This window comes from Bombina bombina, chromosome 7 (assembly GCF_027579735.1).
Source record: "Bombina bombina isolate aBomBom1 chromosome 7, aBomBom1.pri, whole genome shotgun sequence".
In the NCBI taxonomy this organism is placed as follows: Eukaryota; Metazoa; Chordata; class Amphibia; order Anura; family Bombinatoridae; genus Bombina; species Bombina bombina.
The window spans coordinates 343,140,512-343,284,690 of record NC_069505.1 but is presented as its reverse complement, the minus strand read 5'-3'; positions in this window follow the sequence as shown (position 1 = coordinate 343,284,690).

The following is a 144,179-nucleotide window of genomic DNA, read 5'->3' as shown; positions in this document are numbered from 1 at the left end:
TTATTATTTTTAAACAGAAATATATCATCTGAAATAACACGTAGGGCCTTATGATCAAAAACTTGCCGGCAAAGAGAGAAATCTCGCAAAATCTTTGGGGGCTATTTTGAGCATTATTTAGCAATGTAGGTGTCTCTCCTTCACATCCAGAACTTTGCATAAAGAGATAAACCACTCTCATGAAAAAATGAAAAAAAATAATCCTTTTTAAAAAGTTTTTGAGGAACCTCGCAGTACTGTCGAGATGTTTTAAATCATCTCGCCAGAGCAGAGAGATTTAGCTCATCAGATCCTTAGTGTGAATTTCAAATGAGTAGTAGTTTGTTTTTTTCCCCAAAATTTAAAAATCAATTCAAATTTTCCAATGCTCTCTGTATCATATGACAGCCATCAGCCAATCAGAAAATGCATATAAGTATATACTGTGAACCATTGCACATGCTTAGTAGTTGCTGATACCTCAGAAAGTGTGCATATAATAATATTGTGCATATTTTTATAATGTAGTAAATTGGAAGGCTTTTTATAACATTGTATGCTCTCTATGAATCATTAAATTTTTATCTTGACTTTAGTGTCCCTTTAAGAAAAAAAAGTATGCAATCAACTAAATCAGGCAACCATCAATTTTATACTAGAAAGTGGTCATGTTTTACTTTAGCCATGTATTGTTTGTTTCTGTTACACAGTAAAATCCAAATGCACATTTTGTAAATAACTTCACTGATGAGATCATCTGTGACATCACTGATCAGAAGTGACCATAAATGTATACAGAGAGAGAAGCATTCAACAAGGAATGATAACAGCTCAGTAGCTCGTTCTGTGGCTTGCCTGGTATGGGCCAGATTATAAGTGGAGCGCAAAATATTGCTTTCGCTGAAGCGATATTTGTGATACCAGTGCACGCAAATGTGTGCTGGTATTATAGGTGAGCTGCAATGCGAACCCGACCTCACGTTCACAATCCATGGACCATTGTGCTCACGAGAGCGTGCTTTTTATAGGCTCCAATGGGAGCCTCGTTCTGATACCGTCAGAGACAGCAGAGAACCTAAACACAGTGAAGGGGGTGTGAATATATAGATATATATTTATGTGTAAATATGTGTATGCGTGTCCCCATCAAAACTTACCTCTTCAGCAATTAATACTTAATGGTTACGCCACAAGGGTATGTATAGGTGTGTGACAATTTAACATGATAAAAGGATCGAGGAGCAGTTTGCAAGCAAGAGGGAGACCGCAGATGCCGAGGACATCGGAGGGATTGAGGTAGTGGAGGTGACGTCATCAAATGGTGTTTGGACGCCGCAGAGGATAGAGAGTTGGAGAGCAGTAGCGTCAGGGAAGTCCGATGGAGGGGAGAGGAAAGGTGCACGCCGCAGGGGAATGGGCCAGCTCCTAAGCTTACTTTCACATAAAGATAGCAAGAGTACAAAGAAAAATTGATAATAGGAGTAAATTAGAAAGTTGCTTAAAATTGCATGCTCTGGGGTTTCCGGGGGAGGAGCCCAGGTGTGAGGACGCACGCTGCACCTGTGCTGATTTATCCACCCTACAAGCTCTTGGCGAGTATCTCTCGCCTAAAACCATTAACCCTGGGCGGCTTGTCTAGCGTGAAAACACACCGCTACTGGAACCCTGCTAGTGCCAAGACATTGCACTATAGCTGCACGTTGCAGCAATTGGAAGCTTCCCTGCGGCACTAAGCACTTCTTTTAAAGTACTTAAGTAACCTGGCAAACAAATTATTGGAAAGGTTCAAAGTGCCTGCATACATTTCAAAGTACTAATAAGCATCTTCAACACTGGCTCGTTATTATTCCTGGTGAGAGACATTCTGCTCCTGGCTACCAGCCTAAGTCTTTCTACACAGACTGACCTGCTCTCTGAGAATTCTCACAAGTGGTTGCAGATGACTTGGATCGAGGCGGACGGAGGCCGCTGAAATTGTCCAGGACCGGACGCTCCTACCTGATAGTGTCTCTGATACGACTCCATTGTTTCCTGGTCCCTCCTTCCTTACCGTCTGCAGGTGAGACCGGGCGGTGCGTCCCTTGGCGGGCTTCATCTCTACCTCGGCTCCCTTAGCCTGTCTTTACTGAGAAGCAGAGAGCTTATTGATCCTTGGTTCAAGGCAGGCAGTACTTTCCGTCCTTTCTGGTGACCCCTCCCACCGATGCTGCGAGAGGGGTAAGGATTTCTCCTACATGCCTGGCCTTGCTGTGCTCGATGGACGCTCCCCACAATACACCTCACAGTGAGCTCTAGATACCATACCAGCGAGATCATAACTGGTGTCTCATTGTCTAAAGGACGTTCCCCCCTCCACCGGTGCTGCGCAGGGGGGACAGCTCATGAGGAAGATCCTGATTCTACCACCACCAATTCAATGCTCAGAGATGGAGTCGGTAAAGTAGCTAATTAATCTGCTGCTATTTTTTTTTTTTTCTTACTGCTGTATAAAGTTTCTGGACACTCTGACTTACCAATATATGGACAAATACTTACTGTGCAAAATATTCTTATATAAAAATGGATGTTCTTTCCTCTTTTTCATTATCTTCTATAATGTTTATATTATCACAAGTTTAAAAATATTCCTGAAAATAATTACAAGCCTGGTAAATACAGAAGGACTGTATAAAATACGAAAGAAATATAATTATAATTAGCTTATACATACTGTTTTTACACTCTGTGTTATTAATGGAATATAAACCTTTGTCTTATGTTACATAGCACAGTGATTACAAAAGGCCCTTAGTATAACTAGGGTCAAATACAAAGGCAAGATACACTCAGTTATATAAATTGTTAGCTTTAAACTCTCAAACTAGTGCAAGTTAAGATACTCATAGAATAACAAATTTTAGGTTTGCACCTTACACTCATGTAAGGTCAGAGAAAAAATCTCTCCAAACTAGGTGGTTTCAGAAATTCTACCAAAAGTATCAATTGAGTGAATACTAGCACCACTGATTCCTTTTCTTCACATGTTAGAGTAAATCCTGATACTAATTGAAGTTATAAGCCCTAGGATTGTATCTCTTAGCTCTCAGGTTACAGAGATAGTTTAGAAAAGGGGAAAAAAAAAAAAAAATAGTAAATAAAAAATACCTTCAGTTCCCCTTCTGAAATTACTATTGCTACAAATAATCTAAGATTGTTGAAATAAAATGTCTGTCTACACAAATATTCATGGAAGGTGATACATTCTGAGCATATTAATTTTTATTACAGACAGTGGCTAATGGTTATCTATTTAGTTTAAAAGGCTCATTTAGACTTAACTAAGCTAAAGAGGTACAGATTGCAAAAAAGAAGGAAAAGGAAGAAACAAAGAGAAAAAAAAGATAAAGAATATATAACAGCGGTAAATTACAGATACTGAATCTCACTTCATATTTTACATTCCGCCCATACACTAAACCCACTTTCACCTGTCTGTAGATAATCCACATCCCCACACAATCCTACACATCACACCCTCCCCCCCCCGTTTTTTTTCTTCTTTTTTTTTCTTTTTTTTTTTTTTTTTCCCCACGTAATAGGAGATTTTTTTATTTTTTTTTCTCCCTTCTCCTCTTCACTCACAGTCATAATTTCACATTTTTTTTAGATTCACAATCACATGGATAAATTTATACATCCACACTCTAAAAACACACCTCCCCCAATGGCGGCCAAACCAAGAGACAAGCGGAACAAGGCTATTGCAGATCCACCCGCTGAATCGCTATCACACATAAGTAACACCCAATTACTACCTGAATCTATGGATATCCAGTCCTTAGTCCTCAGAATATCAGAAGCTCTCTCACCTAAATTCGAAATGTTAAGAAATGAGATTAAATCAGACATACTACATTTAACATCAGAAGTTAGACATTTCGCAAATAGGCTTACAGAGGCAGAACAAAGGATATCTGACCTAGAAGATAATATGATGGAATATAATGGCAAAACTGAAACCTCAAGTAACACCCTCTTAAAATTACAAAATAAAATTGAAGATCTAGAGAATCGGTCACGCAGGAACAATCTTAGAATAATAGGTGTCCCTGAGAAACAACATGAAGACCTATTTAAATTACTAACGGTAACAATCCCACAGCTTTTAAAGATCCCAGAGAACTTCCCTAAAACATCTATTGAAAGAGTACATAGAATTGGCCTTGGCCATCCTTCTAAGAATACCAGACCTAGGCCAATCATTGTTAGATTTCTAAACTACCAAGATAAACTCACATTTTTACAATCTTACCACAAATGTCAGCCCGTATTCCTAGAGGAAGTTAAAATCCTATTTTTTCAGGATTATTCAATTGAGACAGCTAATAAAAGACGGGAAATTACCCCACTTTGCACTAAGTTTATTCAACAGGGAATAAGGGCTAACATCTTGTACCCTGCTAAACTCAAGGTATGTGTAGAAAACCAATCAATTGTTTTTGATACTCCAGCTGAAGCTGGAAAATTCTATGCTGAAAAATTTGCTACAGATCAATAGATCATCATGTAGAGTAACGCCACAGTGATGTTGATTATTGTTTAACCATAAGTATGGATCCTTCCAAGAAGGGTAAGGAGAGACTAGAAGGTTCTAGTTCTCTCAAACACGACTCCTTCCTCCCTCTAATCACCTTTTTTTTTTTTTTTTTTTTTTTTCTTCTCTCTTCTTCCTCTTCTTTTTCTTCTTCTTCCTTTAATAAACAATGAACATGCCTAGTAGAGTTAAAATCACTTCATGGAACATAGGTGGCCTTACCTCCCCCATTAAAAGGAAAACTATATTAACCTACTTGAAAAGAATTAATACATCCATCGCATTTTTGCAAGAAACACACTTGAAAACTGAAGAGGTTCTCAAGCTCAAAACTACATGGGTTCAAGAGGTTTTTTTTTCTCCAAGTATTAGGAGGAAGGGGGGGGTCGCCATCCTAGTAAGTAAAAATATTAAGTATCAGGTAATACAAACAGAAAATGATTCTGAAGGGAGATTCATAATTTTAAAAATAAAAATTGATAACACATTATATACACTCTGTAACATTTATGCCCCAAATGTTTTTAATTTACCCTTCTGGGAAGTACTACAAGCTAGGCTCATGACGTGTGCTGAGGGATACCTGATAATGGGCGGAGATTTCAACATGACCCCCAAATGTCCGCTGGACAGGTTAAGACAGGATCGTGCGTTGAAAAAAACTAAAAGAGATAAACTAGAATCAAAACTTTTCTCTAGATTAATGTTAAATTTAAAAGTCCGGGATATATGGAGACTTCAAAATCCTAATTCTTGCGAATACACGTGCCTCTCAAAAGCACATAAATCTCTATCAAGGATAGACCTCCTCCTATTGGATGAGAGATTATGCAAATTACAGGTGCAGGCTCAAATACTTCCCATAGCTATCTCTGATCATGCTCCAATTTGTTTAGATCTTCAACCACAAAATCGTAGGCAAACAACTAGACGATTCTTTTTTCCAACATTTCTTGCCACAGACCTTAAATTTAAAAATTGGCTAGAAGCTAAATTTAAAGACTATGCTTCTCTGAATTTTGAATACATCTCACGACCCCTATTATTCTGGGAGACGGCTAAGGCAGTACTAAGAGGCGAGATTATAGCATATAATGTAAATAGAACTAAAAAACTAAAGCAAAGAGAGGGGGACCTGGCACGAGCAGTTTCTAATGCATACAACCTCCACCTAATTCTAAATTCTCCACAGAGCTGGGCTAAATATACCTCGGCCCTTCAAAATAGAGATTCCTTCCTGCTCTACAAAACAACGCAGAATGATGTCAAGATACAGTCAAAATTACATCGATTTGGGAACAAAACAGGAAAAATATTAGCAAAACTTCTTAAAATTGAAAAGGGACCTCAATCGATAGATTATATAAAGACAGGAGCTCAGACAGTCAGTACGACTGAAGAGCTTCTACAACTTTTTGCTAAATATTATTCTGAATTATATTCTTTAAGGAAGTCCAATACACAGGCACGTGATAAATTCTGGAATGAAATTATCTTCCCCACTTTACATCCTGAAAAACTTCAGGACCTATATGCCCCAATCACTGAAACAGAAGTATCCAAAGCAATTCTAAAATTACCTCACAATAAAGGCCCAGACGCATTACCAAACGAATTTTACCAAGCTTTAAACATTACCATTTCACCATATTTAACCATGTTATTCAATTCTTTATATATAGAGGGAGAGAACCCAACTCGTGCTTTTGCTGCGTCTTACACTACCCTAATATTAAAACCAGGGAAGGACCCAACAAAAGAGGAATCATATAGACCTATCGCATTACTCAATACCGACTACAAAATTTTAACTTCAATATTAGCACATAGACTCCAAACTATACTGCCCTCAATAATCCACATAGATCAAGCTGGGTTTATGCAGAATAGAAACTCAGCCTCAAAAATTCGCGAACTTTTTCTTCTTATTGATTACTTTAGAGAGCAGGGGTCGCGGGGGGAGGGGGGAGCAGAGGATGCCCCTGATAAGGCAATAATTTCAATAGATGCCCAAAAAGCCTTTGACTCAGTCCACCATGATCATCTCATTCATACTTTAAATAATTTTGGACTGAAAGAAAATTTTAGTAAGTTCGTTAGTAACCTATATCAAAATGCTACTACAAAGATAATGGTCAATGGAAATATGTCACAGGACATAGAATTACAACGCGGTACTAGACAGGGGTGCCCTCTCTCCCCCCTCCTCTTTGATCTTGCCATAGAGCCCTTTGCCATTCATATAAGACATCAAATTGAAGGGATAAGGGTAGGCAGGAAGGAATCTAAGATTGCTTTATATGCGGACGATGTCCTTATTTATATGTCTAACACAAAAGTAAATATACCTAAACTCTTAAATATAGTACAACAATTTGGGTCCTTTTCAGGTTATCAGGTCAATAATACAAAATCCGAATTATTCTGGATTACCCAGACAAAAGACTCATTGATAAAAATCCCTTTTCATATAGCCCACAATTCTTTCCGTTATTTGGGAATTAACATCTCTCACAACTTAGACACTTGGTATTCCCTTAATTTCATTCCAATAATAAATAAAATTAAAGAATCTCTTAAAAATTGGCAAAATTTCCCACTATCCTTATTAGGACGAATAGCTGCCTATAAAATGATGCTCTTACCCAAACTCCTATATATGATACAGAACATCCCTCTTTTCATCAAGCGCAAAGATATTGATCTGCTTAATTCCACTCTTAGATCATTTATCTTGCAAAATAGAAAACCCAGGGTCTCTCTTCAAAAACTATCTCTCCCCCTGAAATATGGGGGTCTGGCGCTACCAGACATACGAGCGTACAATCAAGCTTTCTTAGTTCGCACAGTCATTGACTGGGTACAATTAAAAAATTATGTAACAGATAATGATCTGGAAAAAAACATAGTCTATCCTTTAGACTTAACAGCACTAATACATAATGACGCTAATCAGATTCCGAATCAAATTAAGAAGTTAAAAACTATTTATAATCCTATTCTGGCATGGAAAAAGATCTGTGCTATATTGAAGGTAGAACGTCATGTTTCCCGGTATATTCCATTTCTGGGTAACCCTCAGTTCGGAGATGGAATACAGGAAGGAATATTTAGGAAATGGAAAACATTAGGCCTCAGCAATATATATCAGATTCTTGACTTTGAAAGGAGATGTGTCAAATCATTTGAAACCTTGAGATTAGAATTCAATATACCAAACAAAAATTTTTTTGCTTATCTTCAGGCAAGACATTATGCCTTAGAACTCATTCATAAATATGGATGGAACTGGTCCTTGGAATCTCTTGGAAACTGGCTTGATGTTACCAAACTGGGACGTATGTCAATTGCATTTGGATACCATCTGCTGGTTTCAGTAAAGGGAACAAAAAATGTTGAGGCAACCCAGAATAAGTGGAGTGCACTGATCAAACAACCCCTAGATCCTCCATTACTCCAACTTTCAATACAAGAAACTGCCCGTGCCACTCTCTCCGCTTCTTGGAGGGAATCTCATTTAAAATTGATATATATGACCTATTTCACCCCTGAAAAATTATATAGATGTGGGAGTAGTGGTTTTAATTCTTGCCCAAAATGTTCATTCCCGATGGCAGATCTCCAGCACATGTTATGGGCCTGCCCAAAAATTAGGAACTTTTGGTTAAAGATTCAATTTTGGTTGAATAAAATAATAGCCCCTTCTCGAATAACACTGTCATTAAAAATGATAGTTTTTTTGTTTCATCCAAATGAAGAAAACATTAAGAAAATTATCAACATGACCATCCTGGCAGCAAGATATCTTCTTTTTAGTAAGTGGAAACAGACAACAATCCCTAGCATAATAGAAACTAAAAACTATCTAAAAAAGCAATATATATTGGAACAAATAGATACAGACCCAAATAATGAGCGAGAGATCAGAAAATTATTCTTGAAATGGTCACTGTTCATTAAAGATTTACCACCCAGTGAAGTTGACTTCCTGATTTATCCCTTCAGGAATTCAGAACTAGTTACTCTAGGCATATGGTAGTAATAATCAAATAATTCCCTTCTTTTTTTTTTTTTTTTTTTTTTTTTTTTTCTTTATTCTTTCTTTTCTTCTTTTTTTTCCCAAGATAACAAGGACTGGGTGCAGGATTAGAGGGGGGAATGGAGGGAGGTGGAGGAAAATCAGAAAAGAATCCTAATACAGAATATGTAAAGCATGTTTTTTTTGAGAATCAAATAGGTTGAGAATGCACACCTTAAACTCCCTGATTTACTATGAATTTCTAAAACTTCTCACAATATTTCTACCTACTTTTATGGTATTTTTTGTTGAATGAAATTGTATCTCACAATATTTGTACCTACTTTTATGGTATTTTTTGTTGAATGAAATTGTATTCTGGAACGGATTTAAATAAAATGTTAAAAAAAAAAAAAAATTGCATGCTCTATCTGAATCATGAAAGTTTAATTTTGACTAGACTGTCCCTTTAAGGACTAAAAGCTTTTTCCAGTTTCTGTGCTTAAATGACACTGGCAGTTTTGGCGTTTTTGCTCACCTTAATTGTCCGTTCTCTTGTTAAGTGCAGCCATACATATTATACACAGTTTTTTTTAACACATCAGCCCCTAGTTATGAAAGTCTGGTGGACCTGATCCGACAGTGCGGATCAGGTCCGCTAGACCTCGCTGAATACGGCGAGCAATACGCTCGCCGTATTCAGCATTGCACCAGCAGCTCACAAGAGCTGCTGGTGCAACGCCGCCCCCTGCTGACTCGCGGCCAATTGCCCACCAGCAGGGGGGTGTCAATCAACCCGATCGTACTTGATCGGGTTGATTTCCGGCGATGTCTGTCCGCCTGCTCAGAGCAGGCGGACAGGTTATGGAGCAGCGGTCTTTGTGCCTGCTGCTTCATAACTGCTGTTTCTGGCGAGCCTGCAGGCTTGCCAGAAACACGGGGCATCAAGCTCCAATCGGAGCTTGATAAATATGCCCCATTGTGTTTAACTCTTTTATCGCCAAGGGCAGAAAATAAAATTAAAGGGTAAAAAACTTCAATAAAATAAAATGTATTAAAAATATACTGTATATAAAAGAACTTCAATAAAATAAATTTTACCCTTTCTTCACTGTGGGCCAAATTACAAATAGAGCAATATTTAATACTCCCGCTCATGTTTTTTGTGCCTTCCTGGTTGCGCTCGTTTTATGAGTTGAAAGTAAACGGTTTTCGCTCTTGCGCTAATCCATTGGGTGCAAAAGGCCAAAGTTAGAATATTGCTTGTGTGTTAACTAGGCTGACCATATAGCCGCTTTAAAAATGGACACAATGAAAAATACATGTCAGGGTTGAACCCTGACATATGTATTTTTCATATGTGTCCCCTTTTAAAACGGCAATATGGTCACCCTAGTTTAAACGTATTCCACCCATAGAAGTCAATGGAGCAAAAAGAATTGAAAAAAAACCTAGCACCCCACTCTCACACAAACACAACATGAAAATATGAATATTTCACATTCCAATGCTCTTCACATAGAAAAATATGTTGCATTTATTCATAAATACATATTTCTACATATATCTGATGGTATTTTGCTTTAATCTATCTATCTATCTATCTATCTATCTATCTATCTATCTATCTATCTATCTATCGACATGATTATATATAGGTATAGATATATACAGATATATGTAGGAATATCTATTTATAAATACTTAGAACATATTCTGCTGTGTGCAGAACATTGGAATATATATTAAATACATAGTTAAAACGTTTATTAAATATAAATATTGCATAAATATGGTTTTACATGTTTTCATCTACTAAACTGCAAAGGGCCCCAATGCGCGCGCGCACACACACACACACACACACACACACACACACACACACATATATATATATACATATATATATATATATATATATAGTTCCTGAGCATAGCTATTCTCTTCAACCAAGGATGTTATGAGAACAAAGTAAATTAATAATTGGAAACGTTGTTTAAAATATTATGATTTATCTGAATCATGACAGTTGAATTTGGACTTTATTTTCCTTTCAACAGATTTTTTTTTGCCCTTGTACATATAAAATCTGGGGCGCGATCCGATATACGGCGTAGGTTTCGGCGCAAACGAGGGAACCCGTGCCGCCCGTAATTTCAGCTTGCATATCGGGGTATTACATAAACCCCGCCGGCAGTTCCTAAAGTGCCATAAGTCTGATAAACTAGCGATGTCCAGAAATAAGCGCAAGTACAAATTTCTGGAGTCGCCAGTGACTTACGGCACTTTAGAAACTGCCGGTGCCTAAGAAAACTAACTAAAATTTTAAATCTCCCGTAACTGTCTAACACGCCTCCCAAAAATAAGCCCGACACGTAAAACCCCTATATCCGCAATCCCCCCTCTCACTCCTCATAATAAATGTATTAACCCCTAGACCGACAACCCCCCACAACGCAATAAGCCTAATTATTAACCCCTAAACCGCCATAGCCCACACCGCAACTTATAACTAAATTATTAACCCCTAAACAGCCACAGCCCACATAGCCTATTAAATCTATTAACCCCTAATCTGCCGCCGCAAACGTCGCCGCCACTATAATAAAGTGATTAACCCCTAAACCTAACCCTAACACCCCTCTAACTTAAATATTATTTAAATAAATCTAAATAATATTACTATTATTAACTAAAGCATTCCTATTTAAAACTAAATACTTACCTATAAAATAAACCCTAAGATAGCTACAATATAACTAATAGTTACATTGTAGCTATTTTAGGGTTTATTTTTATTTTACACGCAACTTTGTATTTATTTTAACTAGGTACAATAGCTATTAAATAGTTAATAACTATTTAATAGCTACCTAGTTAATATAATTACAAATTTACCTGTAAAATAAATCCTAACATAAGTTACAATTGCACCTAACACTACACTATCATTCAATTAATTAAATAAATTAACTACAATTAGCTAAAATTAAATACAATTAATTAAACTATAGTAAAAAACAAACAAACACTAAGTTACAGAAAATAAAAAAAATTACAAGAAGTTTAAACTAATTACACCTAATCTAAGCCCCCTAATAAAATAAAAAAGCCCCCCAAAATGATAAAATGCCCTACCCTATACTAAATTACAAATAGCCCTTAAAAGGGCTTTTTGCAGGGCATTGCCCCAAAGTAATCAGCTCTTTTACCTGTAAAAAAAGAAATACAACCCCCCCAACATTACAACCCACCACCCACACACCCATACTTTAAAACCCACCCAATCCCCCCTTAATAAAACCTAACACTACCCCATTGAAGATCACCCTACCTTGAGCCGTCTTGACCCAGCCGGGCACAAGTGGTCATCCAATCCGGGCAGAAGTCTTCATCCGATGGGGCAGAAGAGGACATCCAGAACGGCAGAAGTCTTCATCCTATCCGGGCAGAAGAGGACATCCGGACCGGCAGAAGGCTTCATCCAAGCGGCATCTTCTATCTTCTTCCATTCGACGAAGAGCGGCTCCATCTTGAAGACATCCGGCGCGGAGCATCCTTCCAGCACGACTGACGAATGACGGTTCCTTTAAATGACTTCATCCAAGTTGGCGTCCCTCGAATTCCGATTGGCTGATAGGATTCTATCAGCCAATCGGAATTAAGGTAGGAAAAATCAGATTGGTTGATTTAATCAGCCAATCAGATTGAAGTTCAATCCGATTGGCTGATTGAATGAGCCAATAGAATTGACCTTGCATTCTATTGGCTGATCCAATCAGCCAATCGGATTAAACTTCAATCCGATTGGCTGATTAAATCAACCAATCGGATTTTTCCTACCTTAATTTCGATTGGCTGATAGAATCCAATCAACCAATCGGAATTTGAGGGACGCCATCTTGGATGACGTCATTTAAAGGAACCGTCATTCGTCGTTAGTCCGTCGTCCTGGAAGGATGCTCCGCGCCGGATGTCTTCAAGATGGAGCCGCTCCTCGTCGGATGGAAGAAAATAGAAGATGCCGCTTGGGTTAATACTAGAATAGGTTTATTGCGGTGTGGGCTATGGCGGTTTAGGGGTTAATACACTTTATTAGTTATTGTGGTGGGGGATTGCGGTTGACAGGTAGATAGACATTGCGCATGCGTTAGGTGTTAGGTTTTTTTTGCAGGCATTTTAGGGAGTTACGGCGCTCCCATACTCAGTGCAAGGCCTGCTACGGCTGCATTTTATGGCGAGGTGAAAATGGAGTAAGATTTCTCCATTTTCGCCACGTAAGGCCTTGCGCTGGATATTCAATACCGATTTACAACGCGATCCCATATTAGCTTATGGGAGTAAAAATTGCGAGCGACGGGTGAAATATGCGTGCCGCATTTATATGGGTGACACTCTATATGTAATGGAGGCCCTGGAGTGCATCCTGCAGTCTACATAGTGATTACTAGATCAGTGCAGGAGCACATTTTTCTCTCTGTCCCGTAATTGGCCACAGCAAAGGGGATAAAATAAAAAATAATCATACTTTTCAAGGGTTATGTACTTAAAATGCAAAACAATGAAAAGTGTTTATTTTGTATGCAGGTTTTTGCATTGAAGTACTCAATTATTGATAAATGTCCATATAAAAAAGTATTTTTTATCCCTTTAAATTGAATTCTCTATTAATTTGCCCATTTTATTTTCTCTATTTTAGGGCCAGATTATAAATGGAGCACAAAATATAGATTTCGCTAAAGCAATATTTGTGCTCCACTTTGTAATACTGGTTCACGCAAATGTGCACTGGTATTACAGGTGAGGTGCAATGCGAATGCGACCTCACATTTGCATTGCACGGAAGCATTGTGCTCATGAGAGCGCAATTTCATAGGCTATAATGGGAGCCTCGTTCTTATGCCGTGAGACACAGGGGAAAGTCACGCAGCAAATGTAAATATATATATATATGCCTAAGTACATATATATTTATGTGTTAATATGTGTGTATACACATATTAACACATAAATATCTATGTATATATTCATATACATATATATTTACAGGGAACATACAGACCATAGACCACAATGTAAAAGCACTTTTGAGTGCCATTTTTTTCTAACACCCCACAACCACCAACTTTAGCCCACAAAAACTACTGTGCAATTTAAAAAAAAAAATTGTTACTTTAAAAAAAATTAACAATTAAGTTTGGGGACAAATGGATGACATTTAGAAAATTAACCAGAGTTATGACCTCTGGTTAATTTCCTGAGCACTAATTGCTCATGCGAGCTCGTGGTAGCAATAACAAGCCACTTGTAATAGCTGGTTATTTATCACGCGCCCGCAAACGGGCAAATTTGCCTGTTTGTGGGGCTGCGATAATTTAGCGCTCCACTTGTAATTTAGCCCTTAATAGTCTATAAATAGGCTGTTTACATACATAGATGCAAATGCTTCTTAATACAGACTGTAGTGTTTTGTAAACTCGTCACTGAACACAGTGTTTTTCTATCAGTCAATAATAGAATGAGTAATTCATTTCCATCCTTTTTTAAATTCAGTGATGATTTATCACCTAACAGACTATTAAATGCACGTAGGTGATGACCCAAAGATTCCCAGAAGAAACATGATTTATATGCTCTTGTGTTGTGTAAATAAAAGAGAGGTAATACAGTCAAACATTGATAAAACATTTAGGTCGGAAAGCTAAAAGATTTTAAAGTCTAATAAAGTGTGAGTCATTTCACAAGCAGAAAACCGTGATTAAGCAGGCACCATTAAAAATTGACAAAGAGCAGTCATAGATGAATTACACTTCTATGTCCTCAAACCATTTTTGGATCAACGAGGAGAGCTCTGAAGACTGTACAACATATTTAATAAATAATTAAGCCTGTGCTGAAAATTTGGAATTAACTTTTAGTTAGAGCTTTTGCTTATTCAGCAAAAGAAGTCTGTTCCCCTTTTTACCTGTGTAACTAGTCATGATTATGATATTATGTTCTTAATACTAGATATATATATATATAGCAATGAAAAAACTTGCACTCGCTGGTACTTTTCAACAATCTTTACTGTGACATTGTAAGGAAGGGGATACATTATCCCCGAAACATTACATTGTCACAGTAAAGATTGAAGATTATTGAAAAGCACCAGTGAGTGCAAGTTTCTTTCATTGCTATTACCATTACCCACTAGCACCCTGGCAGACGATACAGAAGTGAGAGTGCACATCTCTGCTAATGCGTATACTGTATATATATATAAATATATATATATATATATAGCAAAAAACAAGAAGCTTCTTGTTTTTTGCTATAATCCGATTTTTGCTAGCACCCGAAGCTGTTGTCTTCTTAGTATCTGGAGTGCACTTTGCTCATTTATATATATAGATATATATATATATATATATATATATATATATATATATATATATATATATATGTGGAAAGATTTGGGGTTGAGAAAAGCGCCTTTACAGTAATCTAATCCCACATGACCTGTGTATGTTTGTATACAATATGTATATATATAAAAAAAATTATAAATGTGATCGTTTGTTGAAGGTCACATAAGAGAACAACAAATGTATATTCAAGTGATAGTTATAAGTGGACTATGTTCAGAATTATGTTGTTGATTGTAAATATATATACACAATATATATAATCACAGAAAAAATTGTTGTTTTATCCCATACATAAAAATGCAAATATATAAAAGACAAAGAAAGTCCAACCACAGAATATGTGGATATAAGAAAACTGAAAGTGAGGAAACGCTTATCACACTTTAAATCCAGTAGGTATTTCACTTACTAGAACAAACCTCAATCATATGAGGTAAGTTGCCGCCTCTGTAAGTGAGAAACTTCCGGAGCTCTGTAGTGCTGATAAACGCTTGGCCGTCTGTGTCTTGCCTTCTCCTCTCAGAGTATGGGTTCAGCGTTCAGATGTGTACTGATGATAGATATTCTCCAAGTTCCACACAGAGTTATGCAAAATGAGAGGCAGAAGAGAAATACATAGCGTAAAACTGTTTATTAAGTTAAAAACTATAATTAAAATAGACAAATGGCCACTCACATTAAAAATCCTCAAACATATGAGGCATGTGAAAAACACTTAATGTTAACCTGTGGTTCACAACTTTGTGGATAGGAACTGCAGATGCTGTATCTTTATTCTCGACAGAGAAATTTCTTCCATGCACAGTTCCAGAAATATCCGTTTTTCAACACAAGTCAATGAATGTTTGTAAAACAAATATACAAAGTGCATATAGCACCAGAATAGTAAAACAAATTCTCACAAATGGAGTAATAAAAGGTCCCAACCTACCTTGCAACTGATCTCACAATCAGCGCTAACTTGGTTCTGTAGGGTTAAGCCCGCACAAACCACTCCCGTTCCTATATATATAGATAGAAAACCCTTTATCCAAACTGCTTGAGACTAGACTTTGGCTATCGGAATAGCTTGCATTTTGGAATATTCAAATCTGTAAAATGAGACAGTTTGGAAAGGGGTTGGGACCGACTATAAACAACAATAGGCCAGATTACGAGTGGATCGCAATTCTAACGAGCGCCAGTATAGGGGCAAATTTGCCCATATACGGGTGCAGTGTACGTTAAATAACCAACAGTTACAAGTGGCTGGTTAATGTGACTGTGGGCTTGCAGTTTCACTTTGCATGAGCACAATTAACCAAAGGTCAGACTTCTGGTTAAATATTAAAAAAATGCCCAAATTGCCTCCCAAATAAAGAGGACAGTACATTTACATTTACAAGAAAGATGAGCATTTTTATTTTTAAAACTGCACAAAGCAGTTATAAGTGGTTAAGGAATAGTCTGGTCAAAATTAAACTTTCATGATTTGGACAGAGCGTGCAATTTTAAACAACTTTCTAATTTATTCCTATTATCAATTTTTATTCGTTCTCTTGGTATTATAATGGTAGTTCCCTTATCCCACTAAAGACAGTAAGAGGTGTGCTGTTTTTATTAACATAATCTATCTTTTTTATTTTTACTTTAATTTAACATATTTTTTTTTTTTACTAAATGAGCACTGTTGCATATCCCTTTAAATGAAACTTTTTGTTTATCTGTAGGTCTATAGCAAACAGGAGTAATCAGCACATACACAAAAACACATTAGATGTCATTTTTTCATGCCTTGAAGATTATTCAGCGGGCTTATTTGCATGTCTTTGTTATTGTACAAAATGAGTGATTTTATTGGCACAGATCTCTCGTTTTCTTTCTTAATAAACTTTTCTGTCAGAACTATGAAAACTTTCAATATGATAAACTGACACAAAGATTTTTTCCATTTTCTACAGCCAGATGACAGTTATTGTTGAGATGAGTTGTACTCTTTTTACTCAGTAACATTTTTGGTAAGTTTAATATTCAAAATGAGGAAGTTGTTTTGGTTTCACGTTTACACAAACAACATCATCAAATCAGAATTTGAATGCATTTTTTTCTTAAAGGGACACCCAATTTTTTTCTTTTGTGATTCAGATAGAGCATGAAATTTTAAGCAACTTTCTAATTTACTCCTATTATCAATTTTTCTTTGTTCTCTTGCTATCTTTAATTGAAAAAGAAGGCATCTAAGCTAAGGAGCTAGACAATTTTTGGTTCAGTACACTGGACAGCACTTGTTTATTGGTGGGTGAATTTATTCACCAATCAGCAAGAACAACCCAGGTTGTTCACCAAAAATGGGCCGGCATCTAAACTTACATTCTTGCTTTTCAAATAAAGATACTAAGAGAATGAAGAAAAGTTGACAATAGAAGTAAATTAGAAAGTTGCTTAAAATTGCATGCTCTATCTGAATCATGAAAGAAAAAAATTGGGTTCAGTGTCCCTTTAACTTTGAAAATGTCAGTTATTTAACAAGCTGTCATCCACTGTGACAGAAGCAAAAATAAAAAGTAACTTCAGGTATATATACACTGTGATGGCTGAATGCATATTTAAATAGATGCTACTGATTTTGAAATTTAGAAAAAAGCAGTGAGCAAAAGGAAAACTTAAAGGGAAATTAAAAACTAAATACATGCTTGATAGAATGAAGCATTCAAAGAGAAGATTAGTTTGAGAATAACATGTAGATGTATTTTTTTAAGTTTTATTAGCTGTTTAAATATTGACAAAATAAGTTTTAGTGTCTATAAATCATTGCTAGCTGCCATGTTGTAACTTAGGTTACCTTCTCTGCTGTGGCCAATTAGGGACGGTTATAAATAGGTCACTAGAGTGTGCAGCCAATAGCTGTATGGAATATAACAGTGTTCTGCACTTCTTTTTGTAACAGGAACTGAAAAGCTCACAATTTCAGAATGGAATTACAGGAAAAGAGGACAAAATAAATAATGAAAGTATTTATATTTTTTATATATACGATTTATCTTTTAATGTTACCATTTTAAAGTGTTCCTTTAAGATTTTAAGATGAAAACAATATCACACCCCTACCCTCGCTAAACAAACCCAACTGAAACATCTAGATGCAGTGCAAATAGAAATGAAAAATGATCATTAAAGGGACATTAAACACTTTGAAATGGTAATATAACAACTCTGCAATATAATTTAATTATTTATTTTGTCCCCTTTTTACTGTAATTCTAAATTTGTGAGATTTTCATTTCCTGTTAGAGATGGAAGTGCAGAACACTGTTATATTCCAACCTTTAGAAGATAAGTTAGAGTGGAGCGCCAACAAAGGCAAGGTCTGGTGTGTGTGTGAGGGATGTATTCACACTATCTTAAATGAGGGCTAAATCCCTATAAAAACTCCAAAAATTAAATGGTTATAGAACAATAAAGATAAAAGTTATAACACAATTTTAATACAGACACAAATTACATCACTAAACATGGATCCATGGTACATAAAAACATATGTATATATATATATATGTATAAAAACAATTCTAAAAATAGAGACTTCCGGTTTTAGCACTTCCGGGTTCAATAGTCAGTTTTGGCGCCAATGAAAGAGAAATCTGATTGTTAACACATAGGTATATAAGTCCCTGCTCACCTAACCATATATTAGTCTTGAGAAAGGCCCAAGCTGTGGGCCGAAACGCGTTGGCAACTATATGGTGAGCTATTTTTCATGATTTATTATTATTTAAGCATTAATATACTATGTCATTTTCTTCTGTTTTTAGGCTTTGAGGATTTCCCAGCCTTCTACTCTTATCTCATTTTTACCTCACATTGTCAATTCTATTTTTCTTTGCCTTGACATTAAGGATTGGAACTGTTTATCTATTATATAATCTTGAGGATTTGGACTATTTTTGGAACCATTAACTTTTATTTTATTTTATTTTTTGGACACTTTTTTTATCAGGATCACCATGATGTCACTACCATCTGATTTCTATGGACATTAATTTGGAACTAATTTGAGTTTCATTTTATAACTTTTGGGAAGTTTTTTAGGAATATATATCTGTTTCCTCATTCCTGTATTTATTTGTATTCTGAATTCTGTAACTCTTTTACACTAATTCTTTTCCCACATCATTTCACGCATCACTCACTGTGTGATTTGTCAGCCGTAATTTTTACACATTTTTACACATGTTTATAGTTTTATTTTTCAAGCATTTTTTGAATTTTTTGTTTTCACTTTTTGGAATCATTTTTTGATCAACACTAGTTTGTGTACACACTAGTTTAATCTGTGATCACTTTTTTACAACCTCTTTTTTTCACCTGTGACATACACCACGTTGTGAATTTTTATTTGGAATTTTATATTTTTTCTGCTTCTGTACAATCTGCATATTGCATTTATCAGACAAATAGGGAAAAACCTACTAGTTATTTGAATCCTCATTTTGGGTAGCCCTGAACCCAATGTCATAGAGGGTAGTTGAGGCATACCACCTCTACTATCCACATACCCATATTAGTTCTAGCATCATTATAACTATATTAATTGAATCAGCAACCAAGTTTTGGGCTATTTGCTCTTGGAGGGATACAATCCCCCTGGTACTTAACCCTATATTTTAAGTGTTGTATTTTTAGAATTGTTTTTATACATATATATATACATATGTTTTTATGTACCATGGATCCATGTTTAGTGATGTAATTTGTGTCTGTATTAAAATTGTGTTATAACTTTTATCTTTATTGTTCTATAACCATTTAATTTTTGGAGTTTTTATAGGGATTTAGCCCTCATTTAAGATAGTGTGAATACATCCCTCACACACACACCAGACCTTGCATTTGTTGGCGCTCCACACTAACTTATCTTCTAATAGTACTCTTCCCGTGTGCAGTGGGGGCCCACCTTAGATAGGAGCTATAGGTCCTTCTAGCGCTGTGAGAATAATTCTCTTATATTCCAACCTTTCCAACTCTCCGGGTAGTATACCCATATTGTGCTTAACGATACCTTACCCTGGCTACTTGACAACCCACTATGGAAGGAGTACTGAAAACTATACAAACTCTATTTTGGGACTTTGAAAAGACAATGCTCAGAAGCATTGACAGCCTTTTATTGCTACTGCACTGTGAAAAGCTGCAGAAGATTACTTTGCTGACTCTGTCCCCAGAAGTGCCGGTATCTACCGACCGGCAGAAGCAAGATATGGGACATATCACTGTCGCATGGAGTGATCTGACCTCGTGGGAAGTGGCCGATCCCTGGGACCAGACTCTCATACTCGCCATATGCAGGGCCGAAGACTCGACTGAAAACTATGGTAATGCACTAAAAGACCCAGTGTACATATGTAACATGCCAGAGTTAAAGGGCCCCAGTCATGTGACCGCTGACTGTCCCACGCAAATTTGATCAGCAACAAGGAAAAACACTGTCAAACATCTCCCTGAAATGGAGAGCTGTGACACAATGGCTGAATTACTAGAAAGCTATCCTCAGGAGGTTAAAATAGATGTCCAGCAAGTATGGATGAACTCTTATCTCACCCTTATGGAACACATGGCCAGAAAGGTTGGCGTAGGGTAGGACACCGAGTTTCATTATAAAGAGACTATATCACTCAGTTATTATGATTCTTTTTTTTTTTTTGCACTTCTGAGTTAAATTGAAAGTTAATTACCACTTGTAAGTTTTATCTACTAGATGTATATATCATTTAATATGTTTATTATACGTTGTGCTGTTACAAATTAGTCTACTAGACACTTTTAAACCTTCTTCTGACCATTGTCATATATCAAGGTAGTTGTAAGAGCTCTACTAGATACACTTTAATAGAATAACTAACAGGTCTCCCATAAGGGTCTCACTGTAAATGTTCAGGCAGATATGGACTATAACACCTCAGGTTTGGCGAACTACTAGTTATTTTCTTAATAATGATGTCTAAGATAACTATTCAGATATGCCCCTTGGCAAACTGAATTCTATACTCTTCCTTTATCAAGACATGAAGTAGTCCCTCCTGCCTAGTACTCCATGACCGAAGCTTATAGATCCTGATTTAATACGACCATACTCTCCTTCACTTCTCACTGTACAACCGCTAGATGAGACCCTGCTGAGCTATAGGTAGACATCCCACGGTCCTTTAGAAGACAGTCATTCGCGACTTAGTAGCTTGATTAGTTGAATTATCCCTTTCTTCCCAAAAATCCCAGTTTTCTTGTCATCGGATCCACCCCCCCCCCCATATTTGTTTACTGGATAAACAAAGGAACATAGATTCCATGAAACATTTCCCTAACTGTCAAATTATGTAATTCAATATTTAAAAGCATATACTTATAGTAATTAATCTATATGGTACGAGACTTTTGACAGGTGCATAGTGTAACAACTAAGTCTGATCCCATCCTACGGCTGACAACATTCATAACAAAGGGACAACAATAGTATGCTCATTCTAGTCTACTTAGCTATCATAGTTCATATCCCTTAACGAGCATACAAGATAACATTTCTGGGTATTTATGGTACTAATTAAATAAATCTATTCTATTATATATTTTTATAGCACTTGTTACCTCGACATAGGAATTATATGCTTCTTCTTTTTTTAAAATATTACCCTTCCCCCTTATACTACTGATCATACAGGTACATTCATACTCATACTTATTTTTGAAGGTCATTATGCAGTACTGTATAGAAGGAGTATGTTAGTTTAAACTCTTGTTTGTTTGAATATTAATACCCTGTATCTTATATAAAAAGAAAATTGATTTGAGGTTCTACTAATATTTCATTTTAAGAATAACACTATAGATTGAGCCCCACAAGGATTGTGCCAAGATAGATTTTGATTTTTGAAAGTTGTATAATGTGGACATAGATTATGATGTACCTTCAAAAAGCTGCTTGTATCATTTGCTAAATGTGAGTTGTATTTTGTTTTGTTTTGATATACCTCAATAAAAAAATGTTTAAACCCCCCCAAACCCCCCCCCCCCACACTGATTACATGATAACATAAACCAAACAACATTAAGTTCTACTAGTTCCCAATCAGGTAGTTTTTACCAACAAGTTCTAATCAGGTACGGATTAATATAAAAATACATTTAACCAATGATAAAACAATTGTCAAAAATACTTTGATCATGCGACGACATAATTAACAACATATTTTGTACTAGTTCTCAAACGAGTAGTCTTAATCATAAGGTTCACTCTGAGCCAATCCGGGTTTATCTGCAGTGTCATATTGTGAATGGATGGAGATAACCAATCATAGTGAATCTGTTGTGTGCCTTAGTCCAAAATGAATGTCGCTTATCAAATCGAAAATAGTAAATAGTCCCATGACCATCCAGTAATTGATATCATAAACTAAAAAAACATAAAGCAAGCATTAGTGTCATACATATTATTAATAATAAAGATGTTTTATCCCATTATAATGTGAAGTCTATTATTGACTTTTTAATATATATTAAAAATTCTATTTAGTTAGTGAGTCCTTAATCTGTGAATCAGTGTAAACTAAACTATATATTAAAGTTGCTACTTTAGTGTCTTTATTTAATCCCCATTCTTCTAATGTTTTAAGATTAAAAATCCAACGCATCTCTTTCTCTAAGAGTAAAGATTCTAAATTTCCACCTCTCCATTATTGGTTCACTTTTTTTCTATGCCTACCTATTTGAAACAATGTACATTTTGAATATATTGTTAACATTGGTTACAATGCATTGGTACCCTATGGTCTGTTTTTTTTATTTTCTATTTTATTGTAATGTTCTAGAATTCTTGTTTTCAGGAATCTTGAAGTCTGCCCCAAATACTGAACCCCACAGCTGCATGTACGTAGGTAAATATAACGTTAGTAGATTTGCAGCTAATACAAGTTTTGATAGCATATTCCTTTCCTGTCCTAAATGAAATAAAGGATTTAATAAAAAAAAAAATTGGAATTGCATGGTTAACATCGACCACATGAGTAAAAACCAATAAGGTTATTTAAAGTCGGTGAAAGTTTAAGTTTCATACCTCTTATTAGAGAGGGTGCTAAAATGTTCTTAAAGGAATGCACCCTACGATAATCTATTTTTGGTTTTGGGGGAGATAGCTCTCTTTAATATTTCAGCTTTCTCCAGAATATGCCAATGTTTTCCAATGATGTGGTTAATTTTAAAAAAAAATATTTATTGAAAGTTGTAACGAAAACTAAGAAGGCTGTCACCTCTTGATTATTCTAAATAGATTTATTTTCAAAAGTTATTTTCTATTTATTTGTTGGATGAGGGCCATATCTTTTTCAATATCCCTTCTGTAATATACTTTCTCCACAAACCTATGCTAAATAAATTGGGATTGTTGTACATAATCATCCATATTACTACAGTTGCGTTTCATTCTATGAATTTGGCTTGTTGGTATGGATCTTGGCCAGTTAGAATGATGACAACTGTTTTACTAATGTAGGTATTTGCATCACAAAGTTTAAAAAAGGTTTCAGTTGTTATTTTGTTGTCTATAGTGTGTGTCATTAAGTCCAAGAAAACTATTTCAGAGGCGTTAATGGTTGGGGTAAATTTTGGTGATAAATCGTTCTCATTGACATACAATATAAAATCTTATATTTTACTTGTTTCACTTCCCCAAACACAAATAATGTCATCTATATAGTGATGCCAGGACATCAAGCTTGCACCAAAAGGATTATTGTTCCAAATAAAATGGGATTCAAAATAATCCATAAAGATGTTAGCAAAACTTGGTGCCCAAGGCCGTTCCATAGATCTGTAGGTAATAATCGTCTTTGAACCGAAAGAAGTTATGTGTTAAAATATACTTTATAGCTTAAATAATACATTTTAACATACATGGGTCCAAATCCGAGTCTTGTTGTAGCCTCCATTTAATAACCTCCAACCCTTTTTTGTGCTCCATAACTGAATAAAGTGAAGTTACATCTGTTATCCAAACATAGTTTTGCTACCATTCCAATTCATTCCACAATAACCAATTATAGGCTTTACATTTGGCAAATTATGTGAAGAGACACAAGAATGAAGGGCGCCTTCTAGTGTAATACAGTTTTGAACCAAAGTACTCTTATAAAGTTTAGGAATTGTGCTCACAATGGTAGAAGCACCCACTCGTGCTTAGTAACACCCAGCTCACTGTTCCTTGGTTCCTGCACACCTCTGCTCCAGGCGTCTCCCCAAGGATGAAAATCAAAACCCAGGCTCTCAGAAAAGTTGATATATATGAATAAGTTTTAATAAAATACAATACTATAAAAACATAGGGTACAATGGTAACCTCTATGTGATTTAAAAGTTGCAACGCGTTTCTCGGCTGGCAAGCTGTTTCATCAGGCATATGACGAAACAGCGTGCCAGCTGAGAAACGCGTTGCAGCTTTTAAATCACATAGAGGTTACCATTGCAAGGTACCCCATATTTAAACGCGTACCTTGAATTCAATCCTCAGTGTGCAGCAGTGATCATACAAAGAGGATTTCCATGGTTCTGCGGTTGCCAGTCTTCAGTTCCATGGTCACCAGTCTTCAGTTCCGCACTCCGCGCCGGCTTGTTCCTGGAAGAAGATAGAAGATATTGCTGCTTGGAAGAAGACTTCACCCCCGGACTTCAGGAACTGTGTGTACCTATCTGGGCTTTAGACTTAGGCTTTTTTTAATTTTTTTAATTTTTTAAATTAGGGATTTAATGGGCCTTTGAATGCTCTTTTTTTTTCTTTCTATATACTTTTTAATGGATATATTATGTTGAAATTGTTTTTATTAAGGTTTTTTGAAATAATAATGAACATAGTACACAATACATAATCATGTCGTCTTCGTCATCATACCTCTAAATATATTGCTATATCATTGTCGGAAAAGTATATCCAAAATTGTCTATTAAGCCAATAAACTCTGAGTCTTCATTTAGCTCTGTAATTTTTTTTGTAACATGGAACATAAAAGTTGACACACAACTTTCACCTAAATAAAAAACGATAAATGTTACATATTCCATTAACCAATATTAAATAAGGATTTAGTAAATCACAAGGTCTAGTGAGTGGTTATTGCTACATAATGAGGTATAGGCCCCGGCTCTCTAATAATGATCCACCACAGCTGTATGTTAACTCTAAGAGGTTTGGATTTCTCTTCCTCTCCTAGCTTCATGGTACATTATGAATGATTCCCATTGTTTGATGAAACTATCCTTAGAGTGAAGTGTTTCGGCTGCCAAGCTTGCCATAGTTTAGTGATGGGTGATCTTGGTTTTGATAGCGGAAAAGTCTGAGGGCGTGGATTTCCAGAACTGGGCTAATCCCATTCTGGTGATTGTACAAATGGCTTTGAATGCCCTTTTAAAGGCAATGCCCATACAAGTGTAAGTTTTTTTTTATTTTGGGGCTTTTGGTGGGTGGGGGGTTTACTGTTAGAGGGAGGACTTAGTATTTTTTAAGGTAAAAGAACTGTTAGGGCTATTGGTAGTTTAGCTTTAGATTAGGAGTGTTTTTATTTTGGGGGGCTTTTTTATTTTCATAGGGATTAGGTTTAATTTTTTTATTTTTGATCATTTGGTTTATTATTTTATATAATGTTAGAATTTTTTATTTTTGTAATCTTAGAATAATTTAATTTTAGTTTTTTTTTTGTTCTGTTTCTTTAAGTAATGTTAGCTTTTTTATTTAAATTTTTTGTAATTTAGGGGGTGTTAGGTTAGGGGTTTAGTAATTTAATTAGTTATTTTCGTTGTGGGGGTTTGGTGGATTAGGGGTTAATAGATTTATTAGGTTTGTTGTGATGTGGGTTAATGGCAGATTAGGGTTTAATAGGTTAATTAAGTTTATTGCTGGGTGGGAGATGGCGATTTAGGGGTCAATAGTTTTAATAGGTACGTTGTGATATGGGTGAATGGCGGATTAGGGGATAATAGTTTATTAAGGTATTTTGGGTTATGATGTGATTGCGGTTTAGGGATTAATCACTTTATTAGGTATATAGCGTTGTGGGGGGTTGGCGGATTAGGGGTTAATATGTTAATTAGATGTTTTGCGATGTGGGGGTTGGCGGATTAAGGGTTAACATAGTTTATTAGTTATTGCGGAGGGGTTGGCGGTTGACAGGTAGATAGATATTGAGCATGCATTAGGTGTTAGTATTTTCAGGGGTTACGGTGCTCACATACTCAGGGCAAGTCTTGCTGTGCCTGCCTATGTGTGGCGAGGTGAAAATGGAGTAAAATTTCTCCATTTTCGGCGCGTAAGTCCTTGTGCTAAATATGTGATACCGATTTGCGACACAGTTCTATGGTAGCTTATGGGAGTAAAAATTGCGCGCGACGGGTGAAATATAAATGCGGCGCCGTATATATGTGATACCAAAACTGTGTAAAAAACGTTGTTGCCGGCTTTTGCGGGCAATGCCGCATATGTAATCTTGCCCCATATCTGAATGATGAAAGAAAAAAGTTGGGTTCAGTATCCCTTTAATTTCTTATATAACAGGGATCAGAAGTTAGACGCGCTGTTAGATCTGGAAATTAATTCTAATGACCATTTAATTCCTGTTTTAGAAGATATTTCTAAATATAGAAATCATTACAGTAATCAAATCACTATTATATGTTACCAATTCCAATTTGTGTGGATAGGCCAGGGTCTGTGTATAATGAAGAATTAGTCTCAGAAGCCCTGTATAGCTCGGAAAAATTAGAAAGGGAAACTTTAATGACATAAAATATGAACTCTAACAGAAAGGAAAGAAACTTTGATACCATATTTATCACACAATACAGCTCAGATTTTAAACTAATTAGAAAAATCATCCATAAACATTGGCATCTTGTCCAAAAAGACCCTTTTCTTATTGAAATTGCAGAAACCAGACCTAAGCTAATTTACAGAAAAGTCAAAACCCTTAAATCCATCTTAGCCCCTAGTGAATTCAAAAAACAAGACAAGAAATACAATAAAGACATACAAGGAAACAAACTGGAAGGATTCTATCCATGCCATAAGTGCAAATCATGCAAATTTAGTCATAGATGCAAAATAGTAGAATCAACAAATTCAGATTTTAAATTAAATATCAGAGAAACAATCAGATGTACGGACTCTAATGTAGTATACATCATACAATGCCCATGTAAAAAACAATATTTAGGACAAACGAGCAGGCCAGTAAGAGATAGGATCAGACAACACTTATTAAATATTGAATGGGCCTACGAAGATCACCTACTCTCTAAACGTTTTAAAGCATCTCATGAACAAAAGACTGATGGCCTATTATATTGGGGTGTTAAGAAAGTGAACCTTAAGAGAGGTGGAAATACTACGAAACAATTACTATTTACAGAAGCAGAACTTATTTTTAATTTTGCCACCCTAACACCAGGGGGACTAAATGCAGAGTTAGATCTTAATCCCTTTAATTAGAATGTGTGTAACAATAATTCCCCATTAATAAATGCCTTTATATACCCCATATACATAAATAGATACAGTAATGTTTAAACAACTATTCAGTAAAAATGTTTTTAATTATGTTTTTTTAATGAATTTAGCGTTTTAGTGCTTTGCATAGAAGATATAAAAAAATCCTATGTTGAATTCCCAATATGTATGTGTGAGAAACATGGATATAGATGAACGATCTGTCTATTAATTGTGACTGTATCTAAGCAAGAAACAAATCAGTCATACCTTAAACTAGGTATTTTTTTAATTTATATATTCTTAACAAAGAAAGGAAATATGCCACAAGTATGTATTATATGTACATTTCTAAAAGATGATACAGGGACTCTAACTGGAATGTTGTTTCAAAGCAAAACAGGACAAATAAAGCTTGTTGATACTGTGCCTCTAAGAGTTAAAAGAGGCGGTGTGTATAATCACTATAAATAAAAGCATATCACTATGACAAGTCATCTTGATAAAGGCATATATTGCCGAAACGCATAATAGAGAGACTTGTTTTATTGGATTACAAATTTGTACAAAGACTTGGTCACTTTAGAAGAACGATTTCAACACAACTCTACTTTTTTAAATTTGAAGCCAGAACAATCTACCGGCTTCCTGATTGGCAGAATAGGTTAGGTGACCGGAAAGACAACACTGACAGTGAAGACGCTGTATACATGCTACGGAGCTATTGAGAACTCAGCGTGGTAAAACTAACAGCCTCCAAACCTGTCACAAACGAAGTCGACTGACTAGCCACATCAGAGGTCCAGTAAGATATAACACCATTATTCACATCACGTTAAAACTGACCGGTCAGTATAGAAACTTTGCCTCATGATATCAGATCTAAGACAGATCTAAACATTGATCTTTGCCATTACATCGATCTTTGCCTTTTTCATAGTGAACTACACACTAATCATATTGGAAGTGCTTTTGGAACTAACACATCATAAGAATATAGGTCCATATTACGCACTTGAAAGGATATGTCTTTGCCTTTTTCAAAAGTGACTTACAAACGTAAGACTAACACGTTTCTTAGTGCTGGCATTTAAACAGCTGTTTACTCATAACGGAACATCACTCATTATTGCACAAAATAATTTCTTCATTTTTTTTTTCTCTTCAAATGTATTATGCAATTATGCATTGTGTTTAATCACTTAATAATAGATTTTAAGTGACAAACTTAGCATTGATCTTCATTTTAATAGCTTACTCATAGAATACACTTTTATCTATGAAGTTATATTGGAAATTTTTAGAGATGTGACCACATCCTAACTTTTAAATAATAACTTTTAAATAATAAGTTTCTAATAGGAGGTTTTTTTAGATGTTGATACTAGATATATTAATTTATTTTATAAGACCAATAAATATCCACTTTGCTTATTTCAATAGACAATCCTTTCCTCTCTCTTTGGTCTAATATATTACTGACTGTATTTATCAGGAATTTCCCTTGAGTTTATATTTATTAAACTGTTTACACATACACTCTTTTAGCTCCTCACAGATGGGTACTAGATTCATGCAGCGAGGATATCCTCCTGATTTGATTCAGGAGACCATTGATAAGGTTGTACAGTTACCTGATGAAAGGGTTAATATTGGAAATATCCATAAGAGAAAGGACCCTGACAGGATGGTATTTGTATACTGAAATATGATCTATCCGACGGCGCTAACTGCCAAGACCCAAGCTCCTATAACAGTTGGGTCTCTAGATACCCAAGAAAGAGTCTCAAAGAATAGTAATGTGTTAGGAGCGCCTAGTGAAAGGCTAGGTCTAAATGAGGGTGTGAACTGAAAGTGTCGGTTAATACACTAGCACAATAGGTATCTTAAAGTTGCCCAAATTGACAAGTTTAATATAGCATATAATTAACAAGTTTAATATAACATATAATATCTGCAGGTGATGACAGGTTAAAATAGCTTAAAAGTATATGGATCCATAATACTTATTAAGAACAATCAATAATAACATAATTAATAATATAAAAAACAACAATTCTAAAAAAGTAGAGCAGTGCAAATTAATACAGTAAAGGATTAGTTTATAATAATATAAAACATGTATGGATTGGAAGTCCTAAGAGACAACAGTGGGGATTAGGGTCGTGAGACCAAAAAGAAAAAATGAGTGTGGTAATACCAATGAAAGAAAAAAATGTGTGGAAATCCAATAAAAAATAATAAATAAAAAATCAATAAAAGCTGTCATGTATGAATCAATTAAAATATCCTCATGATCCAAATGTGTAGAAATCCAATAAAAATCCAATAAAAATATATATATATATAACAGATAAAGTCTAGAACCTTTATCAAGGCCCTATTGGTGGGCCGAAACGCGTTGGCATATATGGTGAGTTTTATTCCTATAAGTGTAAGCTTATTTTAAACAATATTGCCCTATGTTGTATTTTTCTTTTTTTACAGGGATTGGATCTTCTTATATATTTTCGCAGGATTTTTTCACAGGATTTTGTTTTTTATATCAAGCATTTTTTTATGAAGTTTGTTCACATAAACTTTTGCTAACCAGTGTTCACAGTTTTTTATCGTTTGATTTATGACATTTCTGTTATTGTTTATATTGGATTTTCCACTGCTGGATTATTTTCAATATTATCACAACAACTGATGCACATATTTTTTGGATTTACATTCGGATCACAAGGATATTACAATTGACTCACACACCACTACTTTCTAGACTTTATCTGTTATATATATATATTTTTATTGGATTTCTACACATTTGGATCACGAGGATATTTTAATTGATTCATACATCACAGCTTTTATTGATTTTTTATTTATTATTTTTTATTGGATTTCCACACATTTTTTTCTTTCATTGGTATTACCACACTCATTTTTTCTTTTTGGTCTCACGACCCTAATCCCCACTGTTGTCTCTTAGGACTTCCAATCCATACATGTTTTATATTATTATAAACTAATCCTTTACTGTATTAATTTGCACTGCTCTACTTTTTTAGAATTGTTGTTTTTTTATATTATTAATTATGTTATTATTGATTGTTCTTAATAAGTATTATGGATCCATATACTTTTAAGCTATTTTAACCTGTCATCACCTGCAGATATTATATGTTATATTAAACTTGTTAATTATATGCTATAATAAACTTGTCAATTTGGGCAACTTTAAGATACCTATTGTGCTAGTGTATTAACCGACACTTTCAGTTCACACCCTCATTTAGACCTAGCCTTTCACTAGGCGCTCCTAACACATTACTATTCTTCAGGATGGTATTTGTGTCTGAGTATAATTCTTGCAGTTCAGAAATACAAAGGATCATCAGGAAGCACTGGTATGTTCTAAGTGAGTGTAACCCTGGGGTATTAGCATTCCGCCAACCGCCCATGCCAGCCTATACTAGACTTCCTAGTTTAAAAGATAAAATTGTTAAGGCTGATGTTGGCTCTAATAAGAAATCTAGATTGGGGTATATCACCTCAGAGAAAAATGGCTGTTTCCCTTGTCTCAATTGCTCCAGTTGTAATAATATGATAAAAGGTGATACATTCATCCACCCCCTTACGGGACAGAAATTTAAGATCAAGGGCTATTATAATTGTAATGCCAATTTTGCTATATATTTAATCAAATGCCCGTGTGGGCTTATTTACATTGGAGAGACGACTCAGAGAGTGAGAGACAGAATAGTCCAACATAAATCTAATATTAGGACAGGAGATCTAAAGGCCCCGGTTGCCCACCATTTTTTAACTAAAGGACACTCTATTGCACAATTAAGATTCCAAATAATAGATTACATACAGAGCCCTAGGCGTGGTGGCAATAGAGAGTTGCTTCTCAAAAAACGTGAGGCATTTTGGATTAATAAATTAGACTGCCTTATCCCCAATGGTATGAATAGGGAATTAGATTTAAGTGTATTTTTATAGAGTAACATATTTTTATCTTTGTACAATTCCATTTCTGGCATTTAATTCTGTATTTTGACATTTTGATATCTGCTCTTCAACAAATGTGATTGTTCTCTTTTTTTAAAAATATTTTTTTGTGAAATAAATTGTATTTTTAATATAGGTTAGACCACTAGATGTCAGTAGATATTAAGAAAAATGTATGCCTTAACAATTAAGTGGAAAGGTGTGGTCTCACCTGGCTGATGGCTATTTAAAGGTGATTAAGTTTTACAAACACTATGTGAACATGACTAAGGGTTGATCACCCGAAACGTTGTTCTATTTTAACCTGCTCCTATCATGTGCTAAATAAAGGAACTTTTTATATGAGAAGTGGTGCTGCTGCATTCTTTGAAGATTTTGGATACTGTTTGGATCTTTGCAGTGATCCTGTGTCAGCTTGCACACACCTTGGGTTTGAGTGCTGGATTTCCTCTGGTTTTCTAGCTCCTCACAGAGCGCCACTCTACACAATTTGCTTACACTATTATATGTTACCAATTTCAATTTGTGTTGATAGGCCAGGGTCTGTGTGATCCCTGTAAATGTCTGTGCGGGCCCCTGTGTCTCTGGTCTCTGTATGAGGTGACCCTCTGAGGTATTGTGAGTGGGAGCTCTGCAGAAGTTTCCTAATAAGCGTTGTCAGCATTAAATGGCCCATAAATTGGTACATCTTAACATATTGACATGTAACTCATTCTAAATACAAGTCATTTCATACAATCCCACATTTCCCAGTCATTAGTTATAAATTATATATATAAATAGAGTAATATAAATTACCTTGTATCTTAGCATCTTCTGACAGCCCCCTGATCACATGACTGTGACTGATTAAAATCTATTGAGTTGCATTTAGTACTGTGTTGTGTTAACCCTTAAATAACATCCCCAGCGTGAACAAATTTATTATCTATAGGGACTTATTTTTATAGTTTCCCCCACAAATTATCTAATAAAGTTGAAAGTAAATTGCTTGCCCCTGAGCAAACCATGATGCGCGATAACTTCAGGAATTCGGATATCGCAAACCTTGTCCCCATAGACTTCAATGGAGTGCGCTGAAGAGAAAACCTAACACAACTCGCTCCCTAACCTGACTACCCTTTAGACCTACATCGCTAAACGCAAATTTAGTTATAAATATTTTACTTTCCAATGTTCTTTACATAGAAGAAAATTTTATTTTAATTTTAAAACATATTTCTCTTGTTAAGTGTATCCAGTCCACGGATCATCCATTACTTATGGGATATTAACTCCTCCCCAACAGGAAGTGCAAGAGGATTCACCCAGCAGAGCTGCTATATAGCTCCTCCCCTAACTGCCATTCCCAGTCATTCTCTTGCACCCAACGAATAGATAGGATGTGTGAGAGGACTGTGGTGATTATACTTAGTTTCATACCTTCAATCAAAAGTTTGTTATTTTATAATAGCACCGGAGTGTGTTATTCCTTCTCTGGTAGAATTTGAAGAAGAATCTACCTGAGTTTTTCTATGATTTTAGCCGGAGTAGTTAAGATCATATTGCTGTTTCTCGGCCATCTGAGGAGAGGTAAACTTCAGATCAGGGGACAGCGGGCAGATTAATCTGCAAAGAGGTATGTAGCAGCTTATTATTTTCTGACAATGGAATTGATGAGAAAATTCTGCCATACCGATATAATGTAAACTCAGCATTAAATGCAGTAGCAGCAACTGGTATCAGGCTGTCATGTATGTATATTTTACACTTCAGTATTCTGGGCAATGGCACTTCACTGGAATTATACTGTATGCATAAAACTTTAGCCTAATTTGCAGGGACTAGCAACAGGCTTTTTAGTAACACTCAATTTATTAATGTTAAACGTTTTTTGCTGGCATGTAAAATCGTTTAATTTTCTGAGGTACTGGGTGAAAAAATGTTTTGGGCACTATTTTTTTCCACTTGGCAGTCGTTTTATTTAATTTATGACAGTTTACTGATCTCTCTCACTGTTATGTGTGAGGGGGAGAGGCCTTTTTTGGTGCTTTTGCTACGCATCAAAAAATTCAGTCAGAAGTTTATTGTCTTCCCTGCATGATCCGGTTCATCTCTACAGAACTCAGGGGTCTTCAAAACTTGTTTTGAGGGAGGTAATCACTCACAGCAGAGCTGTGAGATTATAGTTGACTGTGATAAAAAACGTTTATTTCTGTATTTTTTTTCTGCTATCAGGGTTAGTTATCCTTTGCTAATGGGAGCAATCCTTTGATAAAATTGTGTTTTTTACAAAGATTTGATGCTATAACTTTTCAGTTTATTAATTTTCAACTGTCATAACTTTTTCTGTGCTTCTTATAGGCACAGTACGTTTTCATATTATAGTAAATTACTTGAAAAGTATTTCCAAGTTGCTAGTTTATTTGCTAGTGTGTTAAACATGTCTGATTCAGAGGAAGATATCTGTGCTATATGTGCTAAAGCCAAAGTGGAGCCCAATAGAAATTTATGTACTAACTGTATTGATGCTACTTTTAAATAAAAGTAAATCTGTACAAATTGAACATATTTCACCAAACAACGAGGGGAGAGTTATGCCGACTAACTCGCCTCACGTGTCAGTACCTGCATCTCCCGCTCGGGAGGTGCGTGATATTGTAGCGCTGAGTACATCTGGGCGGCCATTACAAATCACATTACAGGATATGGCTACTGTTATGACTGAAGTTTTGGCTAAATTACCAGAACTAAGAGGTAAGCGTGATCACTCTGGGGTGAGAACAGAGTGCGCTGATAATATTAGGGCCATGTCAGACACTGCGTCACAATTTGCAGAACATGAGGACGGAGAGCTTCATTCTGCGGGTGACGGTTCTGATCCAAACAAACTGGATTCAGATATTTCAAATTTTAAATTTAAGCTGGAAAACCTCCATGTATTACTAGGGGAGGTGTTAGCGGCTCTGAATGATTGTAACACAGTTGCAATACCAGAGAAAATGTGTAGGTTGGATAAATATTTTGCGGTACCGGCGAGTACTGACGTTTTTCCTATACCTAAGAGACTTACTGAAATTGTTACTAAGGAGTGGGATAGACCCGGTGTGCCGTTCTCACCCCCTCCGATATTTAGAAAGATGTTTCCAATAGACGCCACCACACAGGACTTATGGCAAACGGTCCCTAAGGTGGAGGGAGCAGTTTCTACTTTAGCTAAGCGTACCACTATCCCGGTGGAGGATAGCTGTGCCTTTTCAGATCCAATGGATAAAAAGTTAGAGGGTTACCTTAAGAAAATGTTTGTTCAACAAGGTTTTATATTGCAACCTCTTGCATGCATTGCGCCTGTCACGGCTGCAGCAGCATTTTGGTTTGAGTCTCTGGAAGAGACACTTGAATCAGCTCCATTAGATGAGATTACACACAAGCTTAAAGCCCTTAAGTTAGCTAACTCATTTATTTCAGATGCCGTAGTACATTTAACTAAACTTACGGCTAAGAATTCCGGATTCGCCATTCAGGCACGCAGAGCACTGTGGCTAAAATCCTGGTCAGCTGACGTTACTTCTAAATCTAAATTGCTTAATATACCTTTCAAAGGGCAGACCTTATTCGGGCCCGGGTTGAAAGAAATTATCGCTGACATTACAGGAGGTAAAGGCCATGCCCTGCCTCAAGACAGAGCCAAACCTAAGGCTAGACAGTCTAATTTTCGTTCCTTTCGTAATTTCAAAGCAGGAGCAGCATCAACTTCCTCTGCACCAAAACAGGAAGGAGCTGTTGCTCGCTACAGACAAGGCTGGAGACCTAACCAGTACTGGAACAAGGGCAAGCAGGCCAGGAAACCTGCTGCTGCCCCTAAGACAGCATGAATCGAGGGCCCCTGATCCGGGAACGGATCTAGTGGGGGGCAGACTTTCTCTCTTCGCCCAGGCTTGGGCAAGAGATGTCCAGGATCCCTGGGCGTTAGAGATCATATCTCAGGGATACCTTCTAGACTTCAAATTCTCTCCCCCAAGAGGGAGATTTCATCTGTCAAGGTTGTCAACAAACCAAATAAAGAAAGAGGCGTTTCTACGCTGCGTACAAGATCTTTTATTAATGGGAGTGAACCATCCGGTTCCGCGGTCGGAACAAGGACAAGGGTTTTACTCAAATCTGTTTGTGGTTCCCAAAAAAGAGGGAACTTTCAGGCCAATCTTGGATTTAAAGATCCTAAACAAATTCCTAAGAGTTCCATCGTTCAAAATGGAAACTATTCGGACAATTTTACCCATGATCCAAAAGGGTCAGTACATGACCACAGTGGATTTAAAGGATGCTTACCTTCACATACCGATTCACAAAGATCATTACCGGTATCTAAGGTTTGCCTTTCTAGACAGGCATTACCAGTTTGTAGCTCTTCCATTCGGATTGGCTACGGCTCCGAGAATCTTCACAAAGGTTCTGGGTGCTCTTCTGGCGGTACTAAGACCGCGAGGAATTGCGGTAGCTCCGTACCTAGACGACATTCTGATACAAGCTTCAAGCTTTCAAACTGCCAAGTCTCATACAGAGTTAGTACTGGCATTTCTAAGGTCGCATGGATGGAAGGTGAACGAAAAGAAGAGTTCTCTCTTTCCACTCACAAGAGTTCCCTTCTTGGGGACTCTTATAGGTTCTGTAGAAATGAAGATTTACCTGACAGAAGACAGGTTAACAAAGCTTCAAAATGCATGCCGTGTCCTTCATTCCATTCAACACCCGTCAGTAGCTCAATGCATGGAGGTGATCGGCTTAATGGTAGCAGCAATGGACATAGTACCCTTTGCACGCCTACATCTCAGACCGCTGCAATTGTGCATGCTAAGTCAGTGGAATGGGGATTACTCAGACTTGTCCCCTACTCTGAATCTGGATCAAGAGACCAGAAATTCTCTTCTATGGTGGCTTTCTCGGCCACATCTGTCCAGGGGGATGCCATTCAGCAGGCCGGACTGGACAATTGTAACAACAGACGCCAGCCTACTAGGTTGGGGCGCTGTCTGGAATTCTCTGAAGGCTCAGGGACAATGGAATCAGGAGGAGAGTCTCCTACCAATAAACATTCTGGAATTGAGAGCAGTTCTCAATGCCCTTCTGGCTTGGCCCCAGTTAACAACTCGGGGGTTCATCAGGTTTCAGTCGGACAACATCACGACTGTAGCTTACATCAACCATCAGGGAGGGACAAGAAGCTCCCTAGCAATGATGGAAGTATCAAAGATAATTCACTGGGCAGAGTCTCACTCTTGCCACTTGTCAGCAATCCACATCCCGGGAGTGGAGAACTGGGAGGCGGATTTCTTAAGTCGTCAGACTTTTCATCCGGGGGAGTGGGAACTTCATCCGGAGGTCTTTGCCCAAATACTTCGACGTTGGGGCAAACCAGAGATAGATCTCATGGCGTCTCGACAGAATGCCAAGCTTCCTCGTTAATGGTCCAGATCCAGGGATCCGGGAGCGGTTCTGATAGATGCTTTGACAGCACCTTGGACCTTCGGGATGGCTTATGTGTTTCCACCCTTCCCGATGCTTCCTCGATTGATTGCCAGAATCAAACAGGAGAGAGCATCAGTGATTCTAATAGCGCCTGCATGGCCACGCAGGACTTGGTATGCAGATCTAGTGGACATGTCATCCTGTCCACCTTGGTCGCTACCTCTGAAACAGGACCTTCTGATCCAGGGTCCCTTCAAACATCAAAATCTAATTTCTCTGAAGCTGACTGCTTGGAAATTGAACGCTTGATTTTATCAAAACGTGGTTTTTCTGAGTCAGTTATTGATACCTTAATACAGGCTAGGAAGCCTGTTACCAGAAAGATTTACCATAAGATATGGCGCAAATACTTATATTGGTGCGAATCCAAGAGTTACTCATGGAGTAAGGTTAGGATTCCGAGGATATTGTCTTTTCTACAAGAAGGTTTAGAAAAGGGTTTATCCGCTAGTTCCTTAAAGGGACAGATTTCAGCTCTGTCCATTCTTTTACACAAACGTCTGTCAGAAGTTCCGGACGTTCAAGCTTTTTGTCAGGCTTTAGCTAGGATCAAGCCTGTGTTTTTAAAACTGTTGCTCCACCATGGAGTTTGAACTTAGTTCTTAATGTTTTACAGGGGGTTCCGTTTGAACCCCTTCATTCCATTGATATCAAGTTGTTATCTTGGAAAGTTCTGTTTTTAATGGCGATTTCCTCGGCTCGAAGAGTCTCTGAGTTATCTGCCTTACATTGTGATTCTCCTTATCTGATTTTTCATTCAGACAAGGTAGTTCTGCGTACTAAACCTGGGTTCCTACCTAAGGTGGTCACTAACAGGAATATCAATCAAGAGATTGTGGTTCCATCTTTGTGTCCTAATCCTTCTTCGAAAAAGGAACGTCTGCTACACAATCTAGATGTAGTCCGTGCCCTGAAATTTTATCTACAGGCAACTAAGGATTTTCGACAAACGTCTTCCCTGTTTGTCGTTTATTCTGGTCAGAGGAGAGGTCAAAAAGCTTCGGCTACCTCTCTCTCCTTTTGGCTTCGTAGCATAATACGGTTAGCCTATGAGACTGCTGGACAGCAGCCTCCTGAAAGAATTACAGCACATTCTACTAGAGCTGTGGCTTCCACTTGGGCCTTTAAGAATGAGGCTTCTGTTGAACAGATTTGCAAGGCTGCAACTTGGTCTTCTCTTCATACTTTTTCCAAATTTTCCAAATTTGACACTTTTGCTTCTTCGGAGGCTGTTTTTAGGAGAAAGGTTCTTCAGGCAGTGGTTCCTTTCGTATAAAGAGCCTGCCTGTCCCTCCCGTCATCCGTGTACTTTAGCTTTGGTATTGGTATCCCATAAGTAATGGATGATCCGTGGACTGGATACACTTAACAAGAGAAAACATAATTTATGCTTACCTGATAAATTTATTTCTCTTGTAGTGTATCCAGTCCACGGCCCGCCCTGTCACTTTAAGGCAGGTAATTTTTCCATTAAACTACAGTCACCACTGCACCCTATGGTTTTCCTTTCTCTGCATGTTTTCGGTCGAATGACTGGTAATGGCAGTTAGGGGAGGAGCTATATAGCAGCTCTGCTGGGTGAATCCTCTTGCACTTCCTGTTGGGGAGGAGTTAATATCCCATAAGTAATGGATGATCCGTGGACTGGATACACTACAAGAGAAATAAATTTATCAGGTAAGCATAAATTATGTTATTTCTATATATATGATAATTTTTTGTAAAATATATAACTATATATCTATATGAACACACACACACACACACACACATATATATATATATATATATATGAGCATTTTCTTTTGAGTGAAGAACAATGGAATGTAAAATATTTAAATATTTATAGTAGAGACACATTTAAGCACATTATAAAATACTAGTCCAAAAGCCTGTGTACACGGCTCATTTTTTGCAGTACAGCGGTCCCAACCCTTGCTCTCTCTCTCCCCCTCTCTTTTGCGCTCTCTCCCCCTCTCTTTTGCGCTCTCTCTCTCTCCACCTCTCTTTTGCTCTCTCTCTACCCCCTCTCTTTTGCTCTCTCTCTCCCCCTCTCTTTTGTGCTCTCTCCCCCTCTCTTTTGTGATCTCTCCCCCTCTCTTTTGTGCTCTCTCCCCCTCTCTTTTGTGCTCTCTCCCCCTCTCTTTTGTGCTCTCTCCCCCTCTCTTTTGTGCTCTCTCCCCCTCTCTTTTGCGCTCTCTCCTCCTCTCTTTTGTGCTCTCTCCCCCTCTCTTTTGTGCTCTCTCCCCCTCTTTTGCGCTCTCTCCCCCTCTTTTGCGCTCTCTCCCCCTCTTTTGCGCTCTCTCCGCCTCTCTTTTATGCTCTCTCTCTCTCCCCTCTCTTTTGCATTCTCTCTCTCTCTTTTGCACTCTCTCCCCCGTCTTTTGCATGCTCTCTCTCTCCCCTCTTTTGCGCTCTCTCTCTCCCCCTCTCTTTTGCGCTCTCTCTCCCCCTCTCTTTTGCGCTCTCTCTCCCCCTCTCTTTTGCGCTCTCTCCCCCTCTTTTGCGCTCTCTCCCCCTCTCTTTTATGCTCTCTCTCCCCTCTCTTTTGCATTCTCTCTCTCTCTTTTGCGCTCTCTCCCCCGTCTTTTGCGTGCTCGCTCTCTCCCCTCTTTTGCGCTCTTTCTCCCCCTCTCTTTTGCGCTCTCTCTCCCCCTCTCTTTTGCGCTCTCTCTCCCCCCTCTCTTTTGCTCTGTCTCTCTCTCTCTCTCTCCTTTTTTTGCTCTCTCTCTCCATCCTTCTCTTTTGCTCTTTCTCTCCATGTCTCTCTTTTGATCTCTCTCCCACCTCTCTTTTGCACTCTCTCTCCCCCTCTCTCCCCCCTCTCTTTTGCTCTGTCTCTCTCCCCTCTATTTTGCTCTCTCTCCCCCCCTCTATTTTGCTCTGTTTCCCCCTCTCTATTGCTCTCTCTCCCCCTCTCTTTTGCGCTCTCTCTCCCCTCTCTTTTGCGCTCTCTCTCCCCTCTCTTTTTCTCGCTCTTCCCTCTATTCTGCTCTTTCCCCTCTCTTTTGCTCTCTATCCCGCCTCTATTCTGCACTTCCCCCTCTTTAGCTCTTTCCTATCTCTTTTTGTCTCTCCCCCTCTCTTTCTATTTCTCTCCCCTCTCTTTTGTGCCCGGCCATGCCTGATCACGCCCAGCCATGCCCACACCCCTGTCCGGCCACGCCCCCATCCCCGACCGGACATGCCCACTTTCGCCGCAAACACCAGCATGGATTGCCAGGTGTGTTTGTCCTCGTGCTGTCTCTACTGCGCATGACAGCTTCGGACAAACACACTTGGCCTTTTATATAATAAGATTAACATTGTTGTTAAAACATTTTTATTCAAATTTTAAGGTATTTTAAGGTATTTGAGTGGAAAGGGCTCCAAAATGTATGTATGTATCTATCTGTCTATCTGTCTATCTATCTATCTATCTATCTATCTATCTATCTATCTATCTGTGTGTGTATGTATAATAATACATATTTACCTCTGTAATTACCTTGTATCTGAGCCCCCATCCCCGACCGGACATGCCCACTTTCGCCGCAAACACCAGCATGGATTGCCAGGTGTGTTTGTCCTCGTGCTGTCTCTACTGCGCATGACAGCTTCGGACAAACACACTTGGCCTTTTATATAATAAGATTAACATTGTTGTTAAAACATTTTTATTCAAATTTTAAGGTATTTTAAGGTATTTGAGTGGAAAGGGCTCCAAAATGTATGTATGTATCTATCTGTCTATCTGTCTATCTATCTATCTATCTATCTATCTATCTATCTATCTATCTGTGTGTGTATGTATAATAATACATATTTACCTCTGTAATTACCTTGTATCTGAGCTTCTGCTGACTGCCCCTTTATTTCAGTTCTTTTGACAGACTTGCATTTTAGCCAATCAGTGCTCACTCCTAGGTCACTTCACGTGCATGAGCTCAATGTTATCTATATAAAATACATGAACTAATCCCCTCTAGTGGTCAAAATGCATTCAGAATAGAGGCAGTCTTCAAAGTCTAAGAAACCAGCATATGAACCTCCTAGGATTAGCCTTTAACTAAGAATACCAAGAGAACAAAGCACAAGTGGTGATAAAAGTAAATTTGGAAGTTGTTTATAATTACATTCCCTATTTAAATCATGAAAGTTTAACTCTGTGTTCTGCTATCAGAAGATCTGCAGTTAAGTAACTTATACAAGTTTATATTTGTCTGGATACTAAGACTAAACGTTTACAAAGGTATGTCTTTTTTCATATTTGAATTTATAAACACAGTTACATTCTAGTTCTTATTTGTTGTTTTGATTCGTAGGTGGCGGTGCTTATTAAAGTACTAGAGAGTAAAGCTACTAAGTTTAGTCTCATTGCTCTCTTACCCCTGGCCTTTGTTTGGACACTGTGATTACTTAAAATTAACCCCTAAATAACTAAAAAAACTAACATTACATTGAAAAATAAACCCAGTTATGCCTATTCTAAAACCAAAGCACCACTAAATATTATACTAACACTAAAAAAATCTATAGAAATATAATAGAAGGGCTTTTTGTAGGGAAACAGATCTGCAATGTTTGTTGTGTATGAGTATATAAACAATTTATTTTGTTTATTTTCTCACCAACTAGGTCCCAGTGCTGTATTGCTGTTCTAAAGCTAACTTTAATCATTAACCCCAATTTAAATCAGTGGAAGACAGTGGAGGCAGGGTTGAGGGCATCAAGGAACAAATATACAGGGACAGCACACAAGGTCCAAAGAAAACCACAAAAAAATAAAACCATGTAGCGATAGAGGAAGGTAGTAGAGAGGGAGGGATATATAACACAAATCCAAAAATCCCATGTTGGGAGTCATCAATAGAGAAGGAGCATAAAATGGACACACACATAGAAAAAGATGAAGAGGACACAAATTTACTCATAAAGAAAACATAACTTTAATTAAAGCTTTATTAGATTTTGTTTGCAACATCTGAAAACTGTGTATCAAAAAAGGCTATGGGCAAAACTCTGAGATAGTGTGTGTAGTGTTAGGAGGCACACAAAGAACAATTAGCTTTCTGTAGCCAAGAAACAAATGGGTGTGATGTATAAAAAACGTATATAACCTTTTTGAACAATTTGGTGGAGATCCTCCTTGGAGCATAAAATTCAACGAATGGGAGGAAATGTTGCAAAAAGCAATGTCACCAGTGGTTGTCACAGGAATTAGGTTATGGTGTTGACATTGTACCTCCACCGTCAGGTGACCTGGTGAGTGAAATATAAAACAACTATCATGCCCCTTGCAAAAGCAACATACAACATTTAATTAAAATATCTAAAACACACAAGGCACCAATGCCCACAAAATACTACACACATCCCTAAAAGGGACATCAGACACATATTGATGAAATGAGGCCATTTGAGTTCATCACAAATATGCAAAATATAGATTACACTCTCCTTAACATCTGCATGCCTGTCCAAGGGCCACAGAGCTATTAACTCGCCTAAAATATGGTAGGTCAATTCAGTTGACCAGTGACATGTTTAAGTTCCGTCATGTATGACTGAAAAACATTTGGAATATCATGTGACTTTAAACTAGAAATTTGACAAAACTAACAGAAATACACATGTCAATCTTTCATACTCGCATGTCTCTTTCTAAGATTTGCAGGAAAATAAAGTGAAATGGGAGAGATCTTTTAGACTTCATTCCCCAAGACCTCTTGAGTTCCAACAAAGAACATATAGAAAAGGCTCAGTTGTACCTATGTGACCAGACTAAAAGAAGTACATAGGCAAACACTTGATACTTACATAATCCTTTTTTATTTTCACATTTGCAGATAGAAAATCATCAAAAATGGAGAGAGATGTCCAAGCACCTAGTCCACAAGAACTTGTGAGTACCTTTCAAAAAGCACCTATGAAAAGCTCAGTGTTGCTTTAAGTCAAGACAAGCAGAAGTACATGTCAACATTTGATACTTATATGTCCTTTTATCTTTCCATATTTTGCAGGAGATAAAATAAGCTATGAAAGAGAGAGCAATCCAAGACTACATTCGCCAATAATGTGTAAGTACTGTGTCTTGAAAGAATACAAACAATAGTCCAGAATCATTTTCACTTCTACAAAACAATGTGGTTGACATGACATTAAAAATGGGAAGCATACAGTGTTATAAATAACCACATAAGATTTTCTTCTCCAGGAATCTGTATTCCAGCAAGAAAACACTGTCACAGGATGCAGCATCTCCTCCATCTGGTAAGTATGTGCACACATGTATTGCATGTATCCCTCACTGAATGTTCCCCATCATGTTTGCAACAAGACATTTCTGACACTGGAGATGGCTCCAAACGACACTTTGTCCAGCAGGTGCATCTCTATACAACTGCCAAAGGTCAGCTTCCTCAATCTCAACAGTTTGAAAAAACAAGATACAGGAGAAAAGATGAAGATTAGGTGCACCTCTCAATAACTCAACCCAGAGTGATGGGCTGAGAGGGTTTATATAGAAACTCAAAAACCTGTTGCCATTTAGTTGGAAGTTCCTGTAATGTGTGTGGCCAATTTAAATCAGTGTGTTGCATGGCTGCATGCCTAGGTGTGATACAAATGTGATATGGCAGGCCATATAGAGTGTGATGAATGTGAACCAGTCTTCTTGGCCTATATGAATCTATATAGACAGATAAATCCTGAGTTGCTGGCATGGCATAGATTTGAAGCTTATATATAACTTATTTTGATTGAAAAAATGCTGAACAAAACAATATTTATTCTGAAAGAACAAATGGCTCATCCTTGGTTGAGACATTTGTTGGACCAGATACATCTTGACAGGAACAAGAGACACGTGACAGTTTCATAACCTGTTTTGCAAAAACTAATGTAAGAACTATTATTAAAAGTGTATATAAAGGATCTGGGACTTTGTCTCCCCGGACTTCTCAATCCAAGGGCAGACGTGTCGTTTGGATATAAAACTGAAACTCTCAGATCTTCTATATCGTTCGGGCTGAAGTTTGCGGGAATCCCCAGCCACAGTGGAACATATATGATGCACTATCTGGTGATGTAGTGATTTATTTTACTTTTATATAAACAAGTTGTTATTATACATTATTGTTTAGGTTTGTTCTTTTCTTTTATGAATAAACTATTATACCTATTAAAGTGAAGGTAAATTTATAACATTGCAAAATGATCTTTAGATTCCTTTTATATTGTACAATCCAGTCGCTATGTTTTTTTTTTTACTAAAAGTTTCTTTATTTATATACTTTTAAAAGTAATTCTTATTTACCGTTGTGTAACTCGCGTTCCTAATCTCCTCCCATCTCTCATTTCCTGAATTCTGAGACAGTGACGTATAGAGCGGTCCCACCCGCTCAATACGTGTCATTAAGCTCGTGCACATCGAGCATCTTCTCACCGCGCATGCGCACCCATACTACAATCTCCAAATTGCACATGCGTTAATCGCGGTCTTTGCCATCTATAGCGCATGCGTCAATAAACCAACATAGTATTGAATGAGTTACGAAATTCATTCAATACTATATTTGTGTTTACAGAGAGTAGCTGTGTACGATTTGTGATCGTTCTTTACCTGCCCTATACCACCTGTCAACCCACCTCACATTATTTACATGCACCCGCAGCCTTGAATCTTTACATGCACCCGCAGCCCGAATATTTACATGCACCCGCAGCCCGAATCTTGAATGCGCTTGCCTCGCCGCTAAGAAATACTAAAGGCTACGCATGCGCATACTTCACAAAACAATGCTGACGTCAATTGACGGCCGCCTAACGGCCAAAGAATCAATTGGCTCTTTAAACAACGTGATCGTTGTTTAGAGAAAAAAAAAGTTATAACGGGTTGTTTTTCTTGGAGACGGATCAATGCCAATAATTTAATATATCTAATGAAATATAGCATTATAGGAAAAATGATAAATGAAAGTAGTATTATTTTGCCGTGAGATATTTATTTATTTAATACACAAGGTTTAACTTTACCTTCACTTTAAGAATAGCAAAGAGTTCAATTATTGCTTTTAGCATATGTAATAATTAAGGTATACATTTTATTAGGCAATACACTAGGAAGAGTAGCCACTGCTGCAGAGGAAAGACCTTGACTTTCTCTATATGGATGCGGAGGCAGGAGCCCATCACAGGATTGTTTGGAAGTAAGTTCTTGACAGTCACTATGCTTTGATAAGGAGTCAGACAATCCAGGTTTAAATCACACCGGAGAATACAGCACAACATCTGAATATAAATTCAATGTGCAAAAAACAAGCTAAAGTTGAAAAAACAAGTCAGTCCAACTATAGAGAGAGCAAGGTATATTCCTTTAACTATGTCCATGTAAATGCTACTTAAGTAAACCTCAAGGACGATCCATAATGAGCTTGACAAATAAGTAATTTAAAACGCGTTGCTCGCTTGGAACTATTTCCTCTCATGTAGTGCTTCAGGAATTTGCACACTACCTACAGTATCTCTTCAATAAAGATTAACAAGAGAGTGAAGCAAATTTTATAATAGTGGTAAATTGGAAACTTTTAAAAAATTGTATTCTCTATCTGAATAATAAAAGAAAAAAATTGTTTCATGTCCCTTTAAGTGAGGGAAGCGGAGGACGTTCTAGCTTGTTGTACAAGTGTTTTCCAGGACAAGCGGCCGTGTGTTTACCTAATAGTAAGTGTGGATTAACTTTTTGTTATGTGCCATATTATCTGCACCTAAGGAGAATTCTTTCTCATTCTTGTAGTGTGCATAATACATTGGAACACATTTCCACTACTTGAACTATGGACTGACACTCTATGGACTAAACAGTATGGCTTTGATTTTATCTTATATATGCAAAATGTATTTTATGTGATTTGCTGTTTATAAAATAGTTTTTTTTAATATTTAAAGGGATACTAAACCCATTTTTTTTCATTCATGATTCACATAGAGCATGCAATTTTAAGCAACTTTCTAATTTACTCCTTTTATCAATTTTTCTTCATTCTCTTGCTATGTTTAGGTTAGGAGCCAGCCCATTTTTGGTTCAGCACCTGGGTAGCGCTTGCTGATTGATGGGTACATTTAACCACCAATCAGCAAGCGCTACCTAGGTGCTTAACAAAAAATGGTCCGGCTCTTAAGCTTACATTCCTGCTTTTTCAAATAAAGATAAGAAGAGAACGAAGAAAAAATGATAATAGGTAGAAATTAGAAAGTTGCTTAAAATTACATGCTCTATCCAAATCATAAAAGAAAAAAAATGGTTTAGAATCCATGTAACCTATTTCTATAGTGCACAGCTGTTTTATGCATGCCTGTCTTGTTTCCCACTTAATAAGCCTTCTTTTTGGCGCACTCACACAGAATTTTTATCTTTGGTCTTGCATTTCAATAGGAACCTATTTTTTGTGTAGTGTTAGTGGGCCCATTTTCTCTGTTTTGTGCTAATCCTCCCCTGAACATCAACACCACACTTACTCAGAGAGTCAAACACCACACCTTCTCAGAGAGTCAAACACCACGCCTTCTCAGAGAGTCAAACACCACACCTTCTCAGAGAGTCAAACCCCACGCCTTCTCAGAGAGTCAAACACCACGCCTTCTCAGAGAGTCAAACACCACGCCTTTTCAGAGAGTCAAACACCACGCCTTTTCAGAGAGTCAAACCCCACGCCTTTTCAGAGAGTCAAACCCCACGCCTTTTCAGAGAGTCAAACCCCACGCCTTCTCAGAGAGTCAAACACCACGCCTTCTCAGAGAGTAAAAAAACACGCCTTCTCAGAGAGTCAAACACCACGCCTTCTCAGAGAGTCAAACACCACGCCCTCTCAGAGAGTCAAACACCACGCCTTCTCAGAGAGTCAAACACCACGCCTTCTCAGAGAGTCAAACACCACGCCTTCTCAGAAAATCAGCAATGGCTTGCATGACACAAATGAAGTCTTCACAGACACAATAAACAATTTCGCCAGCTATCTGATCTTGAATACTGATGCATGGGCCCTAACAGCATATGTGTGTGTATGCCGCTGACAGTCAGTAAAAACTTTTACTAGAAGCAATATTTCCTAACAGCAGTATATTGCAAAAATGCTTCTATTTTTAATTAAAATGCACCCATCCACATTTCAATTTTGACCTTTCTATCACTTTAATGTTGACTTTACCTTTAATACAGTAAATTAAAAGTGAATAAAGAGTAATATCTTTAAAAATGCCTACCCATTTAACAAAAGCAATCTTAACCTTAGATTACTATTTTTAGTCAAACACATATCTAAGATTGTCTTCTGTATTAGCTGTAACTACCTCCTCAGGCAAATTGTTCCAGAGACTGATTATACTTAGTCAAAAACCTTTTTTATTGCTTGAGATTAAATCTCCTTTCCTCTAGCATTAAAGTGTGACCTTTTGTCACAAACAATTTTCTTTAAATAAACAACGCTCCTGACGTTTCTCTATAAGAGCCATAAATATTTATTTATATAAAGTAATCATATCACTTCTCTGGAGCTTCTTTTATAGAGTTAAGACATACAGTTTAGCTAACCTCCAGTCCCATAATTAATGTTCTATCCATTCTCTAAACACTTTCAAGTTCTGTAATTTCTGATTTAATAATTGGTTCCAAAAACTGTAGTCCATACTTAAAGGGACAGTCAAGTCAAGCTTTCATGATTCAGATAGACCATGCAATTTTAAACAACTTTCCTATTTACTTTTATCATCAAATTTTCTTTGTGCTCTTTGTATACTTTGTTGAAAGCCTCTTATCTTAGTGCATTTTTAAAGTTTTTTGCACTTATATAGAAAACATTGTTATCACTCCCGTGGAGCTATTTATGAGTCAGCACTGATTGGCTAAAATTCAAGTCTGTCAAAAGAACTGAGATAAGGGGGTAGTCTGCAGAGGATTAGATACAAGGTAATCACAGAAGTAAAAAGTATATAACAAGTAATGGTTATACAAACTGGGGAAAGGGCAATAAAGGGATTATCTATATTTTTAAGCAATAACACCTTTCAAGTAGACTGTCCCTTTAAGGTGAGGTCATATCAGGGACATATATAGAATTATACTTTAGTACCTTCCATCCATGCCCCTTTTATACTGCTAGTATCTTATTTGCCTTAGACTCCGCAACCTAGCATTGAGCACTACATTTTTGATTGCTGTCTATAAATCTTTCTTTTCCATCTCCGTTTGGTCAAGTCTTGTCCATTTTAAATAATATATAGCATGATTTTACTTTTTTTTATTTATCAGTATTAAATCTAATTTATCAGATCATCAGTCCAATTTTTTTTAAATCCCCTAAGAGAGCAATTATGTCCTTCTCTTACCTAATTAACTTAAACTATTTGTTATCATATGCAAAGATAGAGATGCCGCTATCTAATTATTCTACCTGGTTATTTATAAAAATATTAAAAAGAACTGGATTGGGGGGGGGGACTAACGGGCAGCGCCCATGACAGGTTGCAAATTATAACTCTTTGCACAAAAATGTGTAAAATCCCTTCTTTACCACTCCATTGCATATGTCTCTTGGATTTCGGATATACAGGAAAGTGAGCTTGTTCAAGCCATACTATTATTTTTTGAGCAGAGACAATACTCAGCGTACCGGAATGACTTAAGGGTTGCGGCCTACCATCTCATCACCCCCCGGCAGGGCATTAATTTGTTTCTGTCGTTAGGAAGCAGTGAAACTCCGCAAGACACTGCAAATCTTTTTCTCCGCAGGACACAATATATTCTCAGAAAACCATTGTTTGTCCCACCCTTGCTTACTGTGTTTTATTATATACCCACTATGGAGATGCCCTCAAGTTTCCTGGGAGAGTTGCGCAGCTTGCTTTAAAACCACCATGCTGCCTTGGAAAATGAGCTTTTTATGGCATTTGGTCACAGCAGCGTTAATTCACTTTACAAACTTACCCAACCTGAAGTTTGCGAGATGGAAAGAGGGGGGGTTGACGCATTGGGGCCCCGGCGTTTATACCCTACCTCTAGCACATCGACGGACGTCAGACAGCCTGGAACTATGAGAGCAGCAGTACGGATTGACTCAAAGCTGGGGATAAGGACAGCGGTTTTCTTGCAAATCCCTAATAATATGCCTCAGGTCTATGTAGGCATCTCAAAAGGACTCCAATCAGAGGGACCGCAGGTGCGGGAAAATATAAGAAGCAACAGACAAGCGCTTCCAGCGCAAAAACAAGACCGCTTTGGTATGATCGCTTTACTGCATGTTAAATACCCTCTCTCAGCTGTGATGAGGTTGCATATGTTCCCCTACAATGCAGTTCAACGCTTGCCGGCTCTGATGTGGCCATATACACATTATCGCATTGTTTGGGACCCAGGAGCCATGCTCTTCTCTCATGATCGAGGGGTGACTTGAAGGCTATTAGATATGGCAGTTAGCCGCTAATGGAACATCATGGTAAAGTATACTGACTTTGGAGCCAGGAGTAAGCTACTTCTTAAACCCATTATTATTCCAAGCAGTGACTCTTTGTTCCCCATATAACGACTGCTGGCCTTTACCGCATGGACTCTAAGTTGATGTTGATTATTGCTCACATTGTTTATCTCCTGTGAATTTACATCTTTTTGCAAATAAGTGCAGTGTAGTGCTAAATACTGGTGAAATCTCACGCTGATTGTAACCTCTGAGTCCGATGCTTTATAGTATTCTCTATATCTGGGTATCCTACATTTTTTTTGAATTTCACTCTGAGGCTATAGCCCCTTTTATATTGCGCTACAAAACTCTCCTTCAATTACCTTTAATGTAGGCTGGTCCTGCAAATATATCCCTACTCTGAGCTATATGGGTTCTCACACAGTTGCTACTTTGGGTAGGTTTGAAAGATGATTACCCGCATGAGGTAGAGCTAAGCTTCCTTAGTTTTTATATCTATGATTGTAACTGACAGTAAAGGAGATTCGGAGTATTATATGTGGTTGAGGTTATATCTCATTGCCTATATTTTAGTATTACCATTTGGCCATCCAGCATAACTTAGACAGCATGTCTAATTTTGTGTCTCAGGGGGAGTCCATATTATATCTTTGATGCTATTAGTGTCAAGTGACCTAACAGTACCTTCTGAGTAACTGCTGTATGCCATTTAGCTCCATTGGTCCCTGCATTATCAATATAGCCCTTTTCTTTACTCGTGCAATAGTGGGGATCTTCAGACCTGCAGACGTATCTCCTGTCATTTGGACTTATGCTAATATCAATTACCAACCGTAGGATAAGTATGTACGCCATATTTATTATGTTTTCCTTGTAGTTACCAGGTGCAGCATGATATGTTGAAGGGGTTATGATACGCAGATCATCTTTTCAGCACCACTACCTAGATATTTAGTTTTAATTATTCTGTGCCATAAGAAAAGATACATTAACTTAGGGTAGGGATTTATAATCAGCTCTTAAGAAATCCTAGCATGGCATCTAGTCCTTAAGGTTTATTTGTTTCTAACTTAATCCCCCTTCTTTATCCATGCAATAGCAGGGGTCTTCAGAACCGTAGCTAGGTCTCATGTTTACAGTAAGCATATTTTTATCAGTAAATATAATAAGCGTTTACACCTTGTTTATTGTGTCCTCTTCATAGTTAACAGTTACAGCATAATGAAAACGTAAAATCTGAGGTGAATGTAATGAGATCCATGAGTGGTCTCTTCTACTCCAGATAATCTTCTGTAAGTATCATTTATTTTCTCTTATGGGCTGGGGTCCAAGAGTGGCCTCTTTTCTTGGTAGAGAAGTCTTAGATTATCATGGGCATCTATAAACTATGTCTTTACGTAGCACAATTGATATCACCAATCTTAGACTATGTAGCTCATTATGTATTCTGTATAATATATCTTGTTATTGCTACTTTTTGAAAGTAATTGTGTAATGCTTCACTGTTTTACCTGTATGCCGAAACTTTCCCTCAATAAAAATAATAATTAAAAAAAAAAGAACTGGATTTAAAATTAATTCTTGAGGCACCCACTTATTATTTTTCTCCAAGCAGATGAACCCTTTTTATGTTGAATCGATCGCAATCAGCTATTTTCTTTGTTTATTGGAAGCTCTTTTTCATTATATGATTACTTAAAGAGACAGTCTACACATTAGTCGTCTTAAAGTCTTACCTTAGATTAAGCTGCAAATAGCCTCCTGCACCTTTCCATATCATGCAGCAGGAACGGTAAAACAGTTATTTTAAAATGAATATTGTTTCTGGCCACTTTGAAATGGCTGACAAGCTCCGCCCACTGTTGATATCATGATCTGATTGTCACAGCAATGACAAAAATCTCAAATCATTAGTTTTTTTTTGGGGGGGTTCTTGTCATTTTAAGAGGCCTTCATTACCCCATCACCATATAAATAATCATAAGACCCCCATTTGAAAGCGTGAGATCTCAATTGTCAAAGTGATAGTAAGAACAATTGCCTGGAAGCCACTGCTCACTATATTATGGGCTAGATTACAAGTGGAGCACTAATTTATCACGTGCCTGTAAACGGGTAATTTCACATGATAAATAACCAACCATTACAAGTGGCTGGTTAAAGGGACACTGAACCCAATTTTTTTTCACGATTCAGATAGAGCATGAAATTTTAAGCAACTTTCTAATTTACTCCTATTATCAATTTTTCTTCGTTCTCTTGTTATCTTTATTTTAAAAGCAGGAATGTAAATCTTAGCAGCCAGCACATTTTAGGTTCAGCACCATGGAGCTTGCATATTGGAGGCTTACATCTACCCACCAATAAGCAAGCATAACCCAGGTTCTCAACCAAAAATGGTCCGGCTCCTATGCATCACATTCCTGCTTTTTAAATAAAGATACCAAGAGAATGAAAACAAATTGATAATAGGAGTAAATTAGAAAGTTGCTTAAAATTTCATATTCTATCTGAATCATGGAAGAAAAAATTTGGGTTCAGTGTCCCTTTAATGCTACCGTGTTCTCGTGGTAGCAATTAGCACTATGAAAATTAACCAGAGATTAAGTGTAGTGTTGGTTTTTATAAAACAAAAATGTAGCATTTAAAAAAATAAAAAAATAACAGCACAAAGCAGTTTTTAGGGCTTAAATTGAGGGGAAGTGGGGTGCACTAAAAAGTGCCTTTATATAGCGGTCTATGGGGGTTAAAACTGCAAATATATATATATATATATATATATATATATATATATATATATATATATATATATATATATATATATATATGTTTATATACATATATATTTATGTGTTAATATACGTATACACATGTACATTGTAAATGTGCTGCCCAACTTACCCCTTCACTGCGCTACGTTCTGTGCCGGCATCAGAACAAGGCTCCCATTAGAGCCAATGTAAGCGTGCTTTTGTGAGTGCAAAGCTTTCCTGCAAAGTGAGCGCGAGGTCCTGTTCGCATTGCGCTCAACTTATAATATCAGCGCACACTTGCGTGAGCTGGTAATATGATGTGGAGAGCAAATATCGCACTCACATAAGCAATATTTTGCGCTACACTCGTAATCTGGCCAAATGTTGTTTTATTGATGTTTGGGCCCACAGATCCATGTTTCTCTGAACTAGTACATAATTAAAGGAATATGTGGAGACCGATATTTTTGTTAAATTTTACATAGGATGACTTTTTATATCTGGTGGGTTTTGTTTTACTTTTTAGTATTTTTGATACACAGGTGAGCGTGTACGGGAGTAGCACCATTGCATATATTAGGCCTGATATTCAAAAGCTCTCTGCTCAGTTGAGATGATCTAAGACATTTCGTCAGCATGGAGAATTCCCTAAAAAAAATGTTGTGTTAGAAACACAAATTTTAATTTGAAAGATATTTATCCCACTAATGAAGGGTTTTGTATGTGAAGGGAAAACACCTCTATTACAATATAGGGTATTATGAATATCAGACCCATTTCCACAATGGGTTAATGAGATTGTTATGTAATTTTAAAAGTTATCTAATTTTTGTATAGCTAGATATTTTAGTTATAAGTTTCAAGTTTGCATCGGGACAAAAATACATTTTATCTTCTGATTTTAATTATTCATTTTTATTGAACAATATAGGTATACAATCCTAAATATTGGTGTTTTTGGAAGGTGAACTGGTGCTAAACATAGTAAATTGTATATACTTTTATATTGTAAAAACACAATTTATGCTTACCTGATAAATTTATTTCTCTTGTGGTGTATCCAGTCCACGGATCATCCATTACTTGTGGGATATTCTCATTCCCAACAGGAAGTTGCAAGAGGACACCCACAGCAGAGCTGTAATATAGCTCCTCCCCTAACTGTCATAGCCAGTCATTCGACCGAAAACAAGCCGAGAAAGGAGGAACCATAGGGTGCAGTGGTTACTGTAGTTTTCATTTAAAAATTACCTGCCTTAAAATGACAGGGCGGGCCGTGGACTGGATACACCACAAGAGAAATAAATTTATCAGGTAAGCATAAATTGTGTTTTCTCTTGTAAGGTGTATCCAGTCCACGGATCATCCATTACTTGTGGGATACCAATACCAAAGCTAAAGTACACGGATGAAGGGAGGGACAAGGCAGGTACTTAAATGGAAGGAACCACTGCCTGTAAAACCTTTCTCCCAAATATAGCCTCCGAAGAAGCAAAAGTATCAAATTTGTAAAATTTTGAAAAAGTATGAAGCGAAGACCAAGTCGCCGCATTGCAAATCTGTTCAACAGAAGCCTCATTTTTAAAGGCCCAAGTGGAAAGCCACAGCTCTAGTGGAATGAGCTGTAATCCTTTTAGGAGGCTGCTGTCCAGCAGTCTCATAGGCTAAGCGGATTATGCTTCTTAGCCAAAAAGAAAGAGAGGTTGCCGAAGCCTTTTGACCTCTCCTCTGTCCAGAGTAGACAACAAACAAAGCAGATGTTTGACGAAAATCTTTAGTAGCTTGTAAGTAAAACTTTAAAGCACGGACCACGTCCAGATTGTGTAATAGACGTTCCTTCTTCGAAGAAGGATTAGGACACAAGGATGGAACAACAATCTCTTGATTGATATTCATGTTAGATACCACCTTAGGTAAGAACCCAGGTTTGGTACGCAGGACTACCTTATCCGTATGAAAAATCAGATAAGGAGAATCACATTATAAGGCAGATAGCTCAGAGACTCTACGAGCCGAGGAAATAGCTACCAAAAACAGAACTTTCCAAGATAAAAGTTTGATATCTATGGAATGAAGAGGTTCAAACGTAACTCCTTGAAGAACCTTAAGAACCAAATTTAAGCTCCATGGTGGAGCAACAGGTTTAAACACAGGCTTTATTCTAACTAAAGCCTGACAAAATGCCTGAACATCTGCCAGACGCTTGTGCAAAAGAATAGACAGAGCAGAAATCTGTCCCTTTTTAGGAACTAGCTGACAATCCTTTTTCCAAACCTTCTTGGAGAAAAGATAATATCCTGGGAATCCTGACCTTACTCCATGAGTAACCCTTGGATTCACACCAATAAAGATATTTACGCCATATCCTATGTTAAATTTTCCTGGTGACAGGCTTTCGTGCCTGTATTAAGGTATCAATAACTGACTCGGAGAAGCCACGCTTTGATAAAATCAAGCGTTCAATCTCCAGGCAGTCAGCCTCAGAGAAATTAGATTTGGATGGTTGAAAGGACCCTGAAGTAGAAGGTCCTGTCTCAGAGGCAGAGACCATGGTGGAAAGGATGACATGTCCACTAGATCTGCATACCAGGTCCTGCGTGGCCACGCAGGTGCTATCAGAATCACCGATGCTCTCTCCTGCTTGATCTTAGCAATCAGTCGAGGGAGCAGAGGAAACGGTGGAAACACATAAGCCAAGTTGAAAGACCAGGGCGCTGCTAGAGCATCTATCAGTGTCGCCTTGGGATCCCTGGACCTGGATCCGTAACACGGAAGCTTGGCGTTCTGGCGAGATGCCATGAGATCCAGTTCTGGTTTGCCCCAACGATGAATCAGTTGTGCAAAAACCTCCGGATGGAGTTCCCACTCTCCAGGATTAAAAGTCTGACGACTTAGAAAATCCGCCTCCCAGTTCTCTACACCTGGGATATGGATAGCTGATAGGTGGCAAGAGTGAATCTCTGCCCAGCGAATTATTTTTGAAACTTCTAACATCGCTAGGGAACTTCTTGTTCCCCCTTGATGGTTGACGTAAGCTACAGTCGTGATGTTGTCCGACTGAAATCTGATTTACCTCAGAGTTGCTAACTGAGGCCAAGCCTGAAGAGCATTGAATATCGCTCTTAGTTCCAGAATATTTATTGGAAGGAGAGACTCCTCCTGAGTCCACGATCCCTGAGCCTTCAGGGAATTCCAGACTGCACCCCAACCTAGAAGGCTGGCATCTGTTGTTACAATTGTCCAATCTGGCCTGCGAAAGGTCATACCTTTGGACAGATGGACCCGAGATAGCTACCAGAGAAGAGAATCCCTGGTCTCTTGGTCCAGATTCAGTTGAGGGGACAAATCTGTGTAATCCCCGTTCCACTGACTGAGCATGCATAGTTGCAGCGGTCTGAGATGTAAGCGTGCAAACGGCACTATGTCCATTGCCGCTACCATTAAGCCGATTACTTCCATACACTGAGCCACCGAAGGGCGCGGAATGGAATGAAGAACTCGGCAGGAATTTAGAAGCTTTGATAACCTGGACTCCGTCAGGTAAATTTTAATTTCTACAGAATCTATCAGAGTCCCTAGAAAGGAAACTTTTGTAAAGATTCTTGGGGCTGTAGCTAATCCAAAGGGAAGAGCTACAAACTGGCAATGCCTGTCTAGAAAGGCAAACCTGAGAAACCGATGATGATCTTTGTGTATCGGAATGTGAAGATAAGCATCCTTTAGATCCACTGTAGTCATATATTGACCCTCCTGGATCATTGGTAGGATGGTACGAATAGTTTCCATCTTGAATGATGGAACTTTGAGGAATTTGTTTAAGATCTTTAGATCCAAAATTGGTCTGAAGGTTCCCTCTTTTTTGGGAACCACAGACAGATTTGAGTAAAAACCCTGTCCCTGTTCCTCCTTTGGAACTGGATGGATCACTCCCATAACTAGGTCGTCTCGTACACAGTGTAAGAATGCCTCTCTCTTTATCTGGTTTGCAGATAATTGTGAAAGGTGAAATCTCCCTTTTGGGGGGGAAGCTTTGAAGTCCAGGAGATATCCCTGGGATATAATTTCCAACGCCCAGGGATCCTGAACATCTCTTGCCCACGCCTGGGCGAAGAGTGAAAGTCTGCCCCCTACTAGATCCGTTACCGGATAGGGGGCCGTTCCTTCATGCTGTCTTAGAGGCAGCAGCAGGCTTTTTGGCCTGCTTACTTTTTTTCCAGGTCTGGATTGGTCTCCAGACCGTTTTGGATTGAGCAAAAGTTCCCTCTTGTTTAGCATTAGAGGAAGTTGATGCCGCACCTGCCTTGAAGTTTCGAAAGGCACGAAAATTAGACTGTTTGGCCCTAGATTTGGACCTGTCCTGAGGAAGGGCATGACCTTTTCCTCCAGTGATATCAGCAATAATCTCCTTCAAACCAGGCCCGAATAGGGTCTGCCCCTTGAAGGGAATGTTAAGTAGCTTAGATTTTGAAGTCACGTCAGCTGACCATGATCTAAGCCATAGCGCTCTGCGCGCCTGTATAGCAAAACCAGAATTCTTAGCCGTTAGTTTAGTCAAATGAACAATGGCATCAGAAGAAAAGAATTGGCTAGCTTAAGTGCTCTAAGTTTGCCAAGTATGTCATCCAATGGAGTCGCTACCTGTAAAGCCTCTTCCAGAGACTCAAACCAGTACGCCGCAGCAGCAGTGACAGGGGCAATGCATGCAAGGGGCTGTAGGATAAAACCTTGTTGAATAAATATTTTCTTAAGGTAACCTCTAATTTTTTATCCATTGGATCTAAAAAAAAAAAAAAAAAAGCACAACTGTCCTCGACAGGGATAGTAGTACGCTTTACTAGAGTAGAAACTGCTCCCTCCACCTTAGGGACTGTCTGCCATAAGTCCCGTGTGGTGGCATCTATTGGAAACATTTTTCTAAAAATAGGAGGGGAAGAGAACGGCACACCTGGTCTATCCCATTCCTTATTAATAACTTCTGTAAACCTTTTAGGTATTTGGAAAAACATTAGTACACACCATCACTGCAAAGTATTTATCCAGTCTACACAATTTCTCTGGCACTGCAATGGTATCACAGTCATTCAGAGCAGCTAAAACCTCCCTAAGCAACACGCGGAGGTGTTCAAGCTTAAATTTAAATGTAGAAATATTAGAATCAGGTATCTTTCCTGAGTCATTAACATCACCCACTGACTGAAGCTCTCTTTCCTCAGCTTCTGCATATTGTGAGGCAGTATCAGACATGGTTCTTAAAGCGTCAGTATGCTCTGCATTTTGTCTCACCCCAGAGCTATCTCGCTTACCTTTAAGTTCAGGTAGTCTGGCTAATACCGCTGACAGTGTATTATCCATGACTGCCGCCATGTCTTGTAAAGTAAACGCTATGGGCGCCCTAGATGTACTTGGCGCCATTTGAGCGTGAGTCCCTTAAGCGGGAGTCAAAGGGTCTGACACGTGGGGAAAGTTAGTCGGCATAACTTCCCCCTCGTCAGATTCCTCTGGTGATAAAATTTTTTAAAGACAGAAAATGATCTTTATTGCATAAAATGAAATCAGTACATTTGGTACACATTCTAAGAGGGGGTTCAACCATGGCTTTTAAACATAATAAACAAGGAGTTTCGTCTAAGTCAGACATGTTTATACAGAATAGCAATGAGACTAGCAAGCTTGGAAAACACTTTAAATCAAATTAACAAGCAAATATAAAAAATGGTACTGTGCCTTTAAGAGAAACAAATTTTGTCAGAATTTGAAAAACAGTGAAAAAATGCAGTAAATCAAACGAAATTTTTACAGTGTATATAATAGGATAACAGAGCATTGCACCCACTTGCAAATGGATGATTAACCCCTTAGTTCAAAAAACGGATAAAAAAAACGAAATAGACATTTTTTAACAGTCACAACCAACTGCCACAGCAAGCTGTGGCCCTACCTTCCCCAATAAATGACTTTGGAAAGCCTTTGGGCCCTTTAGAGATGTCCTATAGCATTCAGAGGGCATTCAGAGGGAAGCTAGATGTCACAGTTTGTAATTTTAACTGCACCAACTGTAACTTTTATACTACAACAGTGGAAGGCCTCAGGAAACTGTTTCTAGTTTAAATTTAAGCCAGCCATGTGGAAAAAACTAGGACCCAATAAAGTTTTATCACCAAAGCATATATACAAACGATTAAACATGCCAGCAAACGTTTTATATTGCAATATCATAAGGGTATTACCCCTGGGAGTAAGCATGATACCAGTTGTTATTAAATCACTGTATTCAGGCTTAACTTACATTAATCCGGTATCAGCAGCATTTTCTAGTGTTTTCCATCTCTAGAAAAAATTATAACTGCACATACCTGATAGCTGAATAAACTGCACGCCATTCTCTCGCTGAAGTTTTACCTCATCTGTGTAATCCCCTCAGACATATGAGAACAGCAATGGATCTTAGTTACAACCTGCTAAGATCATAGAAACCTCAGGCAGATTCTTTTTCTATTTACTGCCTGAGATAAAATAGCACAACTCCGGTACTATTTAAAAATAACAAACTTTTGATTGAAGAAAATAAACTAGCTATATTTAACCACTCTCTCCTACAACGTCCTAGCTTGTTGAGAGTTGCAAGAGAATGACTGGCTATGACAGTTAGGGGAGGAGCTATATTACAGCTCTGCTGTGGGTGTCCTCTTGCAACTTCCTGTTGGGAATGAGAATATCCCACAAGTAATGGATGATCCGTGGACTGGATACACCTTACAAGAGAAATATATGTTTAAAATATTTAAGAAATAATGGGGCCAATACTATTGCTCCTGAAATGTTTTTTCCTTTACCACCAAATTGGTCATTGCGTTTTTTGAGTGATCACAATACAAAAGGGATCCATGCATTTAAACCTTGCTGACGCGAAACGCCTTTTAAACCAATAAGTTCTTAAAAATTACTTAGTTTGGGTTAAAGGGACATGCTATCCAAATGTTTAAACACTTGAAACTGATGCAGCATAGCTGTAAGATTTCATTGAAATCTCATGAGATCACAGCAAAGGCAAAGCATTACCTCAGCACTGCTGATTTTGATTTGCTATTGTTTTTTTTCCAAGTTGCAGCTGGACAGCAGCTGAAGTATAACAGTTTACACAGCACTTACGCCGGTGAGCTGAAGAAAAAGAGGTAAATTATCTTCCATTTTTATATAGAGATGCCCAGGTGATATTTTCTTGTCAGCTTTTTACAGCTATGCTGCATCACTTTCAAGTAATTTAGCATATGAGTAGTATGTCCCTTTAAGCATCTGTTTTCAGAATACAAACAAGAAACTCATCTTAAATTAACCCCTTTGTTCACTTTGTAAGAGAAATATTAATTTACATATGTGAGATTGTTATTGCAATCAGATAACATCCTCACCACTGTTTAACCATCTGAGTGCCGTTTGTATCTTGCCAAGCATGCGCAGTCACTATATTGTCTCTTTTAATATTTCACAAGTATTGTTTCTTACGATATTTATATTATTGAGACCATGGATTTCTAGTAGAAGAACACGATATCTATCTAACAGTACTGAAACGGTAGCGTGAACTCGCACCCTCACAACATACTATCTGCATAGAAAATGTTCAAATGTGACCTTAATGCATGCTGAGTTCAAACATGTTCACTACAGTGCGTTTTATAGTGCTTGTCCCTACATTGGGCCAGATTACAAGTGAAGCGCTAATTAACGTTCCTGCTCGAGCGTTAATTGCACTTGAAGTAAGCTTTTTGCGTGCGTCGGGTTGCGCTCGTATTAAAGTTAAAATTAATCTGCTTTAGATTGCGCTAACCAGAGGAGAACAAAAAGCCGAACTTAGAATATCCCGTGCGCATTCACATATTCCCCTATGGAAGTCAATGGAAAAAAAAAAAATAGCACCCTACTTTCTCTCTTCTCATGTGCGCTAACCCAATATAGATGTAAATAGATAAAGGAATATCTATTTATAAATACATAAAACATATTCTACTATGTGCAGAACATTTGAATGACAAATATCTACAGTAAATACATAGTTAAAACATTTATTAAAAATGAATAGTGCATAAATATGATTTTTCATGTTTTCATCTACTTAGCTGCAAAGGTCTTCAATGCCCTTTATATATTTATACATACAGTATGTATTTATGTGTTATTATGTGTATATATGTCTGTAAATACATATGTAGACATATATATATATATATATATATATATATATATATATATATATATATATATATATATATATATATATATATATATATATATGTATATATACTGTATATATACTGTATATATACATCTTTAGACATGTATATGTATGGATCTCAATTTTTAAGCACTTTGTCTGCCTTTTCCCTTATAACTTTTGTGTGCAATATTTTTTAACTTTTTTAGATGGTGTTATTATGAGTGTAACTGTACTTTATAATGTATTTTTGATGTGTTTTGTGCAACTTTTAGTTTTGTGAAACAGTTAACCAGAGCTCTGAAATTGTTGTAATCATTCTAGTGTAAATCGATTGCGCTCAAGCGATTGCATTTACTTTCAATTTATAATACGAGCAATAAGCCCGACGAGTGCAAACAGCTGCGATAAACCACTTATCACTTGTGTTCAAACGTTTGTGCTCTACTCGTAATCTGGCACATTATTGGACTCTCTTCACAAAGGTACAATTCCTTTTAGAAGTTCAATAATGTAGGGCACAAGCATTGTAAAATGCACTGTAGTGAACTTGTTTGGACTTAGTGTGTGTGAAGGCACATCTTCTATAAAAATCTGGTCACAAAGGTGCAATCTCCCTTGAACAGCTTCATAACATCTGCAGATGGCATATTGCCTGGGTGCGAGTTCACACTTTGGAGTTTCAGTACTATTCAAATCCAGTATTAGAAGATATCATGAGACTTTCTAATAGAAACCTGTAGCCTTGTTTTAAGATCTCGCCAAACTGGAAACAGTGAATTTATAAGCAAAAAATATAAATATTGTTATAAACAATAGTTGGCAAATATTAAAAGTGTAAATAAGTCCCTAATATCCTTTAGGGAAGGTGGGAAAAATGTAGGTAATATTCCAAATACCCCCCTAAGAGTAAACCTATTTATCAGAGGGATGTAGTGCCTAATGCCAGATATATAAGTTTTAAATTAGAAAAGAAAGAGAGAACAGAAGCATTGTTTGGCACACTTAGAAGGTTTATTACCAGATTACAATAGAGTGGAGTGTGTATGTAATGTATAGTGATTGAATTAAAACATAACATTTATTAACTAATATTATAAAATATTGTCGACCATGCCACCATTTAAACTAGAATAGGACACAAATATTAAAAAAATAAAAAAGATTATGTGCACTGCAAACTCTCCAATTCGGGGATAAATCCCCAAAGTATCAATTATTCAGTATCTATAGATTATCCGTTTATATATTGTGGTAACTATAAGATATTCCACAGATGTATATAATATCTGAATGAGAGCGGTCTTAAGCAAGGATAATAGTGCTAAGCGGCGTGGCTAAAATAAGCATAGATTCATATATATAAATTCGCCTGTATTATAACTATTATTAAAGTGCCGCCGCACCATTACCAATAACCGATAACTAATTCAACTTAAATTATTTTTCTATTGCCCAAAGTAGGGCAACAATTAACAAGTTGCCAAATATGATTTTAACAACAGATTTTAGAGGAGAGAAGCAGTGCGAATGCCTAACGTGCGTTTCGCATCTGCTTTTTCAAAGGCAACCCGATCGTCCACCAAAGCTCCCTTAAAATGGCCAGCCTGCCAATCCTGTGTATGTAGACAATGACGTCAGACTACAGCCAATCGCGTGTCTCACCCTGCGATTGGACAGGCAGAGGGTGTGTTTCATCAGCCCAATAACGTGTGAGCTTATCGTGATGTGTGCCTAGCACACCCACCTGTCAGATAGACTATTGTTTACCACAGTAAAATACGTACTGGGATGATCATGATTATTAGAGGGAAATTACTCAGAATAAATTCTTTAACATCTAATCCATATATATATTGTCCTGTATGGATTTTAAGTTGAATGTTAACCTCCTATCACCATAAATATAGGAGTTTGAAGTTCCATCGTGATTGTAGCAAGTCTGTCAGAAAAATGGAGAATCACACATATTGATGTGTAAATACTTATCAGATGTTGGATACTTTTGTAGGGTTATCTGAATAGCCAAGCCTCATTGCCACCATTATAGTAGACATTAATGTAGCGTGAGTTAAATACTCACACCTAATAGGCATAATAGTCAGTATATCTCTGACTCAGAAACGTATAAATTAGCTAATATTTAGGAACACATTATCTCTCTCATTAGCAGTGTTCTCATTGCGCTAATTCAAAATATCCTTTTATATTTTTGGTCACAGTTTATTTACAGTGACCGGATAACAAGAAATATCCTTTACAGACACAAAAACTCATTATCCCTTAGGGAATATTCATCAATTATTTAGTCATCAGTGCCATTCTTATCACAAGAAGAATAGGAATAGCTCTCATTTTAGAATATAACATATTAGTTCTGACTGATTTTTAGTAACACAATTCTGGGTAACAGTGCTTCATTGCCCACATTGTAGCGTACATTAGTTGTTTCATAAAATATATTCACATATATAATAGATAGAGTATCGATTGAAGGATATAGAAATACCAGAGTTCAGGGACACTATATCTCCTTTTAATAACAATGAACCATTTGTGCTTATATAGTGTATCCTTTCCTTTCTTTGAAAAAAAAGGTTTGTTTTTAGAGTCCAGATGGTGTCATGGATACCAGACAGCTAAGGCTACCCCCAACCCCCCCCCCCCCACACAACCTCTCCCTTGTTGTTTCTCAGTGGTTTTGGGCTCCTCAGAGCAACCACCATCTCTGCAAGCTGTTTGTTTGCTTTGTTTTTGCTTGATTTTGTGTTCAGAGAAGAGTTGGTTTATGACCAGGAAAACCCTCCTAGGCTGGCCGGGCTCCTTGAACTCCCAGTTGGCCGCCTCACAACGGACACCCGCCTAACCCCTCTCAGGCGGGCCAGGCTCCTAGAACTCCTGGCCGGCCACAGGACAGCAGAACACCCGCTAACTTTAACCCAGGTCGCTCCAGCAACCATGTGCCCCAGAGCTCCACTCTTTTGGGGTTTAGTAGCCCATGGGGAGTACAAGAGGTGGGGGATTTGCCAGAGGGGAGCTCCTTTGGTAACGAATCATGCTGATTTTTGGACCGTGAAAACTGGGGACCGAGAGCTTTAAAATTACACTCTGGAAGTGCTGCCACTCCCCTGGAATCACCCTGAAACCGCCACCCATAGGTAATGAGATTATTTGGCACTGTGGCTCCTATGGAGGCGCCAGTCAGTTTGGAGGGGCGGGAATGGCGAAAAAATTGTGGGATTGTCCTTTATGTTATCAAGATGAGCTGTGTGTATACAAGGAGTGTATGTTTTACAATAAAATCAGTTCCTGTTTAACCTGAATGCTAGTGTGTCTAGTTATTTGAGTTGGCTCCAGCCAAAATCACTTTCCTGGGATACATAGCAGCCTGTTGCAGGCAAAGGAAGGACCCTCTGGCAGAGCTACTCAGTCGGGGTAGCTGGAGTCTGCCACAGGGTGGGACCCTAAGTACTGGTGCTGTTGGGCATCAGGGGTGGCTACAGGCTGTGGTCACTTGCCAGCTACATAGCTGCAGTCGGCAGGAAGGAAGCAGGACCCGTTTGGCAGAGCTACCCAGTTGGGGTAGTCGGGGTATCCATCACAGATGGCATGGTATGTTCATATTGCACTGCATCACTAATTGTCCCATAATAATTGTGCTGAGATTAATTAGGACACATAGTCCAAAACATATACGTAACCTTAGGACATAGAGAGTGAATAGCCACTTTTTTGGGTTTGTGATTTACCCAAAGGGGATATGTACATATTGTGCTCCCACATTGTAACCTTTTGTCTAAGTCACCATTAACATAGGATACCTATACAGATTTCATATAATATCTTTATGAAGGATGTACAGATATAAAGTGAATGCTCAATCGTAATGCTATTCTAAGAACGCACTATAAGTTATCATTTCGTTAAGACCTAATGGACTCATACTTTGGAGTCTGAAAATCCACTTTGTTTCTGCCTTTAGGAGTGCATTCTCGATGTTACCTCCTCTTATTCCAAGGGAAACTTTCTGGAGGAAAGCTACATTCTATACAGTAAATGATGTTTTTACTTCTACAATTAAAGAAGTCATTCATAAATATAGTCACGGATGGGAAAATGTTAATCTGTTTCACATTTTGCATATATGGACAGAATTTGCATGTACCACATGCATATGTTCCTTTGAAGTCCTTTCTCTTCTGGTTCGTTTGTTTTACAAAATGACTTCTGGTGATTTTATCCCTAAAGTGTAAGGGCTCATCTCCAACTTATTGCAATTTTATCTCCCAGGCATTTGGACAGATCTTCATCTGTTTTGAGGATATGTACATGTTGGTTAAGGATATCTCTTATTTCTTTGTGGGCTTAGTTAAAAGTACCAACAAACCGGACCCTATTGTCCTGATTCGATTTTGTTTTGGGTTTTAACAGATCCGGTCTGTCTGTGTGAAGAGCCCTGTGATATGCTTTCTTTATAATGCTGTTTGGATATCCTCTGGCCTTTATTCTCCTCTTCATATCTTTAGCCTGATTTTTGAAATCACAAAGGTCAGAGAAATTATGTCTCAGCCTGAGAAATTCCCCAAAGGGGATTGCTTTCTTGGTCGATGGGTGATGTGCGCTCTGGAAACTGAGTATCGAATTCGTGGCGGTCTCTTTTCTGTAAAGATCAGATTTGACCCGGCCAAACATATCCCTTGATATTCTTAGGTCGAGGAATGTCACACTGTCATGTTTAATTTCATATGTTAACCGTAAATTCAAAATGTTTGTATTCAAGATTTCAATGAATTCCTTAAAGAGACACGTGTCTCCTTTCTAAATTAGGAAGACATCATCTATATACCTGAGCCACAAAATTATATTATCTGCATATTTTTCCATGCTGGTACCAAAAACAAACTCATGCTCCCACCACCCCAAGTATATATTTGCGTAGGTGGGGGCACATGCAGTCCCCATTGCCGTTCCGCGAATTTGCAGGAAAAATTTATCGCTAAAAACGAAAAAGTTGTGTCTCAGTATGAAGGTTAGTAGTTTCACTAGGAAGTCATTTTTTGGGATATTTTCAGATGCTTCCATTTGGAGAAAAAAGTTAACAGCATGGCAACCCCATTTGTGTTCTATTGATGTATACAATGACTCTACATCACAGGTTGCTAAAAGCATGTCATCCTCAAGGGTCATACCTTCTATTTTGCTAAGGACATCCATTGTGTCCCTAGTGTATGAAGGAAGTGTAAGGACAATGTCTCTTAGGCGTAAATCCAAATATCTTGATGCCTGTTCACAAAGGCTACCAATACCTGCCACAATTGGTCTGCCTGGAGGTATTGTTTTATTCTTATGTATCTTTGGCAGTAGGTAAAAACTAGCAGTTTTAGGGTTCTCTACTGCCAAGAACTTCAGTTCTTTTTCATCAATCAGACCGTCCTTTTTGGCATCATTAATTAGAGTACAGTACATTCTCAAGTAATCATTAGTTGGGTTATTCCATAACAAACAAACCGGAAGAGAAAGGATTTCAAAGGATCATATGCATGTGGTACTTGCAAATTCCGTCCATATATGCAAAATGTGAAACAGATTAACATTTTCCCTTCCGGGACTATATTTATGAATGACTTCTTTAATTGTAGAAGTAAAAACATCATTTACTGTATAGAATGTAATTGCAATAAAAGGTACGTGGGAATGTCCACATGAGAATTTAGAAGACGTCTGGGTGAACATATCTGTAACATCAAAAATGCAAGGAATGATCTTGAAAATGACAAAAAGTTGACAACTGTAGCCAGACATTTTCTGGAGAAACATGAATGTAAGCCAGAACTGCGGAGCTGGATCCTCCAGAAAGTTTCCCTTGGAATAAGAGGAGGTAACATTGAGAATGCACTCCTAAAGGCAGAAACAAAGTGGATTTTCAGACTCCAAAGTATGAGTCCATTAGGTCTTAACGAAATGATAACTTATAGTGCGTTCTTAGAATAGCATTATGATGGAGCATTCACTTTATATCTGTACATCCTTCATAAAGATATTATATGAAATCTGTATAGGTATCCTATGTTAATGGTGACTTAGACAAAAGGTTACAATGTGGGAGCACAATATGTACATATCCCCTTTGGGTAAATCACAAACCCAAAAAAGTGGCTATTCACTCTCTATGTCCTAAGGTTACGTATATCTTTTGGACTATGTGTCCTAATTAACCTCAGCATAATTATTACGGGACAATTAGTGATGCAGTGCAATATGAACATCCCATGCCACCTGGACTCTAAAAACAAACCTTTTTTTTCAAAGAAAGGAAAGGATACACTATATAAGCACAACTGGTGCATTGTTATTAAAAGGAGATATAGTGTCCCTGAACTCTGGTATTTCTATATCCTTCAATCGATACTCTATCTATTATATATGTGAATATATTTTATGAAACAACTAATGTACGCTACAATGTGGGCAATGAAGCACTGTTACCCAGAATTGTGTAATAAAAATCAGTCAGAACTAATATGTTATATTCTAAAATGAGAGCTATTCCTATTCTTCTTGTGATAAGAATGGCACTGATGACTAAGTAATTGATGAATATTCCCTAAGGGATAATGAGTTTTTGTGTCTGTAAAGGATATTTCTTGTTATCCGGTCACTGTAAATAAACTGTGACCAAAAATATAAAAGGATATTTTGAATTAGCGCAATGAGAACACTGCTAATGAGAGAGATAATGTGTTCCTGAATATTAGCTAATTTATACATTTCTGGGTCAGAGATATTCTGAATATTATGCCTATTAGGTGTGAGTATTTAACTCACGCTACATTAATGTCTACTATAATGGTGGCAATGAGGCTTGGCTATTCAGATAACCCTACAAAAGTATCCAACATCTGATAAGTATTTACACATCAATATGTGCGATTCTCCATTTTTCTGACAGACTTGCTACAATCACGATGGAACTTCAAACTCCTATATTTATGGTGATAGGAGGTTAACATTCAACTTAAAATCCATACAGGACAATATATATATGGATTAGATGTTAAAGAATTTATTCTGAGTAATTTCCCTCTAATAATCATGATCATCCCAGTACGTATTTTACTGCGGTAAACAATGGGCTATCTGACAGGTGGGTGTGCTAGGCACACGTCACGATAAGCTCACACGTTATTGGGCTGATGAAACACACCCTCCGCCTGTCCAATGAATGAGACACGCGATTGGCTGTAGTCTGATTGACGTCATCGTCTACATACACAGGATTGGCCGGCTGGCCTTTTTAAGGGAGCTTCGGTGGACAATCGTGTTGCCTTTGAAAAAGCAGATGCGAAACACGCGTTAGGCGTTCACACTGCTTCTCTCCTCTAAAATCTGTTGTTAAAATCATATTTGGTAACTTGTTAATTGTTGGCCTACTTTGGGTAATAGAAAAATAATTTAAATTGAATTAGTTATTGGTAATGGTGCGACGGCACTTTAATAATAGTTATAATACAGGCGAATTTATATATCTGAATCTATGCTTATTTTAGCCACGACGCTTAGCCCTATTATCCTTGCTTAAGACCGCTCTCATTCAGATATTATATACATCTGTGGAATATCTTATAGTTACCACCATATATAAACAGATAAACTATAGATACTGAATAATTGATACTTTGGGGATTTATCCCCGAATTGGAGAGTTTGCAGTGCACATAATCTTTTTTATTATTTTAATATTTGTGTCCTATTCTAGTTGAAATGGTGGCATGGTCCACAATATTTTATAATATTAGTTAATAAATGTTATGTTTTAATTCAATCACTATACATTACATACACACTCCACCCTATTGTAATCTGGTAATATACCTTCTAAGTGTGCCAAATAATGCTTCTGTTCTCTCTTTCTTTTCAAATGTTAAAAGTGATTGAGCAATTATGCCCAGTATGCCCATTATTCCTATATAAAAATGTCATTCAGATTGTTATGCAGTGGTGAGGATGGAATCAGATTAAAATAAATTACTCTTGAACTTATGATTGCATGATCTAATTTTAAAGCCCTATTATGAAGGTATCTGTACAGTTATTAACAATCACAACAGCTGGACTTATTATTCATGGAATGAGATTACTCCAAGTGATTTGTAGATGTTGGGGTCCTGATCTGACTTTTCCTGCAGATCCCCTTAGCTGAACAGGATATCACGTACTCAACATATACATGTAAATGTGTACCCTGCCCACGGCATACAGCCTATACAATAGCAATGATAATGACTTTAATGAATCAATACCATGTATGCTAATAACCTCTAAAATGTCTCCCGTGGCCATTGCAGAGTGTCTTGCACATGCCCAAGAAAATAGAATGTTTGTAGATAGTTTTGGAATGTTTGAAGAGATGTCCAAAATGCCATTTTGGGGCTTTATCAAGTCCCTTGAGGTGTTGAATTTGAAGAGTCAAAACTGATCTCAAAAAGGTGTTTAAAAGTTTCTCAAAAATTAATTATGATCACTGAGAACTTTTTGGCCCCATATATAAATAGGGCTTTTAGCGAGAATCCAAAAACACAAAAGCAGGTGAGGGAACTAGGCTAAAACGCGTTATTGTGACTGTGTTGAATTGAAAAGTGACCTTTTCTTCCAGAAAAATAGATTAAAAACCTCAGCAGATAGATTATGATTGGCCCCAATAGCTATTGTGCTGCTATTTACTATGTGCACCTTACAAAACTACAGAACATTTTTATTTTAACATTTCATGTGTGTTTCTGGGGTTATTGATTTTGCTCATTTTTATAAATGTAAAAGTGGTTACTATTAATGTTTTACCTCTAATTAATTAAGCAGGTAGTGTTTGAATTTGTTTAGTAACCTGTTCCTCACATCATCCCATACAATAGAGTAACGTCAGTGCTAAGGATGGGCTAATGTTTCGCAACATTTGAAAAATTAAACAAATTTTAACAAATTTGTTCGTTCAAATCGAATTTAGAATGTTTACGATTACATTAGAAAATATTAGTTTAGAAAAATTTGAATTTATATATTTGTAATAGTATTTCTAATGCTTTCCTTAAATGTAATATTCGAATTATGCAATATTCGAATTCGAAAAATTTGAATTTATATATTTGTAATAGTATTTCTATAATGCTTTATTTAAATGTAATATTCGAATTATACAATATTCGAATTCGAAAAATTATATGTTTGTAATACTATTTCTAATGCTTTCTTTAAATGTAATATTCGAATTATGCAATATTCGATCGAAATAGAAACATTCAAATTGATATATTTATATCTATTAGGTATCAATTTACTAGATTCCCTACCTCATGAACTATTGAGCTTCTGAATAGCATTTGTTAAATAGAATGTTAAATTCGAAATTTCGAATGTGGACATTCGATATAATTATAAACATTCGAATTTGAAAAAACTGTAAATAGCATTCGATTATAAAAATTTTAAGAATATTCGTTCGTATCAACATTCGGATTTGTAATTCGAATTTCGGTAATAACATTCATTCTAACATTCAAATTCGGAAATCTACACATTCGCCCATCCCTAGTCAGTGCACTTTGCGAATGAGCAAAATCAATGTTACATTTGAAAACTTTTTGGAGTAAATAGTAAAAATGTACGAAGCGATATCTGGGGGTTTACCAAGTCCTTTTAGCTTTAGAATTTAATAAGTAAAAAACACACAGCTTTTTCACTACCGCTGCTATTACGAGTATTGTAGGTATAGCTGTACCGCACACTTTTTTTGGCCGTAACGCAACATAACTACCGCACCTTTCAAAAAGTCCTTTTTCAATGGGACTTTCATAGCGCCGGTATTACGAGTTTTGCCTGGGAGGCCAAAAAGTGAGCGGCACAGCCTATACCAACAAGATTCGTACCGCCATCTAAAGTCAGTAGTTATGGGTTTTGCGCTACAAAGCTGTAGCATAAAACTCATAACTAAAGGGTTACAAAGTACACTAACACCCATAAACTACCTATTAACCCCAAAACCGAGGCCCTCCCGCATCGCAAACACTATAATAAAACGATTAACCCCTAATCTGCCACTCCGGACATCGCCGCCACTATAATAAACATATTAACCCCTAAACCGCTGCACTCCTGCATAGCAAACACTAGTTAAATATTATTAACCCCTAATCTGCTGCCCCCAACGTCACCGCCGCCACTATACTAAAGTTATTAACCCCTAAACCTAACCCTAACCCTAAGTCTAACCATAACACCCCTAACTATAATATAAATAAATCTAAATAAAAATTACTATCATTAACTAAATAATTACTATTTAAAACTAAATACCTGTAAAATAAACCCTAAGCAACTACAATATAACTTATAGTTAAATTGTAGCTATCTTAGGTTTTATTTTTATTTCACAGCTAAGTTTGAATTTATTTTTACTAGGTAGATTAGTTACTAGTAGTTATTAACTATTTACTAACTACCTAGTTAAAATAAATACAAATTTACCTGTAAATTTACCTGTAAAATAAAACCTAACCTGTCTTACACTAGCACCTAACATTATACTACAATTAAATAAATAAATTACATTAATTAAATACAATTAACTAAATTACAAACAAAAAATAAACACTAAATTACACAAAATAAAAAAGAAATGATCAAATATTTAAACTAATTACACCTAATCTAATAGCCCTATATAAATAAAAAAGCTTCCCCCCCCCCGCAAAATAAAAAAACCCTAGGCTAAACTAAACTGCCAATATCCCTTAAAAGGGCCTTTTGCGGGGTATTGCCCCAAAGAAATCAGCTCTTTTTCCTGTAAAGAAAAATACAAACAACCCCCCAACAGTAAAACCCACCATCCACACCAAACCCCCAAATAAAATCCTATCTAAAAAAACCTAAGCTCCCCATTGCCCTTAAAAGGGCATTTGGATGGGCATTGCCCTTAAAAGGTAATTTAGCTCTTTTTCTTTGCCCAAAACTCCTAATCTAAAAATAAACCCCACCCAATAAACCCTTAAAAAACCTAACACTAAGCCCCGAAGATCCACTTACAGATTTTGAAGACCGGACATCCATCCTCATAAAGCCGGGAGAAGTCTTCATCCAACCGGGCAGAAGTCCTCAACGAAGCCAGGAGAAGTCTTCATCCAAACGGCAAGAAGTCGTCCCCAAGGCGGGCAGAAGTCTTCATCCAGACGGCATCTTCTATATTCATCCTTCCGACACGGAGCGGCTCCATCTTCAAGACATCCGGCATGGAGCATCCTCTTCATATGGTCCCAGCCATACACTGAAGGTTCCTTTAAATGACGTCATCCAAGATGGCATCCCTTGAATTCCGATTGGCTGATAGAATTATCAGCCAATCGGAATCAAAGGTGAAAAAATCCTATTGGCTGATCCAATCCTATTGGCTTTATTGGGTTTTGCAGGTTAGGGGTTAATAAGTGTAATGTAGGTAGCAACGACATTGGGGGCAGCAGATTAGGGGTTAATAAGTGTAGGTAGGTGGCGGCGATGTCAGGGACAGCAGATTAGGGGTTAATAAGTGTAATGTAGGTGTCGGCGATGTCGGGGGCGGCAGATTTAGGGGTGTTTAGACTTTAGGTTTATGTTAGGGTGTTAGGTGTAAACATACATTTTCTTTTACCCATAGACATCAATGGGGCTGCATTACAGAGCTTTACGCTCCTTTATTGCAGGTGTTAAAGGGACAGTCAACACCCGACAAAACATGATCCCATATTATTGAACCCCAAACGAACATCCGCCTGCACCGCATCCATTCTGTATTACATATTTTCTTGTCCTCGTATTCATTCACGATATATGCGTTATTCATCTCTAAATATGGCCACCTAACTCCTCCCCCTCATCCTTCTTTCCAATCTCTATGCCATTTCAGGCTCGTTCATGTAGGTATGATGACGCTTATTATACGTCATCGCGCATGCGCATTTTTTAAGAACTGACATGAAAAATGCCTTGGTCATGTATATATAAAATGCAACTAATATATTTTTAATATGCTATAAAGGGGGTTAAAACCATTTAAAATATTGTTTAACTATAGCTATATATGGTTGTTATCTAACTCCTAACAAAATATCAGTAAACAAGTGCCCTAGCTGATTGAAACGTGTCTGTGCTGTGGGGGTGTTGGATCCCCTTTACCCTTTGTTTTATCTTTGGCTTCCGATTTCACATTTTATGCTTTTACAAACGTTCTGAATAAAGTATTATATTTCTTATCCTTGGAGTGCCGGGATCTTGTTTACTACTATTGATTTATCAAGTCTAAATAGGGGCGTGTTTTCTGTTTGCACCCAGCTGACTCGCCTGCAATTGTTAGCGCAGAAGACAGCCGTACTAATGCATATCAAGTGTCGTTCCTATACAATCGCGCATGCGCAAAAGTCCGTGAACGAGTTTTAAAACTCTGACCGAGGATTGCTTTGTGATTGGCAAAAGATTTTAAAGAGAAGGTAGATACGTAACGGTGGGGGGAGTTAGGCGGCCATATTTCGATACGATCAACTCATGTATCGTGGAGGATTAGTAGGACAAGGAAATAGGTAACACCAAAGGGATGTGGTGCAGGCGGATGTTCGTTTGGGGTTAAAAAAAAATGGGATCATGTTTTGTTGGGTGTTGACTGTCCCTTTAAGCTTTTTTTAGCCGGCTCTCCCCATTGATGTCTATATGGAAATCATGCATGAGAACGTAAAACCAGCTCAAAGCAGCGCTGGTATTTGTGTGCGGTACGGTGCTCAACGCAACCATATTGCCCGCTAACGCAGGTTTTTAGAAAACTTGTAATAGCAGTGCTATTAAAGCTGAGCGGTGGAAATAACTTTCAAGTTATTATCGAGCCAGCCATAACGCAAAACTCGTAATCTGGCCGACAGTTTTTTGCTTTTTTACAAACGTAATTTAAGCACAACATATAAATACTCCTCCAACAGGTCATAAAAAATAAAGCCCTTATATAAGTTTTAATAGCCCGGTGATCACATACAGTATGTGCAGATCAAAATAAATATAATGAAAGCACCTTATTTATAAGTGATTAACCCCTTCTTTTTACTATAATGTTTAGCAGGGTAAAGAAAACACACATACACAATTTTTTTAAACGTTTATTAAAATAGTAATTAAAAAATGTGTAAAATATATTCCCTTTTTTACATAGAGATGTCCAGGTGCTATTTTCTAGTCAGTTTGTTACAGCTATGCAGCATCATTTTCAGGTGCTTCAAAATTTGGGTATCACCATGTTGTTTTAAACTTCCTAAATATATTTGGCATGCAAAAAACATTTATTTAAGCTGTTTATTTTTATTTTGAAGATAACAGTGGAGTTCTTAGTTCTACAAACAGACCTTAAAGGGACACTGAACCCAATTTTTTTCTTTTGTGATTCAGATAGAGCATGCAATTTTAAGCAACTTTCTAATTTACTCCTATTATCAATTTTTCTTTATTCTCTTGCGCCTAGATTACGAGTTTTGTCGGTAAAAACCTGCGGTGCTGACGAGCCTTTTTTTCCAGCGCTCCCTTAAGACAGCGCTGGTATTAAGAGTTGTCTGAATGGCTGCGTTAGCCTCAGAAAAGGGAGCGTTGAGCCAAATTTAGCTTCCCTTCAACTCTCAATACCAGCATTGCCTACGGTAGCGGTAAGCTGGAAAAACGTGCTTGTGCACGATTTCCCCATAGGATACAATGGGGCTGAGCTGGCTAAAAAAAAAAACTAACACCTGCAAAAAAGCAGCGTTCAGCTCCTAACGCAGCCCAATTGTTTCCTATGGGGAACACTTTCTAAGTCTACACCTAACGCCCTAACATGAACCCTGAGCCTAAACACCCCTAACATTACACTTATTAACCCCTAATCTGCCGCCCCCGCTATCGCTGACACCTTCATTATACTATTAACCCATAATCTGCTGCCCCCAACATCGCCGACACCTATATTATATTAACCCCTAATCTGTCCCCCCCCAACGTCGCCGCCACCTACCAACACTTATTAACCCCTAATCTGCCAACCGGACATCACCGCCACTATAATAAATGTATTAACCCCTAAACCGCCGCACTCCTGCCTCGCAAACACTATAATAAATTGTATTAACCCCTAATCTCCCGCCCCCAACGTCGCCGCTACTATAATAAAGGTCCTGAAGACCTCCGACGCGGAACAGCCATCCTGGCCGACGACTTCCCGACGAATGACGGTTCCTTTAAATGATGTCATCCAAGATGGCGTCCCTCGAATTCCGATTGGCTGATAGGATTCTATCAGCCAATCGGAATTAAGTTAGGAAACATCTGATTGACTGATTCAATCAGCCAATCAGATTGAAGATCAATCCGATTGGCTGATCCAATCAGCCAATCGGATTGACCTCGCATTCTATTGGCTGATCGGAACAGTCATTTACAGGAACAATCATTAGTCGGGAAGTCGTCTGCCAGGATGGATGTTCCGCGTCGGAGGTCTTCAGGATGCTGCCGCTCCGCTCTGGATGGATGAAGATAGAAGATGCCACTTGGATGAAGACTTCAACCGGATGGAAGACCTCTTCTGCCCCACTTGGATGAAGACTTCAACTGGATGGAGGACCTCTTCTGCCCCACTTGGATGAAGAATGCGGCTTGGCTGGGTGAAAACGACTCAAGGTAGGGAGATCTTCAGGGGGTTAGTGTTAGTTTTTTTTTAAGGGGGGTTTGGGTGGGTTTTAGAGTAGGGGTATGTGGGTGGTGGGTTGTAATGTTGGGGGGGGGTATTGTATTTTTATTTACAGGTAAAAGAGCTGATTACTTTGGGGCAATGCCCCGCAAAAAGCCCTTTTAAGGACTGGTAAAAGAGCTGATTACTTTGTAATTTAGGATAGGGTAGGGCATTTTATTATTTTAGGGGGGCTTTTTTATTTTATTAGGGTGCTTAGATTAGGTGTGATTAGTTAAAACTTCTTGTACTTTTTTGTTCTGTTTTTGTATTATACTTTAGTTTATTTAATTGTATTTTAATTTAGATAATTGTAGCTAATTTATTTAATTAATTTATTGATAGTGTAGTGTTAGGTGTATTTGTAACTTAGGTTAGGATTTATTTTACAGGTAATTTTATAATTATTTTAACTAGGTAGCTATTAAATAGTTAATAACTGTTTAATAGCTATTGTACCTAGTTAAAATAAATACAAAGTTGCCTGTAAAATAAATATAAATCCTAAAATAGCTACAATGTAACTATTAGTTATATTGTAGCTATATTAGGGTTTATTTTATAGCTAAGTATTTAGTTTTAAATAAGAATAATTTATTTCATTATAGTAATTTTAGTTCGTTTTATTTAAATTATATTTATGTTAGGGGGTGTTAGGGTTAGACTTAGGTTTAGGGGTTAATAACTTTATTATAGTAGCGGCAACGTTGGGGGCGGCAGATTAGGGGTTAATAATTGTAGGTAGGTGGCGGCGATGTTAGGGAGGGCAGATTAGGGGTTAATAAAATTTATTATAGTGTTTGCGAGGCCGGAGTGCGGCGGTTTAGGGGTTAATACATTTATTATAGTGGCGACGATGTCTGGTCGGCAGATTAGGGGTTAATAAGTGTAGGTAGGTGGCGACGACGTTGGGGGCGGCAGATTAGGGGGTAATGAATATAATATAGGTGTCGGCGATGTTAGGGGCAGCAGATTAGGGGTTCATAGGGATATATTGTAGGTGGCGGCGATGTCCGGTTAGAAGATTAGGGGTTAAAAAAAATTATTATAGGGTTTGCAATATGGGGGGCCTCGGTTTAGGGGTTCATAGGTAGTTTATGGGTGTTAGTGTACTTTGTAGCACTGTAGTTAAGAGCTTTATGTTCCGGCGTTAGCTCATAAAGCTCTTAACTACTGACTTTTTTTGCGGTTGGAGTCTTGGTGGCAGAGGGTCTACCGCTCACTTCTTCCAAGACTCGTAATACCAGCGTTAGGCAAATCCCATAGAAAAGATAGGATACGCAATTGACGTAAGGGGATTTGCGGTAGCCTCGAGTTGCGGAAAAAAAGTGAGCGATAGACCCTTTCCTGCCTGACTCGTAGTACCAGCGTTAGATAAAAAGCAGCGTTAGGACCCCTTAACACTCCTTTTTAAGGCTAACGCACAACTCGTAATCTAGGCATTGGTATCTTTATTTGAAATGCAAAAATGTAAGTTTAGATGCCTGCCCATTTTTGGTGAACAACCTGGGTTGTTCTTACTGATTGGTGCATAAATTCATCCACTAATGAATAAGTGCTTTCCAGGGTCCTGAACTAAACAAATAGCTTAGATGCCATACTTTTCAAATAAACATAGAAAGAGAACAAAGAAAAATTGATAATAGGAGTAAAATAGAAAGTTGCTTAAAACTGCATGCTCTATCTGAATCATGAAAGAAAAAAATTGGGTTCAGTGTCCCTTTAAGGATTAAATGTTCACTTGCTGCTTAACAGAATTCCCACAGTGACACTCCTCACAAATTATTTTTATTATTATTATTATTATTATTATTATTATTATTTCTTCAGTAAAGGAATATCTACTTTACAAAAAGAACAAAGAAAAATATAATTTGTATTTACAGGCACACCCACATGTTTAAGCACTTGGAAGTGCTGCAGCATATTTGTGAAAGATGACTAGAAGATATTTTACCTCAAAATGTAATCAGTAGCCACATCCCATTGTAAATGGACTTTAAGCAGCCAATCAGGATGCTAGCCCAAGGACTTGTAAGGGAGAATGTACATGCACAGTCAGTTTATTTCCCTCCTCAGTTTAAGGAAGTGAAGTTTACTATGAAATCTTGTTCTTCATTTTGCTGCCTCACTTTAAACCGATTTAGCATATTTAATAAGGATAATCATTCTTAATTAATGTATGACTCCAGACTAGTCATCAGAAGCCATCCTGAAGTATGCCCACAGGCCAAAATATTTAAATGAGATGACTCTAGAGTCATTCTCTGGCTGTTCATGCTTGTGAAGTAATCAGTAAGGCAATCTGCTCATCCTTTTGAAGTCATCACCAAGAATTTGTTACCTTAGCTGATGATATTACAAGCCTGATGATGTGCAAATTACTTCTAAAGTAGTTTGATGATCATCAAATGACTCCAGGATGGTCTCGAAAGTAATCCTGTTTGTCTTGGGATGGGTATTATGTCATTTTAAAGCAGGGGTTGCCAACCTTTCGAACCTCAGGGACCACTAAACTCACAATTTTGAATCCCGTGGACAACGAACATGATTTTTTTTTTTTTAAAAAGGTACAAACCTCTATAATGTGTATATCTATCTATCTATCTATCTATCTATCTATCTATCTATATATCTATATATATATGTATGTATATATATTTATATATATATATATATATACACACATACTGTACATAACTAGTATAACCATAGCTAAGTTTACAGTTTACACATTTTTAAGAATTATTTTTTGGAATTAACTAACTGAATGACAAAACTGAGAGAATAATTCCAAATGACAGATGAAGGTTGAGTGCAAACTTTTGAGCTGGAAACAGAGAGGCAGAAAGTGGGAAAAAAAGAATAATATTTAAAAGGACTACAAGACTTCCAAGTTACCTCCCCAGTTAGGATTTAGTCAAAACTACTTATGATCATAGATAGACATTGGAGTAATAAATTAAGTTTATATCAGAAAGACAGGTAAAGGGAAGAAAATAAATTAAATATAAGAGAATTTTTTTTCTAAGATTTTTTTTTTATATATAAACTTTAATTCCATTATTTCAAGCCAAGACTATACCAACTGCTGCTGGCTTTAGAATGGAAGCATCTTCCTCTGAACAGCGTGCTGGACGGGAGGAGTCCAGGGAGATTGTAATTTAACTCCTCCGCTGTCGGTTTTCACTGATGTCCAGCCAGGCACTGTAGAGAGTTGAGGCACGATGGGGGCAACACCATCAGAAGAGATTAATTCCTGCTTGATGGTGTCATGGACCACCAACATCTTCTTGCGGACCACCAGTGGTCTACGGACCACTGTTTGGCGACCGCTACTTTAAAGGACTGCTTATTTAACTCTATATGAGCTAAATTTTTAAATCTGCAAATGCAGATTTGGAACCCTTGTAATGCAGACTCACTCATGCCGTTTCTGACTGCTGCTTTTTACCCTATCTGCAAGCTAAAAATGTTAATGATTGTCAAGCCCTGATCTTGGGTGATTGGTTGCAGGGGATCAGGCATCACAAGACAATTCTTATACAATTTTAAGTTGTGTCCTCGGATGTTGCGTCTGAGGCACTGGACTTCCATAACTGGAGCTTTATGTCTACATTCTTGATAAGAAATGTATTTTACTAAACAACTCTGCACTGTGCCCTTTTCATAATTGTCCTTCCTAACAGGGGAAATATTGCACACAAAAGTTATAAGGGCTCAAAAATATGAGATCTCAGGTGTTAGAAAAAAAGTCAGGCACAGGGCTTCTATGGGGGAATAAGTTATCGCACACGCAATATAGTAAGTTTGGCTTTTTGAGGCCATCAGGTTACGCGCGAGCGAAACCAGTTTACTTTCAACTCATGATACGAGCGCAACCCAATGGACACAAAAAGCTTACTTCTAGCTCTGTTAACACTCGAGCGGGAGCGTTAAATATCGCTCCACTTGTAATCTGGTCCTCAGTTTAAAAAAACCTAAATTACATTTTTTTTTTTTTTTTTAAAGTACCCATTATTATAACCCTTTTAAAAACTGAAACATCTTTTTTATAACCCATTTACTTTTATTGGGTCAAACCATGTAACATTATTGCTACCTTGAGTTTGCTCACAACCACTGTATATTAATTGTCATTTTGTACAAAATATTTAAATGAGATGACTCTAGAGTCATTCTCTGGCTGTTCATGCTTGTGAAGTAATCAGTAAGGCAATCTGCTCATCCTTTTGAAGTCATCACCAAGAATTTGTTACCTTAGCTGATGATATTACAAGCCTGATGATGTGCAAATTACTTCTAAAGTAGTTTGATGATCATCAAATGACTCCAGGATGGTCTCGAAAGTAATCCTGTTTGTCTTGGGATGGGTATTATGTCATTTTAAAGCAGGGGTTGCCAACCTTTCGAACCTCAGGGACCACTAAACTCACAATTTTGAATCCCGTGGACAACGAACATGATTTTTTTTTTTTTAAAAAGGTACAAACCTCTATAATGTGTATATCTATCTATCTATCTATCTATCTATCTATCTATCTATCTATATATCTATATATATATGTATGTATATATATTTATATATATATATATATATACACACATACTGTACATAACTAGTATAACCATAGCTAAGTTTACAGTTTACACATTTTTAAGAATTATTTTTTGGAATTAACTAACTGAATGACAAAACTGAGAGAATAATTCCAAATGACAGATGAAGGTTGAGTGCAAACTTTTGAGCTGGAAACAGAGAGGCAGAAAGTGGGAAAAAAAGAATAATATTTAAAAGGACTACAAGACTTCCAAGTTACCTCCCCAGTTAGGATTTAGTCAAAACTACTTATGATCATAGATAGACATTGGAGTAATAAATTAAGTTTATATCAGAAAGACAGGTAAAGGGAAGAAAATAAATTAAATATAAGAGAATTTTTTTTCTAAGATTTTTTTTTTATATATAAACTTTAATTCCATTATTTCAAGCCAAGACTATACCAACTGCTGCTGGCTTTAGAATGGAAGCATCTTCCTCTGAACAGCGTGCTGGACGGGAGGAGTCCAGGGAGATTGTAATTTAACTCCTCCGCTGTCGGTTTTCACTGATGTCCAGCCAGGCACTGTAGAGAGTTGAGGCACGATGGGGGCAACACCATCAGAAGAGATTAATTCCTGCTTGATGGTGTCATGGACCACCAACATCTTCTTGCGGACCACCAGTGGTCTACGGACCACTGTTTGGCGACCGCTACTTTAAAGGACTGCTTATTTAACTCTATATGAGCTAAATTTTTAAATCTGCAAATGCAGATTTGGAACCCTTGTAATGCAGACTCACTCATGCCGTTTCTGACTGCTGCTTTTTACCCTATCTGCAAGCTAAAAATGTTAATGATTGTCAAGCCCTGATCTTGGGTGATTGGTTGCAGGGGATCAGGCATCACAAGACAATTCTTATACAATTTTAAGTTGTGTCCTCGGATGTTGCGTCTGAGGCACTGGACTTCCATAACTGGAGCTTTATGTCTACATTCTTGATAAGAAATGTATTTTACTAAACAACTCTGCACTGTGCCCTTTTCATAATTGTCCTTCCTAACAGGGGAAATATTGCACACAAAAGTTATAAGGGCTCAAAAATATGAGATCTCAGGTGTTAGAAAAAAAGTCAGGCACAGGGCTTCTATGGGGGAATAAGTTATCGCACACGCAATATAGTAAGTTTGGCTTTTTGAGGCCATCAGGTTACGCGCGAGCGAAACCAGTTTACTTTCAACTCATGATACGAGCGCAACCCAATGGACACAAAAAGCTTACTTCTAGCTCTGTTAACACTCGAGCGGGAGCGTTAAATATCGCTCCACTTGTAATCTGGTCCTCAGTTTAAAAAAACCTAAATTACATTTTTTTTTTTTTTTTAAAGTACCCATTATTATAACCCTTTTAAAAACTGAAACATCTTTTTTATAACCCATTTACTTTTATTGGGTCAAACCATGTAACATTATTGCTACCTTGAGTTTGCTCACAACCACTGTATATTAATTGTCATTTTGTACTAATTAATTCTGAGATTTTGTTAAAAGTCAACTAGAAGGCAAAAGGGCAATTTTGAAAAAACACTGTGAAGTGACCTTGAGCAGAATTTAATTGCTTCGGGTTTGGTTTGCGAGCTTTGTGCAATGTATTAGCAGTACTCGTTCACCCTGATAGAAAAATTGCTAATAACAAGGTAACAGACATGTTATAGAAAACTATATTAAATACTGAAACGACCAGTCTTTCTGTTATTCAGAATAACCAGAAGACTGGGGTCTAAAAATGAACTCTTCCGCTTCAGTCTGAAGTTATGGCTATATTCACAGTAACAATGACTGATTGCTGGTGCAACGTGTAAATAAATATGGTATTAGTTTTATGAGTTTACAGCTTGTGATCATAGAAACAGATTGTGTTTTTTTTTTCTTTATAAGCCGTCCTCTTTGAAATCTACAGTAAAATTGAACTTCACAGAGCATTAGAGACATAGCTACAGGCTAAAAGCAAAGAGTGCTTAGTGACCTTGATGCGTATTCTGTAGTTGTTATGGAAACAAGAATTTCATATCACTTTTGCTGAGGTATTCTATATGGAGTCATGTCATTTAATTGTCATTGCAGTACCAAACTTTAAGCTTTATTCAGTGTTCGTCTGTCTATTCAACTGCACACACACACACACACAAATATAAAAACACCTTCTTACTGCAAGGACTCAGCATTCTCTGGCGTCTTTTTAGTATAGAGATTTAATTTTGACGTTTTGGGTAAATCATATCAACTATACAGATATGTTACGATAAAACAAAATACACCACACACACATGCGGCAGAAAAAAACAATTCAATAAGAAATGTTCATCACAATAATAAAAAATGTATTTTTCAATGTCTGCACATGGGGGCCGAATGGAACTTGATGCCCCTTGTTTCCGGCGAGCTAAAGACCGCTGCTCCATAACTTGTCCGCCTGCTCTGAGGCGGCGGACAGAAATCAACCCGATCGAATACGATCAGGTTGATTGACACCTCCTGCTAGCGGCCGATTGGCCTCAAATCTGCAGGGGGCGGTATTGCACAAGCAGTTCACAAGAACTGCTTGTGCAATGATAAATATGCTGTCGGCATTTATCGATGTGCAGCGGATATGATATGCTACATCGTATCATGTCTCCTCGCACTTTCATAAATATGCCCCATAATATAGATCAGAATTAGTTAGCAGAAATCTGCATACTCACTATTTTTTATAGGGAACAATTTTAGAGAAGCAGCTTAAACTTAAAAGGATTTTGAATTTATTTCTATTATCAATTTTCCTTTGTACTTTTGTTGAAAAGCAGGGACAAATGTTTAGGCCCATTATTGGAGCAGTATATGGCAGCAGTTTTGCAAGAATGCTAATCATTTACAAGAGCACTAGATGGCAGCATCATTTCCTGCCATGAAGTGCTCCAGATGCCTACCTAGGTATCGCTTCAACACAGAATATCATGGAAACAAAGCAATTTTTTTTTTTAAATAGTATGCTCTGTCTGAATCACAAAATATTTTTTGGGGTTTCATATCCCTATAAAGCAGTAGCTAGTGCTATTAATACAAGCTAGCAGCAACAGCACTAATTGTATATATATATATATATTTTTTTTTTATAGGAATTGTTCAAGAACAAAAGTGTGAGGTTTACACTTATTGACTGATACAGGATTCAAGTAACAAAGATATTGTTAATTTGTTATTGACAAGTGTAAATTGTTTTGTGCCTTTAGCGTTGCACTTTTTTTGTTGTTGCATACATTAATTTGTTTATTCATTGGGGCCTATCTATCAAGCTCCATAAGGAGCTTGACGCCCCGTGTTTCTGGCGAGCCTGCAGACTCGCCAGAAACACCAGTTATTAAGCAGCGGTCTAAAGACCGCTGCTCCATAACCCTGTACGCCTGCTCTGATGAGGTGGACAGGAATTGCTGGAATTCAACCCGATCGAGTAAAATCGGGTTGATTGACACCCCCTGCTGGTGGCTGATTGGCTGCCAGTCTACAGGGGGCGGCGTTTCACCAGCAGCTCTTGTGAGCTGCTGGTGCAATGCAGAATACGGAGAGCTTATTGCTCTCCGCATTCAGCGAGGTCTTGCGGACCTGATACGCAAGACCTATGATAAACAGGCCTCATTGACTAAAGGGGCCACGCATTTATCATACTTCTGACTTGTATAAATGTCTTCATTTTAACGTTGGCTTGAAAATGAATGCATACAGCAAAAATGGCAACTGCCCCAGATGTCAGTGGTCCCCCTTGTATAAAAAAAAAGAGAATTCATCAGTCATTTGAAAGGTTGGGCTTAAGGAGTTAAATGGATATGAAACCCAAAATTTTTCTTTCATGATTCAGATAGAGCAGGAAATTTTAAGCAACTTTTTAATTTACTCCTATTAACAAATGTTCTTTGTTCTCTGGGTATGCTTTGTTGAATGAGCAGCAATGCACTACTGGTTTCTAACTAAACACATGCGTGAGCCAATGACAATCGGTATATATATACATCCACCAATCAGCAGCTAGAACCTAGGTTCTTTGCTGCTCCTGATCATAGATAAACCATTCAGCAAAAGGATAACAAAAGAAGAAAGCAAATTAAAGAGAAGTAAATTGGAAAGTTGTTTAAAATTGTATTCTCTATCAGAATCATGAAAGAAACAATTTGGGTTTCATGTTCCTTTAAGTACTTAAAGGGAGATTCTTGTCAAAATGTAAATGCACATAGATGAATTACATATTTGAATATAACCATATTTGCTATATACATGTATTGGCAAAAAATGCTTCTAGTAAAAGTTATCACTGTTTTAGTCTTTTTTTTTCTGCATGTGCATGTGAGGCATAGCTAGATATTCTCAGTGCACCAGCATTTTAATTTTAAATACTGCAGTTGCTCAGAGAGCAAGTAGGGCGTGCATCATGTCAGCAATTAACAAATTGAGTAATTACCAGATGGTATAGGCACTTTAGGCTCTTTTAGCAAGTGTAAATAAAAAGAGTGCTTGTGTTTAAAATGCTGGAGCATGTTGCATACTTAAATACACTTTTTTGAAACCGCTATAGCTTTTCTTAGAAGCATTTGTGCTAATACATGTATATTACGAAAACGCTTCTATTCAAAACTGAAGTGCATCCACATGGTTTCCAATTTTGGCTGGAATGTTCCTTTAAAACAATATGAAACCCAGAATATTTCTCTCAATACAAGTTTGTGCATAGTACAATATATTTGCAGATGCTTTGCAGTTTTAGTTATGGCTCTTTATTCTGCAATTTTTGTTAGATGATTACCTCCTTTCCAAGCCTTCTGTGAGATTCATAATAACATTGCAATCACAGAAGGCTACCTGGGTAAGATTGGTGTCAGAGCGTTTCCCACTCTGTGCACTCAGAACCTGCTGTCATAACCGACATTAGCTGGCCCCACAGGGACTCCTACAGCTACATCACGTGGAATGCTTTAACATCACACTGTATTAGCGGAGATAAGGGGCCACACAGCGCACTTTGTGCATTAGCAGAGTAAGGGTCCACAGCACACTTTATGCATTAGCAGAGTAAGGGGACACACAGCACACTTTGTGCATTAGCAGAGTAAGGGGCCACACAGCGCACTTTGTGCATTAGCGGATAAAGGGGCCACACAGCGCACTTTGTGCATTAGCGGATAAAGGGGCCACACAGCGCACTTTGTGTATTAGCGGATAAAGGGGCCACACAGCGCACGTTGTGCATTAGCGGATAAAGGTGACACACAGCGCACTTTGTGCATTAGCCGAGTAAGGGGACACACAGCGCACTTTGTGCATTAGCAGAGTAAGGGGCCACACAGCGCACTTTGTGCATTAGCGGATAAAGGGGACACACAGCGCACTTTGTGCATTAGCGGATAAAGGGGACACACAGCGCACTTTGTGCATTAGCGGATAAAGGGGACACACAGCGCACTTTGTGCATTAGCAGAGTAAGGGGCCACACAGCGCACTTTGTGCATTAGCAGAGTAAGGGGACACACAGTGCACTTTGTGCATCAGCGGATAAAGGGGACACACAGTGCACTTTGTGCATTAGTGGATAAAGGGGACACACAGCACACTTTGTGCATTAGTGGAGTAAGGGGCCACACAATGCTACCCCTTTATAGAAAGCCAGGTTTGGTTACCCTGTTCTTTCTCTTTCTACAGGTCCCTGACAGCTGGGGAGATATTTATCACACCTTATAAGATATTATCTGCCTGACTGCAGCATCCACTGGTAAGTGCTTTCCCTTCTAGGCTAGAAGGTACCAGCGCTCCAAGGGTTAATCTTGTGGGTTTTTCACTTTGAAAGCAGGGTTACCACAATGGGATCTAACCTGATTACATAGATTCTAAGATTATTTCTAGGTAGCTGTGTTACATTTCTGGGGCCACTGCATATACCTGGGATTTTGAGGCTGATGTAATATTTTTGAAATGTTGTTTCAAATTATTTTTCTAGAGCTTTGAAAGACATTATTTGGGGCATTTTTATTATGTTTTTAAATAAGGCATTATATGGCAGCCGGTTGCAATACGGTCAGATGACTGTTTTAGTAGTATGGTCACAAGTCAATCATTTTTGTCTTTTACTTTTTGCGCCGTTTTTAGGAATGGCGCATTTTATTTTTAGTTGCTGTCAGGTGACCGTTTTACTCCACACTTCCGCTTTTGTTCCTGTTCAGAGCGGAGTTTGGAGTGGTGTTTGTGGAGGCTTTCAGTGTTGCTCCTGCTTGTATCGTTTTAAATAATATTTAAACCAAATTTCTTATATTATATTTCTGGTGGCTTCCAAGTACCTGTCAGTTATAGACACTAATGAAGTTATGAATTCTAATGATAAAGATGTTTTTTTTGAAAAATGTTTGTTTTGCTTGGAGGCGAAAGTTTTTACACCTGTGCAATTTTGTTCCCCTTCTTTAAATAAAACTTTATTATTTAAAGATAAAATAGCACTCCCTGAGCCTACTGTCTCTCAGGTTAGTGCTGTCCTAGCTATGCCTCAGCTATGCCTCAGCCTTCCCCCCAACCGTCCCAAGCTTCACATGAAGTACCCTGCGGTTCCTCTCATCAACCTCCTAGGGTTTTTATTTAACTTATGCTGTTTCAGCAGCCTTATCAGCTTTTCTAAAAGTTGCTGGTAAGCGCAAGAGGAAATCAAAAAATATTGAAGTTAATAAGGGGTCTGACGCTGCTAAGTCTGGGTTAGTCAGTTTGTCTCAGTTATCTGATTAGGGTGATACCTCAGTGGCTTCTGAGGGAGAATTGTTAGATTCTGATACTGTAGTGACCAATTCTACATATTCAGAGGAGATTTATTTCAGATTTAAGTTAGAACACCTCTGAGTACTTTTAAAGGAGGTTTTTGCTACTTTGGAAGAATACAACTCATCTGTCGCGGAGAATCCAAAGAGGTCTAGTAAACTTAATAAGGTATATGATGTACCTTCATCTGTGGAAGTGTTTCCAGTTCCAGACCGTAGGGCAGATATCATAACTCAGGAATGGGATAAACTAGGGATTCCTTTTTCCCCATCTCCTGTTTTTAAAAATATGTTTCCTGTTGCTGACTCTATTAGTGACTCGTAGCGCACAGTGACGAAGGTAGAGGGAGCTATCTCTACTCTTGCCAAGAGAACTACTATTCCTATTAAAGATAGTTGTTCTGTCAAGGATCTCATGGATAAGAAGCTTGAGGCTTTTTTCAAGAAAATTTACATTCATCAGGGATTACAGTGGCAGCCTGTTGCTAGTATTGCTAAAGTTGTGGGGGCAGCACCTTATTGGTGCAATGACTTATCTAATCTAATCTTAGAAGAGACTACTATAGAGGAGATCCAAGATAGGATCAAGGCTCTAAAGCTAGCCAATACTTTTATTTGTGATGCCAATATGCAAGTTCTTAGGCTGGGAGCTAAGATTTCTGGTTTCACTGTGCTCTGTGGTTAAAGTCTAGGTCTGCAGATGTCACATCCAATTCCAAAGCTTTTATCTTTGCCTTATAAGGGTAAACCCTTGTTTGGTCCAGGTCTGGTGGAAATAATTTCCGATATTACAGGGGGAAAGGGATCTTTCCTACCTTAGGATAAAAAGAATAGGCCTAAGGGTCGCCAGAATTCTAATTTTCATTCCTTTCGTAACTTTAATGGACAAAAGTCCTCTTTCAAGTTGGAACAACCCAAGTCTTCTTGGAGGTCCAGTCAGCCTTGGAGTAAAGTAAAGCAAGTCAAGAAGCCTTCCGCTGATTCTAAATCAGCATGAAGGGGAAAGCCCCTGATCCTGCAGGCTTTCTTTCTTTCAGCAGGCTTGAGATGCAATGTCCCAGATCCTTGGGCCATGGACATAGTATCCCATGGGTACAGAATAGGGTTCAAATCTTGTCCTCCCGGGGGAGATTCCACCTGCCAAGGTTATCTGTGGATTATCAAAGAGAAAGAAGAGAAAGATAGGGGCTATTATAGCACTCATACTTACTTACATGGATATGAAGTTAGTTAAAAAATTATACTTTAATTATTTAAAAGACATGGGGTAAATACCCCTACCGTTAAACACAAACCACTACCAAACATCAGAGAAACTAAAAACAAGCCAACAGTCACTTCTCTGTTTCCTGGCCGATAGCAGGAAACGTCGGCATCAGGTGGCTGAAGTGACTGAACTGCAAGATTAAAATATTTAGAGCAAACGCGTTTCGGCTATGACCTAGCCTTTCTCAATGCTATATTTTTTCGCTGACAGTTAGTAAACCCGAGGCTACCGGATGCGCGGACTTTTATACACATTAACAACCAACAGTTGGCCAATTGCATGGGTTTCCAGGAAGACGCCTTCTTAGTATCCAATGGTTACGCTGGGTGGAAGACGCCTACTAACCGGATTGGGCTGTGTGGCTGAGAAGTGCAATTGATGTGTCGCGCATGCACATTAATCCACAGGTAACATATAGAGAGAATCACTTGTAAGACAACTGCTATGTTGAAATATATATCTATCAATTGAACGGATAAATATCCTATCCAATCGAGGACTCTTCAAAACGTGAATACCATAAAGTTATGAGATATTGCACTCAATCGGTTCAAATATATCGATTATCCATATACCAATGCTCAATAGTGTTATAACGTCATGAAACTTTCACCACACTAATATTATTTATAACCATATATCAAACCAATGTACGCTAAACACTGCACAAAGAAAGCTGTACTATTGTGATTAAGGATTTTCACATAAGTATCTAACAAAACTTCTATCTTTGTTATCATCATTATGTTTTGTTACGTATTGGATTATTATGGATCCCAAAAGAAAAGCCTATTTAAATGGTGCTAGAATATTAGACAATTCATGTTGATTACACTAACGCTTTAATTAATATATATGTATGACCTGTCATTCGTTCAGCCTTTGACAATGGTGTTATAGATCAGAAGGAATTAAAATTTCTAGAAGTAAAAGAACTAAAAACAGCCACTTTGTATTTGCTGCCCAAGATACATAAGGATGCACGTAAGCCACCAGGCAGACCAATAGTGTCTGGAATAGGCTCCCTTACTGAAAAGGCCAGCAAATACATAGATGCAAGATTAAGATATATTGTTGAATCACTTCCATCGTACACCAAAGATACGATGCATTTATTGAACAAACTTAATGAGATCAATATTGACAGTAACTCAGTACTGGTAACTTGTGACGTAGAATCGCTCTACACTAGTATAAAAACACATTGGGGATGTAGAGCGGTGTCATACTATCTGAATCAAAATACCAGTATGAGTGAGGAGGTCAAACAATTTTTATTGAATATGATAGAATTTATTTTGACTCATAATTTTTTCGTATTCGATGATAAATTTTATTTACAGACCTGTGGGACAGCGATGGGTACTGCGTGTGCCCCTACTTACGCTAATATATATCTGGGCTGGTGGGAGGAAACTGTGGTGTTTAATGATAACCTCAAACATCTTACCAAACACATCTCCCACTGGTCCAGATATATAGATGACATTCTATTTATATGGAATGGTCCTGAGAATCTCCTACATGATCTCATTACAACATTAAATGAAAACCCATTTGGACTATATCTTACATCCAACATACAAAAGTCTAAAGTGGAGTTTTTGGATCTCACAATTGGAAAGACTGACAGCTCAATTGTGACAGAAGCATATAGGAAACCCACGTCCACTAATAATATTTTGCATGCAAGCAGTTATCATCACCCTGCTACTATTAGAGGACTACCTATGGGTGAATATATACGCTTAAGGAGAAATTGTAGCACCATTGAGAATTTTAAAATAGCTGCTAGAGAACTGAGACAAAGGTTACTTGAAAGAGGCTATTCAAAAAAATTGCTTGCTAGAGCATATAATAGAGCATTACTGAAAGATAGGGCTGAATTACTCACCCCTAAGATTAAGGAGAAAAATACCCCCTTGAGATGTATCACCACTTACTCCGCACAAAGTGATCAAATCATCCAAATTCTGACTAAACATTGGCATGTCTTAACTAGGGATGATCTATTGAAACCATTAATAACAGAGAAACCGCTAGTGACATACAGACGTGCTAGAAATATTAAGGATACACTGGTTATTAGCCATTATGATAGAAATGCTAAGAAATTGCCTATATATGAGGGCTCTATATCATGTGGACACTGTTCAGTATGTCAACACATGCTTAAAAAACAAAGAATAGTTGACAGATTTGGAAAAATTTGGAACATCAAACAACACATAAATTGTCAAAGTACAAATGTTGTCTACTGTATATCTTGTAGCTGTAACTTGGAATGACAACAAGGAGCATGGGCACACGCATAACTGAACATCTTAGTAATATTAGAACAGCTCAAAGAGACGTAGATAAATCTAAACAAATTACCAGTGTCGCCAGGCATTTCCTACAATGTCACAATGGGAAAACCAGTGCCCTAAAATGTTGGGGTCTAGAGAAATTGAGGCCCGGAATAAGAGGGGGTAACACTGAGGATAAATTGTTAAAGATGGAAACCAAATGGGTTTTCAATCTGAATACCGTCATACCTCATGGTATGAATGAATATAACAATTACTGGGTATATATCTGATTTGATATGAGTAGCAAGAGATCATTCCTTGTATGAAGTGACATAACCAACTGTATTTAATCTTATAATTTGGTGAATTTGTGTTAATATATAAAGATACTAGTAACACTTTCATCTATATGAGTATACACAGATGTGGTTTATAGCACTGCTTATTGGTCCCAGTCTTCATATAATATATGTCTAACCAGGATCCTTATGCTCTAGGATTTCTGGTCAATATCATATGTTTGTAGATTGGGACCCAGAAAAAATATATATTTAAGTAATACCTTTCTTTTTAGACCATAAACTTAACATTTAACAATTATTAAATTCAAAGTCATCGATTTACTAAGTATTATAGTGATGCTGTCAATAGTAGAATTGTAAACTTATATTATAACCATAGATTTAATACCAATGCGTCACTTGTACATTTTTAAGCAGATAATATGTGACTCAAAAGGTAGACACATTATTAGTGAGGGTTAAGCTTAAGACTTACCTTTTACACTAATTAGTATCGCTACACATGGAGAGTTATACATTGGATCACATCCATAGAAATCCTAAAAATCTAATGATAGCCCCATATCTTAAATATAAGCTTTTCTGCAGTGATAGGATATTTTTTTGTCCATTGTGTATAAACAAACTTCTAGCATATATTTTTCAGAATTACATGGGGATTTCTTTAGCTTTGTAGTTTTAGACATGATGGTTTAAAGATTATTCCCAGCATGTATGTATATGTATGTATATTCATGCCCATCATTATTTATATATGTGGAATAATGAATCCAATCTGATTAGGATTCAGACTAAATATTATGTTTATATGATTGGGACAGGTCATACATATATATTAATTAAAGCGTTAGTGTAATCAACATGAATTGTCTAATATTCTAGCACCATTTAAATAGGCTTTTCTTTTAGGATCCATAATAATCCAATACGTAACAAAACATAATGATGATAACAAAGATAGAAGTTTTGTTAGATACTTATGTGAAAATCCTTAATCACAATAGTACAGCTTTCTTTGTGCAGTGTTTAGCGTACATTGGTTTGATATATGGTTATAAATAATATTAGTGTGGTGAAAGTTTCATGATGTTATAACACTATTGAGCATTGGTATATGGATAATCGATATATTTGAACCGATCGAGTGCAATATCTCATAACTTTATGGTATTCACGTTTTGAAGAGTCCTCGATTGGATAGGATATTTATCCGTTCAATTGATAGATATATATTTCAACATAGCAGTTGTCTTACAAGTGATTCTCTCTATATGTTACCTGTGGATTAATGCGCATGTGCGACACATCAATTGCACTTCTCAGCCACACAGCCCAATCCGGTTAGTAGGCGTCTTCCACCCAGCGTAACCATTGGATACTAAGAAGGCGTCTTCCTGGAAACCCATGCAATTGGCCAACTGTTGGTTGTTAATGTGTATAAAAGTCCGCGCATCCGGTAGCCTCGGGTTTACTAACTGTCAGCGAAAAAATATAGCATTGAGAAAGGCTAGGTCATAGCCGAAACGCGTTTGCTCTAAATATTTTAATCTTGCCGTTCAGTCACTTCAGCCACCTGATGCCGACGTTTCCTGCTATCGGCCAGGAAACAGAGAAGTGACTGTTGGCTTGTTTTTAGTTTCTCTGATGTTTGGTAGTGGTTTGTGTTTAACGGTAGGGGTATTTACCCCATGTCTTTTAAATAATTAATTAAAGTATAGTTTTTTAACTAACTTCATATCCATGTAAGTAAGTATGAGTGCTATATTAGCCCCTATCTTTCTCTTCTTTCTCTTTGATAATTGTTACTAAGGGGTAGCACCGGAATCCACGGATTCTTTATCTTACTAAATATTAGTGTAGTGCCAGTTTATCCCAATCCCAATAGGTTATCTGTGGACCAGATAAAGAGAGAGGCCTTCTTAAACTGCGTGAAGGACCTATCTTCCTTGGGAGTGATTGTTCCAGTTTCTCTAGAGGAACAGGGTCTAGGATTCTATTCAAATCTTTTTGTAGTTCCCAAAAAAGGAGGGCACTTTCCATCCCATACTGGACCTAAAGTGTCTCAACCAAGTTCTCAGAGTTCCGTCCTTCAAAATTAGGACCACCCATTCCCTTCTTCCTTTGGTACAAGAGGGTCAGTTCATGACAACCATATATCTGAAGGATTCATATCTTCATGTTCCCATTTACAGAGATCATTACCAGTATCTGAGGTTTGTCTTTCTGGACAAACATTTCCAGTTTGTTGCCCTTCCGTTTGGCCTTGCTACAGCTCCCAGAGTTTTTACAAAGGTTCTGGGGGCTCTGCTGGCAGTGGTCAGGTCTCAGGGCATTGCTGTGGTGCCTTATCTGGATGACATCTTAGTTCAAGCACCATCTTTTCATCTAGCAAAATCTTATACAGAGATGTTGTTGTCTATTATACGTTCCCATGGGTGGAAAGTGAATCTGGGAAAGAGTTCCCTTGTACCAGATAAAAGGGTGTGTTTCTTAGGAACAATTATAGATGTCCTGTCCATGAAGATTTTTTGACGGACATCAGAAAATCCAAACTTCATGCTTCTTGCTTTTCTCTCCAGTCTGCTATTTGTCCATCAGTGGCTCAATGCATGGAGGTGATTGATCTGATGGTTGCCTCCTTGGATATAATTCCTTTTACTTGGTTCCATCTGAGACCTCTGCAACTATGCATGCTCAGTCAATGGAACGGGGACCACTCAGATCTTTTGCAGAGAATAAATCTGGATTCCCCAACAAGAGTCTCTCTCTCGTGGTGGATTTCACAGGACCATCTGTCTCGGGCCATATGCTTCCTGAGGCCTACCTGGGTGATTGTGACCACGGATGCCAGCCTGTTGGGCTGGGGAGCAGTTTGAGGTTCCTTAAAAGCATAGGGCCTGTGGACTCCAGAGGCATCGTCCCTTCCAATAAACATCTTGGAGTAGAGAGCAATCTTCAATGGTTTGATAGCTTGGCCTCAACTAGCTTTGGTCTGGTTTATCAGATTCCAGTCAGACAACATCACCTTGGTAATAGACAAAAGAGAAAGAGCAACCTCTTCCAGATAAAAGTAAAACTTCTTTATTAGGTAACGGATACAATTCCAGCAGCAGGAAAAAGATAGACAAGGTGCAGGGTCTGACTAGTTTCGGCTTGTGGCCGTAATCGTAAACCTAACACACCATAAAACATGATTGATTTAAAAAAGGTACACTACTCTCTAGTTGGTTGATTGATCTTGGGGGTTGGAACTCATGTTTGCAAATTTAACTCTTAAGGTACCATGAATGATCACATAACCATTAGTAACACATACTTTTCAAATTAACAAAGGCATCAAATAAATGTTGGTTAAAACAATACTGTACATGATAAATTCAAGACCTTCAAAACTAAACAATATCTCACAAGCAGAGTTTATCATTAAACATATTTCAATAAACTGCTTACCAAAAAAGGTAGGGATATTGTATTCCCTCTCTATTATACCTAGAATCATTTGGTAGCATATATGTATATTTAATTAGAACAGTACATTCTGCATTTGAGAAGGTTCTTTAAAAATTTTTTTATATATATACATATAAATTTTCCCAACTCTTTGGTAATATTGTATCATGTATGACTGTGAAACCCTATATTGTGATTGTACATATAGGTGTATGTATTACAAACTACTAGATTAGTGATATGTACCTTACATGAGTTAACATATTATGAATTATGTACATGTTCCATCATATGTAATTATATCACTTCTAATAGGTATATTAAATGAGTATGTATGTATAGAAGTAATGTAAGATAGAACATATATACAATATAAGGGGTTCAATAAAAAGAAGGTATATGGTTTTACACAGTATATTATAGGTAGCCAATGTCAATGCTAGGGGGTATCGACCGCAGGCGACACAATGAAACGTGTAAAGGGCATCAAGTGAACTAGAGGTGGCAGAGGGTCCCAAACACCAAGACATAGAATATTTCTGATCGACTGAATCTTAGGTTTAAAATGCGTGAATGTACTACCAGTGATTAATTAGGTCAAATTCAGAATTATAACCTTCTGGTATCTGTGTCCTTAATTTGAATATCCAAAAAGTCTCTTGTTTGGCTAAGAGCTTATCCTTGTCACCACCCCTAGGGGGTTTCTTTATAGCTTCAATAGCTCTCCATTTAAATGTGGTGACATTGCATTGATGTGTTTCTATAAAATGTTTGGAAAGTGCTGAACATGTCACTTTATTCTTAATATAACCTAAATGCTCTCTTATTCTGGTGCGTACATCCCTACTGGTTCAACCAATATACTGGTGATGATGTTGTGTGCACTCTATTAGGTATACTAAATAAGGTATCGAACATTTTATAAGACCATTTGTTTCAAATATTTGATTCGTAGTGCAGGAATAGAATTCTTTGCCTTCAACCAAATAGTCACAGGCTTTACATCTTCCATCGCCGCATTTATATGTTTCCTGGATACTTAACCAAGAACTTGGGCGTTTAGTTGATGGCAATTGTGTTGGAGATAGAATGTTACCTAGGGTTATATTTTTAGAATATACGCATTTAAAACCCTTATTTGTCACCTCTTTCAGTGCCCTGTCTCCATAGAGTATTGGGAAATATTTTTTTAGAATAGCACAAATTTCGTGATATTCTGATGAATATTTGGTGATGAACATAGTTCTATCATCCTTTGTGTTCCTTGGTCTGTGTTCTAGGGCCTCCCGCCTCCCAACTTTAGCCACTTCCTTAGCCACGTTTCTTACCATCTCCGGTCGATATCCCCTTTCAATTAGTCTATTGACCACACATTTACTTTCATCAATGTAGTCACTTTCAGAGCTACATATCCGTTTAGTACGTAATAGTTGCCCTCTTGTTATTCCTTTGAAAACATGTTTGGGGTGCAAACTCTTATTGTGTAAAAGGGTGTTGCCTGATATTGGTTTCCTATATAGTTTGGAAGTTATCAAACCTATTTTAGGATTACCCATCAATGTTACATCCAAGAAATTAATTGAGACTTTATTCCATTCACTTGTAAAGTGAATTCCATTGTCACAATTGTTCAAATACTGTAGAAAATTGTATGCATTCTCTCTATCTGAGGACCATATTATTAATAGGTCATCTATGAACTGTTTATATAGAGAGATATGCTTCTTGAAGGGGTTACTATCTGCATAGACAAAGGTTCTCTCCAGCCACCCCATAAAGATGTTTGCATAGGAGGGGGCGAACTTCGCCCCCATGGCTGTTCCCTGCTTCTGCAGATAGTAAACCGCTTCAAACATGAAATAATTGTGTTCAAGTATATATTTTGTAACTCTAAGGATATATAGTGTAGCTTCACTATCTATACCATAGATGGGTTCCAAAAAATGTTTGATGGCATTGATTCCCATGTCCTGGGGAATGCGTGAGTAGAGGGCCACCACGTCAATGGTTAGCCAGCTAGAATTAAGGGACCACGTAGTATCCTCTATCATTTGTAGGAGATGGGTGGTATCCTTAATATGGCTATATAGTGTCTCTACAATAGGCTGCAGAATGGCATCGAGCCATTCTGACAAAGGTTCCAGAAGGGACCCTATGCCGGACACAATAGGTCTGCCTTTTATGTTGGTCAATCCCTTGTGGACTTTGGGTAGATGGTGAAAAATGGGGGTAATTGAATTTCTCACATATAGATACTGCATAGTCTCTCTATCCATAAACCCCCAATTCACACCATCATCCAACAAGTCATACAATTCCTTTTGGAATCTTCTAACCGGATCATATGTGAGTATCAAATATGTATTTGAGTCTTCAAGCTGTCTTAATGCCTCAGCAATGTAAGCATCTTTATTTAAGATCATGACAATTCCCCCCTTATCTGAATTTTTGATTGTTATTGACTTGTTGTTTTTAAGCTTACTAAGGGCCTCTTTCTCCTTAAGGGATAAATTGCGTGTGGTGTTCCTATTAGTCTGATGCAATACTGTAAGGTCCTCAACAACAGGTTTATGGAATAATTCCAGTGCTTAGCCCCTGCTTTGTATGGGATAAAATTGAGTGATATATATGTGAGAAATCCAATTACCCCCATTTTTCACCATCTACCCAAAGTCCACAAGGGATTGACCAACATAAAAGGTAGACCTATTGTGTCCGGCATAGGGTCCCTTCTGGAGCCTTTGTCAGAATGGCTCGATGCCATTCTGCAGTCTATTGTAGAGACACTATATAGCCATATTAAGGATACCACCCATCTCCTACAAATGATAGAGGATACTACGTGGTCCCTTAATTCTAGCTGGCTAACCATTGACGTGGTGGCCCTCTACTCGAGCATTCCCCAGGACATGGGAATCAATGCCATCAAACATTTTTTGGAACCCATCTATGGTATAGGTAGTGAATGTAACATTGATGGGTAATCCTAAAACAGGTTTGATAACTTCCAAACTATATAGGAAACCAATATCAGGCAACACCCTTTTACACAATAAGAGTTTGCACCCCAAACATGTTTTCAAAGGAATAACAAGAGGGCAACTATTACGTACTAAACGGATATGTAGCTCTGAAAGTGACTACATTGATGAAAGTAAATGTGTGGTCAATAGACTAATTGAAAGGGGATATCGACCGGAGATGGTAAGAAACGTGGCTAAGGAAGTGGCTAAAGTTGGGAGGCGGGAGGCCCTAGAACACAGACCAAGGAACACAAAGGATGATAGAACTATGTTCATCACCAAATATTCATCAGATATCACGAAATTTGTGCTATTCTAAAAAAATATTTCCCAATACTCTATGGAGACAGGGCACTGAAAGAGGTGACAAATAAGGGTTTTAAATGCGTATATTCTAAAAATATAACCCTAGGTAACATTCTATCTCCAACACAATTGCCATCAACTAAACGCCCAAGTTCTTGGTTAAGTATCCCGGGAACATATAAATGCGGCGATGGAAGATGTAAAGCCTGTGGCTATTGGTTGAAGGCAAAGAATTCTATTCCTGCACTACGAATCAAATATTTGAAACAAATGGTCTTATAAAATATTCGACACCTTATGTAGTATATCTAATAGAGTGCACACAACATCATCACCAGTATATTGGTCGAACCAGTAGGGATGTACACACCAGAATAAGAGAGCATTTAGGTTATATTAAGAATAAAGTGACATGTTCAGCACTTTCCAAACATTTTATAGAAACACATCAATGCTATGTCACCACATTTAAATGGAGAGCTATTGAAGCTATAAAGAAACCCCCTAGGGGTGGTGACAAGGATAAGCTCTTAGCCAAACAAGAGACTTTTTGGATATTCAAATTAAGGACACAGATACCAGAAGGTTATAATTCTGAATTTGACCTAATTAATCACTGGTAGTACATTCACGCGTTTTAAACCTAAGATTCAGTCGATCAGAAATATTCTATGTCTTGGTGTTTGGGACCCTCTGCCACCTCTAGTACACTTGATGCCCTTTACACGTTTCATTGTGTCGCCTGCGGTCGATACCCCCCAGCATTGACATTGGCTACCTATAATATACTGTGTAAAACCATATGCCTTCTTTTTATTGAACCCCTTATATTGTATATATGTTCTATCTTACATTACTTCTAAACATACATGCTCATTTAATATACCTATTAGAAGTGATATAATTACATATGATGGAACATGTATATAATTCTGCTTAAAGTGACTTATAGTCAGTCTTCATAATATGTTAACTCATGTAAGGTACATATCACTAATCTAGTAGTTTGTAATACATACACCTATATGTTCAATCACAATATAGGGTTTCACAGTCATACATGATACTTCAATATTACCAAAGAGTTGGGAAAATTTATATATATATATATATATATATATATATATATATATATATATATATATATATATATATATATATATATATATATATATATATAAAAAATGTAAAGAACCTTCTCAAATGCAGAATGTACTGTTCTAATTAAATATACATATATGCTACCATATGATTCTAGGTATAATAGAGAGGGAATACAATATCCCTACCTTTTTTGGTAAGCAGTTTATTGAAATATGTTTAATGACAAACTCTGCTTGTGAGATATTGTTTAGTTTTGAAGGTCTTGAATTTATCATGTACAGTATTGTTTTAACCAACATTTATTTGATGCCTTTGTTAATTTGAAAAGTATGTGTTTACTAATGGTTATGTGATCATTCATCTTACCTTAAGAGTTAATTTGCAAACATGAGTTCCAACCCCCAAGATCAATCAACCAACTAGAGAGTAGTGTACCTTTTTTAAATCAATCATGTTTTATGGTGTGTTAGGTTTACAATTACGGCCACAAGCCGAAACTTGTCAGACCCTGCACCTTGTCTATCTTTTTCCTGCTGCTAGAATTTTATCCGTTACCTAATAAAGAAGTTTTACTTTTATCTGGAAGAGGTTGCGCTTTCTCTTTTGTCTATTGCTTAATTTGGGATTACAAGGAATCCCCTCAGCAATCTCTATCTGAGACAGCACCCACTCTTGGTTCCCTGAAGTGGTTTGCATCGGCACAGCTGAAGTCTGAAAGATTTGGTATCACCAATAGCGTTTGGAGGATTCACACACACCCCCATCTTCACGCTGATGTCAGGCCCTGGTGTGTTTGGGCGAAGTGATTGGAGCGGCAGTAGTAACGACAGATACACGCTGAGGATATGAGCTTCACCTATATGTTTTACGATTCCCACACCGGGTGAGTGACTGTTCCCCAGCAAAGGACATCGGCAGAAGGGTGAGTGATGTATTGCACCCTATAACGCTTCAGTGGATGCCTTTGGTCTATTTTGTTTGGGAGTGTACAGCGCTCCATATTACTCTAAGAGGATTATACCACTAAATTGACTGTTTATGTGCCTGCAAGTGCCTTATTCACTATATGTTAACCAAGTAAAGATATCTTTTGTGACACCATTGACAGTTTGGGAAGTTCTCTGTTGTTAACATCACCTTGGTGGCTTACATCAACTACCAGGGAGGAACTTGGACTTCCTCGGCAATGAAGGAGGTAACTCAAATTCTCCAGTGGGCAGAGTTTTAAAATTGTCATCTCTCTGTCATCCACATCCCAGGAGTGGACAACTGAGAAGCGGATTTTCTGATCAGACAGAGTTTTCATCCAGGAGTGTGGGCTCTCCACCCAGAGGTTTTCACAATGATAACCCTCAGGTCAGGGGTTCCAAGGTTGGATCTGATGGCGTCTCATCAAAACGCCAAACTTCCAAGGTACAGCTCAAGGTCAAGAGATCCTCAGGTTGCTATGATAGATGCTCTGGTGGTTCCTTGGAACTTCAATCTAGCATACCTGTTTCCTCCATTTGCTCTCCTTCTACGAGTAATTTCTTGCATCAAGCAGGAGAGATCTTCTGTGATTCTAATAGCTCCTACATGGCCTTGCAGGATCTGGTTAGCGGATCTGGTGACAACGTCATCTCTTATGCCTTGGAGGTTACCTTTGAGGAAGGTCCTTCTACTTCAGGGTCCTTTCCTTCATCCAAATCTGGTTTCTCTGAAGCTGACTGCTTGGAGATTGAAAGTCTAGTTTTGGCTAGACATTGCTTCTCTGAGATAGTCATAGATACTATGCTTCAGGCTCGTAAACCAGTTAGTAGCAGAATTTACCATAGGGTATGGTGTAAATACCTTCATTGGTGTGATTCAAAGGGTTTTTCTTGGAACAAAGTAAGGGTTCCTTGAATTTTGGCTTTTCTTCAGGAGGGCCTAGAGAAAGGTTTGGCAGTCAGTCAGGTTTGGATCAGATTTCTGCACTGTCTTTTCTTTTGCATAAACGTCTGGCAGAGCTGCCAGATGTTCAGTCTTTTGTTCAGGCCTTAGTCAGAATCATGCCTATGTTTAAACCTGTTGCTCCTCTTTGGAGCCTTAATCGTGTTCTTAAAGTTTTGCAGCAGGCTTCGTTTGAGCCTATGAATTCTGTTGATATTAAGTTACTATCTTGGAAGGTTTTGTTTCTTATTGCTATTTCTTCTGCTTGCAGAGTCTCTGAACCTTCAGCTCTGCAGTGTGATTCCCCTTACCTTATTTTTCATGCTGATAAGGCGGTCCTCCTTACTAAGCTGGGGTTTCTCCCTAAGGTAGTGTCGGATTGTAATATTAATCAGGAAATTGTTGTTCCCTCTTTTTGTCCTAATCCTTCTTCCCAGAAGGAACATCTTTTGCATAACTTGGATGTTGTTTGTGCTCTAAAATTTTACCTTAAAGCAACTAAAGATTTTCGGCAGACTTCTGCCCTGTTCATTGTTTTCTCTGGTAAGCGTAGGGGTCAGAAGGCCACTTCTACCACTCTTTCTCTCTGGTTGAGAAGTGTTATCCGTTTAGCTTATGAGACAGCTGGACAACAGTCTCCTGAGAGAATTACGGCTCATTCCACTAGAGCTGTTTCATCTTCATGGGCTTTCAAAAATTAAGCTTCGGTGGAGCAAATTTGCAAAGTGGCCACATAATTCTCTACAACAGAAGTTTTAGACACTCTATAATTTTTCTAAATATCAAATTTTCCACGACAGCTGCACTTTTTAATATCTCTTGTTACTCAGTCTATAATCAACTAGCAGAAAAGTAAGTTGGTCCCAGGGCTGGAGGTGACTCCCCAATTCACTTGTATAAATCATGAACCTTTAAACCAGGTGTAGTTAGTAATAAGTGAGAGCTGACTTACAGCGCCCGGTCTTGGGGTGCGATCTTATGCAAGCCTGGCCTTCAAACTGCAGGACAGAACACATCCATATTAATGGAGGGCCATTATGATCATACAATCTCCAAAGTGCCCGTGCTGTCCGGTGGCATTCCGCTTTGTTCCGTAGACTGGCCGAAGATGTCACAGCATATATATAATTTTTATATATATACAGCAAAAATATGTTTAATGACAAACTCTGCTTGTGAGATATTGTTTAGTTTTGAAGGTCTTGAATTTATCATGTACAGTATTGTTTTAACCAACATTTATTTGATGCCTTTGTTAATTTGAAAAGTATGTGTTTACTAATGGTTTCATTTTGTGTACTCTAGCTTGGGTATTGGTTCCCACTAGTAATTGAAATGATTCATGAATTCTCCATGCCATAGGAAAGATAACAAACTTTATGCTTACCTGATAAATTTATTATTTACATTCAGGCGGTAGTGTTTTTGTACAAACCTCAGGGATCTCTATAACTTTGTGTTATCTTCTTTTTCCATTTTCCTTTGGCCGAATGACTGGGGGTTATGGGTAAGGGAAGTGATACTTAACAACTCTGCTGGGGTGCTCTTTGCCTCCACCTGCTGGCCAGGAGTGAACATCTCACTAGTATTTTGAATGGTTGTGGACTCTCCATGTCTGGAAATAAATACATTTATCAGATAAGCATACATTTTGCTTTGAAAAGATTAGTTTTGGGCAAATGTCTACATCTAACAAATTATCATTGTTCCTTTAAGAGATGTGTCAATACCTTCTCTGTGATTGCTATATTTTTTTTATAAATATTATCATATTCCAATTAAAATCTGAAATCATTGAAATCATTCTTTGGAGTTGCGGATCAAGGGCATTCAAAGATATGCTCAGGAGTGTCGTGTCTGGGGCACTATATGACTGCAGTGTTTGCAACAATGTTTGTAACAATGTGCTCAAGATACATGCACACTCCTTAGCCTGCTCTTATGGAAGGAAGCTAAGTTTCCTCACTTAATACAAAAAGCAAGCAAAAATGCTTCACCGCCCACCTTTGTTGATATCGGCTCTCTGCATTTGTTATTGCACAAGCAAAAACTTGCTCTGGCCCTCCCCTTCTCTAGCCCAACCAAATACATAAGAGCAGGACTTGTCAGTCACCCTGGATGAATCCGTCTAGGAGGATTTCAGTAGCTGATAGCTTAAAGGGATATTGCAGCCAAAATTGGAAACCACATGGGTGCATTTCGGTATTGAACAGAGGCAGTTTTGTAATATACATGCATTAGCTAATAAAAGCTATAGCTGCTTCAAATGTGTATTTAAGTATGCACTGTGCACCAGCATTTTAAACACAAGACTTGTTCAGAGAGCCTAAGTTGCTTGTACCATCTGGTAATGACTCAATTTGTTAATTGGTGACATGATACAAGCTCCACTGATTATCTAAGCAGCTTCATTATTTAAATTGTGGTTGCAGTGAAAATATCTAGCTATGCTTCACATGCACGTGCAGAGAATAATGTTAAACCTAAAACAGTGATTATTCTTAATAGAAGCATTTTTGAAAATACATGTATATTGAAAATATTTTTCTATTCAAATATACAATAAATCTATGTGCATTTATATTTTGACTGGGATGTCCCTTTAAGACGCAGATTTCAGCATTTTGCAAGGACAGTAAACACTTTGAGATTTTAATATAAAATGTTTAGTTAAACAACTTTCTAGTGTCCTTTTATTATCTATTTGTCCCCCTTTCATGTAATTATTAGGGATGGGCCAATGTGTTTATATTCGAATTTGAATGTTAGAATGAATGTTATTGTAGAAATTCGATTTACATAATAGAATGTTGATAAGAACGAATATTCTTAAAAATTCGATTTTCAAATGTTATTTACAGTTTTCGAATGTCACATTTGAATTCAAAAGTCACTTTCGAATTCGAATATTACATTTATAAAACAATTGTAGACTAGAAACACTATTTCGAATTTGAATGTCACATTTGAATCGAATATCACATTCAAATCGAATATCACATTCAAATTTGAATATTACATTTATAAAACACAGTATTAGACTAGAAATACTATTTCGAATTCGAATGTCACACTCGAATCGAATATCACATTCAAATTGAATCACACATTTATTAAACACAGTTGTAAACTACAAATACTATTTCAAATTCGAATGTCACATTCAAATTTGAATATTACATTTAAAAAACACAGTGGCCTAGATTTGGAGTTCGGCGTTAGCCGTGAAAACCAGCGTTAGAGGCTCCTAACGCGGGTTTCTTACGGACTCCGGTATTTAGAGTTCAGTTACCGACACTCAAAAATCACCTAACGCTCAAATTTCTACCGACACCTCAGACCCAGTAGTAAACATATACCGACAAAAAAAAACATCCACGAATCACAAAAAAAATATTACACAAACTACACTTACACTCATACAAACACGACACTATATTTATTTTTCAGATTTATAAATTTTCATCAAAATACAAAGGATTAAAGTTGCGAGATCTCGGGTGTTTGAAAAAAAACAACACAAATCCATTTTCCCATTGACTTACATTGACACACGGGAAAAGACCCTCATATACCTACATCTAACTAATAACATTATCACAAACATACACTCATCGATGCATACAAACAATATACACCACATGGCATACACAAAATATTTATTTATCACAAAAAGAACACTATTTAGTTACTTTTTCACACAAGCTCATGACGTCACTCACTTTACGAGGAAAACCAGTCTTAGAAAAAAAACAAGAACAAATTTTAGAGCCTCCATTGACTTCTATTGGGAAGACGTGCTCGTGCACGCGAAACCCTCATTTCCCTAGCGCACGCAAATAGCGTAGACAGAAAAACTCCAAATACCAGCGCTAGAAAAGACATGATTTCATGCGTTAGACCCAGCTATGATAAATAGATCAAGAAATGACTATTTCCCTATGGTGGATTTATGGATTGTACTGTTTGAATATTCACAACACCATTAAATTGTTTCAGACTTTTATATTACATCAACTACAATTCAACATCACTAGTAACAACATTTTTGTTTTAAAAATATTACATTTAAACGGACACAAAAATAATGTCAACTTTTCAGGATTCACAAACACTACACAATGGGAAACAATTCTCATTTACCTTTATTATTGCATTTCAGTTATTCAACTCATATGCTTGCAGCAACAGCATATCTACATAGGCTTAACACATGATCACTCATGGATGCACATACATTACTTTTAGCATTCACTCATACATGTGCATTCAAATGATGGGGGAAAAACACATTACACAATGAGGATTTCAGAACTACATAGGCAGGTTAATAATAACATGACGTCATTAGAAGATTCAACCATACACATCACAGATTCACCACTGTACCGCCCCTTTCTGAACTTTAACACTCAATACTACAATACAACATATACGTAAACAACAGTTTGGAACAGCATTATTAGGGCGATTTCAATAGGACAATTAATAAATATTGTCAGATCGCAAATCACTTATATATATAATACTACAGATGACAGCCGGAAGTTCTTCAGTATTAGTGCCATTTGAATGGGACGCATACAATATTGACATCTCAGCAATCACTTATATATACAATACTACAGATGACAGCCGGAAGTTATTCAGCATTAGTGCCATTTGAATGGTACGCATACAATATTGACATCTCGGCAATCACTTATATATACACAATACTACAGATGACAGCCGGAAGTTATTCAGTATTACTGCGATTTGAAAGGGACGCATACAATATTGACCGCTCGGCAATCACTTATATATACAATACTACAGATGGCAGACGGGAAGTTCGGAATTATTATTGCGATTTTAAAGGGACGCATACAGTATTGACAGCTCGGCAATCACTTATATATACAATACTACAGATGACAGCCGGAAGTTATTCCGTATTAGTGCCATTTGAAAGGGACGCATACAATATTGACAGCTCGGCAATCACTTATATATACAATACTACAGATGGCAGACGGGAAGTTCTGAATTATTATTGCGATTTTAAAGGGACGCATACAATATTGACAGCTCGGCAATCACTTATATATATACAATACTACAGATGGCAGACGGGAAGTTCGGAATTATTATTGCGATTTTAAAGGGACGCATACAATATTGACTGCTCGGCAATCACTTATATATAAAATACTACAGATGGCAGACGGGAATTTCGGAATTATTATTGCGATTTGAAAGGGACGCATACAATATTGACAGCTCGGCAATCACTTATATATACAATACTACAGATGGCAGCTGTTACTTTATCGTTTACAAACAATATTGCAGCAACATTGATCGATCACATTCGATGCACATTATACACAACTATGCACTTTCATTCATGTTAGCCTGGACGTGTGCTTGTTACTATAACATCGCGTTTAAGAAATATTGTTTACGCATATGAACAAACATTACAAACATGCACTGTATGTGTGATATTTGACACTTTCACATTGAGATTCATTGTTTGAAAATAACATTTCAGCAAACAACAAATAAACGCCCACTGTAAAAGCATTCGCGCCGCTCACATACAAACAGGTGAATACAATCAGCAATCATTACAAACTCACTACCATTGGACTAATTGTACTATAAATCCCCCAAACAACATGGCCAATGCATCACTTGTGATCCACATCAGATCAAGTGCTTACCTTGTTACGCTGTTTTGAAAGATGGATGACGATGACATGGTAGACGCTGCTGGTGCTGCTATTGGCGAACTAGCTGTTGGTCGAATCAGGCAGCCTCGGCGGCTCAGACTGAGACGAAGGGGTCGTCTGGTTCGAGGTCCTCATGTCTACAGGGTGAGACCCACCTTGGAAAACATGAGCGACTTTGAGGTTTTTGATAAGTATCGGCTCGATCGCGAACAGCTCATTGGCCTTTACGATCTTCTTAAACCTCATTTGGAGCCACGTATAAGAATAAGGACTGCTGTTCCCGCCATGAGTAAGATGCTAAGCTGTCTATACGTCCTGGCCTCCGGGAGTTTTCAATCCGGAGAACTGTACATGCATGGCCTGGCTCAAGGTACATTCTCTGGGGTGTTTGATAACTTTCTGGACGCCATGGTACGTATCAGTAAGCAATACATAGGATTCCCACAGAATGATGGTGATTGGAGGCGCCTGAAGCGGGAATTCTTTGATATTGCTCAAATGCCCAATGTCTTGGGAGCCATAGATTGTACCCACATTGCGCTGCGTGCTCCAATTGATGACTCGCCCTTCAGAAATCGCAAACATTTTCATAGCCTCAACGTGCAGTATGTTTGTGACGCACAGATGAGGATTATGCATGTGTGTGCGAATTTTGGAGGGGCTTGTCATGATGCCCGCATCCTCTCTCTGTCGTCCCTGTGGAGACAGTTTGAGGAAAGACAAATGCCCCCTGGTTATCTCGTTGGTGAGTATTTGTGCACAACATGGTTAATTAGTTTGACAATTGCCACTGTAGTTTTAAAATGTTAGCGTAATGTTCAGCTATAGGATGCAATTTAACCATATATTTTCCCCCCCCGCTAATGTCTACTTTTAGTTCAATGCAGATATGTAGCATGTCTTACCTTAAATGCTCAGATAGAGAATGTAATGTAACCATGTAGTTAGCATTTTACACAAGGCTTGATTTAGGAGAAATATGCATATGTAGCATGTCTTAGCTGAAATGGGAAGATATTAGCTAATGCAATTTAACCATGTCATTGTCTCTTTCAGCAAATGTCTTTTAGTTCAATGCAGATATGTAGCATGTCTTACCTTAAATGCTCAGATAGAGAATGTAATGTAACCATGTAGTTAGCATTTTACACAAGGCTTGATTTAGGAGAAATACACATATGTAGCATGTCTTAGCTGAAATGGGAAGATATTAGCTAATGCAATTTAACCATGTCATTGTCTCTTTCCGCAAATGTCTTTTAGTTCAATGCAGATATGTAGCATGTCTTACCTTAAATGCTCAGATAGAGAATGTAATGTAACCATGTAGTTAGCATTTTACACAAGCCTTGATTTAGGAGAAATACGCATATGTAGCATGTCTTAGCAGAAATGGGAAGATATTAGCTAATGCAATTTAACCATGTCATTGTCTCTTTCCGCAAATGTCTTTTAGTTCAATGCAGATATGTAGCATGTCTTACCTTAAATGCTCAGATAGAGAATGTAATGTAACCATGTAGTTAGCATTTTACACAAGGCTTGATTTAGGAGAAATACGCATATGTAGCATGTCTTAGCTGAAATGGGAAGATATTAGCTAATGCAATTTAACCATGTCATTGTCTCTTTCCGCAAATGTCTTTTAGTTCAATGCAGATATGTAGCATGTCTTACCTTAAATGCTCAGATAGAGAATGTAATGTAACCATGTAGTTAGCATTTTACACAAGGCTTGATTTAGGAGAAATACGCATATGTACCATGTCTTAGCTGAAATGGGAAGATAGAGAATAATATTGAACTAGATATTTTAAAGTTAAAATAAACATTTGTTAATGGATTATCGTGTACAAAACTTTTTATTGTTCTACAAATACTATTTTGAGGATTCTGTTGGAATTATGTTCTGTTCATAATTTATAGGTGATTCTGGGTACATGAGCCGGCCTTGGCTCATTACCCCCTTGCGTAGCCCGACTGATGTGTCTGAGGAGCGCTACAATAGGGCTCATAAGAGAACCAGGGCGGTGGTTGAACGGATGTTCGGGCTCCTGAAGATGAGGTTCAGGTGCCTGGACAGGTCGGGAGGAGCCCTCCAGTACAACCCAAAGAAGGTGGCTAAGATCGTTGTAGCCTGTAGCGTCCTGCATAATATTGCACAGCGGGCTGGGATGCTGCAGGCCGTCCGGCCAGACACAAACCTCCTCAGAGATGAGGAGGATGATTCTGTTCTAGAGGGGCCATTCCGGGACGAGGGGCTCAATGTCAGAGCAGACATCATCAACCGCAACTTTAGACGGTAAAGAATAGAAGTTAGACTGGAGTATTATCAATAGATGTGAACTCTAGGGAAATGACAAGTAGAGAATTGTGCAAACATGTTAGGATTGTTCATCAAATGCTAAAAATGTGTTTAATTTATTAATATAGGTGATGCTCTGGCCATTGGGTCCTGTAGCGAGTCTTTGCCACCTGGTTTCTAAAGAGGACATCAGCTGGTAAGTATAAATGTCTGGACTGTTGCTGGCATGAATTGTACACAAATACATCATATGGCATACATTTTATAAACTAGTATTTAGTTTACACATTACTTAAAATGAAAATACTCTGAAAGGGATCCTCTAGCATGACTATGGTTCAATGTCACACATTAGAGGTTTGTTCTGCTCAATATGACTCATCTTCACACTTGATAGAACATAACACAAGATGCTACACAGTAAGCTAGTGACAGAAATTTCTTATGAAATGGGGGGTGGGAGAGGGCTACAGAAATGATTCACACACTTGTAGTAATTTTGAATAAACTTTTTATGCCATTAGGGAGCTGACTTAATCTAAAGACTGAAAGGGAAGAATTAGAAGCCTGACAGTGAAGATTGCCCAGACTGACAGTGGAAAAAGCCAAGATTGAAATTGAAGTATACCAATGGGATCATGTCTGGCATTATCTTTCAAATCTGCTGACCTTGAAAACCATACAAAGACATGTTCACATGGTAAGTGCCAACTATTTAATAGAATAAGGCTGTTGAGGCATCCTATTGGAGACACTTAGATGATTTTCAAATTTTTAGATGGTATTTCACAGTCCTCTATTTTTGAAATGATGAATAAGACACCTATTGAAGATCAACTTTTTACCCCTGAATTGACTTTCAAAGACCATGCATTATCCAGGTTGGTGTACCAATGCATGCTAGTTAAGAATCACAGGAAGAATGTTGAATATTAGTAGCTTACATACATTAGTCATATTTAGTTCTTAATTAGATATTTAGGGATCACAATCAGACACTTAGATTAATTTCTAATTTTTAGATGGGATTTCAGTCCTCTATTTTTGAAATGATGAATAAGACACCTATTGAAGATCAACTGTTTACCCCTGAATTGACTTTCAAAGACCATGCATTATCCAGGTTGGTGTACCAATGCATGCTAGTTAAGAATCACAGGAAGAATGTTGAATATTGGTAGCTTACATACATTAGTCATATTTAGTTCTTAATTTAGGGATCACAATCAGACACTTAGATGAATTTCTAATTTTTAGATGGGATTTCAGTCCTCTATTTTTGAAATGATGAATAAGACACCTATTGAAGATCAACTGTTTACCCCTGAATTGACTTTCAAAGACCATGCATTATCCAGGTTGGTGTGCCAATGCATGCTAGTTAAGAATCACAGGAAGAATGTTGATTATTGGTAGCTTACATACATTAGTCATACATATTTCATCATTAGATATTTAGGGATCACAATCATAAAAAGGAATACATATTATAGTTGATATAGAGGTATTTGAATGGACATGAAATATGACATTTATGTTCAACATATATATTATTGAAATGTGATATACATTTTTATGTATAATTAGAATATCAGATTTTTTTTTTATTTTATTACACAATATAATGTTGTTGTTTGTTTTTTTTTTAAATATAATTAATAAATATCTTTAAAAAATGTTGAACAAAGTTAGAGCATAGACACAAGATGATTGTAAATGTATTTTATGAATCTTTGACTACGTGTGTATTAACTTTTGTAAAAAAAAAATTTACATTTCAGATTGGCATCTGATGACTTCCAGGAATATTTTTTTCTTTTTGGTTCAGAAACTATTAAATTTTAAAATGGTAATAATAAACATTTTAGTATTAAATACACTCTTTGGAACAGATTATAATAAATATCCATATAATCTGTCAATAAAAAACAATTTGACTCCCATGACTGGTAGTTGTCTATTTGACAAGCACATGCATAAGATCAAATAATGCATTAATTGTGGAAAATCCACTGATTCCGAGAATATTACATTAAACTATCTTTTTTAACATTCATTGGGGAGTGAGATCCATCGATGCTTTTCTTTTGAAATTCTTAGATGTTAAAATAATTTCGGATATGTAGTCAATTTCTCAAAAATTATTTTTTTTTCACTTTTAAGAAGGGGAAGTGGTTCAATTACATTAAAGTGACAGTGTTGTTGAATGTAAAATTAATTTTATAAGATCTTGTATCTTCCTTAGGTATCTCAAAACATTATTTGCTAAATTATTTTAATTTTTACATTTATAAATGGTAGGTCATTTAACTTGATATTTTTCACAAGCTAGTTATTGGATGGCAGGTTCATTGATTTGATTTTCTAGTGGAGTCATTTAACTATAGTTAATAATATTATGTAGTTTTTAAAATCTTACCTCTTGGGTTAGACATCACATATCTATATATAATTTTCATTCCCCTTTAGTTTATTTTGACAATGTTAAATCAACATTACAAATGTTTTTGTCCTTAAAGGGACATTCACAAAGTATATTGTGTATTGATTTTTAAATAATTCATAAAAGAATTTAAACATATTTAGAAAGTACTATAGAATTACATTCAGTCTTTAAATATACTTTGAAAAAAAACATCAATGCACATATCTTAGTCAATTACATAAGGTATCTATGTGCAACCAACAATTAGCATCAAAATAGCCTATGTAGATATGTATTTAATCCAAATATATATATAATTACAATCTAATGATTGAATACCAAAACATATTAAGTTGTTAAAATATTATAATCTTATCCAAAATGCATACATAACATATAGCTTAATGTCCCTCTAAGCTGAAGACTCCGAAATACCTCCTTTACAATATATATTTCAGTCAGTGTGTAAAACAATCCAGAAGTTAATCTAAATTTTATATACTCATATGTTATACTAATTTATCAAAAGGAAGGTGCCTAGGTTTCTGATATTTCAAGCATTATTGTGAAATGTTTATTTAAAGGGACATGAACTAAAAATATACTTAAAGGGAGACAGTTAAAAAATTAATGATTTATACATTCTGAATGAGTATTCTATTTTAAGCAACTTTAAAAATTGTCTCATATTATGAATGCTCCTTGTGATGTTGCTATCATTACTTTAAAAATAATGCATAAAATAGATAATTTATTTGCTTCAGTACTCTGGACTGAACTTGGTTTTTTGTGGTGGATTAATTTATCCAACAATCATCAAGGATAACCCAGGTTTTTTGAAACAATTGTCCGTAATCTCAAATATCATTATTGATTTGCAAAGAAAGATAACAAGATAATTGTTAACATTTGAGAATCGGATTAAATTATAACGTTGATTAACATTTCATGCTCAATCTGAATCACCAACGCTAAATTTGTTTGGACAGTGTCCCTTTAAGAGATTTAAAGAGTGTATTTACTTCTCTTCCTATCTTGACATACTTTGCTTGAAAAGCATATTGAGATAGGCTCAGTAGATGAAGATTGGTGGATGCACAGAGATGCCTTATGTGATTGTCTCAACCATGTGCATTTAAATTTCTTCTGTTGAGGATATCTAAATACTAAGATAAATTGATTTACATTTTAAAGTCTAAACAATCTTCTATCTCTACAGATCATTTGATACAATTGTTTGTTTGTAATGTCTATTTAAAAATAAAGATGCCATTGCACAATAACATATATGAGCACTTCAGACAAATACAAGCTCGAGGTTTATTTACTAATAACAAACAAACCTGTAGTTTAACATTTATAAACAGATTATCCAAGTTACTGACCTTATAACCTGAATTTGAACATTCAGAAATATTGCGTGGGAAACGCATCTTGAAACACCAGATTAGCATCTTTAAACATTAGAGTCTAATGTCACGCAATAGCACACAATCAATGTGCATTATGAAATACATTTAATAGAGCAATATCAATACTTCACAATAAGTCAATAAATGGATTTTATGAACAATAAAGACATACAATATTAAATGTGTATTTGTATTAAAGAAACAGACCGTTATTAAACTGAGAAATGTCTACAACATTTAATAATGTGACAGTATTAGATGTTAAAGAGAATTTAATCATTAATATTTAACGGATCACGGATATTAAATCTGCGTCACACATATCCGCATGACAGGCCCATGAGTTACAAATAAGTCTACATGAAAAATGAAGTAACAGCACCAACATGAGGTATGTGTAAGGAAGTTACTAAGATATGAAACATTAAGGAACGGCCAATCAGAGTTCATCACACAAACACAACTTGAGTCAGGATGGTCTCACAGACATTCTAACAATATTTCAAACTTTTATCCAATCAGATGTACAGATAACTTGTCCCATGGTGCATCTCATGTTTACTTCACCATATAAAAGTCCATTACACGTTGCCATCTTTGTCAGTTCTCTAATGCCTGCAGGCAGTTTATATTATTATTATTATAATATATTTATTGGACAACCCAGCAGGCATGTCAGCTCCCAGGTTCACCAAGGAGGAGAGCTCTGCACTGGTCCACGCCGTCAAGGACTTTTATCCCCAGCTGTTTGGGAACAAGAGGAGGTTGACAGATGCGCCTGTTAAGAAGGCCCTCTGGGAGTCTATCACCAATGCGGTTAGATTGGTGTGTGACGTCCAGAGGACCCAGGATCAGATCATGAGGAGATTCGGAGATATGAGGTTGCGGTTAACAAAAAAAGTCAACCTCATAAGGGACTGGGTACAAGCCCGTAAAAGAGGTGGCAAAAGAGAGGCCCCACGGAAACTGTACCTACTCCCTTATGAGGTGACTTTATGCGAGCTCCTCAATCTCCGGGTCCCCAAAAGATTTAGATCCTCGCCATCCTCGGCCTCCTCTTCTTCCCTCCCAGCTGCGGGATCTGAAAGTCCTGACGCGGGGGCCAGGGCAGCTGCTTCTCCGTCCGGTGGCCTGGGAGGAGATGGAGAATCTGAACCAGGTAATTATCCAACTTCATATAATATCTTTTTTTTTTTTTTTTAATCAATAAATGTGTATATAGTCAGATACTAAACCTATACAGATCTCACAACATACACTACATATGATGTTTAGATATCTGATTTTAGATTAGTGACACATGAAATAGGAATGATGTGTCTTGCGCTCTACAGAATATGCGTCACATACCGAAAATGGAAATTCGCATACACGTTAACATGGGTTAGCTGTAAGTGGCATTGCTTTATACATGTTGGTCAAATGACGGATGCGTAATTCCGCTTTGAATCATTGCGCAATGATCGCGAAAATGGAATTTCGCATACACGTTAACATGGCTTTGCTGTAAGTGGCATTGCTTTATACATGTTGGTCAAATGACGGATGCGTAATTCCGCTTTGAATCATTGCTCAATGATCGCGAAAATGGAATTTTGCATACACGTTAACATGGCTTTGCTGTAAGTGGCATTGCTTTATACATGTTGGTCAAATGACGGATGCGTAATTCCGCTTTGAATCATTGCGCAATGATCGCGAAAATGGAATTTCGCATACACGTTAACATGGCTTTGCTGTAAGTGGCATTGCTTTATACATGTTGGTCAAATGACGGATGCGTAATTCTGCTTTGAATCATTGCGCAATGATCGCGAAAATGGAATTGCGCATACACGTTAACATGGCTTTGCTGTAAGTGGCATTGCTTTATACATGTTGGTCAAATGACGGATGCATAATTCTGCTTTGAATCATTGCGCAATGATCGCGAAAATGGAATTTCGCATACACGTTAACATGGCTTTGCTGTAAGTGGCATTGCTTTATACATGTTGGTCAAATGACGGATGCGTAATTCCGCTTTGAATCATTGCTCAATGATCGCGAAAATGGAATTTTGCATACACGTTAACATGGCTTTGCTGTAAGTGGCATTGCTTTATACATGTTGGTCAAATGACGGATGCGTAATTCCGCTTTGAATCATTGCTCAATGATCGCGAAAATGGAATTTTGCATACACGTTAACATGGCTTTGCTGTAAGTGGCATTGCTTTATACATGTTGGTCAAATGACGGATGCGTAATTCCGCTTTGAATCATTGCGCAATGATCGCGAAAATGGAATTTCGCATACACGTTAACATGGCTTTGCTGTAAGTGGCATTGCTTTATACATGTTGGTCAAATGACGGATGCGTAATTCCGCTTTGAATCATTGCGCAATGATCGCGAAAATGGAATTGCGCATACACGTTAACATGGCTTTGCTGTAAGTGGCATTGCTTTATACATGTTGGTCAAATGACGGATGCGTAATTCCGCTTTGAATCATTGCGCAATGATCGCGAAAATGGAATTTCGCATACACGTTAACATGGCTTTGCTGTAAGTGGCATTGCTTTATACATGTTGGTCAAATGACGGATGCGTAATTCCGCTTTGAATCATTGCGCAATGATCGTGAAAATGGAATTTCGCATACACGTTAACATGGCTTTGCTGTAAGTGGCATTGCTTTATACATGTTGGTCAAATGACGGATGCGTAATTCCGCTTTGAATCATTGCGCAATGATTGCGAAAATGGAATTTCGCATACACGTTAACATGGCTTTGCTGTAAGTGGCATTGCTTTATACATGTTGGTCAAATGACGGATGCGTAATTCCGCTTTGAATCATTGCGCAATGATCGCGAAATGGAATTGCGCATACACGTTAACATGGCTTTGATGTAAGTGGCATTGCTTTATACATGTTGGTCAAAATGAAATGTGAATTATTATATATGTGAAGAATACAGTATTCTTATTTTCAATATTATACATAATAAAAAAAGAAGAATCCAAATAAATTATAACATATGCCCATCAATTGATGAGAATGAAATAACACCAAAAAATAATTAAAGCTACAGTAAACAACACAACTGATTGAAAATAAGAGTACAGGATATATTTATCATGAATTGAATTGAGGAAACAATTAACTCATGGGACTACCAAAGGATTAATAGTTTTAAATTGATTTGCTAATAATGTAAAGATTTTAAACATGGCATGATTTGTATTAATGATATGCAATCCTCATTTAATATATTACAGATATGGATGTTGCTGCTGGATCCTTAAGGCAGGGCTTGTCACAGTATGGTATGTCTCATTTTAATTGACATTTGTCTTAGAAACATGGACAGAACATTACATACTAAATCCACATTGTTCAATATTTATATGTAATGTCCCTTTAATAGATGAAAATTAAATAATTCTTCGGATATCCTTAAATAACATATTAGATTTGAATTGCATGCTCAATCCCATTCATTACATCAACATATGGAGTAGAGAATTCATTAACACCAACATTGTCAAATCAATATAATTTTATATTAAAGGGATACTGAGCTACAATTATTAATGTTGTCATTCAGATAGAGTATGCAATATTAATAAACATTTAAATATAATACTATCATCATATGTGAAATATTTTATTGCTAAATGTATTTTAAAATCAAGAATGTACGTTTATCTGCATCTCAATTTTGGTTGACCAACCTGGGTTGTTATTGATGATTGGTGGATACCTTCAACAAACAATATTTATTGAATACAATATTGCTTATCTGCCTTTAAGATTAAAATGTAGCAACATTCAAATTATAATAGGAGTCAATGTTAAATCATTTTGAACAGTTTGAACAGAGAAATCAATGATTTAAATAAATCATGTCAGTGTCCCTTTAATAAACAATAGATTCATTCATCTTTACATTCTTTGGATTAAACAATATTGATATATAATTCACATATTCACTGTTGGAGTTACTTTATAGATATCAGCATACTCTAACAGCACCATGATTACATATTTGTACTAATCAATTTGGTTTTGTATTGTGATAAATATGTGTTGTGTCCTAAACAAGATTACTGTACATTGCACAAATGGCTCGATGTGCCACATGTGTTTGTTTAGATTTGCCAACAGCTGTTCTTCAAAATGTGGTTTGTGTGTATTCTTTTAAGAACATTGATCAATGGGTATATTTAGATATGTAATAGCATCGTATGAGATGAGTTTGATGTCTAATATAGTCTGAAATTAAACATATGTTCAATACATAATTTTTAACAGAATCCCCTTGATTCAATCAAGCATTTTTTGGTTTAATGACTGCTCTATTTTTCACATTTTCAAGTTGATTAATCTTAAAATTCGATACAGATGTGATTTAGTGATATCCCAAATGTGTTTACTAATATATATCTATATCATTCATAGAGAGAGTTGGTGTGGTGAGCCCACAGGAATCCAGCAGTGACACAGAGCCGCCTTTGCGGTCTCCTTGTAAGTCCATTGACTCATTTATATGTCAGTGAAGGTGTATTGGTAATCAATATTATGAGCATGATTCTGATGAAGCATAACATTTGAAACAAACATATAATTTTATCTTCTGATTATATATTAATTTTCTTTTAATATTGAAAGATTAATAATTAAAACTTTATTAGTCTACACATTTGTTATTCAGAAGATGTATAGCATATGTTTGTTTCCATGTTCATTTTTGACAACAGTCATCAAGTGATACACACATGAGAAATCTTAAATGTTCTTTGTACTATGCTTTTATGATTTTTAAATTAATACAAACAATACATCGAAAATATGAATAATTGAGAATAACAAATCTAATGTAATTTGTATGCTCCATCAAAATGATGTAAATCATAACTTTGGGTGTGTATATCTTTAATGCAACATTGATGTGTGTCTTTGAACAACAGTAACATATGTTATAATATCTGTTCTTAACGTGTACACAACATGTTATGTTTTACACAGATTGATTTAACATATGTGACGGAGGAGGAAGAGGCTGCCTTGGAGTCTAATGGTATGTGAAATATATCTATCATGTTTCCAACATGTTGCTTTATTTGAAATCATTTCATTGAAGACATTCAAAGTCTACAGCTTTTGCACTTTAAAAAGGAATATTATTTGTCTGTTCAAATACACTACTGCCCCCTTTCTATATCAGGCAGCATGAATTTTTTTTTTTTTTTTTTAAATGTATAATTCATGCCATCATTATGTCACATGCATATTCCAGGCCAAAACACAATAATAATGTTATAATTGTACAGACAGTAATTGATATTCATCTGAGTGCCTATATGCATACCATATCCTCATTTCATAATTGTTTACAAATTCAAACACACTTCTAAGTATATTGAAAACATAATCTATTTGAAATGCGTTGATTTGATTTCATGATGTATGAGATGTTAATATATATTTATTAAATTTTCAGATGGATCCACCACTTCTGGTCATCTGGTTTCCGCCCCTGCCCAGTCCCCTGACCAGTCACAGACCCCTGCCCATGCCCAGACCCCTGCCCATGCCCAGACCCCTGCCCATGCCCAGACCCCTGCCCATGCCCAGACCACTGCCCAGACCCCTGCCCATGCCCAGACCACTGCCCATGCCCAGACTCCTGCCCATGCCCAGACCCCTGCCGGCCCTTCCCATTTATCATTTCCTGTCCCTCCCAAAAAACGCCCCTACAACCCCCTTCGCTGCTCTCCCCGTATTATGGCCCGTACACCTGCCCAGACCCCAACTCCCCACTCCCCAGCTGTACGGCCTACCCCGGAGCAGCAGCTCATCCCTCCCCAAGCCAATCCCATCCCTCCCCAACCCAATCCCATCCCTCCCCCCTGTCTCAACCTTCATTGTCCTGGGTGTCGGATTGTCCTTCCCAGGCACAGCTGTAAGTATCATTCAAAATCAACATTATAAGATACTTAAAGGTACACTGAAGGTAAATATTTTCTATTGTGATTCAAATAGAGCATGCAATGTTAATCAAATTTATAATTTACTACTCTTATGAATTATTCTTCATTCTCTTGATATCTTTATTGAAACAAAGAAATGCCTATAATTAATTTTAAATAGAAAATAATTGTGGACATCATTTCTTTATTGTTGGATGAATGTATCCATCAACCAGCAGGGACAAACAAAGTTGATAAACAAATATGGCCTGCCCTAAAAACCGACATTCTTGCATTCAAAATCTAGCTATAGAATTCAAACATTTAAAGAATATGTGTAATTTTTAAATATTTGTAATGTCATGCTCTATCTGAATCAGTCAATTAAATATTTAGGTTCAGTGTCCCTTTAATTTGATATCACTACATTTACCAATCACCACTACTTGGATCCAACAATTAATGTACAAATGTTTATACATTATCTCTTGTCTAACCCAGTGGGAATGTAATTTCTTCAGGTTGCTATGTTTACACAGCTTGTCCTCAATGCCAAAATGTTTAAGGATAGGTGTGCCTACCACAGTATAATTAAAACATTTAAATTGCTAATGTAAGTACAATGTAAATCCTTTAACAAGATTTGATACACTCAAGCTGTATAAGTGGATCATCTAAAACCAATTAAAGGGGACAACATGTTTGAGTAAACTGTCCCTTTAATGATTTCGGTCTGTCTGAATAACATATTTCATGTGTAAAGAATAAATTTAAACTAATTGATGTAAAGAATGATTTGTCTTTATGATGACAATGTATCTTTGCTTATTTTTTCGTCTGTTGTGTAATTATCATTAATATTTAATTTATTCTTTATTTTAGGCTGTGACTCAGCATGGCTCATGCTAGAAGGTATAGCAAGAGTAGAGCAGGCTGTGTTGAGGAACGCAGCTGTCCTGAGAGGGATGAACGACACCATGCAGGCCCAGCTCCGGGTTCAGGACGTGAAATTATGCGATTAAGTTCAAGGCCTGAATCTGGAGCTGGACATGCACAGGACGATGAAGAGGATGACCAGTAAGTGGAGGATCTGGAGATGCTCCAAGGTGGCAGATAAGAATCCTCCGTCCACATGTTGATGTTTTTTTTTATTGTTGCCATTTGGCCTTTTTCAAAGTTTATTGTTGTGCCTGTTGCACTCTTTTACCTTGTCATATGTCTCCAATGGGGCTATGGTGGCCCTTGGCAACTCTCTTCATGGAATGTGATGCACTCTTTTACCTTGTCATATGTCTCCAATGGGGCTATGGTGGCCCTTGGCAACTCTCTTCATGGACTGTGATGCACTCTTTTACCTTGTCATAGGTCTCCAATGGGGCTATGGTGGCCCTTGGCAACTCTCTTCATGGACTGTGATGCACTGTGTTACCTTGTCATATGTCTCCAATGGGGCTATGGTGGCCCTTGGTAACTCTCTTCATGGACTGTGATGCACTCTTTTACCTTGTCATATGTCTCCAATGGGGCTATGGTGGCCCTTGGCAACTCTCTTCATGGACTGTGATGCACTCTTTTACCTTGTCATATGTCTCCAATGGGGCTATGGTGGCCCTTGGCAACTCTCTTCATGGACTGTGATGCACTGTGTTACCTTGTCATATGTCTCCAATGGGGCTATGGTGGCCCTTGGCAACTCTCTTCATGGACTGTGATGCACTCTTTTACCTTGTCATATGTCTCCAATGGGGCTATGGTGGCCCTTGGCAACTCTCTTCATGGACTGTGATGCACTGTGTTACCTTGTCATATGTCTCCAATGGGGCTATGGTGGCCCTTGGTAACTCTCTTCATGGACTGTGATGCACTCTTTTACCTTGTCATATGTCTCCAATGGGGCTATGGTGGCCCTTGGCAACTCTCTTCATGGACTGTGATGCACTGTGTTACCTTGTCATATGTCTCCAATGGGGCTATGGTGGCCCTTGGTAACTCTCTTCATGGACTGTGATGCACTCTTTTACCTTGTCATATGTCTCCAATGGGGCTATGGTGGCCCTTGGCAACTCTCTTCCTGGACTGTGATGCACTCTGTTACCTTGTCATATGTCTCCAATGGGGCTATGGTGGCCCTTGGCAACTCTCTTCATGGACTGTGATGCACTGTGTTACCTTGTCATATGTCTCCAATGGGGCTATGGTGGCCCTTGGCAACTCTCTTCATGGACTGTGATGCACTCTTTTACCTTGTCATATGTCTCCAATGGGGCTATGGTGGCCCTTGGCAACTCTCTTCATGGACTGTGATGCACTGTGTTACCTTGTCATATGTCTCCAATGGGGCTATGGTGGCCCTTGGCAACTCTCTTCATGGACTGTGATGCACTCTTTTACCTTGTCATATGTCTCCAATGGGGCTATGGTGGCCCTTGGCAACTCTCTTCATGGACTGTGATGCACTGTGTTACCTTGTCATATGTCTCCAATGGGGCTATGGTGGCCCTTGGTAACTCTCTTCATGGACTGTGATGCACTCTTTTACCTTGTCATATGTCTCCAATTGGGCTATGGTGGCCCTTGGCAACTCTCTTCATGGACTGTGATGCACTCTTTTACCTTGTCATATGTCTCCAATGGGGCTATGGTGGCCCTTGGCAACTCTCTTCATGGACTGTGATGCACTCTGTTACCTTGTCATATGTCTCCAATGGGGCTATGGTGGCCCTTGGCAACTCTCTTCATGGACTGTGATGCACTGTGTTACCTTGTCATATGTCTCCAATGGGGCTATGGTGGCCCTTGGTAACTCTCTTCATGGACTGTGATGCACTCTTTTACCTTGTCATATGTCTCCAATGGGGCTATGGTGGCCCTTGGCAACTCTCTTCATGGACTGTGATGCACTCTGTTACCTTGTCATATGGCTCAAATATTCCTTATTTTTACAAGATTATTTCTAAACGTTGTTGATGTTTTCTTACATACTAATAAAAGACATGTCATTGCACGATTCTTTGTCCTCATTCTTCATGTTATTTTTTGAAAGCTCAAGTTTATCTTGTTGATCCTTAAAGGGACCTACCAAAAATAATTGTTTTTCAAAAATCATATATGTAAGACAATTGTAAATGACTTTAAGATTAACATCTCCAATGTAATCTTATTATTTGTCTTTATATATTTTTCTCTTAGCTTTATCATTGCATGATTATGATTAGCATAGTAATTGTTTTATATATGTATATATAGATTGTTATTTGTGTATATATGTATATTTCAATTTTCACATCCATGTGTGTATTTAGAAACTCTGCATGAATTGATGCACCTTTAACAAATGATCTGAGGATTGATACAATGATATAATCCCTGTAAAGTGTTCATTTTATTGAAATAGTATTGTCTATGTGTATCCTCTTTTTAAAAACAAAATAATGTCCCTTTAAGTGATGGTGAGCACAATTGTTAATGAATGTATTTCCATTTCTAAAGCGTTTTTGTCCTTTTTACATGAACAAGGACATATAATCTTATTAATATACAATCTTATTGTAATGTTGACAGCACATGTATTTCATTTTCTATTCTATCTTATTGTAAAAGTGTAACCAAATAAATCTCTGTGTGTAATGCAAATATTTTAGATGATGAATATTTTTTAACAAATATGTTAACAAAATACTTCTCCTCCCATATATGGCTATAGGTAGGCTGACCATATTTAAACTTGAATAAATGACACGTTTAATCAATCCATGTATCATTATTGTTATTCCAAAACAATCAAAACATATCTTAAAACATCAATGGCATATGTATTTCTCATGTGTATCTTTTAAATGTTAAAAATATACACCATAGCTATAGTTCAAGGGACAGTCAAGTCCGAAAATATGATTCATGATTTGGTGACATTCCTAGATAGCAATCTAGACACATACTAGTTCCTAAAATATAAATACGTTTCTTGGTGATATGCCAAGCTGTCAACTGAGTCCTTGTATTGGCTGCGGTTTTTCAGCGATCTCGGATGCACCATGTTGCTTAAAACGTCACCTGCCAGGCTGTCCAATGATTCCTTGTATTGACTGACGTTGTTACGTGATCAAGAATGTGCCTTTTATTGGATGCCGTTTTGACGCGATCAAGGATGCGCCTTTTTTTTTGGGCGTTCTTACGTGATCAAGAATGTGCCTTTTCTTGGGTGGCGTTCTTACGTGATCAAGGAAGCGCCATGTTAATACGTCACATGCAAAGGTAAAAAAACGTCTGATTGGATTACGTAGTCCCGCAATATTTGTTTGTGCACGTTAAACACGTTTGTGACTGCAGCCAATTTTAAAAACCTTGCGAATATGTATTATTTGCATCATGTTACATTGTTGACCCGTAGCTGATAAAGACCACCACATTCTCTTTTGCTGGATGTCTGGTTGAATAAACGAACGAAAGCAAAATGTTTTCATGCATATGATATTTCGAGGCAAGTGCAAATCTCTATAGTCCATGTTGTTTAATATGTTTGTCAACAATATGTTCCTTTTTCAGAAAAATGACTGTTGTGTTTAATGTTAAAGATATCTAATTAATAAATATGCGCTATTGTGTTAGAATAAAGTAATCAATATGCATTTAGCTTTATCATATGCTAAATATATGATGCCGACTTCTTCTAAATGTAATTTCGTTGTATATTTTATTAAAGGTTCATTAGACACTCACATTATAAATGAAAGCTTTTAATTTGGTTTCTAGTTAGATAGTCCATTGTTTAACAAATACACGTTTCATTTTGCTTCTGTTCAAATAAAATGTAAATAATTATCAGACTCCTCGCCAAGCCTCTAAGTTTCATGTGAGTACCATCTCCAGCTTTCTCCTGTTTTGTGTATGATGGTGTATTGTCTTGTTTTACGGTTGTAATGGGGGTTCATCTATATTTTCAATAGAGCTAACCCGATTTTCTTTGAAAGTGTTTGAAGCTTTGTAATATTGATATCAGTATATGTTAATCTTGTTTTTTGTAGTAGTGTCTATTACATACAGTTCTGTTAAAAATATAGTGTACTGTCCCTTTAATGCAAATGTTGATTTTTGTATCATGTATGAGTTCCACATTGTTTAATCTTCAAATATATTATTGTTAGCATATTTTCACCTCCCACTCCTAAAAGGACTTTAAACCATATTCATTGTTAAAACAAATGTCTTTATAAAAAAAAATTAACACAATAATGTCTCTTTAAGAAAATAGACTTTATTTAACACGTCAATATAAATCTGATTTCAATATTTAATTTTTGAACAAGTACATGTAGATATACCAACAAGCTTTAAATATGTGTTAGCATATGTAATTTTGTTAAAGGGACAGTTTAGAAAACAAATAATGTTTTGCATTATTCTAAAAGTCATTTTTGTAATATCAATGATATCAAATGTTTCTCACCAATTACTCATTTGTCTGTATTTATTTAAATTTGCTAGCTAAACCTATGAGGTTCGTGTGCTCATTTCTTCGAGCTTGAAGAGTGCATGTAATCATTATACAATTTGACCACTAGAGGGCATTTGGATAGCATTTGTATATGTAAAACCTTGTGCTCATACAGCATATTATTTACCATGTATTGATCATTGATATCTAAAATGTTGTTATGTCAGAACAACAAATAAGTGGTCATTTTTCCTAGTCATAGATACAAGGTTAAGCACATAAGTCACACGTATTTCTCCATGTTTTGTTGTTTCCAACTTGATAATGCGTAATACAGTGTTTTCTTTGTAATCAATAATTTTCAGACTGTCATTCAAACAGTAATATGCCATCATGGATAATTGTAATGGTAATTTTGTTTGCGATTCGGGAAACAGTTTGGACATCACATCACAGAAACCAATCAATATCATGAACAAGGATAGGTATGTGATGATGTGTTTTTCACACACTTATAACCCACACTCTGCAAACAATCTGCCTCCATGGACCCGGTCCCATAGAAGTAGATTATATACAGAGTGTGGTCCACAAGTGTATGAAAACCACATAATCACATACCTATCCATTACACATTAAATAAAAAAAAACATTAAAGATGAAAATAAATACTTACTTCCTCTTCCTTCTCCTCTTCCCACGGGGCTGAGGCTCTGGGAGGGGCAACTGCTGACTCCGAAGAGTTCTCCTTGGAGATGTTGTGGGAAGAGTGGAAGGAAGAGTACTGGGACGACCAAGGTGAGGAGGAGAAGATGGCTGAGGAGGAGAAGATGGCTGAGGAGTAGAAGATGGCTGAGGAGGAGGAGATGGCTGAAGAGGAGGAGATGGCTGAAGAGGAGGAGATGGCTGAAGAGGAGGAGATGGCTGAAGAGGAGTAGATGGGCCGGCAGGAGGAGATGGCCCAGCAGCAGGAGGCCCAGCGGCAAGAGGCCCAGCAGCAGGAGGCCCAGCAGCAGGAGGCGGACCAAGAGGTAGACCAGCATGCGCCTCCCGGAAAAAATTGAACATCTCTTGGTGCAGATTAAAGATTCTGTTTTGGCCTTGTTCGATTCTATTAAGTATGTTTATTATTTGGTTTTGTCCTTCAATTATTTGATTTTGTCCATCAAGAATTCGAGTGCGGCCTTCGATATTTTGTATCCGGGAGTTACGCATCTGGTCTATGTAGTCCAGTAGAACCCGCACCTCCGCTATTTCCTCTTGTTGTGCTTGGCGGGGTACCCGTGCATGGCGGGGTGCCCGTGCACAGCGGTGTGCGGGTCCTTGAGGGTCCTCTGGTTCCGCGGGCTCCTCCTCTGCTTCCGGGGCCTCTTCATCAGCTTCCGTGCGCTCTTCGTCACGGGGGGCCTCTTCCCTCCGAAGTGGAAATTCCTCCCCACCACTCTCATCCCGGGGAGATGGATGAGGCTGTGTTTCTTGTGCTGCCTCCTCCCCAGACTCTGTATATTTAAAAAAAAAAAAAAAAATGTATATATTAGCATATTTGCAAATGAAGCTTTAAATGACTTAGCTTACGATACAATTACAAATGCAGAATCATTAATCCACTTTGAAATCTAACAATCAATACGATTTCCGCATTTTCTAAACCGTGTTTGTGATATCTCTGGTCAATCTGAATGTTTTTGCGTTTGTTTTCAGTCTGTTTAAATGCACACCTAACCTATAGCCTAGATACTGATGTAACCGCAAAGTAATTGAATGCGTGTAAACAACGTTATAGCATTAATCTGATCCTTAAAGGGACATGAAACCCAATGTTTTATCTGTCATGATTTAGAAGCATACATTTATTATCAACTTTCTAATGTACTTTTCTTATCTAATTAGCTTCATTCTCTGGATATTCTTTGCTGAAAAGCATATCTAAATATGCTTATAAAATGCTGATTGTTAGCTGAATATAGCTGCCTCCTGTAATTGTTTCACCGTGTGCATGGCTATTTCTTCATTAAAATATATCTCAAGAATGATTCAAATTAGGTAATATAAGTACATTTGAATGTTTTGTCAAATTGTATTCGCTACCTCAATCATGAAAGTAAATGTTTGCGTATAGTGTCCCTTGAAATACATTCGTATGTGAATTTATTGTTCAATGAGCTTACCGTCAGATGAGAGTGGCAGGTTCCCGGTATCAATTCCTCCGATACCGACTATTTCCACCTCGGAGATGCTGGGCCGCAACATTTCCTCCCATCGGCAGTACTCTATTTCCAGGGCAGGTCCGCCACCGGTTCCTGTGGCATGTCGGGCCTCCAGGCTTAACTTTTTCTTGAGATCCATCTTACAGTCCCGGTAGCGATGTTTTATCGAATCCAGATCTCTGTTCCGGCCACCCACTGCATTGACTGCATTTCTTATCTCATTCCAGAGCCTCCTCTTGTCAGTCGGGGTAGTCTTCTGGTGCTGCAGCCTCCTATACCTGGCCATATAGGCCTCTACGAGGGCCTCCTTCTCCTCCATCGAAAACCTCGCCTCCCTAGTCGCCTTGGCCTTCCCCTGTGACGATGCCCTCTGTTTCCCGGACTGTGAAGCCCTACTCTGTCCGCCACTGGGCCCAGCCACTTGTTCATCTTGAACCAAGTGGCTGGGTCCACCCACCGCTTCCACCCCCGCTTCCTGCCCCCCTTCCTGCCCTGTTCCTCTCCCCCTCCCTCTCCTCCCCCCTCTACCTCTACCCTGCGTGGCCTCCATCTGTTCCCTAAACTAAACCCCAAATAATCAAACAAAAAGTGAGTGTGATGAAATGAAAGGGGGTCAAAATAAAGAACTAAAAAGACAAAAAAAGTGCTGAAAGTGTGAGAGGGATGTAAACAAACAAAGAGGGTAAGGAGTATTTAAATAAACCAAAAGAAGAAGAAGACTAAAAGGAGGATATGTAAACTAAATGTAACTAGGGGATGGGTATGGGATGGGTATGGGGTATGGGATAAGAGTAAATGGGATGAAAGGGAATGGGACTACAGGGAATGGGGTATGGAGTGTAGTATGAGGGGGTAGGGGGTATAGAGTGTATGTAGTGTTATTGATAAGTGTATGTATGTATTGAATGTGTTTGCGTGTAAATGTGTTACGTGTACAGAAAAATCACTCGCTCGCTAACTCACACTACTACTAATTCTCACTAACTCACTACTACTAATTCTCACTAACAAACACTCCCACTAACTCTCACTAACTACCACTAACTCACGCTCCCACTCCCACTAACTCGCTCACGCTCCCACTAACAGACTCTCTCCTACTCCCACTAACTCCCACTAACTCACTCACGATAACACTAACAACTGACTCTCTCACGCTAACACTAACTCACTCACAATAATGCACCAACTCTCTAATCTTAAACCTCCAATCTCCAAAGACCCACCAGCAACACAGTCAAAGAAGCCCTGCTTGTGTGGTGCTTATATACCCTGTGTAAATGTTTAATGATGTACCAATTTCCGTTTTAAATTGTGTTCAGGTGTGCTTTATTAGCAATTAATATTAGTGCAATGTGTATTATTTGTGTGAATTTGCGCATGCTCATTTTGAGTTAGTATTTGTGGAATGTGTAGAATACGATGATGTCATAGTGGTCGTTTTCTCTAACATTGTCCAATAGTATTCTTTTTAAATGTGAATTTGCGATGGTGTGGTATTAGTGAAGTGTTGTATATGTATGTTTGTCCTAATATATAGTGATATTCAATGCGATTATTTTTCTAGTGTATGTATATATTTTTTATTCCTTGTTGTTATTTTGCGAATTTCCGCATCTTAAAGTATATGCGTATTCCCCGTATTAAATTTTTTTTCAAATCCCACCGCTTGTGAATGTGTAATGCTTGTGTGCTTTGTTGATTGATTGTTGTTGTGACATTTGCGGCGTGTTATTGTTGTGCATGATGTGGTATGCGTCATATGACCGAGCTGTGCGTATTCTCGCGAGATCGAGTGTTAGGTGAAAAAAGCTATTTTTTGGCTTTCCCATTGATCTCTATGGGAGACTGTCTAACGCGGGCAGTATTCCGCGTGTGACATACACGCGTTAGGAGCATCGTTAGATGGTCTTTTTGAACTTTAAATACCTGAGTCAAACAATGCCGTGCGTTAGACATAAAACACGCGTGGCGTTAGCAATCCATCTACCGCCGAACTCCAAATCTAGCCGAGTATTAGACTAGAAATACTATTTCAAATTCGAATGTGACATTCAAATGTAGCATTCAAATTCGAATATTACATTTATTAAACACAGTTGTAGACTAGGAAAACTATTTTGAATTTGAATGTCACATTTGATTTCGAATATTACATTTCGAAATTGAATGAATACATAGCTAAACATTCAATTATTCAAACAAATATTTTCGAATTTTATTGAAAAATTTGAAAAACGAAAATTCGAAAATAGAATGGTAGAATGTATAGAAACATATATAGGTATATAAACATTCGAAATTCTATACGAACGAATGTATCAAAATTAATTTTACATTTCAAATTTTTAGAAACATTCGCCCATCCCTATTATGTGTTTATATTCAAATTCGAATGTTATTGTAGAAATTCAATTTACTTAATAGAATGTTGATAAGAACGAATATTAAAATAAGTAAATTGGAAAGTTGTTTAAAATCACAAGCTCTATTTGAATAATGAAAAATAAGAAATAAGAGAAATGTTGGTTCCATGTCCCTTTAACATAGACAAACATACATTTACATGTCTAAAGATGTATATGTATGTGTATATTTATATATATATATATATGTGTGTGTGTGTGTGTGTGTACATATGTATTCATATGTGTATATATGTATTTACAGACATATATAAACACATAAATACATACAGTATCTCTCAAAAGTGAGTACACCCCTCACATTTTTGTAACTATTTTATTATATCTTTTCATGTGACAACACTGAAGAAATGACACTTTACTATAATGTAAAGTAGTGAGTGTACAGCCTGTATAACAGTGTAAATTTCCTGTCCCCTCAAAATAACTCAACACACAGCCATTAATGTCTAAGCCGTTGGCAACAAAAGTGAGTACACCCCTATGTGGAATTGTCCAAATTGGGCCCAATTAGCCATTTTCCACCCCCGGTGTCATGTGACTCATTAGTGTTACAAGGTCTCAGGTGTGAATGGGGAGCAGGTGTGTTAAATTTGTTTGTTATCTCTCTCACACTCTCTCATACTGGTCACTGGAAGTTCAACATGGCACCTCATGGCAAAGAACTCTCTGAGAGTCTGAAAAAAAGAATTGTTGCTCTACATAAAGATGGCCTAGGCTATAAGAAGATTGCCAAGACCCGGAAACTGAGCTGCAGCACGGTGGGCAAGACCATACATTGGTTACACAGAACAGGTTCCACTCAGAACAGGCTTTGCCATGGTTGACCAAAGAAGTTAAGTGCACATGCTCAGCATCATATCCAGAGGTTGTCTTTAGGAAATAGATGTTTGAGTGCTGCCAGCATTGCTGCAGAGGTTGAAGGTCAGCCTGTTAGTTCTAAGACCATACGCCGCACACTGCATCAAATTGGTCTGCATGGCTATAGAAGCGCCTTCTAAAGATGATGCACAAGAAAGCCTGCAAACAGTTTGCTGAAGACAAGCAAAATAAGGACATGGATTACTGAAACCATGTCCTTTGGTCCGATGAGACCAAGATAAACTTATTTGGTTCAGATGGTGTCAAGCGTGTCGCGGCAACCAGGTGAGGAGTACAAAGACAAGTGTGTCTTGCCTACAGTCAAGCATGATGGTGGGAGTGTCATGGTCTGGGCCTGCATAAGTGCTGCCAGCACTGGGGAGCTACAGTTCATTGAGGGAACCATGAATGCCAACATGTACTGTGACATACTGAAGCAGAGCATGATCCCCTTCTTTTCAGAGACTGGGCCACAGGGCAGTATTCCAACATGATAACGACCCCAAACACACTTCCAAGACGACCACTGCCTTGCTAAAGAAGCAGAGGGTAAAGGTGATGGACTGGCCAAACATGTCTCCAGACCTAAACCCTTTTAAGCATCTGTGGGGCATCCTCAAACGGAAGGTGGGGGAGTGCAATGTCTCTAACATCCATGAGCTCTATGATGTCATCATGGAGGAGTGGAAGAGGACTCTAGTGGCAACCTGTGAAGCTCTGATGAATTCTGATGCCCAAGAGGGATAAGGCAGTGCTGGAAAATAATGGCGGCCACACAAAATATTGACACTTTGGGCCCAATTTGGACATTTCCACTTAGGGGTGTATTTACTTTTGTTGCCAACAGTTTAGACATTAATGGCTGTGTGTTGAGTTATATTGAGGGGACAGCAAATTTACACTCTTATACAGGCTGTACACTCACTACTTTGCATTGTAGCAACGTGTCATTTCTTCACTGTTCTCACATGAAAAGATATAATAAAATATTTACATAAATGTGAGGGGTGTACTCATTTTTGTGAGATACTGTATGTATGTATAGACATATATTTGTGCATTGGAGCCCTTTGCAGTTAAGTAGATTAATACATGTGAAAGCATATTAATGCAATATTCATATTTAAGGTTTTAACTATGTATCTACTGTAAATATTTCACATTCCAATGTTCTGCACATAACAGAATATGTTCTATGTATTTATAAATAGGTATTTATATATATATATATATATATATATATATATATATATATATATATATATATATATATATATATATATATATATATATATATATATATATATATATATACAGTATATATATACCTATATATAATCATGAATGTGTGTGTATGTAAATATATATATATATATATATATAATTAGATTGAGAAGTAGAAGTAAGCCTTTTCCAGCACTGCACATAAAGTCACAAAATTAAATTCACACAATGGATCTGTGAATCACTTAAAGCTCGACTCAAACACGGTTGTCAAGATGCACCAATTAAATTTATTAAAGGAAAAAAATCATAAAGAAAGTATATGTGCAAATGTTACAATAAATTTGATGCAATTCATCAACTGAATAATAAGCATGCTAGTGCATTCATTACCCCTCACACAAACAAAGGCTCTTTTTCCATAGAGTTAGTTGCAGTGCGTCCACTGAGAAAAAAGCACGGTTACCAGTTAGTAATAAATGATTCCACTGAAGCTATATGACAAGCTGTAAAGTTAGTTGTGCTTAAGCTGTATTAATATGCAATGCACTGCAGTGAAAGCAAATATCCTCTTGTGCTGTGTGATTGACACGGATATGAAATGCAGTTCAAGTGGTATAGAGCTATTCAGGCGGTGTTAAATAACATTCCCGGGGCTAATATAATATACAGAGTCCCTGATAATACGTTCCCACCACTCACTCTAAGTTGGGGTGAGCTGAACAGTTGCCAGAGGGGCCGAGAGAATCCCTCAGCAGGGATAACTAGTCGTATACTCCTCACAGGTATGCGCTGTCTCACATAGTACTATGCCACAAAATACAGCTAGTTTACCTGAGTCCTGAAAACGATACGGTTCTTCACCCCTATGTTAAATATAACAGCCACCGCTCACTACATCATCTTAGGACATCCTTCTTCAATGCAAAGAGATCCGGTCAGAGGTAGTTCTTCATCCATAAACATATGCTGTAATTTCAACCAGCATGGAAGGTTAAACTGTTGTAGCAACAGATAATCAGCTTCCCAATTGTCTACACCTGGGATATGTACCACAAAAGTTAGACAAGAGCTGGATTCCGCCCAAGAAAGTATCCGAGATACTTCTTTTATAGCTAGGGGACTGTGAGTCCCACCCTGATGATTGACATAAGCCACAGTTGTGATATTGTCTGTCTGAAAACAAATTAATGATTCTCTCTTCAGCAGAGACCAAACCTGAAGAGCCCTGAAAATAGCACAGAGTTCTAAAATATTGATTGGTAACCTCGCCTCTTGAGGTTTCCAAATCCCTTCTGCTGTCAGAGATCCCCAGACAGCTCCCCAACCTGAAAGACTTGCATCTGTTGTGATTACAGTCCAGGTTGGATGAACAAAAGAGGCCCCTTGAACTATACGATGGTGATCTAACCACCAAACCAGAGAGAGTCGAACATTGGGATTTAAGGATATTAACTGTGATATCCTTGTATAATCCCTGCACCACTGGTTCAGCATACAAAGCTGAAAAGGTCTCATGAAAAAGAGCAAAAGGAATCACGTCCGATGCTGCAGTCATAAGACACAAATCTTCCATGCACATAGCCACCGAAGGAAATGATCAAGACTGAAGGTTTTGACAAGCTAAAACCAATTTCATTTGTCTCTTGTCTGTTAGAGACAGAGTCATGGACACTGAATTTAACTGGAAACCTAAAAAGGTGACCCTTGTCTGTGTAATCATAGAACTTTTTGGTAAATTGATCCCCCAACCATGTTTTTGAAGAAACAACACTAGTTGATTTGTGTGAGGTACAGCAGAATGTAAAGACTGAGCTAGTACTAAGATATCATCCAAATAAGGAAACACCAAAATACCCTGGTTCTCTGATTACAGAGAGAAGGACACCGAGAACCTTCGGAAAAAAAAATTGGAGCTGTCGCTAGGCCAAATGGAAGAGCGACAAATTGGTAATGCTTATCTAGAAAAGAGAATCTCAGAAACCGATAGTGGTCTGAATGAATCAGAATATGAAGATATGCATCCTGTAAGACTATCGTGGACATATAATGACCTTGCTGAACAAAAAGCAGAATAGTCCTTATAGTCACCATTTTCAGATCCAGAACTGAACTGAATGAATTTTCTTTCTTTGGGACAATGAATAGATTTGAATAAAACCCCAGACCCTGTTCCTGGAATGGACCCGGTATGATTACCCCTGAAACACACTTTAGAGAAGCCTGAGCCTTTACTGGATTTGCTGGGACGTGTGAGAGAAAAAATATTCTCCAAGTAGGTCTTATTATGAATCCTATTCGATACCCTTGAGAGACAATACTCTGAAACTAATATATTTAGAAAATCTGCCCAAATATTTTGGAAAAATTTTAATCTGCCCCCCATCAGCTGAACTGGAAATGAGGGCCCACCTTCATGCAGACTTGGGGGCTGGCTTTGGTTTCTTAAAAAGCTTGGATTTATTCCGACTTAAAGAAGGTTTCCAATTGGAACCAAATTCTTTGGGGGAAGGATTGGCTTTCTGTTCCTATTCTGTCGAAAAGAACGAAAACGATTAGACGCTTTCGTTTTACCCTTAGATCTATTATCCTAAGGCAAGAAAACTCTGTTCCCCCAGTGACAGATGAAATAATTGAATCCAACTGAGAACCAAATAATTTGTTACCTTGGTAATGAAAGAGATAGTAATCTAGACTTAGATACCATGTCAGCATTCCAATATTTGAGCCACAAAGCTCTTTTAGCTAAAATAGCTAAAGACATAGATTTAACATCAATTTTTGATGATATCAAAAATAGCATCACAGATAAAATGATTAGCATGTTGAAGCAAGCAAACAATGCTAGACAAATCAGGATCTGTTTCCTGTTGCGCTAAGCTTCCAACCAAAAAGTTGATGCAGCTGCAACATCAGCCATACATATAGCATGCCTAAGAATATAGCCAGAAAATAAATAAGCTTTCCTTAGATTAGATTCAAGTTTCCTATCTAAAGGATCCTTAAAAGAAGTACTATCCTCCATAGGAATAGTAGTACGTTTAGCAAGAGTAGAAATAGCCCCATCAACTTTGGGGATATTTTCCCAAAACTACAATCTCGCTGCTGGCAAAGGATATAACTTCTTAAACCTAGAAAAGGGAATAAAAGAAGTACCAGGCCTATTCAATTCCTTTGAAATCATATCAGAAATAGAATCAGTAACTGGAAAAAAACCTCTGGAGTAACCACAGGAGGTTTGTAAACTTATCAAGAGGACTAGATTCCTCAATATCCAAAGTAACCAACACTTCTTTTAATAAATTACGAATATACACCATCTTAAAGAGATAAGTAGATTTGTCAGTGTCAATATCTGAGGTAGGATCTTCGGAAACAGATAGATCCTCATCAGAGGAGGATAATTCAGTATTTTGTCGGTCATTTGAAATTTCATCAACTTTATTTTAAAAGACCTTTTACGTTATTAGAAGCAGAATAGCAGACAAAGCCTTCTGAATCGCATCAGCAATATAATCTTTAATATTCACAGGAACATCATGTACATCAGAAGTTGAAGGAACAACAGGCATTGTACTAATACTGATGGATATATTCTCTGCATGCAAAAGCTTATCATGATAACTGTTATATACTACAGCTGGAGATATAACCTCCGTTAACCTACAACAGATACACTTTGGAAGAACTGTTCTCAGGCAGCAGGATTCCAACAGTGGTTTCTGAGACAGGATCAAATTGAGACATCTTGCAAATGTAAGAGAAGAAAACAACATATAAAGCAAAATGATCAATTTCCTTATATGGCAATTTCAGGAATGGAAAAAAAAATGCAAACAGCATAGCCCCCTGAGCATTAAAAAAGGCAAGAGGCATATAGGAAGTGGGGTTTAAATAATTAAATTATTTGGCGCCATGTATGACGCACAACGCAAAATTAAATTTTTTGGCGCTAACATCCGGGAATGACGTAACTCGCGTCATGGCAGACGCATCCTTGTGCAAGGAAACCTGGTGTCAACTAAGACGCCGGAAATGACGAATTTGTGTCACCGAACGTACCTTCGCACCAAAAAAATTCTCGCTCCAAGAATGACGCAATAAATATCAGCATTTTGCGACCTCACAAGCCTAATTTTGCCCACAAAATTTAATGAAAAAGTAGTCAATTTGAAGAAAAGACTATATCCCAGGTAAAGAAAAAATAACTTCCTAAATATGTTTTCCCAATTTTGAAACTGGAAAATATACATAAACCTGACTCATGGCAAATATAAGTACAATACATATATTTAAAACTTTATATTAATACATAAAGTGCCAAACCATAGCTGAGAGTGTCTTAAGTAATGAAAACATACTTACTGAAAGACACCCATTCACATATAGCAGATAGCCAAACCAGTACTGAAAAAGTATCAGTAGAGGTAATGAAATATGAGAGAATATCGTCGATCTAAAAAGGGAGGTAGGAAATGAATCTCTACGACCGATAACAGAGAACCTATGAAAGATTTCCCTTGAGGATAACCATAGAATCAATAAGTGATACTCCCTTCACATCCCTCCGACAAACACTGTACTCTGAGAGGAATTGGGCTTCAAAATGCTGAGAAGCGCTTATCATAGAAGAAAATCTAGCACAAACTTACTTTACCACCTCCATAGGGAGTCAAAGTTTGTAAAACGGAATTGTGGGTGTGGTGAGGGGTGTATTTATAGGCATTTGAGGTTTGGGAAACTTTGCCCCTCCTGGTAGGATTGTATATCCCACTAGCTCATGGACTCTTGCCAATTACATGAAATATATATATATATATATATATATATATATATATATATATATATATATATATATATATATATATATATATATATATATATATATATATATATACATAAAAGAAAGTTTACTTTATTTACAAAAACACAATAAAAGTGTTAAAGTGTTAAGAATACCCAGTGAGTGCATTTTCTTTTATGCATGTTTACTTATATGTGGCACCCAGGGCAAAGAAGAGGAGTTATCTAGAGTGCTTGCCTCCCCACTCATTATTTATATACATATATAGCAGTCTGTTGCCAGGCACTCCACCACTTTCACCTTCACATAACCCGGGTGCAATCCAAAATGTGCATCATATAGTCTTGTCTCTTCAAGGGCACTCACAGGTATTATTGAGTTCTTATACTTTATTAGAAAATCTTCATAATATATCAGATGTCAACGTTTTGGTTCAGAGTCGAGCCTTTATCAAGATAACATGTCTGTCTCAATTTTCATCTTAGCCGTCCTCCTGGGAAGTAATTGACACAGGTCAAATTTTATAATACCTGCGAGTGCCCTTACATGAAGAGACAAAACTATATATAGGTATATATTGTACCAAAGTACCATCAGATTTATATAGAAATATTACAATAGCATGTAAAATATTCATATTTTCATGTCGGGTTAGCATACATATATGCAACTGTGTTTGTGAGAGTTGGGCATTAGTTTCCCCCCCCCCCTTTTTTTTTCTTCATTGACTTCTATGGAAGAATACCTAAATGTGCATAAAATATTCTAAGTTCGGCTTGTGAAGGATACCCCAGCTACCCCGACTGGGTAGCTCCGCCAAAAGGGTCCTGCTTCTTCCCTGCCGACTGCAGCTGTGTAGCTGCCAAGTGATTACAGCCAGTAGCCCACCCTGATACCAGACAGCATCAGTATTCAGGATCCCACCCTGTGACAGACTCCGACTACACCCTGGGTAGTTCTGCCAGAGGGTCCTTACTATCCCGTCCTATCTCTGACAACAGGCTGCTATGTAGCAGAGACAGTGATTATAGCAATTCCCACCCAAATAACTAGACAGACTAGCATTCATGTGAAACAAGTACAACTTTATTGAGGAAACATACACTGCTTAAATGCACACATATATATATATATATATATATATATATATATATATATATATATATATATATATATATATATATATATATAAAATTAAACAATTGCCATTATATTTTCAAAGTGTATCTGGTCACTTTAATAGGGGACACGCTTATTACTGAATATACTTTATATATAACTTATACTTATTTAAAAAAATTTTTGTTCTTTCCCCATTACAGAAACTTGTCGAAAGGGCTATAAAGATATCACCGACCATAAAATGAAAATGAATGGGGTTGTTTTTTTTTCCATTACAGAGACTTGTCAAAAGGGTTACAAAGATATCCCCGACCATAAAATGAAAAGAATCATTGGAGATTGGCTTAACCAAGCACACACAAGAGTTGTACGTTTTCCTCTGTGGGTAGCCGTTACCGAACGGAGAAGCGGATATAAGGTTGATGTGTCTAGACGCAGAAGGAGCCAAACCAAGCCGCAAGCAGGACCGGAGGTGAGATCATCTGAAATAAAACATCAAGGTCTATAATCAGAGAACCGAAGGAGATCCGGTAAGACTTTGTCTCAATACACACATGTCATTCTGAAGACCAATGAAGACGTATTGGTAACAAAAGTAACATTCTTTAACTTACATTTGGTCTTGGTATACTTGGTTGTCATATGGTTAGCTAACAAAGAAATATCACTATATGGAATAAGTATTCCCTCATGAACTGTTTGATTCAAGCAAATCTCGTTATTTTTTTAATTGTCACCAAAAGGAGCTTTTTAATGAACTAAGGCCTGTCGATTTTATCTATGCATAGATTTAAACAGTGAATTGGATTTTCAGGAATTTTTTAAAATTGTTTGGAATATGTTTTATATGTACTAATAAATATAGTGTTAGAATCCATTAAGGTTTTAGAACTTAAATTGTTTTAAAGAATTCTTAAAAAAGCTTGTCTATTTAATTTGCTACATCCATCTGTATGTTATTGTATCACACAATTTTGTATTAATTGAAGTATTAACTTGTATCCATGTAAAATTGAATATCAACATATATTATTAAAAAAATATTCAAAACAATCAGTAAGTTTGATTTACACTGTGGTCTCTAATCACACTAATATTTAATTATTATTAGTGTTTCCTATAAGCTGATTTAGCACCCTCTTAATTTTATTAAAACTCTGTGTGTGTGTTAATATGTCTATATAATAATAATAATAGTAAATAATCATATACATATATATTTAACACTGCTGTCCATCACTGCGCTGCACGATTTCTGATGCCGTGTATGACGGCATCAGAACAAAGCTCCCATAGTAGCCTATGAAAGCATGATCTTGTGAGCGCAATGCTTCCAAGCAATGCAAACGCAAGGTCGCGTTCGCATTGTTGTAAACTTGTAAACATTATCATGCACTGGTATTACACAGTGGAGCACAAAAATCGCTTTCATGAAAGCAATATTTAGGGCTGCACGTGTAATCTGGGCCTAAATAACTTTTTTTGTAGCGTTTCTTGTTAAAATCCACATTTTTTGTATGAAAAATCCCCCAATAAAAATCATTACATGATTTGTTATTAATCTAGAAAATATTCCAGTGTATATAAATTATCTTGTTTATGTTGACATTAAATTCAAGGTTTATATATATAGTCCATACCACACAAAAAATCTGCATTGAAAACGTATTTATAAGATATATTTTTTTTTAAAAACTACTTTATAAGCAAAATTTTGCAGTTCACAGATAAACCGTTTGAAAACTTTCAATCAACTTCCAATTCATTATCCTATTAGCCTCACATTCAACACTGAGTCTGAGTGAGGATATAATAGTGAAAGGGTTAGGTGGTTGGCCGGAATTATTTAATGGATAATGGCTAGTTGGATATTTCTGGGCATGTTTTATAAACTCTACGATTTCTCTTTGTGAAAAAGAACATAAATAGGTAAATGAAAGTGCCAGTATGAACAGCTGTGAGGAACAATGTGAAATGTAAGGCATATTGGAGCTTCAAAAAATAAAATGGGCTTCATAGTACAAAACAGGAAATGATAAAAATAGGGAGGTTTGAGGCAATTGACAGGTTATTTTTAAATCCAGCTCAGCAGTATCAGTAAATGTATTAGCACCAATAGTGACTAAATTAGCAAAACGAAACACCCACAAAATTACCAGAGAGAAGTCAGATAGACACCCCCATATATTCATGGCAGTCATGAGTTTAATACTTACCTTATCTCATCCAGAGCTGAGCTACTGTAAACGCCTAACTGAGGTACATAGACTTGATACAGTCTTTTCTAAATCATGGATTCTTTTTTCATAGACACATGACTTATCCTGGAAAATAGGAGCAAAAAGAGTTCATGATCTCAGCGCTGCTGATGCCGATTGGCTGCTGCTCATTTTCATTTTTTTAAACCTGCAGCTGGACAGCAGCTGAAGTATACATTTTTACACAGCGCTTACTCTGGTGAGCTGAGGAAATTGTGAGGTAAAATGTCTTCCTTTTTTACATAGAGATTATCAGGTGATATTTTCCTCTCAGCTTTTTACAGTTATGCTGCATCCCTTTCAAGTGATTTATCATATGAGTATTATGCCCCTTTAATACCACAAATAAACATAAAAAAACCCTGGAAATTTAGGAAAATACATAAAAACAATAGACACCAATTCAATAAGCAAGGCCAAATTAATCCACCTTATTGTTTCTTAACCCCGGTCCTCAAGTACCCCCAAAAGGCCAGGTTTTTACTATAGGGGAACCAGTGCACAGGTTAAATAATCAGCTGATGGGTGAGAGCAGGTTAGTAACCATGGTGTTACTAATCAGCTGATTACTTCACCTGTGCAAAGGTTCAGATATAATGACCTGTTGGGGGTACTTGCGGACCATAGTTGAGAAACACTGATCCACCTGAACATTCATATTTCCTGCTACTTTAGTTGAGAGGTTTTTGTTGAAAATGAGGCAATGGATAATCTGCAGATTGTACAATTGTTAATATATGCTGTGATGTTCATACATGAATGCCTATGTCAGTCAAGTTGTTTTATCTAAAGCTCAATGGCTTATGGTTTACTCTTTATACCAGTGACGTGCTGTCATAGGAGGCAGGTGAGGCAGCGCCTCCCCTGTCCTATGTGTGCATTGCACTTTTTTAAGTTTGTTTATAAGTTTATATATATATATTTTTAAAGTTTATACAAAAAAAATTGTACCCCAGGGTACCCCCCCCCCCCCCGAATGCAGACTCTGCCATGAATGTAGGCTGTAGCAACTGAGCAACAAGATGATGCTATTGCGATCCATGTTGCGCAACATAGATGGCTTTCAAAACTTTTGTGTGAGCAGTGAGAGGGTGCTTATTGGCTCTTCGCTGCTCACATGCTGCCAACAGAGGCTGTTCTCCAAAAAGCCTCAAACCAATCAGTGGTCAGGTTGGTACCGGAGGCGGAGCAGATAGTATCACGTGACTCACTGTGACTGTCAGTGTCTATTCTTGGCTGGAGTTGACTGGTGTTCCTGTCTAGGACTGGCGGGAAATGAAAAAAAAAAGAGTGGACCTGCCCTGGACGGTGGTGAAGATGGCAGTTACGGTAAGAAATTATTTTATTTCTTATCGGCCACCGTCTGAGAGTAACCGGGCTGTACTGCAGTCAGTCAGTGTCTGTCAATCATAAGCTGGGAGACACTAATGGTAGCGGCAGAATTATTAGAGGCTGAGGCTTATTACACATGCAGGAGGAGTCATGCAGCACCAGCCACAACTTTTTATACTATAATACTGTGACCACAAACATGCTCCAGAGTGATCAGGCAAGTGGTATGCTGCACTGCTGCTGTTTGCCTCCATAATGTCAGCGGTCGGATTTCCCTGCCCACAGTAAGAGACCAGGTTGTGAGGTCTCCTGAATGCTTGTCAATGAGCAGCCGACTGGGGAGATTGTCAGCTAGCAGTGCCTACCACCACAACAGCAACAGCGTGCCACAGCTGACAATTTCCCCAGCCTAATCTGAGACTGTGTGTATGAGCCTCTTATGGCTATGTGTTGTCACTCTGTGTATCATAGCTAGAGTGAAATTTGAGAGTAAGTCTGTAAGAATTATTTTATGACTTGCTCAGCCTCAGTGATGTGCTGCTTCCGTGAAAAATGCAGGGTAATTGGCAGGGAGAGAGCTGCAGAGCACAACTTTCCTCTCCACATCCTGCTGCTTCTCTTTACTTTCGGCTCAGTACACTGCATTAAAAAAGCAATAAAAAAAACTTGCTACTTTTAACCCTTAGCTACCAGAGAGGACTGCAACTGTATTGCAGCCTTTCTGGCAACTATGTGGGTTAATTACACTCCAACTTCTACTAGCTACCGGCAGTAGCTTACATGGGAGGGGCTTGTTGCTTCAAGCTTCACTGCATCATCATATCCTGTCTCTTGCTGAAGTGAGTATGCTCTGCTTTGATTTTGTTTTTTAACACGGGGGAATTTTGCATTTAAATATATAAAACAGTCTAATTTACAATGGACTAGTATGAACTCTGGAATTTTTTTTGTACAGTATAGGATACTCTGAGATTCTGAATAGCTATTAAAATAGGCAGTTTAGTGTGTGGTGATACATCTATTTGTAATGTGTGTATAGTGACTGTGTGTGTGTGTGTATATATATGTGTGTGTGTGTGTGTAGTGACTGTGTGTATATATGCACACACACACACACACGCATATTCAGTCTTTAATGGATGTGTAAACTTGTTATTGGTGGTACATACACACACACACACACACACATATATATATATATATATATATATATATATATATATATATATATATATATATATATATATATATATATACACATACACACACACTTATATATTTAGTCTGTAATGGATGTAAACTTGTTATTGGTGGTACATCTATTTTTAATATGTGTGTGTAGTGACTGTATGTGTGTGTGTGTGTATATATATATATATATATATATATATATATATATATATATATATATATATATATACACACACATACATACACACACACCTATATATTTTGTTTTTAATAGATGTAAAATTGTTATAGGTGGTACATTATTTTTATATGTGTGTGTAGTGACTGTATATATATATATATATATATATATATATATATATATATATACACATTTATATATTTAGTCTTTGTTATGGGTGATACATCTATTTGGAGTGTGTGTGTGTATATATATGTATGTGTGTTTATATATATATATATATATATATATATATATATATATAGTATATATATATATATATGCACACACCTTTATATTTTGTCTTTAATGAATGTAAAATTGTTATAGGTGATACATATATATATATATATATATATATATATATATATATATATATATATATATATATATATATATATATATATATATACACACATATATACACACCTATATATTTTGTCTTTAATGGATGTAAAATTGTTATAGGTGATACATCTATTTGGAGTGTGTGTGTGTGTGTGTGTGTATATATATATATATATATATATATATATATACTGTATATGTGTATATATATATATATATATATATATATATATGTATATATATATATAGTGCTGTTAACTTGTAATTCAGAAATCAATTGAAAGCTGTTGCATTGTGTTTTTAATAAGTGCTGCTTTTATACAAGTTTATATTAATAAAAGGAGATAATGAGTCATTTAAAAAATATATGTAATTATTGCAGCTAAATGTTTTTAGAAATAATGCCACTATAAAGTAACTGGTTAAACACATAGTCAAAGGGAGACATTTAAAATTAAACAAACTGTTACTGGCCCCATGTCAGCAAATCAAATTAGTTTTTGAAAGGAACATAAAAGTCATAATTACATTTCCATCATTCAGATTGAAATTGCACAAAAAAAAATAAATAAATAAACTTTCTATTTTACTTTTATTATTTATGTACTTCATTCTTTTGGTATCCTTTGGTATCCTTTGTTGAAAAGCATACCTAAGTGGGATATGCACGTGCGTTTCTTGAACACCATATTGCAGCAGCTGTGTTGGCAGTATTGATAACTTGTCTTTTGTGTAAAACTTGTATGGTAAATTATTTCTATTTTTACAATACAGTAGTGAGTAGAGAAGAGATTGTGTATCATTCTAAGTGCTTAGTAACTGGCACTGTGCCACAGAATTGTGTGAGTGTGTATGTGAGCAAAGTTTGTGTGGGTGTCGGTGAGCAGAGTGTGTGTGCTTCATTCTCCAGGTAATCAATACACTTCCGATGAGCTGGTGCTCTAGTGCAGTGTTTCTCAACAATGGTCCTCAAGTACCCCCAACAGGCCAGGTTTTCATTATAGCTGAATCCGTGCACAGGTGAAGTAATCAGCTGATCAGTAACTCAGTGGTTACTAACTTGCTCTCACCCATCACCTGATTATGTCACCTGTACACTGGTTCAGCTATTATTTAAACCTGCCCTGTTGGGGGTACTTGCGGCCCTCTGTACATGTGTTTCTCCGGCGTATCATATCTAGTGCCTCACCACCCTCTGACCTCACTGCACGTCACTGCTTTATACTCATTTCTGTTTTGTTTTGGATTGTTTTATTTCATGTAAAACATTTGCTTTACTTCAAATAAAAAAGGAAAATACATAAAAAAACATAAGATGCTGATTCCAAATACTTATTCCTAGAGCAGGTTCATTCATCACCATTAAATTCCTATTTTCTAAATGACCTATATGTTTGTGTTGGCTCCAATAGTTTCTGTACAGGTATGGTATTAAACTATACAATATGGACATATAAATGTAGATCAAGGTAAATATTGTAGGTTCAGGGAGTACTTTATCCTTTGAGACATATCAGTTTTACCAAAATTATATACTAAACTTTAATTTAAATTAAAGACGTATGAGAACATTTTTCGTACCATATATGCCATTGCTTATATTGGCCTAGATTTGGAGTTCGGCGGTAGCCGTCAAAACCAGCGTTAGAGGCTCCTAACGCTGGTTTTGGCCGCCCGCTGGTATTTGGAGTCAGTGATTAAAGGGTCTAACGCTCACTTTTCAGCCGCGACTTTTCCATACCGCAGATCCCCCTACGCCATTTGCGTATCCTATCTTTTCAATGGGATCTTTCTAACGCCGGTATTTAGAGTCGTTTCTGAAGTGAGCGTTAGAAATCTAACGACAAAATTCCAGCCGCCTGAAAATAGCAGGAGTTAAGAGCTTTCTGGCTAACGCCGGTTCATAAAGCTCTTAACTACTGTACCCTAAAGTACACTAACACCCATAAACTACCTATGTACCCCTAATATAGCTACAATATAAATTATAATGATATTATAGCTATTTTAGGATTAATATTTATTTTACAGGCAACTTGGTATTTATTTTAACTAGGTACAATAGCTATTAAAGAGTTAAGAACTATTTAATAGCTACCTAGTTAAAATAATAACAAATTTACCTGTAAAATAAATCCTAACCTAAGATATAATTAAACCTAACACTACCCTATCAATAAAATAATTAAATAAACTACCTACAATTACCTACAATTAACCTAACACTACACTATCAATAAATTAATTAAACACAATTGCTAAAAAAAAAATACAATTAAATAAACTAGCTAAAGTACAAAAAATAAAAAAGAACTAAGTTACAAAAAATAAAAAAATATTTACAAACATAAGAAAAATATTACAACAATTTTAAACTAATTACACCTACTCTAAGCCCCCTAATAAAATAACAAAGCCCCCCAAAATAAAAAATTAAAAAAGTTACAAGCTCTTTTACCTTACCAGCCCTGAACAGGGCCCTTTGCGGGGCATGCCCCAAGAATTTCAGCTCTTTTGCCTGTAAAAGAATAAATACAATACCCCCCCCCCCCCCCCCAACATTACAACCCACCACCCACATACCCCTAATCTAACCCAAACCCCCCTTAAATAAACCTAACACTAAGCCCCTGAAGATCTTCCTACCTTGTCTTCACCATACCAGGTTCACCGATCCGTCCTGGCTCCAACATCTTCATCCAACCCAAGCGGGGGTTGGCGATCCATCATCCGGTGCTGAAGAGGTCCAGAAGAGGCTCCA